Below are 143,281 nucleotides of genomic sequence, written 5' to 3'. Positions count from 1 at the left end.
AACCCATAGTTTTGCATACTTTTTAATGTCTTCTTTTCATTGGGCAAACCATTTCATAGCTTTAAGCCTAAGATAATGAAAAGGAGTTTCTTAGTTTCTATCTTTTCAGATTTTTCAATAATCTAAGTTAACATCTTTTTAAAGTAGCTCTTAGCTGATGTATTTCCCTCATTGCAAATGTCATGCCGCAATTGACGTAAATGCGAGTATTCATTTAGCAATGATTATTTGACAACTTCCGGCATCCGGTTTTAATCGGCCCTCTCGCTCGCACCCACTTGCCCCACTGATAATTGCACGGGAAAATTGCTGGGAAAATTGTGAGCAGAGTAGGAAAAACCTAAATAAACATAAAGTATGCCAGTTTTTATCAACGCTGCTCCGGCAAACATTATTTACTCGTAATATCTTTCTCCTGGCCATCGTGCCCCCCATTCTGGCTCCACTTTGGCCCCACTTCTGTTAGTTTTGTGGCTGTCGCTGTGGACATTGTTGTTGTAGCTGCTATAGCTGCTCTAGCTGCTGTTATTGTTGTAAACTTTATGCATTAATTTTACATTTTCCTGGACCAACATTGCCATGCCCCCCGCGCATCCCGCGTCCCCGAAAACGGAAAACCCATCCAAAAGGTTGCTTCTGTGTATCTGTGTATATCTTGTGTGTGTGTGTGTGTCTGTGTTTGCATTAACTCGCCACATGCAAAATTTACGTTTATTTATTACGGTACCCCCTTCTCAGTCGGCGCCCCTCTTTGCCACGCCCCTGCCGCCGTATGACATCACGCCCCCTTGGACTGCAGCCTGCGGCAAAAATGTGCAGCCAAACATTTTGCGAGATTTCATATACATAAAAGTTATGTAATTATCAAAGTTTTAATGCACCTACAGCCGGAGATCCAAAGGGTTGTGGGTTCTTTTTTTTGGGGGGGGGGGGGGGGTGGGGGTGAGTAGTATGGGTGTGTTGTATGGGGTCTGTGCACTCTGGAGCACATATATCACTTAACTTATATCACATGTTTCATATTCCCCTCTTTTATTACCCTGCAGTTCTGACCTTTTCTTTATTTTCTTTGCCGCTTTTATGGATATTTTTCTTTTGGTCGAGCAAAGTTTTTGGGAATTAGCTTTTGGGAATAGTTTCGGAACAGGAAATTGAAGTTGCCGGGTATGGTGAATAAATGCTATATTTCAAAAATGTGGATTGCAAGATAAACTTTGCTTGCTTTGTGGGTTCTCCAAACCCTAAAATATAAAATACCCTATTATAAGCTTACAAAAAAATGATACTAGAGTGAGGATCTTTAGTTGGTTATTTTTACAAATAGTTGGATGCTCGAAACTCCATAATTAGCTGCTCAATTTGCTCAACTTCGATTGCATTTCGCATTCTGCACTGCTTCATTCTTGATGTTTTTCCGTCTTATCTCGTCTATAAATACATCTCATTTGCATAAAATTCTAATTTAACTGCTGCTGTTGCCGCTGCTTCTTCTGCTTATTTTTCTTCTAACTTGGCTATTTATTTTTGCTGCCATCTTTGTCCGTCTTATGGCTCCTACTTTCGGCCCGTTTTTATGATGCAATTTATTTTATTTTCTCTTCGGTTCGTTTTCCAGCTGAAATTTCCTTTTTTCCTGCTCTTCGTTTTTCTTCTTGTTATTTTTCTTGATTTCAAGATGGCAAAAAGGGGGTAATGGGGGGTGATGGGGTTTGCGAGGCAAGTAGAAACAATTTTCGTTTATTTACTTTTGTTTTTCCCCACTTCTTATTGTTTTTCTTGTCTCTGCGAAGAAGCTCTGCTTCGATTATTTTCCTTTTTGTTTATTTTGTTGCCAAGTTTCCTGAATTGTTGTTGTAACTGTGGCTTATTATTGCTATTCTCGTTTTTGTTGTAACTGTGGCAACACACATTATTTATATTTATATGCTTATTTTATAGTTTATTCATGCAAATTGCAATAAAAATTGCCTTTATTTTTACATTTTTATTGGGGCGAGGCCTTTAAAGAGGGTTGGCAATATACGAATAAAGCTATAGATATATATACAGAAATATACGGACACGTAGGAAAATCAATAAACTTCCTCAAAGTTTTCAGTTGTCTTTTCAGCGCTTTTTCTCGTTTAATTTCTTGTACGCGCGATTCGCATGAATTATTTATAAGCCTGAAGAAATCCCCCTCCATCGACATAAGCAACAATTTTTATGGCCGCCATACAACATTATTTTCTTTTTTATATTTTTTATTATTAGCTGCTGGAATTTCTGGCACAAAAGTGGCCGGTTTTATTCAACAATTTTCCTTAATGCATAACACAGCGAAAACAAATAAGCATAAAAAAAAAAAACAAAAAAGAAAAAAAATGCAGCACACAGACATAAAATATGCAAAATATTCAAATTTTCGTTTTTCAAGTGAATTGGAATTTTAAGCAAATGAAATGAGTGCGCCATTTTGGGGTGGCGGTTTGGCTAAAAGGGTTGTTCCAAGGGCTCTTTTTCAAAACGTTAATGCCAAAATGGGAGTTGGCTTCTTCATGGCAGGGTAACCAAAAACAAAAAAAACATTTGTTTATTTCATGGCGGTGGTGGAGGGCATAACTGCGGTTGGGAGGGCTTCATCCTCCATAAGGAAAGTGATTACAATCTTTAGCGAGAATTCGAATACGAATTCAGTCATGTATTAAAGCATTTCAAATGGGGCGAATTCGCTGGCAAATTTTCAAAATTTATGAAAAGTAAGAGAGGCAGGAAAACATTTATAGAACATTTATAAAACATTCAGGTGAAGTTTTGTGAAATATTTGTGCAAGGATGCAAAGAATTTGCTGAGAAGTGTATTCAATATTTTTAATACGCTGAAATTCTCTAAAAAAGTTTTGCCATTTTAAAAAGTACAAGAATTCTATTGAAGTTTTAATAAAAGATATAACAGAAAAGTACTTAAGAACTTATAGAGTTTGGAACCAATTAAGTTATATCTGACTTGTTGTAATTTGTACTTCAGGTGAATACTTCATTATGGGAATATGAAAAGCGTTCGAACCCTTCGATTTAGTAATGGGTAATGGGTGTTCTAGGGTAACACCCCTATACCCTAGAACCGCTGTCTTAAGGAACTTGTCAATCTGGCGACCAGTTCTGTGCCCCACCCCTGACACGCCCCTTTTGGCCGTCGCCCTGTAATTTACTGCAATTTGCTGAACGTTTCCTTATCCCCGCTCGCTCTTCCTCTTCCCTTTCCGTCCTTGCCACATGCCACGCCCCCTGTTTGGACAGAAGGGGGCAGCTGCCTTTTGCTTTTTCTTTTGCTTTTGCCGCTGCTCAATTATGAAAAATAATTTTTTAATTTGTTTGTTTTCTGTTTACGTGCCGCCGTTGCGGCCCTTGTATTTTATATTTTATTTTTGTTTATTTTTAGTGAAGCTTCAGACGGCGTGCAGTAAAATGGGTTTTTCATTTAATGAATTTACTCTTGCCGTTTTATTTGTTGTGTGGCATTATTATTATTTTCATTTTTATTTTCAGTTTTATTTGTGTTTTTATTTGCTTTTCTGCATCGACGTCTTGTCGGCATTCTCCCTTGGTGTTGTGTTGTGTTCTGCTGGTGTGCTTTAAATATATAAATTATTAATTTTAATTTTCTGCATGCATACTTCAGTGCACAGCCAGGACATCCACACACCCACACACACACTCAGACACGCACTAGCAACGCCCTCGGAAAACTTGCTCGCACCTCGCCACCCCTTGCCGCCCAGTTTGCCCACTTTTCCCGCCTTGTCATCGTCATTTTGCCAGTGTTCTTTCGCTTTTGTGTCTGGCAATTAATTTTAAATTGGGCGTGCATACGAAAAATATTCGTAGTTTTCCTTCCAATTTCCACCCGCGCACACACACAGGCGCACTGGTAATGCGCACTTTTCCCCATTTTCGCAGTGTGTGCGTGCTGGGCAAGCAAATGGCGTAAAAGTAAAGTAAAAATATATATCAGCATTAAATGAATTTCTGTGGTGTTTTTTAACCAATTAATGCGATTTCGCTGCTGCACTTTACTTCTGGCCTGCATTGCAAGTAAGTTTGACTATTTTTGTTGACTGTAATTAAATTCTTAAGAATAACAGGAGCTGAATAAATAACACCTGGAGTAAATACCTTCAATATTTATGCATGCCTTAAAAACCTTGAAGTGTAATAAATGTGGGCTGCGAAAGTTGCTGCTATTTACATTTGGTGCAACCGCAAAAACAAAACCATCAGTGGCAACAATCAGGGGCAAGCGATCGGCAAAGTGCAGCAAGTTTTGCAGTTGCATTTAGTTGCAGCTCCTTTATTTATGCGAATTATTTCGTGTTCCTCTTTTTTGCCAACTGTTTTCCTTCGCTGTTGATTTTGGTTTACAAGTTGGCCCAGCCCAGGCAATAATAATAATAATAATAACAACAACTAGTACACAGCAAAGCGGGCAATGTACAATATACAATGTTCAATGTACAACGTGGTACAACGTCGAACTTTAATTGCATAATTATGTGCAGTTTGCAATTTATCATTTTCAGTTTTCCATGTTGTTGGCTTTTTTCATCTTCTTCAACTTCAGCTTCAGCTTTTTGCTTTTCTCGTTGCTGCTCGCCTGTAATTTATGTGTTCACTTCTCAGCTTTTTTCCCTTACCCTTCCCCTTCTACTTTTTTTGTTGGCCTGAATGTTTGGTTTTCTTTTTGCAGCTTTTGTGCAGGAAAAACGGCTACATAAAGTGCGAGAAACGATGCAGCTGAACTAAAATGAAACTTAATGCTGCGCAAATATTGAGAGTACTTTTTGCACATCTTCAAGTTTCTGCGTTTGCAATGTTTTCTGCTATTTTTATAATTGGTTGTTAATTCTTGTCTAACTTGTTGCGAGTAGTTTTTGCTTTAACTGATCTGCTTTGTACTGCTATTATTCTAGGACTTCTTTTTTAAATATCTCGGATTCTATCTTTTCATTGCATCTTGTATTGGTCTCCTGGGAATGTGTGTTTAAATTGAGAAGCGGCATATTTTTAATTGATTTTGCTGCTGGCTGAGCCTATCTCCATATTTGCAGATCGCACAGATATTGCCCTTGATGTTTAATTTATTTCTTGACTCGGCCTAACCCTTCGCTTATTCGCATATTGCTTTTGCCATTTTACATTTTATTTTTACGCTGTCACGCCCTTTGGTCGTGATGCCGGGCTGTGTATCTTGTATCCTCATCTGCGATTCTTGCGTGTCGGCCGTATTAATTATAATTTATGTTGAACTCTCTGGCCGGGATAATCGCCGATTCGTTTGAAGTCCGCGGGCGAGGGGGCGGGCGTGAGAACCGCATTGCTAATCAAGCAATTAGCGAATGCCATCAAATGTGCATTAGACAGACGAGACAGCTCCAGGACCAGACAGATTTGCACCCCTCTTTCCCTCCTCCACACTTCCTATACATTTTCGATTATGTCTATGACCGTTTTGGCAGCTTCGTCCAATTTCGGTGACTAAGATATATGTATATGTATAGTATATTTAGGGGACTTGTACATACAGAGAGCGGGCAGAGCGGCAGCCAGACAACCAAGAGAATCGCAGGAGTATTGAAAAACAAAGAAAATTAGTTGCAGCATGTACGTGGCAAAAAGTTGACTCCGCCAGAAGACGCAGACGGACAAAACAAAGCAGAATGGCCGGCAAAAAGCGTTCAACGGGTCGTATGAGCAATGCAGGCATTTTAAGGGTTGCAACTAATCGCAGACAAAGCCAGTCCTTGTGTGGGTGTGCTGGTGTGGTGTGCTGTGGTGTTAGAGTGTGTGTGTGAGAGTCTGTCTGGCAGATTTCACATGTGAGTAGAAGGATACATTCCCGTATAGATATAGACAGCAAGACCGAGGCGAAGAAGAGGGGTTGAAGAGCCGAGAAGGTTGCAATTGGCCGACATCATCAAATGTGTGGCCGGGCAATTAGCCAAAATGCCCGCGTAAGTAGGCAATGAAAAATTTCAAGCTGCACTGCAACTTTAAGGCGACTGCGAATAAATAAATTAAACACACGAAAAAAAAATATCTATGGAATAATAACGGGAAACAACCCCCAGGAGCGCACTTAATGCATGCCAAAATTAAAGCGAGCGACCCCACCCCCTCGCAAAACCACCCAACCTCAACACCACCGAGCCGAGCACTCAGACTGACACACACAGATACACACACACACGCACATGAGAGGTGGAGGTGGGTGTAGATGGGTGTAGGTGGGGCGTAGAGAGTTGGTTTATATAAGGCATTATAGACGCGCATTTGTGTGGGGGTGGCAATTGAAAAGCTTTACTACTGCCATCGTCATCGCCATCGCCACCTCCATTTCCATCTACAACTTGCGGAATACCGCGCAAGTTTGATTGGGGTATGCCGAACTATTCAACAAGCTCGTTCTGTCATTTAATGTTTAATGATGTTTGTTATGTATGATGTACGTTAGTAATGTATATGGATAATAATTTTTAAAAAAGCCATGTTAAAAAATCTTAAAACTTCTCATACTTAAATGGTTTCAGTATCTTTTTAAATCTATTAACTTAACATATTTAAAAAACATTACTATAATTATATATATTTGTAATGTTATTTGCCAACTTCAAAAACGCAGCACATTCTGCGGCAAAAAAGCTGCTGGGTATCAATTGAGTTCAATTTTCTTGCCAGTGTTTTGCCTTCATTTTCTTCGCTTACTTTTTGTCCAATATAGCTATAGCTATAGGTATACACAAGTACACATAGAAATCTATATATATATATTTGAGTGTATATATCCTTGAATGTGTGCGCTGCTGTGTGTGTATGTGTCGCTGCCATGCACATTTATCAAGTGTATATAGAGGAAGCTGAAGCTGAAGCTGTAGCTCGTTGCCATTATGTACGGTGGAAGGACGGGGGCAGTGGCGGGGAAAGTGGGAAAATGGGGAAGTGGGGAAGTGGGGGAGGCGGATGTGGGTGGCGGTGGGTGGCCGGGGAAGCGTAAGACAAGGCAGTAAACAACAAAAAATAAAGCACGCACACAAATACACAAGAAATTAACGAGCAAACGATTTTTATGGCAGTATTTTGTGCCTTAAAGCGCTTAATGCGATTTATGTTTGTGTGCGTTTGGCTGGCTGTTGGGTGCTTACTGCCTGTGTGTGTGTGTGTGTGTGTTAGTTGAAAAATGTTTTTTAAAAATGACAAGCTTCGAAAGTTGAAGCAATTTATGTTCATTTTAAATTGAATTTCAAATTTATTGCAGCAATTTAGCCCCTGTGTAGCTTTGTGCTGCAGTGTGCGTACTTGTGCGCTTCTGTGTGTGTATGTGTGTGTGGCTGTAAGCAGGAAACGGAAGTGCTCGTCCTTTTTGTGTTAGAGTGTGCGTTAAAAGTTGTAAATTTCATTGTAGCAGCCAAGAAAATTAATTAAGCAAAAAGACAATTCAAACGAAAAAATTAAAGGCAAACTTGAGGCAGCAAATCGAGTTGAAGTTTTCATTTGCCAAATGTCTCAAGCACACAGGAATGTCCTTAAATAATTAAAAGGAATTCGCAAAGCGGATGAACAGAAGGAAATGCGATGGCAAAGGGACAAGCGAAAATCCTTTGAAGAAGGTCACTCAACTTGTTGGCCAAAAAGGAAACCTTTCGGGGCAGACGCCCAGCAGACTTGTCTGGCAGGGAAAAAAAGGATAGCCCGGCAGAAAAAGGACATGCAAATGATGCCCCAAGCAACAGTTGATAAAGCAGCTGAAAGAACGCAGAAAAAAGGACTCCAAAGCAAGCAGAAAGTTACGAGTCAGCCGCTCACAAAAGGTTGACGACACCAGAAAGGATGCGGTGGCAAGGACCTTTTTATAACATTTTTTTTTATTTTTTATTGTGGGTTGACTGACTCTCAAGGATGTTCGAGCAACAGTGTTGTGTCGCCGGCCAAAAAGGGTCAAGTGCCCCGGCGCGTGGCGCAAGGACGAGCCACAGGACGAGGAATTCGAGTGCGGACGGCAAGGACATCAACCCGGAAAAGGGTTAAATTAAGCCCACAGCCCCTTTTTTATTATTAGACGAAGGCGTGCTCCCCGCTTTTTGAGGATACTCTCACGGCCTTTGCGCCTTTCGCCGACCTTGACCCAAAACAAACACCGCAACCTTGACATTGGATCGCTCTGCTTTCCCTGTGTGCTCCTTTGCCTGTTTTTTATATTTATTTCATTTTGGCCTTTTCCCCAGCCCTCTTGGCTTGGATTTCAATGAAGGTGCCGCAGGCGTGTCCCGTTCGGAACAGCAACAGTGGCAGTGGCAGTGGCAGCAACAGTTGCGTGGCCGCTTTCAGCGCTTTCATTGTTCGACTTAAGACCCACACGGGATAGCCCGTCCGTCCGTCCCTCCGTCCGTTTCGATGGTCTTTCATAAACGGAAAAACGGTATAGGAGCGGGGGTTGGAGCGGACAGGAGCAGGGGAAGTGCCATGCCAGAAGGACAGAGCAGCGACAGCAGGACAGCGCCACCGCAGACAGGTTGCCCCGGCTCACGTGCTGCGTGTGCCAAAAGTCGCTCTGTCGCCGTCTCCTCTTACAGTTTGGGACACCAGCCAAATGCACTGGAAAAAGTGCTTCAAAATATGGTGTGCAAATGGGAATTAAATAAGGCTTAAATTGATAAGCTATTGTCAATCCATATATTTATATATAAATTGTTTTGTCAATACTAAATCTTTGTTTTGCATTCTTTCTTTGCATTTACACTTTCTCTTGACTATCATCTATAGCTTTCTCTTTCAGCCACTTTTTCTCTCTGTGCAGAAAGTGTTGCTGCTGGGTAGCTGTTGCTGTTCCTGGTGTTGCTGGTGCTGCCGGTGCCTCCAATGCGGACAGTTGGACGACAAATTGTCTGCCTGCCGCCTGCTGCTGCTGATGCTGATGCTGCCTCTTGCAACTCTTGCAACTCTTGGTGGTGAAGGAGCTGATGGTGCTGCTGTTGATGCCACGGGCCGTGGGTCTGCTTCTCTGTTTTTTACGAGCTGTTTGTAAGCTCTTGTATCGCCATCGCACGTAGGAGTCCCCTTGGTGTTTCATGTTGCTCTTGCTGCTGTTGCTTTTGCTGCTGTTGCTGTTGCTGCTGCTGCCGTAGATGTTGCTGCTGTCACGGCTGGTGGTACTGTGCCACTGAGGTAGCCATGGCAGCCAAGCCAGCCGACTTGGCGCCGACATGTTGGCATTTACGATTATGTCTGGCCCACAGACTGCAACTTCTGTTTGTTTTGCTTTTTTGCCGCCTTGCATTTGGTTTTGTTTTTTTTTTTTTTTGTCTTTTTGAGTGATGGCCAAGGTGTGGCCAAAGTCTTAAAAAGCCTTCGCTTTGACATTGGCCAGCAGAGGAGCGAGGAACCCGTTGAGCGGCTTTTCAACGGGCGCCGTCTAATTAGACGTTAAGTGCACGAGTCGGCTGCCAATTGGAGTGGCCCCTCCTCAACCCAAAGCCCCCAGCTCCCAGCTCCCTGTTCCCCCCCTTTGCGTGCCACGTCGATGTCGATGTCCAAACATTGTGACAGCCCGATTGCATCGCCCGGCATGTGTTGACTAATTGCCAGGGGCGCTGGACTGTGGTCGGTGGTCGTTGGTCGGCATTCGGTAGCTGGGTGGGATGGCCCCATTCCCAGCGTGGCAAACGCCAACGCCATAAAAAACAAGAATGGTGGGTGGTGGTTGGTGGTGCAGGGGTGTAGGTTTGCAAAAAATGCATCGCGAATGTGCAGGACACTGAGCTACAAAGTTGGGTTGAGTAATACGACTACGAGAATGATTTCCATGGCGAGAAGTTTTCTTAGATAACATAACTCTTATGAGTTATATCACAATCTTACTTGTTATTGAGTGTTGATAGTTAAAGTTCTAGTTCCATTCAAGAGAAACCCACTTCCTGCAGCACAGTGTTGTCCCCATTCGCCGGGATGACAAACTCCAGCCGCATTCCGCATATAAGCCCATCCATGTATATGCAGATTTGCAGACAGATGGGAGAGGATAAAAACCTGGTTAAAAGTCGGGCGAGTGTGGGAAGTGCAACAAGTCGCTGTCGCTGATGCCGTTGCCGTTGGCCAAAAGGACAAAGCCGACATGGCGACATGGCGACATGGCGACCCTGAATTGCCAGTGGAGCTGGCCATCAAAGCCAAAAACCCGACTCAATGCGGCTCGGCTCCATTTCAACCCAATGCGACCCAATCCGCGACCCGGCTGGACTGAACAATGGCCAACTGGCTGACTGGCTAACTGGCGGGCCAGAAATGTTGGTAACTGCACGCAAACATGAACATGAAGGCCAAAAGGTGCACGTGAAAAAGCTAGCTATTTTTAAGGATTATAATAATATTGAGATATATGCGCTTTGTTATAGTTAAATCATTGTGGCTTGAATTGAAACATTATTCAATCTAATTTTCATTAAAAATGAAATAGTTGTAGTCGATTAAGAGATATTATGACATCTTCAATTATTAGTATTTATCCTTGATGATTAGTTTTTATCTTCGATTATTAGTTTTAAATTTCGAATTATTGCTCGAAAGGCTATACATATTTCTGCGAGTGTAGACTGCGATGCCCAGGTCCACGTTGCAGGCGTCAAAGCGTGCCGCCACAGGAGTTTCATGGAGTGGGCTTTTCCAGCCAGGAGTGCATTGGCCCTGACCATGGAAATGTTGCAGCTTACCGGTTTCGTCCTTGGCCAAATCCCAAATCCCAGGACCCGTGTGCCGTGTGCCGTCAATGGATTTGCCTTTGCCGGGTCCTATATAACTCCTTTTTTTTTGCATTTGTCCCATCGCATGGTGAAAGGTCGCGAGTGGAATGGAAATAAAGGTTGGGAGCGACAGGAGGATTTCCTGGCAAATGCAACGCGACCTGAATTCGGTGGCAATAGCAAAGAGAAAAATGAAGTAGTAGCCGTAGCTGTGTTTCTGTTGCTGTGTCCGTGTCACTGGGCCACCAAAAACTTCACTTCACTTTCCCCCTTTGGAAAATTTGCCAAAGGAAAACTTCGCAAGTGTTGCAATCGGCGGGGGGAGGAAAATCAAGAGGCAAAGACAGAGGGCTGACGCAAAACTTGAGCCAATTTCTAGTGGTTTCCTACCCTCCCCGCCGTCATTGCAACTTGGGAAATCCGAAGGCAAAGGACCAGGACAACCTGTTGCCGTCTAGCTGATTTTATGGCCAGCGGAGCCACACGTGATTCACATCCAGCTGGATGGGGATGTCTGCTTGCCTTTTTATGTGCTGTGCTGTGCTCTGCCACCACGGGGAGTCTCCAAGTAGCAGTCGCAGTCGCAGTCGTAGTCGCTGTGACGACATAATCAACGCTCCATTGGAGGATACTCGCCTCCAGACGCAGATGTTGCCACAAGCCACTTGCCAAACAAATCGTTGGCTTAGACGAATGGCGAGGGGATGACACTCCACTCCACTCCACTCCACACCACAGTATTCCGCATAAAGTGACGTGAGTGATGAGCCAGAAAGAGCAGAGCTGCTGCCACACGGGTAACTCGGTGGTTGAAAGGAGATTTAACAATGAATGAAACTCATTATGGAGTCACAAGCTTAAAAGTGTTGGAATGTATCATGAAATTATTATGTGTTACTTTGCGAGCATCTTATTGATGTAAAGTTGGTGGAGTTTCAATGAAACTAGAAATTGTCAGTAAGATATATATATTTAACAGATAGATCTGCTACATACTCGTATGTATCTGCATACGTATAGATAGTTCCTAGAAATCTGAATAAATCATATCATTTTCTTGTGAATATGATTACTAGCAGTGTCTCCAATGGTATCCCTCATTTAAATGCTCCTGCAAGCAAACCACAATATCGTTGTGAAAGGCACCCATAGTATTATGTAACATTCATTCACTGTATTAGCTTGTGTCATGTTTTTACGACGCTCCCGACCTTGAAATCGCAACGACATGGAGGACCGACTGTTGCGTGAGCTGCTGAAAGGGAAATCCCCTGTCCCGTCAAAGGTCAAAGTCACTGGCAGTGGCAGTGGCAGTGGCAGTCAGTGGTGCTTTCCCGGGTTTACCCCAAGAAAGGCAAAGTCAGTGAGTCGTTTCCCAGTGGAGAGTTTCCCAGCGCAACGGCAGCGGCGACGGGAAAAAAGCAACAGAGACCGAGACCGAGACCCAAGCTCCAGACCCAGTGCCAGACCCAGACCCAGACCCTCGTCGTGGCAACAATAAGTAGCTGGGTAGCTATCCTCTGGGCTGCGGGCCCTCGGCTCTTGGCTGTTGGCTCCTGGGTCTTTTGCCTCTGGTTTCTGGCTGCTACGTGCGGCTTGTGGCTGCCACATCCACATCCACAATAGCACAAGTGGCACAAGCCCGCCTTTGAGCAAGTCAACACGGCGGCACAACTTTGTCTGCCCCGTTCGCCCGGCTCTTCATTTTTTTTTTTTTCCTTTCGTTCTACTACTGCCAGGTTTTTATGGTGGTGACCCCCAGCTACGTGCGGTTGGTGGCCTGCGGCGGAGATTATGTCTGGGATGTCTGCGATGTCGGATGTCGGGATGTCGGGGATTCTCTGCTGCCGGTGCCGTGGCTGAGTACGCCACTTTGAGCTGGAGCTGGGACTGGGATTGGCTTTCGAGGAAGCCGACCGACCTGGGTTGGAATGATTACCCTGCACTCAGAACAATTCCCTTACTTGAGGTATTTGACTTTGCAAAATCATAAGTTTCTTAAGTGAACTATTTCAAATGTGCCTCGCAAGGTAAAAATATGATACTCTTATATAAAACATAACATTATCACCAACATGCATTAAGATGATACATTTGTATTAGAACTCTAGGTGAAGTATAGTACTCTTTTCTCCCAGTGCCTTGGCCTGAACAAACAACGCAAGTGGCGACGGGCGTGATGACGTGGAAAACGTTGTTGCGGCGTGCCGTTAAAAAAGACTGGTGGTCCGAGAAGGGGTCAGGGTATCTGGGTATGTGGGATCTGGGGCTTGCGACTTCGTTCGTGGAGCTTGGTGCTCGGGGTCTCGATGTGGATGAGGGTCTGGGAGAGTTGGGAGTATGGGAAACGGGCCTGGGCAATCCCTCGACCGCAGACAGTCTGTCTGCCAGTGTCGTCGCGTGACTTAATTAGCTCCCATGAATAAAATGGAGGAGAGTTGGGCTTTTGGTTTGGCAATAAAGTCAATGTGACGTCACTTACCCCAGTTGTTGGTGTTCCATTGCCGGCGGCGATACCTGTGGCGTTAACCGAACCATTTCCGGAACCAGATGACTTTCCTTTGCCTCGGCCGCGCTTCGAATCGGCTCGAACGGGCTGACCATCTGCACCGAATACGATCTGAAACGATAAGGGATATTTAGATTAATTTATAATATATTTTAGATTTATTATAAAATTGTTAATATATTCCAATGGTAAAATAATATGTATACCTTTATACAAAAATATACAACAAATATTTGAAATAAATATATCCAATTAAATATTTTTAGTAAGTGTACTTTTATTTATTTATTTATGGGCTTTTTCATACACGATTGAAAAAGGAATAAAGACTAGTTTTTTATATGCCAAGTAAACTATTTAGACACAAACCAATATATGGTTCATCTCTTACCCGGTAGAGGGCGCCACAGCTCTTCTACCATTTTACATGTACGTGAACGACCTCTGGCGGCCAACCTTGGAACTGTTTTTTTAGTTTGAGGCGACAACTAGATGGCGCTGTACGTAAAATGTATGTAGAATTGCTAAAGCGTTCCCATAAATTGATTGTATGCAATTTCATTAAGAAATTAAAGGTGTTAACAATAAAAGTATAATTAACACAGGTAAGCATTTCATTTTTAATCCTTTTTATAGTTTATATATGAGAGTGGCATAACAGCTCAGGCTTCGAGACTCCCGTTTTTCATATTGGAGAAATTCAACTTCTAGAAATCGTTAAAAGTTTTTTGATGGTATTGAGACTAGCAGTAATTATCAGGAATCAGCATAGATAACTTTTGTTATCGCGCCACAGCTCTTCTACCATTTTACATGTACGTGAACGACCTCTGGCGGCCAACCTTGGAACTGTTTTTTTAGTTTGAGGCGACAACTAGATGGCGCTGTACGTAAAATGTATGTAGAATTGCTAAAGCGTTCCCATAAATTGATTGTATGCAATTTCATTAAGAAATTAAAGGTGTTAACAATAAAAGTATAATTAACACAGGTAAGCATTTCATTTTTAATCCTTTTTATAGTTTATATATGAGAGTGGCATAACAGCTCAGGCTTCGAGACTCCCGTTTTTCATATTGGAGAAATTCAACTTCTAGAAATCGTTAAAAGTTTTTTGATGGTATTGAGACTAGCAGTAATTATCAGGAATCAGCATAGATAACTTTTGTTTAAAAATGTATGTAATTAAAATAGCATTGCTGGTCTATCGAAAATTTCCCTTTAATTGATTTCTATAAAATAGGATCAGCGCATCCTGATACCCAACAGTTCATTTACTTTTCCCACAGGTTCAAAACTACACATTTGAATAATGACTTTGAGCCACAGAGGAAACTGGCTGCCAAATTAAATTACTTCAGAGTAAAACGCAACATATGGATATCGAAACCATAGATAATTCCAATAAGCATGCAGCAGGCTGCAACTGAACCGCCTGTTGGACCAAATTCCGAATCTATTTCCGGCGCAGGGTCATAAATATCAGAGCCGTGGAGAAAAGAGCCTGAGACGCGATCGGGTCTCAGAAGAACCATTAGGCAAAGTGCTGGGAAAGCGGAGAATCGAACGGTAAAACGGTTGGAAAACTAAAATTGAAAATGTAAATTATGGACGCGCACATTTGAGTGTGTGCGCAGGCGTGCCCAGCTCCACATTGCAACCAAAAATAGAACGACGAGGGCCAAGGGAAATGGCGGGGCCGACATATGGATCCAAATCGGATCCAGACAGCTTCGCAGGAGTGCCTGCGGAATGCCCTTGTCTGAGTCTTTTCGGTGGCTGATTGACAGCCGCTGCATCTTAACGGTAAATAAGCGACGCCATCGCAGACACTGCGAGAAAATTCGGCAGTGCACTCTAAATTACTAACTTGGAGTACTACCTATGTACAAACTATATTTTGGAACCTGCAGTTTCAAGTCTCTTTTTTGTTTGTTTCTTAAAAACTAAGCTGGCATTTTTTCTCAGTGACCTCTTTTCCCCCCCAAAAGCCAACCCCAAGCGGTATGTGTACTCCACTGCCATCTCAATCGCCAAGCTGCATTTACATTGTTGGCACGCGCAGGCGCGCACACATGTTGCAAGAACGTCAACCTTTTGGGGGCGATCAGGGAACTGGGAACTGAGAACTGAGAATCGGGGGTACGGGGATCCGGGGGAAACTGGGAACGAAATGCGTCTGCGTACAGGGCTCTTTTCAATTTTAGCAGCAGTTGTCATTTCGGAAGCAATTATTTTAATGCACAGCCAAAGTACGAGTCACACAGTCGCAGTTGAGAGCGTGCCAGTTGCAGCCCCCCAATGATGAAAAGACTGCCACAAGATTGGAAATGGAAGATGGAGACGATGTCACTGGGACTGGGGATGACTGGAGTCTGGTATCTGGGATTACTGCGAGTTGGGGTTGCACTCGGTGGCGTCTAAATTTAGTTGCTGCCTTCGGGAGTTGTTGAGGTGTTTTCGGCTGAAACCGATACGACAAAGTTACGTAGAGTGTGGAATCGGTACAGTTGTGCTTGGTACGAATAAGTATTTCGAGTTTTAAGTGGAGAAAAATACTTTGGAGGTGAATCTGAACGATTCCCAAAGTGGAAATCCACTTGGCTCGATTTACTCAAGACTTTTGTTTTGTAGAGCTCATTTATAACTTTAAACTATGATTGCAAGCGGATTGTTTAATAAATTATACTTCACTTCACTTTAATTATATTACTTTGACTTTTTGCATCCGACATATAAATAAATGAACCAAATTAATCGTAAGGGGTATGTATCTTATGCTGGTACTCTTAAATTGGTCAGAAAGTCATTTTGAATACTCCTCCTTGATTTAATTGAAAAATGAAAAAGACCAAGTGATTATGAAGTTGTTAATAAAGAACACAAAACACAATATCATTAGCAGATTTACTAATAAAATAAACAGTTTAAGCCAAGTCAATAAAATCCCCCAATTCAGGAAACCCGAACTTCCCACCAAAGCTTAATGTACGTATACAGACAATCGACTTTAAGAAGCCCCAAAAAGGCCGTAAAAACCAGGCCAACGACCCGCAAAAATAGGGCCAAAAGTAGGCAACCCAGGAGGCACACAAAGAATCGCAAAAAAAAGGAAACAGTCCTGCAGACGAGAAAAGAAAAACACATGCATAAAATCCTGTGATGAAAGCTTCGTCATTTCCTCGCCAAAAAAAAAATCGATGACAGTTTATGAGCCTCGAAAACGAAACCTTCTTTAAATCAATTTTTTCATAGCTTCCTGTTGAAAGGTTCCTTGCCTCTGCCCTTTTCAATTAAGTGCAGGGTGTTTTTTTGTGCCGACTTTATTAGCGCCAACAATGGGAAAACACAAAACGCATGTCGACTTAATTGGGGCTATTAGTTTTTATTAAACGGAAGGCAGGTGGCAGCTGCTGCGATGCCATAATGAGCTGCTCAAAAAGCCCGCCGGCGGTTCACTTTCACAGTGGACACAAAGGGAGGTGGAGCTCTGCTCCTGGGGGCTCTCGTAGCGACGGGAGCCGAGCAACAGGTAGCCCCCATTTCGAATTTGAGTTAACCGCAGAATGGGCCACACGCACACCGCCAGCCGCCAACCACACAAATGGGCCAAAAAGCGAACACTGACCTAGGCCAACTGGGTTTGTGGTAGGATCCGGATCATCAACAACATCGGGAAAAGCCAGCGGCAAGGGGTCGCTTTTTATGACACAATTTTTGGGGGGGCAAAGTCACTGGAGAATAACCACAACAACAACAACAATAACAGCAATGGCAATAGCAACCCCTCGGCATTTCCTACCCCTCCTAATGAGCCATAAAAAGTTTGGTTTATGTGTGCGCCAGAGTTTTGGCAACCCTTCGTTCGGGCTGATGTATTATGAAGCTCCTACATCGAACCACTCGACAGCTCCAATTTGGGCAGACACTGCGGGAAAAGAGGAGGTAATAAAATGTAGATGCCTTGATTTCTTCTAGACTTTGTAACAGGAAGGAATGCATTGTTGTTCCGCTTCAGGCATCATATCAAGTATGAAGAAACAACCTAAATTGTTAAAAAGTACTTAAACTTAATTTACTTGAACTTTATCTTCAGTGGAATATATTAAAGCAACCTGAGGTCACCTGAATATTCTGAGCGGACCAAAAGTTAGAAGGGCACACACTAATCCCAATTCCCAATGGGATTCCCAACCTTGACCTGTGTCAAAATAAAGCCTTAATTACTTCCGCGCCAAGGACAACCCTTTTTTTGTGTGTGGGAGTCGGGGAAGTCAGCCTCCGGGAAGCGACATCGATTTTCGTAGGCAAAAACATTTCAAGGTTGTCGCACCCAGAAACCCCCCAACATTCGCCACCTTGAGCCCTGTTTATTTTGATTATCACTTTCGTGGGGGAGGCGAGAGCTTCCTGATTAGCCCGACGTCCTTGAAGTCGGCCGCAAAATTCGTCTGGAGAAATTCTGGACGAGGATGAGGATGAGGACCAGGAAGATGAGGACGAGACCGACGATGATGATGATTCACCAGGGCCAAGGCCTGTGTTGGATTTGCTTTTTATGGCTTATATCCCATTTTGATTGCGGCTGTCAGAGTTTTCTCTTTTTCTTCTGGTTTTTCGGGGGTTGACTTCCTGCATACTCGTATACACGTCCATATACATTTGTTTTCTACACTCGGACGAGGGTGAGTTTCGTTTCATTTGGCATTGTAATTGCAGCCACCCCTATATGTATTATGTATCTGGATAGCCAGATACATACGTACATACATACCTACATATCTGCTTTCTCTGGGGGGCGAGGATGCGTCATCCGACGATTTGTTACACGTAATTTAGATGCGAAATTTTCAATGTCAACCTTCCCCTCGTTCCCTCAACGATTTCGGTGTGTTCGCCCCTTGAGATGTAACCGTTTTGATATGTGCTAAAAAGCTCACTTCACAAATTTATCAAGGTCAAGTTCAGAAGGGGGAGCGCGCTCATTGTTTGTTGGGGTAGCGGAAAAAGCGGAAAAGCATTAGCCAAAGTCACCGTCACCGTCACAGGCCACAAAATGAGTGATAAAAGGGGTAAAGCACAACAAAGGGCATTCGGTTGCCTTGTGACACAATTCGAGGGTCTGGCTCTAGATGGGTTTTGGATTTGGTTTTAGCTTTGGGTTTGGGTTCATTATGACCGCCAAGATGGGGGTAACTAGCATCGGAATCTCCGTGTTAATTGCGAACTTATGGCTTATGCCAAAGCAAAACAATGGAAGTGGGAAACAATTGTGCCAAGGTGAGGCCAGGACACAGAAGGCTTCTCAGGCTGAAAATCAGATCTAATATCAATAGATCTATTGGATTTCTTGATTCCTGTCGTTTCTGTTGATTTCGCAGAGGGAAAACTTGTATAAGTTCAACTAAAATGTTTAGGTAAATTAATTAAATCAATTATAAACATTAATAAACACAGTGCAACGTGAAAATACTAATCATCCTGGTCCGTGCTATTAAAATTAAAAACTATCCCAATTTAGCTGAGCACCTCGATGGCCAATAATCAAGGACAGCTGTGCCATTTGGCCATTTGGGCGAATATCCCCAGGAGAGCCAAAGGACAAAAGAACTGAACTTAATTAGTTATATTCGACTTGGTTGGGATTGCAGATGCGTGCTAATGAAAGTGCATTAGCACTGGGACCTGGACTTTGGTGGCAGCACTTTGGTGGCAGGACTAACCAAGGATAATGGACTGTGGATACTGCCGAAGGCTACAACTCCCACTGCAAAGTGAGCAAAGTGAGGCGGGCGAGCGGAAAAGAATTAATTTGAAATTCCATTTCGTAGATTTAATTGAGTTGAAATCAAATTAAAAGCAATTTATTTTCAACCCTCATTGCGAATTTTTTCCATCTCTCCCTTTTCGATGTTTCACGCACACCCACACGCACACACACACGCACACGCACACGTACGCACTATCATGCCACACTCCACCCACTCTGTACTTTGTGCACATTCTCCATGCCATCCTCTATTCTCTAGTCACTCCGCTCCTTTTTTTCTCAGTTTCCTCAGTTTTCCCAGCGTTTCTGGTATTTTCCAAAAGTGCGTGGTCCATTGACAAGGAGCGGGGTGAAAAAAAAAGGAAAAAATTCAGACTCGTTTTTGGGGTTGCAAATATTTCAGCGCCTGCATTGCCACAGGAAAATCGATAAAAATGTGCCGGTGCTGTGTGCAAAAAGCGAACTCATCCTCTATCCTGGCAAAAAAGGATATATAGCAGAAGGCCTCAACTCTCTATCCTCCTGCTGATTGCACTTCTCGGCAGATCCCGTGTCATGGCATTAATTTTTAATTCGTCGCATGGCATCCAAAAATGATTTATGCTCAGCTCGAATCGCAAATTAAAAAGCCATTCCCATTGCATATTCAAAATTCAAATAAAACGGACAAAGTGCGGGCTAGAAACTTTTCGCGACCACTGTGGACCAAACAAGAAATGCAAATAATGCATTTCGAGTTGACAGAGTCCGAGTGAGAAGGTGGGCGCGGCTGCTGATGAGGGGGCGTGGCACAGCGCTTCAAATTGCATTTGATAGAGCCGCAGAGCTCGGTTCGCGTTTCTCTTAGCCAGCAGCCAAAACCACCCACAAAAGACTGACCATTAAAATGCATTAAACGGAAGTAAAGAGTTTTGCACACGCGAAAGTCTAAATACTCTGAGTTTCAGAAAATTAGTCAAATAAAAACTGCAAATAATTATAAATTATAAACAAAACAGTATTAACTATTTACATCTTTTGCTGCATAATGAGTAAATTGACGGCACTTGCCCATCGAATGATAGAATTTATGGACTCCGTGGGCTTCTTTCAGGGCATATAAACTGAAAATAAAATTCAACAGCGCGTTGGCAGCAGAAATGTTGTTTAATTTGGCAGCAGCAGCAAAGTTTCGCAGCAGCAGCAGCAGCAATGGCAGCAGCAGTGGCAGCTGCAGTAAAAGTGGCTTTTGTACGTGCAATGACCTACCAACACATAAAAAATGCAACGCGAAGGCACGAATCGCGCGCTAAAATATGCAAAGAATGATGAGTAGGAGAATGAGGATGAGGACGCCAGTCGGAGTGCCAGGATGTTAGGATGCCAGAGTGCCAGAATGCCAGAATGCCAGGATGCCAGAGCCAGTGCCAAAGATGTTGCCTTTGCTTTCGCAGGCCCCAAGGCAAAAGTTTCCCAGCAGCTCTATTTGCAAGGACAAACTTGGGGTCCGGGGTCCTGCTGCTGGTGCTTGCTGCTTGGTCCTTGGGCTCCAACTTCAATAATAGTCAAGTGCAGTGAAGCGTTTTGCCAACTGCAAAGGTCCTGGTTTGCTCCGGGTCCTGCAACCCGCTGCTGTGAGATGAAATCAAAGCCCAGCTTCCACCATTTTATTTGGCATTTTCTTCACTTTTTCTTTTTCTCAGCGCTTTCTCTCCACCTTTCTATTTTTTTCTCTTTTTTTTTTTATCCTGCAACATCCTTTTGGCCAACACGCATTTTCCCCCCATTCGTTCTTTTGCCACTTTCCCAATGTGTGAGAGTGTGTGCGAACTTTGCATTTACCCTTGGCAAGGACTTTTGCAGCGAGTGGAAAGCCAGCGAAAGCAAAAAGTTTTATTTGCACAGTTTTCTTTTTCTTAAACTTTTGTTGTGAAAATCACCTACCCCCTCCTCCCCTCTGCAACACCCCTCAGAAACTGCCAGCTTGCAATTTGCTCAAACAAGTCTAAAAATATATGTACGTGTATGTACGTGCTTATATACCAACTTATGTACTATATGTATGTATGTATATGATGCTCGACGAAAGCTGCCGCAAACGGGGGAAAATTGTAGCATGCTTTTGAGCGCTCGCTTAGAAAATTTCCTCCACTTGCCAGCTAAAACGAGGGAAAATGGAAAATTTTTATAATTAACAGCGACAAAGTAGCACAGCAGATGCAGATGCAGATGCAGATGCATCGCAGCATCTCAAACATGGCAAACATGGCAAACATCGGCTGTTTATCAGATGGGGCAAGATGCCAGCGAAGGCTATGGTAATTTTTCTATATTTTCCTTTCTACTTGTTTGCCCTCCCCTCCTTTTCCTTCCTTTCCCGGCAGATTTTCCTTTTGGGGTGCCAGGCGAAGCAAGACTTCTGGTTTTTCCCCCATTTTTCAATGCGGTGCGGCCTGTGAAATGCAAATATTTATACCAACTACTTGAAAACGCTGGCGAAGAATGGCAAGTGCCTCACGCGCAAAAGTGCGTCATCCTGGGCCACAGTGAATATCAATTAAGTGCAATTCGGCTGCTCGACACTTTGCTGCCTCAAAAGCGCAAAGATGTGGGTAAAAATTAGCTGGCTTTTGAAGGGTGAACTCTTCGCTTTGATGTGCGTTTGATGTAAGGATTTAGCAGTGGCTCACTTGGGAGAGGTCCTTGAAGCGTCAAAGCTTCTGGCCAAGTGCTAATCGAAGGAGAGTGGCTAATATTTACTGGCCACAACTAAGACTAGTAATTAAGCCACAACTAAGACTATTAATTAAACGGATAACTAAACTGGTTATTGTTCACCTTAGCACCTGTTCACTGTAGTGCCGATGGGGTTATGCTCTGAAGATTTGCAAGGAGGCGCGGTAAAGAAAAGCTGAGGTGAGTTGAGGTAAGGAGTTCAGGGAGTTGAGCCAAGAAGCCATTGCAGTGCGTTCCTTTCTTCTTCCATTTTTCCGTTTCTGCAGCCCTCTGCTGTTCTAGCTGGTGTTGCTGTTGTTGTGCACGCAATGTGCGTAGGGAGAAAGCTTGAAAGCAGCTTGAAAAACTGGAGAAAGTGCCGAAAGGAGGAGGGAGGAGGGAGGAGAGAGATGGAGCTGATGTAGGTGATGTTTGTGGGCCTGTGTATTTGTGTATTTGCACATGTACCGCTCGCTGTAGCTGCTGCTGTGTGCGTGTTTGTTGAGTTTGTTATTTTCCCTCTGCTCGAGCTTCCTCTTATTTATACTCATCCTCCAATTTTTCCTTTCAATTTTTTTTTTTTTTTGTAAAAATCCGTGGGTGGGTGGGTGTGTGTGCGTGCATATTTATGCGTATTTGTTTGCATAGCTGATGATGTGCCAGCAGCAACAGCAACAAGAATACTTTGTGAGTGCGTGCCAGGCGCATTTCCCATTTTCCCATTTCCCCGTGGATCCACCCCAGTGCCCCTTAACCCACACTTAACCCCACGCTTAAGTCCTGCTGTTAACCCCCTCCTAATCTGCACTCCTAATATCCTTTGGGGGCGCCATTGCAATTAGAAAACTTGCATCGCAACTTTTTTTCCTTTTTTTTTGCGCGAACAGCTTGTAATGCAATGCGCTAAATTGTTTGATAACACACCAACATGCGCACACTGCTAAATGCTAAGTGCAAAGTCCTGCTCAGAAGTTTAAGTCCTGCACGGGCAGAAAAGGATCGCAAATCACTTATCATTGCTGATGTGTAAACTAATTCAAGGTTTTTTGGAAAGACCACAAATCACTTATCTTTGCTGATGTGTAAACTAATTCAAGGTTTTTTTGGAAGGATCACAAATCACTTATCATTGCTGATGTGTAAACTAATTCAAGGTTTTTTGGAATAAAAGTGAAACACTACGCTTCTATTCAATATTAAACATCAAACTAGTGATAGTTTGCCTTTAAATATAATCTAATATAATCTAATCTATAATAAGTCACAATCGTAAGATCATCTTATATAAATATTACTTATCATAATATTCAATCTTCAGAGCATACCCCCATTTTTTCCAGTGGCCTTTACAACTGCCAGCTACGTGCTGTGAAATTTTTGCAGCGCATTCATGTTGCACGTACGGCTGGCTCATTGTTGTTGCCGCTGATTCTGTGGAGTTTTTTTTACTTTATTTTATTTGTTGTTGCTGTTGTTCAGTTTGAAAAAAACATTTCTTTAATTCTTTCTTTTTGCGTTTCTTTCGCTCGCTGCTGTCTTGACTGCAAACCACCCCCACGTTAGCCAAGTTAGGGGATGTTTATGCGCGGCAGGACTTTCGTACTTTGGCAAATGACTTGACTTTGGTCAGAGAAGTGAGACCAACTTTTAGTTGCTGCCAGAGTCGGGTGAACAAAAAAAAAAAAAAAATAAAAACCTGAAATTAAATTGATTTTTTCGTTGCTCTTGGCAGGAAGGAGAAAAAAAAGCAGTGGAGCGAAAACGGACAAATACATATAATCCACGGCCAACTCTTTTAGTTCTCGGCAACATAACAATTTATTGTTTCAATTATATTTTCAATTTGCGCCGACAAACAAAAGTCCGCCAAATGCAAAAAAGGCTCTCAGCTATAAATAAAATAAATAGCAAACGAACTGAACTGAAATTTGTTTTCCACAACGCGGTGATGTTTTCCCCAGTTTTTTTTTTCTTCTTTTTTTTTCTGTGTTTGCCAGGTTTATGCGAAAAAATGGGGGATATATCTGAAAGTTATTGAAAGTAAACATGATAAAATAAACTTCGCACACAGAGCGACGAACCAAAAATGGTGTGCCACTTTTTCTCGTTGTAATGCCGGTGAAATTGTCTCAAATAATATTTAAAGAAAATTAAATTGAATTTACGGCGGTTCCTTGTTGTTTTTCCCGCTGGGGGGAGAGGGGTGGAAAACCCGAAAGGAGGAGGGAGCAAACAGAATGATAAGCAAAAATAATCAAAAATCGATTTGAAAAGTGCGTCCCTGTTCTGCTCACTTTTCCTCTGCTCCATGTTTTTGTTGTAACAATATGCCAGAGTTTTCCATTTCCCATTTGTTGTCAAAATGCAATCATTCTGTATTTTTTTTTTATTTTCTTGTTGGTTGTTGTTGTTACAGCTTGATAGGCACTTTGTAAGCAAAGCACAACAAAAAAAAAGCAAGCACAAGCAGCAAAAACAAGCAACAACTTTCGCCGGGAAACATTTGGAAATTGAAATTGTAAGGCAACGGGCTTTGGCCCTACGTTTTATACTCTCTGTGATTTCGTTTGATTCACTTGACTTAAACGGATTTGGCCAAAATAGGGAATCCAGCAGAAGGCAGGAAACGAGAAATTGGCAGGCAATGCAGGAAATGTTACATATTGAAATTCAAAAGTGGCACAAAACGCGCGTCACACTGATAATTTGACCCTTTAAAGTTTAAGAAATTGGTAGCAAACAATTAGATCGAAACGCGTGCGAACCCATTAATAGCCAATACATTTTCATTTTAATTGCACACAGGTACCCATAATTATGTAATTATATTTAAATCCTCGGCACATCCCCCTCGTGGAAACTCAGGCCGCATTTAGTGCCCCATTTAGTTGACTTTTCCACCATTATTCCACCATTCTGTGCCAAAGGCCGCCAGCAATTAGTAAGTTTTGTAACCTGCTGACCCTCTAAGCCATTACAGTTAGGTGTTCTCCTTCAAATGGGAGTGTGTGTGTGTATCTGTCCGCCTATGGCTGCGTTTAACCCCTCGGAAACTGGACTAAATGACAACCGTTTCCTCCGACTCCGACTCCTTCCCCTCGCCACCGTCCCACACTTTTCCACATTTTCCTGCCGCATTTCACATTTCAGCTGGGGTGCGAATTTGCTTAGTTTGTCGCGCAGTTGGGAATAAGCTGTGAAAAGGGTCCGCCGCCGACGACGACGACGAGTCGGTCAAGCTGAAAAATGCACTGCAATTGCACCTTGCACACAGCTACACATGAACGGCAGTGATGCACTGCGAGAGAATAGGCCCTACTTAGGACATAAAGTTGTAGCAAAGTGAGCTAAATGTTATTTAAGTATCATTACCAATAAAGCGATTGTTTCAGTCTGAATACACCATTATATGACACTTAATTTTATAATATTTATATTTATAAAAGCAAGCCGTGTTCTTGAAGTGCAAGTTTAACCCCTTTTTGGCCATGCATCGCTGATATTTAAATTGAGCCAGCGGGCAGTGAAAAAGAGTTCCAAGGGGGCCGGCAACGGGTGAAATGCACTTCAAAAATAGAAGAAAAAAAGGGTTCCGTGGGTTCCGGTGGGTACCACGCTTCTAGGACTCTGCATGTGCATGGATATCCTTGATCCATTTGAGCTCTAACCATTTGGCTTTCACTGCAGCCTGTGCAGCGGTCCTGCCGCCAGTTTCCCAACCGGTTGCTGTGGCAATTAGCGCTGCAGTTCGGTGTCTCGCTTTGTTGTTTGTTTATTAATAAACAATAACAGGCAACAAATTGCTTAATTGCTGGATTGCACCTGGCCACCCCAAGGATCGCAGCGTAATGCTTCACCAGCCAAGGACCTCATTACGGAATGGATATTTTGTGTCTCTCATTAAGAAAACGGACAGGCGGTGAGGGACCAACTGATTTTGCACTCATTATCGGGGGAATAGAGGTGCAAAAGGTGCAAAAGGACGGGCAATGCGGCACTTTTGTCCTTTAACTATTACAAGGATAAGTGCTCACAAAGTCCCGCTTTTTCTCAGCCTTGTCCTTATGCAAATTGCCATCAAGTATACGCAGCGTGCTCCCTTCCATGCGTAATTATATAACATTAATTTGCATTTTTCGCTTCTTTCCGCTTGTCTGTGCTAGTGCAATCAATGCAAATGTTCGTTCTCGCCGCTGGCAACTTAACAAGGATGTGAACATTTATTTATTAAAATTTAACAACGCTTTACGATCAGCGCGCAGATTTATATAAATGTGTGTGTGCAGTGCGACCCGACTGATTGCCATCGGGCAGCAGCAGAACCACCACCAGAATCGGATTCAGAATCAGAGCCACCAGATCAACCCATCCATCCCAACATCCCATCCATACCATCATCCTCATCCATACCATCATTCTCATCCACATGAGCGGCAAATCTGTTCCATAAATACAGCAACAAAAGCATTCAATTGCGCAGACTGGCGAACAACACTCACACACGTACAGAGTCAAGCATTTTATTATTTAATTTATGCGGAGACAACAGAACAAACAATTCTGCTGGTAAAAAAAGAGCACCGAAACAACCACACAATAGCAATCGCTACATAGATGAAAAGATACATTTGTATCTGCAGGGTAAACAATAGACATTCTGCAAAACAAAACTACCCAAAAAAAACTACTGAGAACCGAATCTGCAGAACAAAGATCAAATAATTGTGATAATAATACGGCTGACGAGTTCTAAGAACTCCATTTTAATTACCGATCTAAATGAGATTGTTCATTCGCTTCAATGGTACAAATATAATATATTATATTTTATACAGTATATCCCAACAAGAAGAAGTCTGTTGTACAGCTTTTGAACAGAACTAATTATCCCAATCACATTTTTGATTATTTTGCATTATACTATACCGAACTAACTAACACGAACTATTTTTTGCTGATTTTCAAAAAAATTAAAAATGGGAAAAAATACAAATTTTTAAACTTGCATACCACTGGATAGGATATTTCATTGCGAATACAACGAGATATGACATTCCACCAAATACTTCGATTGTTACAGAAAAAACACCTATTTTTTGTTGTGTTTTAAAACTATTAAATAATAATTACTTAAAGCCCCTCCAAGTGCAAACTTAATAACATTAAAATGTATACGTACGGTTTTGGCTTTGGGTTCCTGAAAGAAAAAAAAGATAGAAATGAAAATAAATCAACTGTAAATACAAATAAGCTGTGATGCATAAAATAATTAGCAATAATTACAAATTAAATAAATCCGTGCACGAGGGAGCTTGGCCAACCAAAAATTACTCAATGCTGGATAATAAAACCGCATATATACTATATGGAAAATAAACAAGTATGTATATATGCAAAATGGCACATTGCACAAGTGTGTGTATAGAGAGCGACTGGCGGGCTTTAAAAAAATAAGCGCACTAATTGGCTGTCATGGCAGCAATTTGGTGCCCGAATAGCCGCAGCGATGAGAACCCATTAAAATGAAAACAATGCACGTTTTTAAATGATGGTGCTCAAAGTTGTGATTTAAATTTTGGCAATTAAAGAACGCACGCATAAATCCCCACAAAGCCTAAGCAGCTTAAAATAAAATAATATACACAAAAATCATTCATCAATGCCATTTTAATGGACGTGCGTGCATGTGTGTTTCCACAGCATGAGGCTTAAGTTCTGCTCTCAGGATTCTGCACTGGCTTAGGATTCATATTCCTGTTCCTATTCCTATTCCCATCCTGATTCCGATTCCAATGCCAATTCCTATTCTCAACCTATTCCTATGCCATGGAGCACAATGCGAACAGATGTGCAGGCGAGCCAGTTCTGCAGATGGCCAACGAATAATAGTGTGTGTGCTCCGTGCAACAGATGAATATGCAATCCTTCGAGGAGGAAATAAAACAACGGAAGCTGCCTGGAATTTTCAATAGGATTTGTGGCCCGGCGGCCGCAGGACACGAGCTGCAGATACAGTTGGAAATTATGGTATTTTAAGATTGATTTTCAAAGCACAAAAGAAAAAGAATTTCAAACTAAGTAAGATGGATATGGAAAATAGAGCTGTAGCTGAAAATCACCATGAACCCAAAACTAATAGTTTTTGCCGATTTATAATAATTTATTTTGTGCACTTTAAGTTCTTAATTTTCTGCTGTGTACCTGAGCAGAAACGTAAAACAAAACTTTATCTGCCAGTTGAGTGCAGAGCATTGAACTCGAGCTGAAACTGAAAAACCCAAACTCAAACTCAAACTGAAACACATTTCGGGGGTAAGTAGATGGGAGATGGGAGACATGCCTGGCAGCATCTTTTGGGACTTATCGAATGACAAACGCACATATTGCCTGCCTATAGATTGAATGATTCAATCACTGGCGAACGACAAGGACTGGGATTTCTGGAGCAGAAGAGAGGGTGGCAGTCGTGTGCCTGGCCACAAGCGACAATTAACCAAAAAGACAACACATTTTTGGCCAACATATTTTTCCGTTTTTTGCCAAGCTCTGTGCCAGACAGGGACAACTGATAGCTGGGGAAAGAGATAGCGAAGGAGATAGGTGGGCAGGATGAAAGAGGATGCCCAAGTGCAACTGGATATCCAAGGAGCACGACCACGACCGAGTATCAGATTGCACAACATGCTCATAATGACGCACATCCAGTGCATTATTGCCAACGTCATTATTATCATCCACATCATCATCAGCAGCACCACCATGCGTTGCAGTCGTGGCTCAAGTATCCACTGGAGAGTGTGTGTATTGGTATTATCCTGTTTTCCAGGAGCTGGCAAGCCAACGTGCCAAAAACGGGGCACTGTCACAAAAAGTGTCCCAATATCTAAACGGTGAATTTCAACTCAAGCTTGGTAGCAGACCCCAAGTCTGGTTTAAATTGTGTGGCAATTCCATAGCCAGCTGAAGAATTTGATTTCTCCTTAAGGACCAAGTTTTAAGCACAGTGCATGAGCCACCTTGGCAAGTGCCCACGCTCTCCATTTGCTAGTGTGTGTGTGTTTGCCGAGAGTATGTCACGAACGGGATGTGCTGTTGTGTGGGTGTGGATGTGTGTGTGTGGCCTCAAGTAGGAGCAATGCACTCGTCCTGGCCCAAAGAAGGACTAAGGACTGAGGACTAAGGATAAGGATACGGCGAGGTTTCATGTGAGCATATGCACGTTACAGAGCATTTTGTATGCATGAAGCGAAAACCTTTAAGTTGTTATGGCTGTATGCTGGTTTTTAGTGACTCCAGTGCATTTGCCTCAATGAAGTTGGAGCGCAGCGTGAATTGAATATTAGAGCCAGAAGCGGAAAAAGAAGCAGATCCTAGAGTGGCACGAAGGAAGGGCATCCTTGGACAGAGCAATGAAGTCAATCACTCAAACCACGACCAGACTGCAAATGGACTTTTGGGGTTGATTTCTTTGGCTTTCGCTAACTTTCCTCCTACTCAAACACTTTCAATATTTGTCCGTCTTGCTGTTGGTTTTCCTCTTATTTGTGGAAGAGCAAAAAAACGTAGAAAAAATGTTCAAATTTTAATGAGAAAATTCCTAAGAAAAACTGCATATTTAAGGAAGAAAAATGCCCCAGACGAGTGGAGCGACACAGGAAATATCCTCTTAGATAGGCCTGTCCAGGGATTTCACTTTTCTTTTTCTTTATTTTTTTTTTTTTTTTGGTGGAGGTCGGAGTGAGTTCTCTGAGCAATTCAAATAGCCAAGTTAATGACTAAGCCCGAAGGTCTTTTTAGCTGATTTGGCGAAAGTAAAAAAAAACGGAATTACAAAAAATATTAAACGAAAAAAATACAAGAGGGAAATCTGAACACCGGAAAGGGACAGACTTGGAGTTCATCTTAAAGCATAAGTTATTTATGGCAGAGAAATGAGTCGAAAAGTGCATTGATCCGCCATCGATGGGAAGCCAAAGAATGAAATAATTCACGTTCAAAATTTATCACCATTAAGAGCAAAAACCGGACCAAAGAAGTTGGACAGATGCGGCCAGCTGTGAGTTTTAGCTGAGAACTTTCTGGGCTGCGAAAGAAAAAAACCGCGAAAACCTTGTCATTATAAAGTCCATGGACAAAGGCATAAATATATGAGCACATGAGTAATTTCAGCTTACACTGGGCTACATGAATACGGAACATTTGTTTGCTAGCAAAAGGCATTGAAGATCTTAGCAAAAGAAACATATTTTCGGTAATATTTAGATATCATAACTGTGTAGTTACTTAACAGAAAGAGTGGCCAAACATTTAAAGCCCTTTTAATTCCTTTAAGATAAACCCCAGCCCAGTGACACAGTGTTCCAGTAGCTCAGCCGCATGTGAGGCAGTTGGACAATGAAGGCCCTGATAATGATGTTGCGGATGGCGATGATAAAGCAAAGGATGGTGCATCGTAAAACTGAAGCGTCAATTGTCCAGGAGGCGCAATGGGAAGAGAGGAAGGGGGTGGGGCGGTGGAGCGGGGGGATATAGCTCCAAATTGGCGTTGCACTATCGCGACGCGTATCTTGTATCTTGCAGATACGCTGTCCATATTGACATGTCACTGCGAAATTTACAACTTTATCTATGTGTGTCGTCCGAAGAGACGGCTGTGTGACGGCGTTGCGGGGTGTTGGGGGGTGTGTGTCTTATAACCAGGGGCTCTGCAGAGTGCAGAGGGGGGGTGGGCTATATGGCGGGGTAGGGGTCTATAGTTGAGATCTCTGCGTGCCATTTTCTCGTTTGACGGCCTTTTGTATAGCGTCCGATCTCCTCGCTCCTGTCAACCTTAATTGTCCGTTCGTGCCGTCTCTTTCTTTGCCGCATATACCCGTCTCTTTTGCACTCTCCCATAGAGTTTTTGTTTTTTTTTGTTTCCTGTTTGCAGTCCGCTGATCGCGACTGAGAGACAAAACGCTGCGCACTACTCGCTTATTTATTTATCTGTCTGTCTGCCTGTCTGTCTGTGTGTGTGTATCTGTGTGTGCCGCTTTGTTTGCGTGTATTGGTATGTGTGCATGAGTGTATGTGCATGTGTGTGTGTGTGTGAGTGTGCGATCAAAAGCCGCGTTTGTAACATGTGAACATCTGCTCCTTTCCTTTCCTTTTATTATTGTTTTCGTTGCCTCGTTTCGTTATTATCGTTATTTTTATTGTTGTTCTTATTTTATATATATGTATGTTTATGTACATATATGGCATATTGGGCATTTGTTGCTGTTGCTGTTGCTGCTTTTGCTGTTGTTGCTGTCATTGGACGTCTGTATTTGTGTTCTGAGGCCCCGAGAAAATAGCGTCGCAATGTGGAAGCGTCTGTCAATATTGGACATACTCCAAATACCCTGATTATCTGGCGGGGTTTCAAGATTTGCCAACAGGGCGCGGGAAATTGGAACAAGACCTTGGGCAACCATAACCATGCCGCTTGAATGGAATTCTTGGAGTAGTCTAATTTCATGTGGCCCAGCCAATTGCTAAGTATGTGGGAAAGGTTTTGGTTCAACGCTATAACTGGGCAGCAATTTACGGCAAACAGAATTCTAGTTAAATCGAGTGCTTTGGATTTTATGAGCTCAGGTAGGATGATAAAACGTAATTTTAGTGCCTTCATATTAGTGTCATAAGATGACTTTTTATGAGCGCCATTCGTAATAAAGTAGAAAATTCTTATAGAAGTCGTTTATCTTTTGATAAAACACGTACTGCGCTCACTCAAACTTGTTCAACTTTAAAATAGAAAATTGAGATGCACACATATCCTTGGCAACAGATCACTTGAAACTCCTTAGTGGTCCTTGGGCCATTGAACTTGTTCCCAAGCCTCCACTTCACCTCGCAGCATCCAACCAATTCAAACATCCAGTGACGACATGCAGCGCAATTTGAGATCCCAGATTTGGGAACGACTGGTTAGTCGCGCACACATGTGCAACCTGATTTCCGAACGCTCAAAGGACACGCTCTGCCTGCGGCATCTTAAGTGATTTCGAAAAGGAGCTGGCAAGCGGCACAAGTATCTGGAGGATGCGCGGATGTCGGATCACTCGGCGCAGATACTCAGATACTTTGATACTCAGATATTCAGATACCCAGATACTCGAATACTTGAGTGCACCTCGTACATATCACTACAGGCACTTGGGCACATACACACACTCCGCACATTGTAGGTTACTAGTTAAATCTCAAATCGAGCTGGAGCAGCTGGAGAAAGAGACGGCTGCCGGAGGGGCCGACAAAAAGAGACGGGACGAGTTCCACTTGGCCAAGGAACATCTGTTGCGCTGACATAAATCCTGAGTGACTGACCGCTGGTGCGAAAGACCGCGAATCTTCAATGCGAATGTGGATGTGGATGTGGATGTGGATGCTACTTGGCCGCCGGCTCTCTTTTGACGACCAGAACCAGTTTGCACCGATTCCCAGCTGCCCGTTTGGGCACAGTGGTTCGAATAATACTAGTTCTGGTCCAAATCGTATGTAACTAACACCATTTCAAAGTGCAAGAATAGAATGTTTCAATTAAAGAGATATACCTTTTACTAACTTCTATTTCTATTATTTACATTTATGTTCCTATAAAAGTAAAGTTTATAGTTATTTAATTCCCGTAAAAACCACTGTGCCCGCCAATTTCATTGAGTAACTTTGGCGCTGCCCGTGAATGAATCTGTGGGATACTCCCCACCGCTTTCGATGGGATTGGATCTGAGAATGGGATAGGGACTTGTGAGACGTGGACTCACCTTCTTCTCGGTGAGCTTCTCGCAGCGGCGCTGCTTGCAGATCTGGTGGCTCTTGTCGTTTCGGCAGGGGGCGCACTCCCCACAGTTATCCTTGCGCTGGCATCCCACGCATTCGCCGCACCGCTTCCGCTTCTTCTTGGACTGGAAAAGAGAGCAGGAAGAGGAGTTGTTGTCGTTGGAGTGGTTGTGGTTGTGATTGTGGTTTTGGTTGTGGTGGTTATGATTGTGGGTGGTGGGTGTGATTGTGATTGTGGGCGGTGGCAGTGGCATTGGCGGGTGGTTCAGTGTGGGTGGCGGAAGATGGTGGCGACGACCGTAGTCCTGTTAATCGCAGCGGTTGCCAGTTCGCCCCGTTTCGCTAGTTTATCGATGGGATTGTCGAAGTTCTCCGGAATATATCGATTTCAACGATAATTATTAAACAAAAACGATTAATTTTGATGCTTGTTTGATCCCAGGTGAATCGATATATTTCTGCGTCTTCAACAATCCCACCCACCGATCAGCTACATACCTGCTTGTCGCATCCACTGGCATTGGCATCGTTGCTATCGCCCATGCCCAGGGCACTCAACGGACTCTTGAAGTTGGCCGTGCTGGAGACGGCGTCCACTTGGCCAGGATTGCTGGGGTCTACGTCCATGCCGCTGGCCTCGCTCTCGGCACTGGACTCCAGCGAATTGGGCCGCTGTTTCCGGCGCTCCTTCTTCCGCGCCTCCAGCCGAGCTATCGGCGACTGCAGCAGCTTCTCGACCTTGACCGGCGTGGTGGTGGTGGGCGTGGGCTGGGCGGTGGTGGTGGTGTGCGGCGTGTGGCTGCCACTTCCACCGCCTGCCGCCTGTGGATAGCTGTTGTTGCTGTTGTTGCCATCGTACGAGGTGGGCGTGTGCATGCCCATGGGTATGGGATGCGGCTGGCCGTGCTGCAGCGGATGGTGGATGAGACCGCCGCCACCGCTGTTGCTGAGATCAAAGTCCTCCTTCTTGAGCAGCATCTCGAAATCGCTGCCGCCCGTGCTCGGCTCCTTCTTGACACCCAACGGCGTGAATCCCGGATAGAGTGGCAGCTCCGCATAGGGCGTGGGATAGCCGGTGGCTCCTCGATGATGGTGGTGCGGATTGAGGGCGTGGTGGTGCGCAAAGGCGTTCGGCGGCGGTGGTGCCGGAAAACTGCCCGCTGATGGCGGTGTGATGCTGGTCTGCAGACTCGAGAGTTGGGTCAGTGGTGAGCCCACACTCATCATGCCCGGCGAGCTGACCGAAATGCTGGCCGGCGACATGGCCACCGTTTGCAGCGAGCTCATGGCAGTGGGACCCACAGATCCCACGGATCCCGTTACTGAGTTTGGTCCCACGGAGCCAGGAGGTAGGACACCTGCAGCAGCTGCGACCGCTGCTGCCGATCCAGGTGGCACTCCTGCTCCTATGGGCACAGGCATGGGTGTTCCATCCGGTAGTAATTGCTCATTGAAGCCATGGAACTGGCTCTGAAACGACGGCAGCTTGGAGAACGGCTCGAAGCCGCTCTTCATCTGCAGATGTGGTGGTTGCGTCTGGGGTTGTGGCCCATTGTCCTTGGACTCCATTTCCCAGGGACGCGTGTAGCTGCCGTTCGAGTTGGAATTGGAGTTCGAATTCGAGTTGGCTGCGTTGTTCGTCTGCTGGTTACCCGGATTTCCTACTGCGGCGGAGGCGGCGGAAATGGCATTGGCATTGGCATTGGCATCGCCGTGCCGCTGGCCATTGTTGCCACCACTTGCAGCATTAGCATGGTTGCTGCTGCTGTTGCTGCTGCTGCCCAGGGGCGCTGGAACCGTGGTATTGCTGCCGTCGGCGTTGCTGTTGTTGCCGTTGTTGCTGTTGCCGTTGTTGCAGTTGTTGCTGCTGCTGCTGTTGCCGTTGGTGTTGCCGGTGGCGGCCGCTGGCTGTTGCTGTTGCTGCTGCTGCTGTTGATGTTGCTGCTGCTGCCTGGCATAGTAGTCCCAGTGCTGCTGCTGCTGTTGCTGCTGCTGTTGCTGCTGCTGCTGCTGCTGCTGCTGCTGATGTTGCTGGTGTTGCTGCTGGGCGTGCTGCTGCTGCTGCTGGAGATGTTGCTGCTGCGGATAGTGCTGCTGGTAGTGATGATGCGGATGCGAATGCGAGTGCGGATGCGAATGCGGATGGTGATACGGCGCAGTGTAGTGCTGGCTGAGGCTGCTCAGCTGGTTGAGATGGGTGTTGTGCAGGCTGGACACGGTGGCCTCCACAGATGTGGCTACTGCTGCTGCTGCGGCTGCTGCTGCTGCAGTTGCTCCCAAGTTGCTGCTGTCGACGGTAGCACCTGCGCTGCTCTGGGCTAAAATTGAAGACGCCATTTAAGCTCAAACACTGGCATGGCTATGCAGTTGTATTGCTGAACTGCGGGGCTTTGTACTTGATTGATTCGAAGATTCGTTTGTTTGTTTGCTTGATTTTTTGTACACTTTTCGGCTCACTTTTCGTGCTTGTTTCTCTTTATTTTTGAGGTAGTTCTTCGTAAAAATGTTTCTGATTTCGACTGGTTTGTTTGTTTGTTGGTTTGTTTGTTTGTTGGCTAGTGTAAAACACTCTGATTATATCCGTATAATAGATTTGTATACTATAATATAAGTTGAAGCTACTCCAAGATTTGTATTTCGTTTATTTTGAACTCACTGGTTTTGCGTGTTTTAATGCAAAGTTATTGATTATTTGATTACTTATTATGGTGTTCTTCTTTGTAAAGTGCTTTAATAAATTGTTGGTTTAAAAATTGTTGTTTAAGATTTGTGGTTGGTTGTTTTGTACTTTATTCTTTTGTTTGTTTTGTAAAAACGGCAGCTAGGCAAAAATTTGTATTTTGATATTTGATTTAATTTGTAGCAGACTTGGTTTGGTTTTGGTTTTTCATTTAAAAAATCTTTGTAAATTTGTAATTTGTAAAATTTGTATTTCGTATGCGTTGTTGTTGTTCTTCTTGTTGTTGTTGTTTTTGTTGTATTTACGTTATTAATTACTTGCAGTTTGTGGTTGATAATATTTGATGCTTGCTTGTTGTAAATTGATTAAGTATTTGTACTCTGGTTTATGCTTCGTTTCTCAATTGATTTTGCTTGTAATATGTCGTCGGATATAAAAATAATTTAAGTATTTATATCTAGTAAATTGTACTTATGCGTAGGCTTAAAAATCTTTGTCTTCCGTTTGTTTGTTTGTTTGGGTTCTGGACTTAACAATTAATTAAACATTAGCGCGTTACTTGTTATTGGCTTTAATAGTTATAATATTTATATTTCATATAAGTTGTGTGTTTAGCCTAATTCATTTTACGCCTTCGCTATGTTTTGGTTTGCAATTTTGATTTTTTGGGCCGAAAGAGTTTTTTTTCCGTTTGTAAGTTGTTTAAAGAGCTTCCAAAGTGTTTTGTGTTGTTGTGGCCGCCGTTGTTCTCAAATCCTTTGATTGAAAGCTGTAAGAATGGAAAAAAAAATGAATTTTGTTAGTAAAGTTTCAGTTGAAGGTGTTCCAGAGTTTCTTATAAAAATATCCTTGCTGAAAAGTTGGCTTGTCCATTAAGTTCTTTTTTTGTTATTTCCCTGTGGCTCTTTACCTCTCTGGCCTCAAACATCTACAAACTTCAACACATAATTATGGTCTTTGACTATATAATGAGCGGCCAAGTCAGCGAGGCAGGAAGCGGCAAAAAAAAAAAAAAATTATAAAAAACGTACAGCGAAAAAAAAAATGAGCTAAAGGACACTCACTTCTGGCTTTTTATTGCCGCTGCTGTTGTTGTTTTTTCTCGATTTTTTTCTTTTTTTGTTTTTTTTGGCTTGTAAGTTATGCTGCCAAGTTGGTTTTGGCTTTGTAAAGCCTCTCTCACACACATATACACACACACTTGTGAAACACACTTATACCATCACATAAGCGTATTTCAGTTGCCTTCAACGCCGTTGTCATTTTCTTGCCTTTTTTCGCCATTTTTTGCCCGCTCTTGTATCTTTTCCTTTTCGTTTTCCCTTATTTATATTTTTATTATTTTCTTTATTTTTGTGGCACAGGTGTACTTTTGGTTTCTTTTTTTGTTGCCCAGCGCGTCCTTTGGCTTTTTGCATTTGGCCAGCGAGCATTTCTCGTTGCGCTTCACAAAGTTCATTGGGCTCGGAACCAGGCTTTCTCATCACCACGTCGGCCTAAATGATGATGATGATGATGATGATGATGATGATGATGATTTTAATGTGCGAGAATGATGATTTTGTTTGCTCTGGATGCGCCTCAAGCTGCAGCAGTTTTTAAATGCAGGCTGAGCTGCATAAATGCATGACTTTTGAGGTGTTAAAGTGAGTGAAGATGGAATATTAATAAGTTTGGGACTTCTTGAACTAACCTATCATTCAGTTCTGGATTAACTTGGCTAGTTAGTTATAGCAACAAACTGAAATCCAAAGCCAACGATTTGGCAACTGTTATATATCATAACATATAGTATCTTTCAGATTGCACCAAAAGTATCTGGCATTGTTCGCTGCTACCTAAGATACTTTTCTCAAGGTTTCCCACACTGCAAATTAACCATCTTCGCAGCCGTGTGCACATTTCACCCCCATAGTTTCGAAATGGGTAAACTTTTCGCCTGATTTCGGTTGACAACTGAGTCATCTGCCCCATTGTTCGCGTTCTCCTTAATTTCTTTCGGGTTCCTTGAGGTTCTCGGTTCTCGCTGCCTTGAGTGTGCTGCACATTGTTGCAGAACGACAATTAAAGTCTGATTATTTTGTCGACTGCAATTTGCGTGCTGCAATTGCCCCTGCCCCAGCCCTTTTGTCCCCTCTCGCTTCCTCCCCGCGCGCCGTCTCGCTCACATTATCTTTGTGGCAGTGCCTTCAATAAAAACGGTAAAAGGCCAACGGCCAAGCGCAGCAAACCAACAAAAAAAAAGGGAAGGAGAAGGAAAAAGCGAAGAAGAGAACCTGCAGCGAGGAAGAAAAAAAAACACAAAATGTTGCAGCTGCCACAATTTGCTGCACTTTCCGTTTTATGCGATTCCGTTTCGCGTTTCCACTTCTGGCCTTTCATCCTGTCCTGTTCTGCAGCTGTAACTTTGGACTCGTCCTCCTCCTCCCCGGCCCCCTCTCCTTGTCCTTCGTTTCCTGGGAGAATTACGAGCTACGAGTTACGAGTCTTACCGCTCGACATGGCGCGATAAAGATCCCGATGCCAATCCACCGATCGCACCATTGACCACTCGCGATTTGCCCCGAAATTGGGCCAAAGAGTTGGGAAATTGGCAACATGTGCATGTGCTGCCTGCAATTAGCTCTTCTTTTAGCCTTGGCCCAAACCAAAACCTAACTTTGAAGGGAAAGTTATGATCTATTGCTTATCAACTCCCAAGATTCTTGGGTTCCTTAGCTTTTGAGCCATGTTTAGATAGCTGGTGGCGTACTTAAATGTTTGCATTTCTTGGGGCGAAGCACACTTCCTTTCGCGTTTCCGTTGCCACCGAGTGATATAACACCGAAAGTTGTATAAATTGCTTGTAAAAGCCTTATCTGATTCGAGTTTCCAAGCTGCTATCTTATCGCATCGTGTTAAGCTCCCTGGCGAAGTTTCAATGTTATGCATATATGGGATGGTCTATATTAACAGGGATTTCTATTTAGAACTGTGCCAGTATTGGTATATGAAAAAAAAAAACTCAACTGAGCAAATAAACCGAAAGCAGAAACAATGACCGCAATTCACTTAAATTTCTTGTTTGCCGCTCACACTAAATGCAGCACATTTTTGCAACATGTATGTACAATGTACGTACAACATTCTTTATTTTCTCGCATTTTCAATTTGCAAATTAAACACGCAGACCAGACGCACACATAAGCACTATATCTCATATACATATATATATATATATGGTATACATATGTATATGTGACTGAACAATGCGTCATTTGGAAAACAAAGTCGCTGCGGAGTCGTGGAATGAAAATGGCAGAAGGCGGTATAGAATCTAGGTGACTGCGAGGGCTGTTTTTTGGCAGTACATATACATATGTGTGTTTTATGTAGAGGGGCAGGGAGCCTCGCAGGACGAGGAACTAGGCTACACACACACATCCAGAGTGGCGTTGCATGTGCAGAAGAGCAGAGCACGTGAAGCCACAGGACGAAAACAGGAACGGAAACAGCAACAGAAACAGAAACAGGAGCAGGAGCAGAATCTGGGGTTTCTGGTGTATCCAGAGGGAAACCATCTACCGGTGCTACCTGTCGTTGTTTGACTTCGCATTTGTTTGAACTCAGCCGAGCCACCAGAAATGGCAGAGAAAGGTGGAAAATATGATGGAAATTCGAGAAGGGCTTGTGGACTTTGCGATGCCCTTAAAGCGTGGATATGCACATGCTTACTATTTTAAAACTATATAATTAGAATACCCTTAAATATTTAACAAACTTCACAAGGACTTTGTATGGCCTGCATTAATAACTAATTCCAACATTTAGTTTGATTACGAACTCCGTAGATACTATATACTATCCAGATACTATTACAGATACTCTTACCCACAGCAACCTCGTCTGATAACAAGTGCAACCAACGACAGTTGGGCACTAGCTGATTCCGCATATCCCATTTCCCAGGATCCTGCAGGACTCGCCCGTCGCCTCCGCAGATCTTCTCAGTCCTTTGCCTGTCAAGCTGACGCTCCATTTGTGCAAATGAAGTGCTCCCCTTTCCCTTCCCGTTCCCCACTGAAACCCACACGTCCTCCAACTCCATAACCAGTTTCCCAGCTCATCCTCTTCAATGTAATATTTTAATATGTTATACGAACATTGTGCGCTTGTTTACAACTTTTGCTCATATGAGGATTGTTCGCAAGCAGTTGGGCTAAATATTTATTAACATTTTTCCCCAGCACTCGGCTATTGCGAAACTATTTTTCGGGCATAATAAGTTTGCATATTTATGCATGTTATACAATTGCCAAATGTGCAGCGCAGCGAGTTAATGAATAAAATTCCATTCCATTTTCGCTGGGGGTGCAGCATTTTAGCATTTTGGGTAGCATTTCAAGAAGCCCCACAAACTGGCAAGTGGGTGGGGAAATAATTTCACTTTATGTTAATGATACGAATACGAACTAGACGGCTGAAATTGCATTTCTTGTGAAGGTGGATGTACTTGATCGAGTTTATATTGCGCGGAAGGAAGTGTTTCAGGGCTTGAAATGAAAGTTAAATACTAGGGAAAGTAGGTAAATAAGTAAACCTTTTTAGTCAAGGCATCAAATGCATTGAAGTTGTACTTAGTTGTGCGATTAGTGTGGGTTCCTTGTTTGAATAAGTCACTAGAATAATACTCCAACTCCCAACTCAATTGAAGTCTGCCATATCACATACATTTCTATTCATGCTCGAATGTTGGAAAATATTTAAAGTTAATGAAACCCCAACTGAAAGATATTTTCTTCGAGCTTCTGCCGCGAGTTAATTCGCCTGCTCCACATCTCGTTCCTCTGTGTGTCACGTGCAAATTGAGTTGTGCCGAAGGTTGGGTGTTTGGGTGTGCGAATGGGTGGTGCGCGGAGTGGTGCGGTGGAGCGGTGGTGAGGTGGTGCAGGTGTGGATGAAATGAAACGTGCTGTGGGGCCCAATGAAGCCATGCAAGGAGTCCATGGACAGGCATACGCGGCTGAGTATTAAGCGCACATGAAAGGGAGTAGGGGCACTTATGCCTCGCATTTTCACCCGCATCCCAAAAAAAAGAAAAAAAAACAACACCACCCACTTCCCGTGAGTGTGTTGAGATTTACGAGTTTGTCATTTGCCTTGCATGCTTTCAAAGTCACGCACGTTACCGTTAACGAGTGGGGGCGGTGGGGGAGTGGCAGGTTGAGGGGCAGGGGTTATATCCTGGGTGTTGTTTATTTTTCTCTAGGTCAAAGCCTTAATTTGCCTGCGTGTCCTTTTGCCAACTTTTATTTTGGGCTGGTGTGTGTTTTATGAATGAATCGCGGGTGGCAAAGAAATTGTAAACAAAATATGGCAGCTATATATAGATTCATTGGGGATAAGGCAGTAATAAACTTGCAGGCGGCCGACAAATTGCATCCAACAGATACAGATACAGATACAGATACTGATTCTGACACAGAGATACATGCGCTGAACTTGAACTTCTTTCGCGGCCTGCGCCTCAATTTGTTTGGTTTTATTATTTATCTTTCTTTAAATTCTCTTTATTGCCATGTATCTGTATCTGTAGCTGTAGCTGTGTCTTGTAGGAGCACAAGTATCTCCTTCTGTGTTTTTTAGCTTTTCGCTTTCTGTTGTGCTTCTCTTGTACCCTTGTACTCTTCTTGTTTTATTTTCTGTTTTTGGCGCTTCTGTTCTGAGCGCGCCAAAAAGTATCTGCAAGATGTACGCACGTTACTGTTAGTTACGAGTATCTGTAGCTTTGTATCTCTGTATCTCTGTGTGTCGCTTTCTGGCACGTTTTGACGGCCTCAGCTCAACTCAACTCTTCACAATCAGAAGAACTTCCGAGCCCGCTGCTTTTTAATTTAAGTTGGCACTAAGACAAACGCCAAATGTATCTATCAGAAGCAGTTCTTCTTCCAAAAGTCATTACTCATTTCCGAACATGTTAGCGGTGCAAAAGAAAAAGCTTCTGCCTCTACTTTATTATTTTTTTATTTTGTTTATTTGACTTGCACAAATAAAGCGCCCAAGCTCACCGAAATTGCCTGCTGAGGTTTAGGTGATTGTGATTTCATTCTATGGGGCTCCTTTGAGCTTGCACTTATTGTAATTCGATCCTCGGATGACCAATAACAATTGTTATCTCTTTGTTTACATGTTTACGCTTGGAAAGTATTTCCTGTGCCCCAAATGCAAATTTCAATTGGAAATTTGTTTTTCTTTGGCTTTCGGTCGAGAGGTGAGTTTAATTGGGGGATTAGGGACAAAAGCGTAGAGTTTTATATTTGATTGGAGCTCAACATTTTTATACATTTGCTCAATTGGCTTCATTAATTGGAGTCGGTTTTTTGAAAGGGATATGGGCATTCTTCTCTGTTTCTTGGAAACACTTTATGAGCATGTTTTTCAAAGAGTTAATTATGTTCTGTATGCGGCTATTTGTGCTTTTGTTTGATGCTGTGCTTAATTAATAGAACAAAACTCATTTATTTCGTTTTTTGTGCAAATTGTAAATCTCAAATCTCAAAGAGCGAATATAAAAAGATGATATACTAAAGTCAAAAACTCCTGGTTGAGGTGTAAATAGCTCTGCAGCTTTAAATTCCTATTACAAACCTTGGTTGTTAATCCATTTCCTTTCTCGAACTTTTCCTTTTCCCTCGGAAAGTGCTGAGTACTTAGAAGCTATTGGAAATCCAAGCCTGTTTCACTATCCATGTGCCGCCCGTCGTTGGACCGTTAGGAAAGCCGCGCGAAAACGAAAGTTGACAATAACAAACCGCGACGCGAAAACGGAACGAAGGGAAATAAGGAAGGAAATCGCGGAAATTGCAGGGAAACCCAGAGAACCGAGCGCGAAACTGGAGCTGCAAATGAAACCGGGACTTGGAAGAAAAGCGGAAAAACTTGGAGTTCTTGGAGATTTTGTTATGCTTTTGTATACTCTATTTCACTGGTCACATGGGCAATTTTGTTTTGTGGGCTGCCTGTTTTCAAAACTGGAACAAGTTAGTCGCGAGTCCTTGAACTCAAACACACCGAAGGGATAGTATAATATCCCGAAATTCAAAATCAGTTTGTTAGCTAGTAAGTCTCACACGCACTCGCACTCGTTTCTAGCGCTCGAACGGCGACGGCGGCGGTGCAAAAGTCCGTGTTTAGTAGGAAACTTTTCACCCGAAGGATACACAACAACTGATTGCGCCGTGCAGACGAATGAAAATGAAAATGAAGGAGGCAACATAAAATGTGTCGAACACGTTCGCGTTCGAAGCGAGCTGGTTCATGTTCGCATCGAACCAGCACTGCGTCCCATCGAACTGAAGTGAAAAAGAACCAAACGAGCATGACGACCAAATTCTCTTGACTAGCGGTTTTTAAATTCTGTTTTTAATTCCGCACTCAATAATTTTTAAAAATTTATTTTTATGTCTATTACTGTATTGTATTACTGTCCATTACCAGTACGTAAAACCATTTTTTTTAATTTTTAGCAACTTTGAAGTACAAGCAAGTTATTTCCGTTTTCGGCTATGCATTTCTTTCCATGTTCCCTAAAAAGTTGATAAATTCTTAAATATTTAACTTCGAACTGCTGCTTGTTGCTGCTGTTGCGCTTGCAACTTTTGGCTCGAGAGTCCTGGCACACACACACACACACGCTGCATGTCCTCTCTCTTTCATTAACACACCAGCACACACACACACAGTTGCAACAAGACACGGACACGAACATGCGGCGTTTGAAGTGCGCTTTTGTTGCTGCTGCTGCTGTTGTTGTTGCTGCTGCTGCTGCGCCGCTGTACAGTTGTTGTTCCAATTAAAAATTTTTTCCCTAGTTTCGCGCTCACAATGCGAACTTGCAATCTATGTGCACTACGAGATATTTTCTGCTGCCTTTGTTGTGATACCCTAACAAAAGGTTATATTGCTCGCAAACAATATCTCAAATGCTTAAGTAATCCTTTAAAAGCAATAAGCAGAATAAACATCTAAATCACACAGGCTTCAAGGATGTTTAAGGTAGCCAAGGTATATTTTATTACATTTATTCAAAACTATATATTTAAATTGAATATTTTGCAACTTATATTTCCATTGATAAGGACGTCTTCAGTATGCTACTAAACTACAAATCTGTATTTTCCAGGGTATTTGCAGTTCGACCAGCCGAAGAAAACTTTCTTTCCCGCTGCGGTGCCGTGAACGTTGCTGCGGTGCTGTTGCTGCTGCTGCTGCGCTGGACGCAGGACACGGAGGCAGGACCTTGTGGGCATGTGCCATATATCCTGGCATTGCACTGGCTGCCGTTGCGGGATTTTGGTACAATTTGCCTGCCATGTTTTGCCCCTTTTTTTTTGAGTTTTGCGCAAAAGGCGGGGGCGGTTCTATATGTCAGTTGATTTCATTTCACTTTTTTTTTTTTTCTCGTGGCGGTCCTGTTGCAACCTCGTTTCATGCCAACTATTAGTGGAGCTGCCATTTTTTCGCCTTTTCATACAGAGCAATCCACGGCGGAAAATGGAAACCTTGACAGTTGCATTGTTGCCTGGCGCTGACAGAGAAAATAACAAAACAAAGCGAGTGCGCGCAACGCGGCTGTCTATTTGCATTGCGTAATGGAAAATCATTCAACCCAGGGGCACAACCCCTAACCCTTAACATCGAATCCTTCGAATCCTCCGAATCCGAATCTGAATATGAAGCCTCCGAACACTGACCTGTCCCATACGCATAGCGCATACCCATAAGATCCATAAAAACCGAAGAGGAACCTCGAAGAAACATCTGCACAAACAGCAAAATGCAGCCGGCCTTTTCTCTTCTTAGATGGTTCTTAAGTTCACGATCCGCAGACAAGTTCTTCATAGTTCCTCAGGGTTTTCTGCACTCTAACTCACAAGCTGCTGCAAGTCTCTCTCTTCGCACTTCTGCATTCTGCTCTTTGCCAGTTTGAATATTTTTTTTTTTTGCGCTCTTATTTGGCTTTTGCGTGTCCTTTGTGAGGACAGCAAAGGACATTCACACTGCAAGCAGCTACAATAAAAAGACGTGCGGCAAAGGAAACCAGAAATGTATCTGACAGTTGGCGCTGCAGAAGTATTTGAAAAATGAATGAAATGTGCGCACAAAACATGAACAGAAAAATAAATAAACATTTTTGGAAAAAATGAAAAATGTAATACACTGGAAAGAGGGTTAAGATTTATTAGCCAACTTGAAGCATGTATGTATATGTTTTAATCAGATATTATGTTTGCAAATATGTAGGAAACCAAATAAAGGAATACATGTTGAAATATCTTCAGCCTATAAGGTTAAATATAATAAAACTTGAATTATAAGTTTAAAACTTCAAGTGCAGCCAACTCTTAGATCGATTCAAAGTACCTAGCGAGCATTCAGACTAACTTCTCCAAGGGCAAACACTGAAGTGGAGTGAAAATCACTGGCTGAAGTTGAATGCACCATAAGATGCATGGCACATCCAGCAGGAGCATAGCATCCTGTGGCTGCATATCCTCGCCACGTTTTAATTTATTTCATTCCGTTTAAAATCCGCCAGTTGGCCGCCGCTTCTTATTTTTTCATCAACTCAGCTCACAGCTCCAAAGGAGCATTTCCAGCATCCGAGTATCTGGGTATCTCAATGTTTTCTTCTCCTTATTTTTTTCTTCTTTGTAGCTCAGAGTGGCAAATGCACACGTAATACGAGTAAAGCAAGCCAAATGCATTAACAGCAACAACAAGCGGCTAGAGAAAGAGACGGGCATACGCGGAGCGAAAGAGAGGGATGCAAACCCGCACAGATGCATACATATATATTTTTATTTGTGCCATTACAGCCCTCGTTGTTGTGCGAGTTTTGAGTTTTCCGAAACTGAAATCATGAAAGGAGCAGATGTTAAATTTTTATACACAACGCACAGCTACAGCAACAACAACAACAACAAAGTCGAAGCTGGCAGCGCTGCCGCTGCATTGTTGCTGTCGTTGCTGCTGACTTGTTGTTGCTGTTGCCTTTGATGCCTCATTCTGCACTGCTCGTCATCAGCAGGACATCTCTTTCGCTCCCGATTCGGTTGCCAGGCAGCCGCCAGTGCTGCTCTCTCTTTCTGACTGCTGTTGTTCGAGTGCCAGAAACTTCAGCTGCTCACTGCTGTTGCTGTTGTTGCTGTTCTTGTTGGGTTTTCAAGGGATTTGGCGGGGGGAAGGGGGAGGGGAAGGATATTGACCGTCCTTAGAGGAGCCTGCAAGCCAAAAAGTTTCACTGGCAAAATCAAATTTGGAGCTGGCACATCTTATAGAAAATAATAGTTTCATGTGCTGAAAGTTTAAAATAAGAATTTTGTTTTTTGAACATAAATAATATAAATGCATCAATTAGCAAACATTTATTCTCTGTTTATTTATAGGTAGACTTATCAAATAGGAAAAACTGACCTACAATTTTACTTAATATATGATTTATTTTAAGGATTATTTTATCAAAACATTGGGTATTCCTGTATTGCAAACTTATTTTTATAATTTTTCCCGTATACCCTAATTGCAACAGTTTCACCTTTGCATCCCATGTGAGTTGGATATGCTTTGTTTTGTGGCCTTACGCTTACCTGATTTGTCAATGCCTTTTTACCTGGTTTTTCGACTGCGTATTGGAACAATAGTTTTCCATTCCGTGATGCTAATCATTGCTAAAACTCCGCACAATACAAGCTGGCAGGACTCGTTTTCTCTCGCTCGCATACACATCCTTATAGAGGACAAATTAACCCTCGGCAGAGTCACGGGGTGTGGAATGGGCCGCAATATGCCGCACAGTGGGTGGGTTCCGTCCCACTGTGCCAGTTCGAATCACTGTGCTGCCAGTTGAAAATACCCACTGTGTGCAGTAGGTTGGCGAGCAGAGTTTTCCACAACAGGTACAAAACATAAGTGCAACAGGACGAGGCTGTTGCACCTTGGCTTAATTGAGATTTTCGACCATGCACCGCACTCGAACGCAGACTTATCAGTGGTGCAACTCGAAATATTGCACAACTGGCTGCAAGTAGTCATACTCATAATTGTTCATGGCTATTTATTAAGACACCTGGGATGGTCTATGATACGAGCAAATGGGGTAAAGGGCACTCTTGAACTTACCCATAAGAACGTAGATATTAATAGCAAAGGAATTGTTTAAGGGGAAACATGCAGTTAAATATTGAAAACATGCTTCCGCTTTGTCCTAATAAAAAGCGAATATATAGTATGTTTACAGGGAGCCAGGATGCAGGATCCTCAAACTTCAGCTGCTCCCCGTGTCTTCTCCATTCTGTCACCAACTGGGCCCATCTGGAGCACTTTTAGTGCCACAGATGTACGGATACGTGGGCATACATCATCGGGTAATAATGCCGGCCATCAATACAGCCATTGCATATCCTTCGACAAGCCACGTTGCCGTATCCTCGAAGGCCTCCAATCCTCAGTCGTAGCCTCATCCCTCGATCCCTGGATACCCAACAAGCCATGCATGACTGACCCCCTTTTTTGAACCGCGTTTCGTGCGCGTGACACCTGATGTTATTTTACGATTATTGTTTCTGGATTTATGGAACGCAATTGCATTGGCAGCACGGCAGGTGTTGTTGCTGGATTGCTGCTGGTTTTGCTGATGGTTTTGCTGCTCTGGCCGCTGCGGAAATTCCCATTTCGCATTTCACAATTAAAAGTTGCGAATCCTTTGGGGCTGCGTTGGCTGGCGAAGTTGGCCAAAGGAATAACTATATTAATTAAAAACCACAAAATCCGATTTGCACTATGCCCAGGGCTTAATAAAATTGTTTGTTCAAAATCTACCTGTGTCATTATGTGTTTTGCCCGGAAATGAAATGTGTGCAATGTGCAATACTTGCTGCTCTCACTCGAAAGTATGAAGCTTACTCGGATTTATGGACTTTTGTTTCACTGACCGGAGTTGAATGACCCTTTTTAATTTAATCTAGCTTTAATGCTTACTTTTTAATTATTTCAGATGAAAGGAAATACAGTTAATCCATTTGATTAAATTATGTGTTGAGTCTAACTTGGTCCATGCTGCATTTATACTTACCCATGAAACTAATTCAAGCAAAAATAAACGGAGCATCTCGCTTAACTTGAAAATGCATCGCCTTGAATATTTGTTTATTTGATATCCATTAGATCGCTCACAGGGTACGACTAATGCTAGTATGCAAAACTCAAAGGGATTGTGTGGGCATAAATCCAATTTTGCACGCCTCACTCGATGTTTTCGATTTTAAATTACATTTTTAAGAACTACATTGTGTGTTTGTGTGTAACTACATGAGAGAGATAATTGAGTGTTTTGTGTTTCGTGTGTGGGTGTTGTGTGTGTGTTTTAGTATCATTTAGTTATCAGATATGAATTTGCCAAAATCGCCGCTGAGAGTATAGTGTCCTTCGTCCTTTGTCCTTTGTCCGCTGGACACATTTAATTGGCGGCTATCGTGCAGACACAGCAACTGGGAAACCAGAACGTGTCCGTGTACAGATTCTGCCCGTTGCCCTGGAGCGCAATTAGGCGTTTTTGCACAAACTTCTGCTCGCATCTCGAGTTGTAGCCGTTGGGCAATTCGCACAGGTTCGAGCAGGTGTTCGAGCTGGAAAATAAACGGATTCGGTATAAGTGCCGATGCGAATGCGAATGCGAAATACCAAATGCTAAAAATCAACAATTGCCCAGAATTTAGTTGTGGGCCGCTGGCCGTAAATAAGGAGCGCCGGCTGCGACTCCTTCGAAGGAGGAAATGCGCAGATCTCCAGTTGCAGGAGGACTAAGGCGGACCAGAGTTGAAAGTTTAACGAACTCGTTAAAACGGGAATCGTACGTAATTGATAAGGAGTCGCAGTCTTAGTCGCCGCCTGAGCGGAAGCAGCAACGGTACAATCCCTGCACTGCAAATAAATATTAGCAAGCACGGGAATACCTAACAAAAGATAACCAGTTTTAAAATATAACTACATACAATATGCTCTGATACTCGCGCTCACTGCTACTGGTGTTATAAATACATTTAGACATATCAAATACACTCGTATTTCTCTGTGTGTAGCCCTGCTCCCAGCTGTTCCTCTGCCAAGATTTATGCGCGCCTGCGTAGGTACTCCATTTGGTTAAACAAATTGCGCCAAGTACCGGGTTCAGTGCCAACAACAAGTGGCATTGGCAGCGAGGAAGGGGAAGGGCACTCGCCTCGAGACCGAGGAGCGGGACGAACGGGCAACAATTAGGGCAACGTTGACCCAACCCAAAGAACCAGAACCAGAACCCAGAACCCAGAACCCAGAAACCACCTCACCCCAATTGTTGATCCTGCCATTTGTTTGCGCTTTTTCCGAATGAGTGTGGAAAGGTTTTTCAAGTAGCGCACGCATCCAAAAAAAAAAAAATAAAATAAAAATAAAAAGGGGAAGAACCAAGCAGAGGGGAATGAAACAAACGGCGGACAAGGACATGGCCTAATGGCAGACGGTGCCCTGCTTTGGTATTTCTCACTCATTTTTCGGGGTGTGATAATTCGTTTAACCGCAATTATGACACCGTATAAACGGTCTTAGTTCGACCTGCACTAACCACGTGCCCAATGCGTAAGGGAGAGCTATAGATGCCAGAAAGAGATGACCGACGAGGGACTTCCCCTAGTCTCAAAAAAACGCACAAATATGAGAGGGGGAAACCTCGGACGCCCCGCTGCGAATTATTAACTTTGAAATGGGGTTGGCATGACACCTAGCCACTGATTACAAGTGCCGAATTCGTTAAGGGGTTACCTCAAAACCAGGAGGAATAAATCCGCGTAATGAGCGCGGAAGGCTACTTCAAGTTCAGCTGGCTGGACAAGTCACTCACATTATTCCAAATGCTTTCAAATATTTCAAAAATAACCATTCATAGAAGGGCCTTAACAGTTCATTCGTTTCAATATAGATTTTTTGACTAATTGCACTGAAGCGAGAAACGATCTTTCAAAGGGTAACAATGTAAATTAATGGTATTATACAAATTTGAATTGAATTGAATTGTATTATAATACAATTATAATACAATTAACAAAATTAGGCATATCATGCCTCCAAACCGTTAACGTTCAAGCAGTGCACAGGGCGATTAGCCGAGACACAACCCACGTGTAAAATTTATGTAGAATAGATTCAGATAGATTGGGTTATAAATAAGGCTGTTGATATGGAGAGGGCCTAAGTTATTTAAAAAAGAAAAACTTACGGGAATACATAGATTTTTCATCCCATTAAATACGCTTCCATTGATTTCCCAAGAAACCCCAAAGTACTACTTACGCGCAAAGCTCCGCCTTGACCATTTGGCGCGCGGTGTTCTGCTCATTGACCACAAACATCCAGTTGCCGCGACTATTCAGTGCCGCCTGCGGGGTGATGAACTGCGAGGTCGTCTGGCAGAGGGTGGAGCGTCCCGGACTTTGGCGCTTTGTCCTCGAACGCTTCTTCAGCGGATTGGGCGCCTCCACGCCCACAATATCCAAGAGATCCATGTTGAGCGAGACATCGCGCTTGCTTTGTGAGTGATCCTCTGCCGGGTCGTCCTGCTCCTTGGCCGCCTCCGTCTGCTCATCCTCCGGCTGCACCACCCCCTCCTCCTTAACCTCGTCGGCCTGCTTCTGTTTCCGACTGAGATCCCTGACCAAGCGCTTCAGCCAGAGCGTGGCATTGTAGGGAGTCGATTTGCCGCCGTGATTGAAGTACACGTGACCGCCGGAAGATGAGGTGCCTCCGCCCTGGGAGTTGTAACGGTGGCCCGAGCGATGACCTCCACCGGAGGAGGTGTACAGAAGATACCTTATAGAAATTTACAAAAATACAAAAACAATTATTATATCATCCATTAAAAGTAACTAAATCTCCAAAGCCACAAGTTACCAATTTTAATCTGAAAAACATTGGATTTGTGAGTTGTGTTAAAAGTAATACAATTTTAATTAGGTTCTTAAAAGCCACTAATGAATTCATTGTAGTAATACTACGTTCGGTGTCAAGATCTGCAGTGTTGGGCTTAAGTTTTCTCTTCTCTGTTATGGTGCAAACAAATCGAATCTTAATAAAGACCTCGAACAACATTAAAACCCAGTTAGCGGAACAGGCGAGCTTAAATTCCTGGTCATATTTTTCATATCCCCATCGAGTACTCACGTGGGCGCTTCCGTGGAGGGACTGCTGGCGAAGAGCGAGTTGCCACCGCCAGTCGGCCTCTGGGCATTACCACCGAATGGTGTCTGATAACTATATCCATTAAAGTCCTGGGCATTGGGATCCCGGGGCGGGAAGATGGACTTGGGATCGTAGAAGACGGGAGTATCGTGCCACGCCACAGCCGCAAAATCCTCCCACGTTTCGTCCACCAACAGAGTGGCGGCCTCATAGCCCCACTTTCGAACGAGGCTCTTGATGAGATATCTATAAAATATAGAATAAAATTGCTCATTGTTATTACCATTAAAAAGATGCTCAGTATAAAAATCTTACAATATAACTGAAGTGCAGCGGGTCGCAAAGATTTGTTTTCTGTGTGCTCATAACAAGAGGAAAATGACCTTATTTTTCAGATTTTTTTTTTCCTGCGTGCAGTGGGAAACAATGAGTGATGCAAGCTGCGATGGTTAACAGGCTGGGAAAGCATCGCCACTTGTCGGAGCCAGCACATTATGCAAGTCACAGAGCGGCTGACTGACAAGTGCCAGAAATTGGTATGGAAATGGTAATTGCGGCGTTGCCCAAGCCAAATCAAATATGAGTATCATAATTAATATGCGGCCGCCGGGCAAGCAAAAAAAAAAAAAACAGAAAAAAATTGGGAGGCGCAGACATCGTAAATAATATATTGGCAGTGTCTCGGTTTTATGTTTATTTAACTTTTCTTATCAACAGGCATCGCATGCACGTCACGTGCCACAAAAACAGGCAGAGAAAGGTAAGGGTTAAGGGGCGGAAAAGACCCCACCTATATTTATTTAGTAAAAAAACCCGCTTGGGGCTTCCCCATAACTTTAATTTTTTGGAAATTGTGCAACACACAGAAATTCCAATGCAAGCATTGTAATAAAAATGCCTATTTAATTGCCGCGTCGGCGCCGAGGGCTTATCAAGCCATTCCCATTACCATTACCAACTAACGCACATTTTATTTAAATGCGAACCAAAGAAATGCTCTAAAAATAGACAAACAAACATGGCCAACCAGTCGCGTGAAGGCGGATGATAAACAAACAGCTAAAACTACAACATTCGAGAGCCAACTTTGAACACGTAAGACAAAAGATGCACTTTTAGGGCCATGTGGTGAATAACAGATGCTCTTTCATTGGAATCTGTATGGCAGTGACTTAAAATCATGATAAGAACTTAAGAAGTTTCTATAGTCAAAATGTAATAACTAATACTTTTGGCTTTGTTTACTTAAGGTGTACAAAGCAGTGTGTGTGTTTTAGATTCCTAACTTGAAGCAATAGTTTAAAATCCCAAGTCTTATCAGATATATAACACAAATAGTTTTAAAACATCAATATAAGCAGCATGTTTTATTCATTGAAAAAACACGTTGTTCTGCGAGGAAATCTGAAGCACACCCAAAATACCCTGGCTCACGCGCCAAAACGCCGGTCCAAGCAACTTATGATGCCCCGAAGACACGATTATTCATTGGAGGCATTCATAAATATTCGAGAAGCACGCGGCTAGTCGTCGAATAGTCGCCAGATACTACATATGTGCTAGAGTAGGAGCCAAACAAAAAGTGTCTTGAACTGTCAATTCAAGTTTATTGGGTCAAGGCATTCGCCCAGCAGGCTGAGAGCAGAAGCACCCAAACCGCATCACTTCGAGTGTCTCAGCATCTGAGTATCTCAGCATCTGAGTATCTCAGCATCTGAGTATCTTAGTATCTGAGTAGCTGAGAGCTTGTCGCGGAAGCAGCCACAAAAGATACTCACTCGATGCTCCTATGCTAATGCGATGCCAGCGAACAAGTTTCGATTTCTATAGCGAATTAAATTGGAACCGAATTTGTCTCGTGGCCAAACATTTGTTTAAAATGCATTTTAATGAAATGAATATTGATGGGAGCCAAGCCTTTTGTTTTATGCATTTTGTGATATTTTTGCTCATATGCTTACGGTAATGACACTGATTGATTGTGCGGTATTTGATTTAGAAATCAGTACGCTAATTTCAACTTTTTATAGTAGTTTATGGAATGCAGTTTATTGACTCTGAAGATTCTTTCATAGTTTTTAAAAATACATAATTGTGATCAGTGGTTTGTGTAAGCCTATTAACTTAACAAAGAAGAACACTGTTCTATTCCCTATTTGCTTTTGGAACCCTTAGGGTTTAAGTTGATTCTCCAATGAAGATGAAGTAAAATCTCACTTAAACAGTGTTAGTCCCTTGAGATCCTGTACTCACGTGGGATAGTTATCCGCGTGCTCGCAGTACGTCTTTCCTGGACGGGCACAGGTGGGCGTCTGTCCAGGTGGCGCCGGAAGGAACTGGCAAGGCGGGGCTCCATAGAGGCCACATGGCGGGGGCGAGCTGTGGGCGGCTACTGTATAAGCTAGTATCTGTAGAACAAAGACTTTGAGGTATATTAAGGAGTTCTGGTATAGTAGATACTCACCACATAGGTAAGGAGAACTTGGTTACAACTAAAGGGGGGCGGACGTCTAATACTTTTTGTCATTGTCAATTCATTCGTCGTCGATGTGCATTTGCATTTGACTCGATTGCGATTCAAAAACTGTCTTCAACGCGAATTCGGAAATCTGAAGCGAAAGAGAAACTGCCATAAGTTATTTGGCCAAATATTAGTCGCATAAAATGGCAAATACACGACCATTTTTCACACCATTTCCATTGGGACACACAAAACAGACAGAAACTGATGGTTTTTCCGCAGCGGAAATGCCTCAAAGTGCTTATTTGTTGCCCAGAGTTCACTTGGACTTATTGTTAACTCAAACAATCAACAACTAAAACAATAACCTAAACACGAACTACATCACCGACAGTCTCTTGAGCAAACAAAACCCAAACAACTCGAACAACTGCCGTAAATAGCGAATATAAATTGCCAAAAGTGAAAGTGACGAACAAGCTCAAGACAACAAGATTAAGTATACGTAGATTAAGTATACGCCGCGTAGATAATGAACTGGTCACGCCCCCATGCATTGTGGGGCGTTCTCAATTGGCAACCCGAGCTGTCAGCTAATGACAATGTTTATAAACTTCAATGATTTATTAGCGCTTCTAAGCGGTATTTTAAAGTGGCGGTAATTCAATTGGAAGATTTAGAGACAATTTAAGATAAGATCAATGCAAGAAATGTCGCGTTTTTAAAGTGATATATTACCAACTATTAGAGAAAATATGTATTTAATATTAAAAGGAGTTATTGTTACGGAAACTATACGATAACTGAATGGTTTTTAGTACTTAACCACGCTTTTATACGAGTTAGCGTAGTGAAAATCCCAAAGTTATTCACGTATAAAAATCTAGTCCTAAAATCTGGAAAAATTAAAAATTCCATAATTGAACTTAAATTAACAGCTGACATAATTCGAGCTTAAAATAAAATAAAAATGTTATACAAATATTTTAATTATTATAATAGCATGGTAACAAGTGATCAAATCAAGTGCTGTCACAGTCAGTGGTAAAAACCGGATTTCGTGTCAAGTTCTGCTATAGTTTCAATAAAATGTGTACCACAATTATTTATAGAACAAATGGCAATTGCCTTTAACACTCAGGCATTGGGTGCCTGTAAAAACAGTGAACATTCTAGTATCAATTGGAATTTATTCCGATACAAAAACACCTGCCACAAGTTGTGATAGGATTTCCGGGATCACAGGCTCTTTTGCACGAGCCAAGCAAAACAAATCAGTCAGCAATCAAGCGGCAATGGCAAAGTGTCCGATCAGGTACACAAAAAATAAATATTTTAATGATATATAATAATATATAGATAATATATATATAATATAATTAAAGGAGAAAGGAAATTAATATATTGGAATAAGTTTAATTCGTGTTTAATATTAAACCGTTGAGCTGGGCTTGTTTACAGTTTTTATTCGAACCTATGTTTTTTGAAGTCCGCTTTGCAGCTTAAAATTTTGTTCAGCTTAGTTATTTTGAAACTACGTTTCCAAGCATGTTTTCTTCTGTGCACCGAAGCCAGATTTAGTGCCTGCGATCTGCTAATGGAGTCTTGCACATGGCTACACCCACGTACGAGTGTTGCTGGTATTTCCCCGATGCCAAAGTTGCGCCAGGCGATCGCCTCATAAATCACAGAGCAGCCAAAAGAAGTTGTTTGGCATTGTTTCCCTTGGCAACTTTAGTGGCTGTGTGTTTTATGGTGTGTTTTGGGCCATTTGCACATCATTAGGCCGACGGGCCAAAAGTTAATGAAATTGTTAAAGATCTCTGACCAAGCTTTAGCGGCTAATCCATTGGTTGCGGCTCCATTTCCGAAATTGAGTGCTCAAATCAATTTATTTGAATGATTTGTGCCGCAAAATCATCTATCTATATTTAATTGATTATACCCCGCCTGAGTAATGATCGATTGTCGGATCTTTATCTTTGTCTCGCCCAGACATTCCCACTTATTCACCCGATTGGGACTTTTGCAGGGGATAAGCTATTTTGTTGGCAACTAATTGAAGCATTAGCCGGCTACAAAAAGAGCGGAATGAAATGAAATGCTAATTAATAAAAAAGCTATTTAATTATAATAAGTGCTTATTGTCTTTACTAATTCAGTTTTTGGCATAGGAAACTTACTTACTGTCTAGCCATTTTTTCATACCTTCAAATAATCTATCTATGAGATTGTTTTCTCTGCATTATTTTCCACCACAAAGAGGCTCGGTTATTTGAAGCTAATTTAGGGACTAAGACAATGGTTTCGATTGGAGGCAGACAAATAGCTGGGCTTCATTATAATTTTTTAAACATATATTTTATGCCTGCATTTAGCTAAGAAATTAAGCACGACTTTTCAAGGCTGCGGCCAGGTTTTTTCTCCCCACTTGATTATATTTTGTTTGTATTTACCCAAAGTGTTGTCTGCATTTTTTGTGGATTTTGCTTTGTGATCGCTTTGATTTAATTTGTGTTTGCTGGTTTCCTAACATTTTGGTTACAAGTGAATACAAAAAAAAAAAGAAACAAAAAGCAAAAACAATCTAGCGCTATAATAAATCAGACGAACCAATGAAATTTATTAACTTACGGTGGGAATTAAATTATTTGCTTTATTAATTACTAACCTAGTGTGCAGTTTACTGGTTTGTTTTTTGCAGTTTTATTTGCAGTAGTATTTTGATAATGTTTTTGATCACTTTATGCACTTCTGCTGAGATTAGCTCTTTGTATTTCAGTGAATTATTTTCTCTTTTTGCCACTGAACTCACTTGAAAATTCTACTAATTAAAAAACTTAACACGTACCGAAGACCGCGGATATTTCGGTTTTTGGTGTTTTGGATTTTGGGCTTTCGATTTCGTTATCGTTTTTTCCGTTTCACGCGTTTGCCAATGCACACGGCGGCAGCTCGTAGCCAACTGAGCGGTCTTAGCCAAGTTAACAGCGGCCCAGAGCTGCGAACTCGGAAAAAAGGCAGAGAAAAGCAGAGCTTGGGTCAGAGCAGAGCTATATGGCAAAAGATATGGCCAGCTCTGATCTCCCAGTCTAATCGCTCAATTTAGCCTTTGAACTTTTTGGCCCGTGATTCATGTCGTTGGCCACATAGTATAATATGATATGTGCGGTTTTCTTTTTCTTCTTTTTTTTTTTTTTTTTTTGGCCCGATTCAAGACCGGAAGTCCAGTGGTTCGAGCCATTCAATATGACGTGGGCCTTATTTATTGATCACATTTATTGTTTATTTTACATTGTCGCCAATATGCGAGCTGCAATAAAGTGAATTTATTTAAATTGTTAATTTTTCTGCTCGCCAATTGTTGTTCGCCGTTGCCGCCGGTTTTGGCCCATAGATACGGCTCATTGTTCGGCCGATGAATTTGGATTTTTATGGCCAATGAAGGTCATTTAACAGCTTTTATCTGTCGCAGATTTGTGACGGCTGCCGTTGATTTGATTTGGCGCTGCCTCCGGCCCAGACATTGAATGTTGGCAAGAAAAGGCTTTTAATGGCCAAGACCACGCACAATTGTAGGAGTTACCTGCGATTTTGTCTCACGGCAAAGGTATTTAAATCAATTTTGTGCATTGCCAAAGCTGGAATTAAGGAGAATACTCCAGCATAGGTATATTGGGATATCTGCTTTTGCTTATTTACTTATTTGGTTATTTTTTTTCATTACTAATAATTATTTACTTAGCCTAGTGAAAATAAGAAAGCGCTGAGCAGTAATTTCTCTGTCATTTTATTTAAAAGCATTTAATATTTATAATATGTGTGTACATATATATTTAGAAAAAAACACCAAAAAGGTTTAAAGATACAAATACTGTATTTAAGATCTAAACTAACAAAGGCTTAAATTATTAAAGCCAAATAAACAAGTACGATTTTCCAATCACAAAAATTAAGTAATTTAACTTAGATTATTCCAAAAATAATTGATTTTAAAAGTCAATATTTAGTAACAAAAATGAGTCAGCTCATATGACTTACTCACAGGGTATCCCTTAGTCCACTCCCCACAATCTCAAACATTATTTATGTTAACAGCTGATTGCCAATAGGCAATGTGCCATAAAGCACAAGCTTTGCACTCTCAAATCTTCCGAGGCGTTTTTGGAATTTTATCCGTCGCCTTATGGGTTTCATCGTTTAATTTTGGTTTTTTTTTTTTTGGCTCTTATTTTGCACAACTTTCACAAAGACGCGACCTAGACCGAGGGGCAGAAAAGTACGGGAAAACCCTCGCCGAAATCACGATATGGGGAGCTCCGAGCTCTTATCGAAAATGGTATTTAATGCGTTTTTAAGTCAAATTAGTGACTTCATCAGTCTGGCGGCCGAGCAGGCTCAGATTCGATTTGAGATTCACTTAAGCCGCCCATTAATCAAACTCCGAGCCCAAGGTATCGGGACCAAAGATATCATTTAATACCTGAAACTAACGCGGTTACATATGTACGTGTATGTAACGCATGGAGGGACCACACCCCCAACTTCCCACCGCCTTCGCCGTTTTGGGGCTAAGCTGCAATTGCGAAAGGGTTAATTAGGGGCTGGGTCTACCAAGTCAATGCCACCGATTGGCCAACGAAACCATTAAATCCGTCGATTGCTTCGGGCTATTCGTACCTCTGTCGCATCATTTTCGGCCCACTAACCCGCCGAACATTAAATGCTGCCCGTGACGTAATGGTTATAGCTTAAAGATCGGCTTATTTTATGAGGTTTCTCCTCCAAAACAAGAAACGCATCGAAGCCGTCTCGAAAACGCTAGAAAATCGCGCGCTAATCGCTTCCCTGGTTGTGATCTTGGATTGTTGCCTGTCAAAAGCTGAATAATATGAAACAAATTTGTTTCTATTCAATTGAATTTTATTTATTAGCAAGCAATGTTATCAGTTTTGTATGTTCAAAACAAAACCTGCCATTCTTAAGCATATTATAACAATTTATTATGATTTCAGTTCTTATATTATTCGTATCACCTTTTACAATCCTGTCCAACTGTAAGGCACTTGAAAATCGCATTACTTACGTATCAACGATCTGTTTATTAAACATTTATCTGACATTTACGGTCTCTTTTATTCTATAACTAAAATATTTCAACAGTTTATAAAATAATGTGCAAATGTGTTTTCGCATACATTATCAAACGCCATTCTCTGCGTTGCGGATAGCAAGACTATTGAAACCTAAAAGCGATTCGCCGGGTGTCTTTTATGATTGTTTTGCCATAACAGCCTCCTCCTGTCACTTAGGGCATAATTTATATTCATGACTGGTCAAGGCAGCAAAGAAGGGAAGCGAAGGGAAGCAGGAACTTTTCACCACATGTCCTTCAGATAAACAGGATAGCACAAAAGAAAAACATATGCCTCTGATTTCAGCACGATAAACCGTCTTTATTTCTCCTTCGTCGACGCCTGTAATTTAAACAAAATGCCAGCCTGTGCACAAAAAATGAAAATGTAATTTTTTGCCAATTTTCGCAAATTTTGATCAAATTATTTTTTTTCGATAATCAAAAAAGTTGGGAAAGACATAGTTAGATATGTTAATTAGCAGCACAAAACAGTCTTTATTTTACCTGTGCAGCCATTTTTGGCCAAGTTATTGCGATAACGCCGATTGAAAATATCCAATTTTTTACAAACATTTTTTTTTGATTTTTTGATAAAAAATAATCAGTTTTTTATCGATAGCAGTAAAAATAGTAGTCCAAATGTGGAATGCCATACCTCGTTGGATTCGTAACAAAATTCCCTTTCGATCCATGTACATACATTGAAATGCTAATTTTTGGCCATTTTTCGCAAATTTTGATGATGGTACCCCTTATCAAAAATGCGAAAATTTATCAAATTTTTTTTTTCGATAATCAAAAAAGTTGGGAAAGACATAGTTAGATATGTTAATTAGCAGCAAAAAACAGTCTTTATTTCAGCTGTGCGGTCGTTTTTGGCAAAGTTATGGCGAAAACGTCGAATAAAAATATCAGATTTTTTACAACATTTTTCTTCGATTTTTTGATAAAAATTAATCCGTTTTGTTTCGATAGCGGTAAAAATAGTTGTCCAAATGTGGAATGCCATACCTTATTGAATTCGTAACAAAATTTCCTATCGATCCATGTACATACATTAAAATGCTACTTTTTGACCATTTTTCGCAAATTTTGATGAAAATCAAAAATGCGAAAATTTGTAAATTTTTTTTTTTCGAAAATCAAAAAACTTGGGATAGATATAGTTGGATATGTTAATTAGCAGCACAAAACAGTCTTTATTTCAGCTGTGCTGCCATTTTTGGCCAAGTTATTGCGAAACCGCCGATTAAAAATATCAGATTTTTACAACAATTTTTTTCTTTGAATTTTTGATAAAAAATATTCCGTTTTTTTTCGATAGCAGTAAAAATAGTTGTCCAAATGTAGAATGCCATACGTCGTTGGATTTGAAACAAAATTTCCTATGCACATGTGTAAAATAATAAAAAAGTATTATTTTTTTTTTTTTTTTGCAAATTTTGATGATGATTAAAAATAGAAAAAATTGTCAAATTTTTTCTTTTTGAAAACATAACAGCCATAACAGCCTCCTCCTGTCACTTAGGGCATAATTTATATTCATGACTGGTCAAGGCAGCAAAGGAAAACCCAAGGTGAGGGGAAAAGCGAAGGGAAGCAGGAACATTTCACCACATGTCCATCAGATAAACAGGATAGCACAAAAGAAAACCATATGCCTGTGATTTCAGCACGATAAACCGTCTTATGTTTCTCCTTCGTCGACGCCTGTCATTTAAACTAAACGCCCATAAATAATGCGAACTTAATAAGTTTGAATGGGCTACATGATATTTTATTGCAAAAAAACTCCACAAGAATTTGACGCAATCATTTGAGAGGATAAATTTTGTTGTAAACAGTTTCTGCTTACTTAACATTAGATACTAATTATACCAACTAAATCAGTAATTTGTTATTCATGTGTACTTATCATTGTGATAAATTTTGTTGTAAAAAGTTTCTGCTTACTTAACATTAGATACTAATTATACCAACTAAATCAGTTATTTGTTATTCATGTATTCTTATCAATATTATCTGTATAATAGCGCTGTATTTTGGAGTGAGCTATTTCTCTTTAAAAGTTTTTTAACACCCGTTTGCTGTAGTGCTTCTCCCAGACCCGCCGCCCCTGGTGGCTTTTCGAAACGCCGTGTGCTCATCGGCCATCAGCTGGTCGAGAAACTCACCACGGCGTCGGCGAGGTGTCGGCAGCGCCGGATCCGGCTGCAGTGGCAGTGGCTCCGGCGGAACGCTCTCAAAAGCGCTGGGCCACAGCTGAGAACGGACGTGTGGTGGGTGGCTTTCTGGCGGCTTTCTGGTGCCTGAGGACTCGGTTCGGTCGTGTGTCACACGGCGTATACTTAACATTGGACGCCTCGTTCGGTGGACGTCGTGTGCCTCGTGTTTGGCAGGCTGTTTTGTCGGTTGGTCACTTGGTCAGTTGGGCAGTCAGTCGGCGGCTGGCCAGCAACTGTTACCAATCCGAATGCAACTACTGGCCTGGCGAAAAGGCAAAAAATAAGAAGAAAAAAAGTGTGTGTTTGTGTGTGCGCGGAAAGTCGTGAAAAAATGCCAAGAAGTCAATGAGGAAAAATTAAAAATTTCGAAAATAAATCAAGTGTGACAAGAGAGAGATTTGCGAGGAGAAAGCAAAAGAAAGCACAAATGCCGAAACGTCTAATCCGAAATCTAAAATTTTTAGTGACGCGTTCAAAAGTGCAGAAAATGTGGCCATCGGAGTCAATCAATTGATTTTTCTTTCGAACAGAAGCTGGTGCGGGAAACTCCAAGAATTTGTAGCTATTTTTTTTTTGTTTTTGGGTCACAGGACATTAATAATGCTAAGCCAGCATTTTGGGGGCAGTTGTGTCGCAAAAACTACAAAGACTCATTTGTCGGGGTAACAAAACAAATTGCCAAACGGGAGTCAAAACACCAGATCATCGAAGCACCGAAAAACAGGGTCATATGATTGACAACGGTTAAACGGGGGTTGCTAGTTGGCGTCAGGCGGGAAAAGTCTGCAATGTCTGAATAGACCGAATAGTCTGAATAGTCGAATGGTCTGAATAGGAAAAGCCAGACAACAGACGCGGCGTCGCAATAATCATAAAGGCAATAACAACACGGCCAGCGAAATCATAAATTCATGTGCCAGCGATTGGGGCTTCCTGGGGGGTTAGGGTTTCAGTTTCGGTTTTCCGGGGGGTTCTACTCTGCTCAGCTCTGCACTGTTGTTGTGTTTTGAACTGGGGGCCAAAGTCACCCCTTGATTATTCATTCATGGCTCGTAATTAGCCGAGTAGTTGCAGTTGCCTGAATTATTTGGCAGCCACAACGCAACTTGGCCAATTAGTCGCTTAAAAGATTACGAACAAACACACACACACACAAAGACAGGTGGGCACAGCACACTTTTCGCTTGACTAAGGTCAAAAGTTGTCTTTCTCTCTCCATGAAGACACACCGCCACCACCCCCTCCCAAAAAAAATTAAAAAAGAAAATAGAACCCATCTGAACTTGATGCTGTCGCTGAGGCTGCCGACGCATCGCGAGGCTATGGCGGCTATTTTTAACAAAAAAGCACGCCCGCACGGCCAATAAATTTAGCCAGAATATGAAAAGCCAGCGAAAAGGAGGAAAATCAAAAAGGAAAACAGAGAGCGAGATCGGAAAACATATAAGTAGGTGGGCCTGCGAGACATTCATATTAATTAAAGTTTGCAAGTGAAAATCTACTTTGAAAACTTCAAAACTTATTTCTTTCGGGGCGGAATGTAGTTGTCAAATCGCACGCACAACAGGGAAAACAAACCAGCGGGAGAGAGGAAAGTCCCAAATAAGAGAGAGCGAATTTTCCGAGCCAGCGGCAGCAGAGAAAGTGAGAGAGAGAGAGAGACAGAGAGCGAGAGAGTGAGTGAGAGAGAGGGCGCGAGAGCGAGGCTTTTCCAGGAGGTTTGGGCCTTCCAAAATAACACATTCCTCGTACAAAGGATTGGCTTCGCATTGACATTGGAAGCTTCTCGGTTTTCCGCTTTTCCTGCTGCTCGAGTTTGGAGTTTCCCCGACGCTTTCAGTTCGTGGCTAGACTTTGGAGCGTGCTGTGCTTGGAAAAAACTGTGTGCGTGAGCAGCGGAAAATCGGAAAACGCCCCCCATCCTGTCCCCTCCACCACGCCGAACACTCTACACACCGAACACACACCGTACACACACACACACATTTACACCGCATTTTCCACAGGCAGGCCAAATGTGTAATAAAATCGAAACAATGGAACAGCAAACAAAACAACAGAAAATATAATACCGAATTGAAGTTCATTTGAATTGTGAGTGTCGGGGCCGCAAGAAAAGTGTTTTCCCTCGGTGAAGTAAGGCGTGTACCACCCAAATACACCAAATACGTACGCATACAAATACAGACGGGAAAAAGGAAAAAAGCTAAAACAAAAAAAAGCAAAAAAGCAAAAAAAGGCCCCAAAGGCAGACAGATAGGCTGGCGGAAAAGAAAAGTCCGCACTAGGACTGGCATTACCATAATGCTAATGCGCCGAGTAAAATAAGTGTACCATTCAAAATTGCAAAACAAAAAAAAAAAAAAGTGTAAAATAATATGAGTTTTCTTTGTTTTCCAGCGCGTGTGTGTCTGTGACAAATATTTTCCCTAAAATACAAATTCTCCTAATACAATTGGAAAATGTAAAGTAAATATATTCCTATGCTATAACAAATAAACACAAATCAAAAACTTAATCAAAGCTTAAGCAAACCCCTAACAAAACCTTGACAAGACGCGAGTGAAGTTAATACTCTTTAGTTGGTGAGTAAAAGTTATGTACTAATTTAAGTAAAATGCAGTAATTAGAAGGGCTAGGAAATTGTGCAGCATATTTTGTGGTAAATTCAGTAAATGTTATATTTCTTTGGGGCATTTATTGCATACTTTCCTTTATGAATTTATGCTAATATAATCAATAGCTTGGCTCGTGCCGCACTTTTCGCAACTTTACGAGTCAATTAGCGTTTGTAATTTGACATGCTACTTGCTCAGGTTTTCCACAGTTCCACAGTTGGAGTCCTTTTGCGTTGGGCTTTTAATCGGCCACAATTATTCGAGCTGCGCAAACACATTTCCCAGGTTGTCAAACGGCCTTAATGGCACCTATGCGGCATAGCCCCGCCCCCTTCCACCTAGATAAGGAAAATAAAAATAATATAATACTCATGCTAGTTGACAGACAAGCCAATAATCAAGCGATGTGGATGTGTCGCAAATATTGTGATAAGGCGGAGCGTGTTCGCCCCTTTTTTTTGTGGCCTTTTCACCTGCAGCAGGGAAAAGCGGGGAAAAGTGGGGAAAGGCGGCAATGTTTCGGTACTTTATGGGGAAAATTCTTCTGGGCGAGGCTGGGCCATAAAATATACTTAGTCCAAACATTGTTCGCAGGTGATAAAATTGCTTTAGATGTGTAAACAACAACAGTGCACGCTTCTTAATGGTTTGCCAATTTTGTTTCCGTGCTCAGAAGGCGTGGCCCACATCCAGACCAATTTTGGCCAAGTGAAAGCTTTCCAAAGGGATTGACAGGATTGCTGGGCTTGTCTGGAGCTAGTGAAGCGGAAAAGCCTGTTAGCGGTATGGAAAAAGCAGTAGGTGCACTCAAACACTCTCGCATAATCTGCAAATCAGCGTATGCTAAATTGGAAGTAGACAAACATGTTGTTCACCCGTAATAAATTAGGATTTAAATCAGTGGCTTGCATATACTACTAAAATGACTTATAAATAAACTGATTTTGATTGGTTCTTAATGCTTACTATGTGACTTCATTGAAAAGTACCAACTCTGAGTTGAAGACAAATTGCAACGCTTGCAATGAACCAAATTAGATACAGAGCTAGCACATTTGTACTTATTTGGCTTTGTTATGATCCAGCCAATATCTTTGACTGCCACTCAGCAGAAAGTTGATCCTGAAGGTTGTCCATAAATTTGGACTTCGGTCTGCGCGCTTGTACTTATTTATCTTTGCACAGTTGCCAGTTAAAAGCTATGAATTGTTCGGGCTGTCGAAATAAATACGCGACCGTTGCAGTCTGACATTTTTATGGCAGCTCCAAATTATTCAGCACAGCAATAGGAGCAGCACGATGCTGAATGAAAAATTCTACGGTGCATTTCTGGCGCATTTACCAGCAGTTTTTCCCAATGTAAATTGCGGCTTCAAATGTATAAATTGTTGTGGCTTTAAATGATTTGTCCAGCTATTAAGTTCTTGGTATTTCACCAAACAATGAATATGGTTGAAGAATGAGAGAAAGTTTGCCTGTAGTTGTTAATGTTCATGGCCCATTAGGTCGACAAGTTGGGCTTTTATCAGCGTTTGCCAAGTGCGGCATCGCTTATTTGGCCCATTAAAGTTGTTAACTGGATTGGAGGCCACCCTACTAATCCGCTATCCATCCGTTCGTTTATAGTTTTTTGCCTGCACATTAGTTATCCCGGATGTGCTTTTTTTTTCGTCCTGATGACGTGCATACGCCAAAGTTCTGGCTTATCTCGCCCCTTTTCCGTACTCCAGACCTCCGGATTGTGTCCCTGTTCCCCGGAATCCACCTCCTTCTCCATCTCCTTCTCCATCTCCACCTCCACTTGAGCGGAGTCAGCGAAGCGCGCTTCCATTCATGTTTGGGGGCACATAATCAATATTTGGCAAGCAGCCGAATCGCATATGACAAACAGCGACAGGCCCTAGAAATACGCGATATACGAGTATGTACGCTATATGCTGGCTGGTATTAGGGTGTAAGTGGTGGCCCATGGAGGCCCATTGCCAACCCATCAGCAAAGTGCATCAGCCCATTGAATCCTGGTTGAGTGGGCTTCTGATGATTTACAAAAACGGATTTTGTTTTTGCCAGCGATACCCTTTTGCATAAATAAAGTAGGCAGTAGGCAGTATGCAGTGGAGTTGATTTGCTGGTAAGTGCTGCATTGAGTTGGGAAATTGTTTGCTGCGGAACTAGGTTAGGAATAGGATTTTATGTCGCTTTTAAAAGACTTGAAAATGGCTGTATGAGTTAGGGTATCTACGATACCACATACTTTCCAACTTCACTGCTTAAATCCGCTGTGGGCATGGCAAATCAACTTCTTGTCGTAGTCGCGAGTTGAGCTTGTGCTTTGTGCAGCTCCCCGAGGCGATAAAAATCAATGGCAGTGGCAGTCAGCGAGTCGCAGGCTACGGATATTATTGCCCCGTAGTTTTTGGCACACATGCAATGCCACTCCTTCTCCTCCTCCGTCCACTTTCTTCTGCTTTCTCCGTGGAACGGTGTGGCGTGGGAGTTCAAAAGTCGCCGCTCTGCTGACATGGGCCGCAAAGTGCATTCTGCCTTCAGTATTCCGTATTCTGCATTCTGCAGGTGCAAGATTCTGGCGTGGGCGTTACCCGGCGCTCAGACGACAACACAATTGGATTTAAGGCAAGATGTCAGAGAAAATCGCCGAAAATCGTGGAGCAGTCAAAACTTTGGGGCTTGTTGTCCTCCTTTCTTTTCTTTTTTTTTTTTTGGTCTTCCACCGAGCCCTGTTTGTCAAGGCAGAGCTGCCAAGAAAACGGCAGCGAGCCACAAATTTTCCCTTTCAATTGGAGAACTGGAGCGGCAAAGCGGGTCAAGACGGGTAAACACTTGTGCAGTGAGAAAAAATTTGTATTAGAAACAAATGTACTTAAAAAGAGGTGCGATTGAAACTTGAACTTGGATAAGTGCTGATTTATAATATATTTAAGATGGGTAATCGTAGATGTGTTATCACTCTTTATAAAACGCCTAGGACTCCAACGTTTAGGGTCGCAATTTTCCTCGGTGTATTCAGTTTCCTGCCAGGCTGTCACAGACTTCTGGAGCCTGTTCCGATTTCCAAGCCGAAGCCTGCTGGCTTATTTATTCATGTGCCTCCAATGGATTGCATTTGCCGCCGAGATGGAGTGCCAATTGCTCACGCCTAAGGAATTACGCATCGATTTCCTGAGCAACGCGGCGTATACGCAATGCGATTAATCTTGGCCTCCCAAAACGAAGCTCATTAGCATGGAATCGCTGAGCGGGAAAAGAACGAACTGTGCAAGATTAATTGCGGGTCGTGTTCATCTTGGCTCCACTTTTTTTTTTGGCCACTTTGAAGGCGGCCGCCACTTGTTTTGGCCTAAGTGCCAGCACATTTATGCTAAATGGCCAGCCAAGAAATGTTTGCGGCAACAACTTGAAACTAATTGCCTCTTGACTCTTCCTTTATGTGGGTGGCTCGATTTTACCGCCCACTCATCCATACCATTTTGTCCTGTCTGCCGGGTAATTGTTCACGGAGAACTGCACTTAAACACACAACATTACCGGGAATGTGTGGCAAAATGCTCAAATGCAATTGCTTTTGCGGCTGTGCCACGATGTGCGATGTGGTACACCTCTAATGACACGGCAATGGACAGAGAAGACTGCAAATGCCACGGGCAAAATAAATATAATGCAGAAAATAGAATGCAAACCGAGAGTAAACTTGCTCTGGGGACGGAAAGTAAAAGGGTAAAACAAAACTTTAATTAGTCTGAGAGCTATACTGAAATTGATTGTTCACGAGTTGAAGCTTTCAGCTTGGAAAAATAGCACAGAAAAACGTACGCAGTTAAACGAGTTTCCACAAGGAAGTCAATAATTAATTACTTGAAAACTAATGATTTTTGTATATTTTATGCGCAGTGGACTTTCATACTGGAACGGTTAATTTATTATTTGCTAATTACTGTTTGCCTCAGCTTATTAAATATCCTGATAATTACATATAATTGATTTGATGACCCCAATCCAAACTCAAAACAATCCTTAAGTAACTTGCCTAAAAATAGGTAATTAAAGGCCAGGCAAGTAATTATCCTGATAATCAATCACCGCTGACTTCAAGCAACTTTCATTACGAAATTAAACTCAGTTTCATGGAGTGTAGTTTCTGGAAATCTTTTGGCTGCATCCGAGCTGCCACCACGACTTTTCCAGTAAAACCACGCTTTTCCGCTTTTCTTGGCGGCTGTAATAAGGGGGGCAAATGCCAAGGCTGCTGCAGCCACCATTAGCGTCATCATTATCAACGAAATGATAATGAAACTTCATGATTGTCTCGGTTTTTTCCCCACCACCCAAGTGATAAGTACCTAAACATGAGTTTTCTGCACCCCACTCACACTGGGGCATATTTCTTTTTTAATGGCGTCGAGATTCAATTAAGTGAACCCCTTTCTCTTGTCATTTCTAGAAATTAAAAGAAAATTCTGCTGGGAAAGTGGGCGTGGCATGGCTGCCTTGCGTATGTTTGTGATATCTTAATAAAGTTAAAAGCGCTGGCGCTTTTTGTTCCAACTTGTTACTGTCATCTGCACACGATTGTGCGAAGACATGGGAAAAAGGCGAGGAAAATGTCGGGGAAAACGGCGGGGAAAATGGCGGGCTCTATGGTTGAGAAAACCGGGGCAGAGGCTTCGAGGACTTGGCGCAAAGTTTTCGCTTTTTGCTGGCGACATCCTGGCCTGTGCGCCAGATCAAAGCCGCTCAAGGAAATTGAAAAATACAATTTTGCACTCCTTGGCGAAGCGAAGGCTGGCAAAAAGCACCCAGAAAGAAGTTTGGGTGCACAAAAAAGCACAAATCTGTGAGGCTGAAACAAGGCTTAAATTTCGTGTTAAAAATCCACCTTACTCCGTCCCTCCTCGTCCTTCTAGGATAATGGTCACGCTTTGTGTCGCTGCCACTTTTATCTGCACCGCCGTTGTTCACTGTTGTTTTACGTCTCACGTCTCCTGCGGCGCAAAAACGGAGGAGTTTCGGAGGAGCTGGAGGAGCTGGAGGAGCTGGTGGAGCTGGTGGAGCTGGAGGGGCTGGTGGAGCTGGTGTAGCTGGTAGAGCTGTTAGAGCTGGGAATGGAAATGTCTACGGCAATGGCTTTTACTCCACGGGTTTTTGGTCCTACTGTCTTGGTTTATTTATGGCACATCTGCTGCTGCTTTTCCCTCGACTTCTCCTTCCACAGCAGCGGATGTGCAGCGTCATGTGCTCGATGGGGGGCACAGGTTGGCCCCACTAAGTGGAAAGCTGAAACTTAAAGTTGCCATGTTACATCCTATTGCTATCTAGAGTTTTTTAAAGCACCTCCTCAATGGCTTTAATTGAACTTATTAAACATTAAAGCAATGAAAAACTTCTAGCATTGTATGAACAATTATGTGAAACTATCAGCTATGCATAATGAACGCATTTCATGTTAAACTTTTCACTAACTTTATTAAATTACCAACTTGGTGGTGAAATCTCTAGTGTGTCTTTCAATTCATGATTATTTGATGAGCTTGGCGGCAAGCAACTATTATTGTAATTACTATTTTAAAGTTAAAGCAATGAGAATTGCTTAAATTTTAAGGGAAGATAAAAGCGTATGTAGTTTCACCAACTATTTAATTTGATTAAAGTTGTTCATTAAAAGACATTTCCAAGCTCCACTGTACCGGTAGTTACTTTGCATGCATACGAGCATGTTGCAAGTCAGTTCTGCGACAATATATGGTTGCACTTTAACTGAAAGGACGCCGGCGAAAACTAAAAGGGAAATGCGCCATGGGCAGCTCTAAAAACACACACACACACACAAACACACACAGTAGCACACGGCCGCAGGTGACTACGAGTATCTGTGTGAGTTGCATGGTGAAGTGACATGAGTATCTTGTATCTGGCCATATTTGCACTCAAGGTGCGGCACCACGGATGCAGATACAGGAGGATGCTTCCTGTTGCTGCATGGCCAGGGGTAAAAAGAAGTGAGGCGGTCAGGGTGGCCACGAATAATTAATAGTGTCTGAGCCCGGTCAATGTGTGCTAACGATTCCAGTTGGCTGCCTGCAACGGTAACTCGAGCTTTTCCACCGCACGCTTTCCACCGCTCTGTGTGTGTCTGTGTGCCTCTGTGTGTGTGTGGCTGTATGTCTCTGTATTTGTGTGGGCATGTCCTTTACTATTTAATGAGCACTCAGCCGCAGGTTTCTGTGGGCGTGTAGATACGAATATATTCCCATCCTGCGGAGGATTCTGCCAGTCACCGTTAAAATGGAAAATGCGGGGTTTGTGGAAGAGCGGGAAAATCCTCGCCTATTTTCAGGCGCCTTGAGTGGAAAACTTGGCTGCTCTGCGATGCTCCTTCTTCTGTAATTTTCTAAATTTACCTTTTGGGTGCATTTACGGCCGTGCGCTATAAATAACTCGCACAGACGTATCCTTTTTGTTTTCCATGTTTTTGAATTCATTTCGCTAAGAGCCTCGTCATTTTTTTTGGCGTATGCCTCCCGCTGATAATCCAATTGAATCATATGGATTTCCTGCCAATAAAATTCCAACTAAAATCAACATAAGCACTCGCGGCGATTGCAAACAAATCAATAAAATTTAAATGTTTATTTGAATTATAAATATACAAATCAGTTTTTACGAGCGCTTCCATTGCAGTCAGTACTTATCGTAAAAATTATGAAATTAGTATGTTTACAGGAATGCCAGAAATGATCGCATTTCCCAGTCGAGTGATTTTTCATGATGAAAAACTTCCGCCCAGAAATTCCCAATTTGTTTGTTTGATCAGTGCGATGAGATACAGCGGCCGAAAGCTACAAACATAAATATTAATATTGCGATTCATAAAACACGTCCAATTGCTCATAAATTGCTCTGCTTTTTTGTTCGTATTTGTTACGGCTTCATCATCATTAATCGATGTACACATTGCCAATTCCCCAATATGCAAATATATACTATTTGCTGCCGGGCAAAAGGCAAATTACCGCCACTAGACATAAGTTGGCTTAGCCGCAAAACGAGCGGCTTAAAGCCAAATCCCAAAAGGCATTAGGTCTAATAGGCCCACTACTGAAAAATCCAATTGAAATGGCTCAGCGCAGCACTTAAGGCGGTTGTCGCAAAAAATTTCTATTATGTGGAATGTTTATGCGTGGTGCTAGATTAGGATCACTTATTCTAGGCAAAGCACTTAAAGTAAATTGGTCAATGTTAACTATTCATTAGAGTTAATTTAAAGTTTATTGGTTCAACTTTATTTTATTTTATTTTATTTTTAAGAACATTATCCTAAGAACATAGCCTGCTGCGCATAAACGTGCTTTCATTAAAGCATTACCCCTGTATTTGCACATCTACAGACTTGTTTGAGTGTGCAAGTGCCTAAGTACGCGAGTGTGTGTGTGTGTGTGTGTGTGTGTGTGCTGGCTGTATCTGTGTGCACCGCTCGAGAACACTTGAGGCTTTAAGCTGCTGCCATATACTCACACTCGACGCAGTCATCAACAACATTGACGTACTTATCATTGCCGTCATTCGTGACGCTTGAAAATGTTCTTCAAATTTTTGGTTGATTTTTCCCATATTTTCAGTTTTCCTTCTTCTTCATTCACTTTTCTCCGAGTGTTTGGCACTCGAGTGAGAGATTATCAAAAACTGTTTACTCTGGTCTCGAGTGCGGAGCTGCCAGTTGGCAGTGGTAAGGTTTTTTCTCCACGTTTTCCCATCTTTTTGCTATTTGCCTGTGGATTTCAGCCACATGTCCTGACACTTTTTTCAGCTCACTTGCCACTGACAGCCGCCGTTCAACGCCCTGCCTCCTCTCTGCCCCCTTTGCACATAATTTCCATGAAATTGATTGACAATTGCCGCATTTTGTGGCACATTTGCAAAACAGGCGACCGCCCGTGGCGCGCTGTATCGATTAGGCCACGGCAGGATGCACGATGTACCACCGGACACGGCGCTGAGTTGAGTCCTGTCAACTGCCCACCCCACAGGACAGGAGCCTCCGATTTCAAGCCCCCGGGGTCTGGAGTGCCAGCCCCTTCTCTAAACTTTAATTAAATTGCCACGAACGTTGCGGTGGCGTTTCATTGTTCCTAGAAAACTTCTTTTCAACTGGGTCGTTCTATGATGAAATTCAGCAATACAATAGCGATATTAATAATATTGTTCCTAGACTACTTGGCTTCTTTTAAAAATATTTTTATGAATAAGTCATAGTGAACTTACTTCTGTTATTCTAGCAATTACACAGCTTTTGGAACTTCGTGCCCGTCTAGTGACCTACAATTGTTGAAAAGCACAAATTTTGCATTCCCAACAGTTTCATATTGCATTTTATGTGTTTCTTGCACCCCAAGGAATGTCACAAATTTGTGTAATTTGCGCCTGCAAGTAGGCAGCACTTTTTGCGCTGCAGCTGGCACTGAAACGCAAGCCAAGGGATGTGCGCCTAGGACCCTCCAGATCCTTCAGTCTCCCGTTTCCAGATTGCTGCAGATTATCTCGTTGTAACCGGGCTGTCAAAGGACTCAGCCAGGCAGGAGCAGAAAAAAAATAGGAGAAACAATTACGTGCAGAGCGCGTGTGTGTTGCTGAGCCTTTTGCCTGGCTGCACTCGCAGCTTGACTTTGGCCATTGTTGTCCTTTGGGGCGCTGGGTATCCAGCGACAAGTTGCATCCTGGGGATCCGGGAGACATCTTGATGCTCGCATGCAAAGCCAACTCCATTGTATTCCGTTTCAGCGCTCTCGACGGCAACAACGGGCATTTAATTGTGCAGTCGCCAGATGACAGATGCACTCCAAAGCAAACTCACAATCAGGCACTCACACACACGCACTCACACACACTCACACACTCACTCACTCACACACACAATAACACACACACGTTCAAAGGAAATAATCGGAAAATGAAGAGGAGCTGTGGGCAAATGGGTTGCATAAAATTGAAAATTCCTTGGGCAATGTAAACAAACTGCAATTGTTTGCTCTTCCCTCTTTTGGCTGGAAAATTTGTTTCTGGTCCATTGAAGTTGGTTTCATCTGCTTCATTTGGTGTTGCAAACAGGGAGTTCAGTTTTGGAAAGAGCTAGATACAGGGTGTAATACTAGAGGTAACAAAAAAATATTGTGGAAATTTTATTCACAGAACTGCTGCATTTATAAGAGATATTTTCATTTGATAATTTTAATACACATTGCAAATAAGTTGGAAATCCAAACTAAATACCCAATAAATCCCCAGATTATCATCAATGCTTTTCTTATAATTTATACAGAACTACAACCAGGGAAATGTAAATAATGGGAAAGCGAGCTAAGCGCTAAGCACTGGGAATCTAAAACAAACATTTTCGTATCAAGTCGTACTACACAATGCGTTTGTCTTTCGGGGCGTCTGGCGGAGAATTTCCATTTATCAGGTGGTTTCCCAAAGGCCTATAAATAGCGATTGTTTTCAATGAGATTCCGCTGGCGCTCTCCGGCTCTCGGTCGGGGCTATGTGGGCCACATCGGCTATATATATATAGATATATAGCCGGCTATTCTGCGTTTACCGAGATGCAGTCACCGCGCTCTTTCTACTTCTCCTTCGCCTTCGTCGCGTGGGTTTTATTTTTGATTTAGCGAAATTGAACAAAACGCTGGCCACCAGAAATAAACTGTTACTCATGTCGCCTTCGGTGCTCGGTGTGTTTTTAATTATTTACAAGACAGATGTATAAATAATTTCGCATATTTAATTCCATGGCTGTCAACGCTGCGTATGCGCAATGCCCGAAGTGCACTTGCTATTCCCATTCCAATTTCGATTTTCTCGCTTTTCCTCGTTTTCCTCTTTGTTGTTGTTATTATTATTGTTATTGTTCTGGCCATTTACGCTCAACGACTTGAGTGTAAACAATTCGATGAGTTTGTTTATGTACAAACACATCGAAGAAGCCGGGACGTGAGTGTAGATAATTTTCCATAACGCAACGAAAGCTGTTTATAGTTAACATATGCTCCTTCGTTCAATCTTCAATCTCTTCCGATATTTATCCGCACTTGTGTACCTATATTTTTTTTGTATAATTGTTTATGGCGATATTTCGCGTCGTTCTTTTTGGCAAACGTTTTTCTGAAACGAAAACAAAAAAAAAAAAAAAACGTTTATTTTCACAACGAGGAAAAGCTCATTTTCGAATTTATCGCGTCGGCACACAGCAACTATGTTAGATGGCAACGAATGCAACGGCTTGTCCTGCTTCTATTTGATTTTCCTCGCATTTTCATCGGTGGCGTCATCAATTTCAAAATGTGCAGCTGATAAGAGGCCTGTGGTGCGGAAAATGTGTGCCTCGCCAGCGAGTTTTCCTCTCGCGCATTTTCCATTAATGCCCCGCCAGTCGGAGGGAAGGTCATTGTGTCCGCTGGCTGCAACTTATTTTGGTCGACACACCTACTCGCCAGTTTCCACCGCCAGCACACAAAATTTGCACTTTGCCGCATGCGGCGGCGAATTTATTTCCGTTTAGATTGTGTCATTTTGGTAATTTTGGCCCGCGCTGCGTATACGCAATGTGTGCAATTGCGGAGGCGGAAACTAGCACCTCGCTAAGTGTGCACTGTGTGTAAGTGTGCACAGAAAGAAATAGTAGTGAAATATAACTAATAATAGTTCATGTCATATATTCATATGTAGCTTACAATACGTTATTATCTAGCAAACCCAATTAGACCCTGACATCGTATAATTTCCATTTTGTGAGCCACCTCCATTTTGCAATACTTATGGGCAGCAATTTCTCTTATTGCGAATGTCGAGAATGATGGAAATGTCGCTGGCTCGGGTGAAAAGCTCATGGAATTCCCCCGTTAATGGCACCTGCCAACAGTCATCTGGCCAAATGACACCTGCTCAATGTTGAGTGTTCGATGCATTGTTGGGGCTTTATTGATTTATGTGGTTCAACCACTAATGACGTCATCGCAGGTGGCAATAAATGACAAATAAATTGAGTGGCAGCCAGGTATTCTTTCACTTCTGCAAGAATTTCAGACTGTAAGCGTAATGAAATGCGAAAGCCATTCAATGTGTATTAAAAACGATCTAAGCTTTTGCACAATTAAAAGGTAAAAATGGGTATAAAATATTATATTTGCTCACTAGGATAATAAAGATAATATTTTAAATGAGAGCAAAGCATGCTGAGTGCCAAATAAACGAAAAAGTCCAATTGCCATTCTTTTGTTTCGCCAAACAGCTTTTCATTTCGGCACCAAGTACCCCAAATGAAAATCTTTTGTTTATTCAAGAGACAAACCTCTTTTTATGCCCCCCGAAAATCTGCGAACCCTACTGACACCATTTACGCTGAATGGAAGCGGACACTGGCCAAAAACGCGTTTAAACATAAAAACTTAATTATGTGTCAAAAATTGTTGCCGCCTCGTTAACGCAGTGTTCAACATCGCGGCCACGGGCGTTTAATGTTTGTGCATACACCAACACCCCCCTCTTTTGCCATTTTCCGCCCAGAATTTTCCGCATGAGTGTGTGAGTGCGGTGGAAAGCCCTGGCTTGGCCAGCAAAATCGGCAAACGACCGCAAACACAAACAAAATAAAGCGAAAAATACAAAACTTAGCGAGGACAAAAATGAATGGGTGATCGCATGGGTGGCGGGGTAAAAGGGCAAAGGAGAAAAGGGGGAAAAGCGGGAAAAGTGGGTGGGGCTTAAGGGAGGTGGCGGCCAATAAAAAGTAGCTGTAAAATGGCCTTTACGGCATCCAACTACACGAATTTATGGCTCTGCTTTCGCCGGGTAATGCGCAATTAAAACTGCCAAGTGCATTACATTAAATTAAAATTAAAAATGAAAATGCAATGACAACGCAATCCCGTGGCCATGATACATTACCCGACCATGGCATTTTCAAGTGCCCAGAAATAAGGAATATTAAATCGTGTACGAGTATGTGGAAAATCTCAAAAGAAATTTCCCAGTCGGCAATCTGACCAATTTGCGCCACAATTTACAGTAGATTTCGAAATAGCAAAAGTAAGTCGCTAGAACCGCAACTCATAATTAAAACAATGCATTTATAATACAAATTAGCCCGCATTTGTGCAATGCTCAGTAATATTTTAGCAGCTCATGAATAGAAAAGTTTACTAAATTGCACGCTTGATGACTTTTACAAGTTTAATTAACTTTGCAATTATTCCAGGGGCTAAAATTCATAATTGTAAAAAAAAACTCATTGTGTGAAATGTTATTAGTTTATTCCAGTTGATGTGAATACAAGATAATGAAGTAGCAATTAAAAGTATTATTCTGATAAACATTTTCATATAAAACCAATTCTAAACAGAATCATTTTCTGCAATGCATTTTAAGTCATGTTCATGGCCACTCTCCATTTCTCGGCGAAAACATTCCTATGGGGCCAACGCTGCGTATGCGTTATTCATGCAATTCATTCATTGCTGGCATCAGCTGTTCCCCCCATCGATTCGCCATAAACAATCGAATCGAGAGGAAAACCAATTAAAATCATGCGTCGAAATGTGCGACCACTTCTTGAGTGGGAGTGGCCAGAGGGGGCGGTGGGTGGCTGGGGTTCGGTGGGCGGTGCAAAAGGGGGGAGGCAGTGCGACAACACCACAAATAGCTGGCATCGAGCATCGTCAGCTGGTCCATAAAGTATTTTGGCCTGCCTACGCGACCATTAATGCTGTAAAAGCATTGCGACGACGTCTAGATATGCAAAAAAAAAAACAAAAAAGAAAGAAAACCGAAACGAAAATAAACTGAAATTGGTTCATTACTAAGCGGCTGGTGAGGGGGTGTGGTGAATGGTCGGTGAATGGGTGGTGAGGGGCTGGCCACCTTGACGTTGCTGCTTGAACTCGAGCCAAAGAACTATTGAAGGGTGTTGCGAAGGCCTGCGGAATCGGCGGTGATTTGCACTTATTACTAATGGCAATTTTTCCATTTCCATGGAAAACATTTCCTCATGCTGCGGATTACAACAAATTGAGATGCCCTCGAACATGTTTTCTCTATCTGTCTAAGCACATAATCCAGATAAAATGTTTCTCTTTTAATATCTTTTTTAATTAGATTTAAATATGGTACTTATTTTGATTTTTTAAATTTAATTACGAGGTTTGGATGAGTTCATATATAAATTTTCCATATAAATTTCATGTGCGCATAGTTTTAGACCGGCAATTTCCCATTTCCCATTTCCCCCTAAACGATGAATCATTTTCCCAAGCGATCCTTATCCGTTTGCATTATTCCATGAACAGTCACTACAAAGTACAGCGAATTATAGTTTTTCTCTAGAATTTTTGTTCTTGCTGCTGTTCGCACGTTTGCGATATGTTATTCCCGTTGTGTTTGCCACTCGAGTGTGCCACAAAATGTGATTGATTAGGAACGAATTTGGCCCGAACGGGGCACAGCACACATGAAACATTTCCGAAAGTATTGCTGAGTATTTGCATCTGGCCGCCTGGCGAAAAGTTGCGGAAAATGTTTTTCCCCACCCGGGCATGTGACCGCTACGTCATGGGTGGCGGAAAATACACATATGCATACACCCCGGAAAAATATCCCCACTTCTGACGGGACATCAAAAGCCAAAAAGGCAGTTGGCAATGTCGAGGCAACTGGGGGACTTAAACGTTTGGCGCATTCATGTTGTCGGCGCGGACATGTCACATTCAAACAACAATGTGTACATTAGGAACGATTTTCGAATTCGGCATATCTCCTTGGCAATTGGCCCAGTTTCTGTGGGAAACACAGCGACAAGCCAAGGGCCTGGATATGCGGCACGTGGAGGACGCAGTGGAACATCTTGTCCACAATTAGGTGTGTCAACTGCAATTAGAAGTGATGCCTCAAGTAGAAGATTTCTATACGCAGGGCTTTCTCATAATAAAGAATTCTGAAGCAGGAAAGCTAAAGTAAAATTCGATAAACTCGAATAGTTCTTTGCCCAAACGAAATTCCATGTTACTTATTTTCTCTTTAAATCAACGATTTTCCATATAAATGTCAATGTATCTCAAACAAAATCTTTTCGCGAATTGCCAGCAAATTGCCATTCAATGCTCTATTTCACTTGGCTAAAAGCCCAAGCCAAAAACTGAAACCCGTCATCTGTCCAAAGATTCAAATACTAAAAGGAAAGTGGGAAAGCGTGCATATAAGCGAAATAGATAAGATTCAGTTTAAAATGGAAATAAATTAAACAACAAAACACCATATTAATAATAAGTTAAGGAATAAATTCTTATTTCAAACATATTAATTTGTTTACCTTAACATTATTTTTCCAACATGAAGACGTATTCTTGTATTGCGCTCACTGAAAATTATTTCGTTTTTTTTGCGAGCATCTTTCTAGACCCCATTTATTTTCACGTCCTATTAAAATTGATTTAAGCCACTCTATGGATTACCAATTTCGACATAAATGTTTGTTAGGCTAATAAAAGAGTGTAATGTTCAGCCACAAAGCTTTTAGATAATTTCTTCACCTATAAATTCGCACGTTGTGTCAGTGATTATTTAGAGCTGAAAATGTGTTTACGGAAATGTTAAATGGGCGTACATTAAGCAAATTACTATTAGTTTTCCTGAACTGCTTACTTTTATATGGACACTAATGGCCAATGGCTTAATAAATGCTCGTACTGAGGCAAATAAAATTGTATAATAAATTATTTCATTGCTCAAAAAAGAGAAACGCTGGTATGGCCAACTATTATTATATATTTCGTAGAATCACAATTAAATGTTTTGCCGCCAGGCATTTAAGTAGATACTTTGGCCATCAAATTGATTGGTTTTCTTCTTGATTAAAAAGCCAAAAGTGCTCTTTACTCCTGTCAACAGCCAGTGACGAAGTTATAGCCCCTCACGAGCGACCTCTGACCCCTGATAATAAATAAGTGTGCCGCAGTTTTTGCCGATCCATCGCCGGCTCCAGTCAGTCCAGTTTTCTGTGCCAAAAATAGCAAAACCATATTAATTTTTGTTTGCTTTGTTTTGGTTTCTGTTTCTGTTTCTGTGTTGCTTTGGCCACCGAAGCCGCCAGCAGGCAGGAAATGAGAATTGAATACAATAAAAATCATTCAATAGTATCACTCGGCCCCATTGTTGTGCCGAATTAATAATGGATAACAATGGATAGCAGTGGAAAGCGGAAGCCCAAAAGAAGAAAAGCCGAAACACACACTCTACACTACACACACAATGGTCGCAATAAAAAGGCAGGAATGCGGAGGAGACAAGTGGATTATGAGGACAGGATGAGGTTGATCCTGCTACCCGAAACCGATCCATCCTTGGTTTAATTAACTCCCGACGTGATTTTCCCTGTTCTCGCAGTGCTGAGAAATGGCCAGAAGTAGTAGTGCTGGAATGGGCCATTCAATTCCGGTGGTCAGGGGCTCGTAATTTGAAGTTATGTGCGGTCTGATGTAACCAACAACCCAACAACCCAACAAGCTTCCTCGAGGTCCTGCGAGAAATTTCCATTTAAGCCAGCAGCAGAACGGCAAGCAGAACGAACTGAGTTTTCCCTTTCCAGCCATAAATCATAAACAAAAGGCAGCATTTCGGATAACAAAAGGCTGGAGAAAAAGTTTAGAAATTTTGGCTTTAAAAATGTTTGCAGTTCGAAAAGAACTTAGTGAAAGGCTGGGGAGAGCTCTGAAAACATTCTACTGCTGCTCAGATGCAAAACAAACTTCCTCGAGGAAATTCATAAACAAGAGGCATTAATTTCCGAGCAAAAAGCTGAAAGAAAAAGTTGGCAGTCAGCTTAAAAAAAGTTGTAGTTTAACAAGACATTTTTATGCAAGAGCTGCGCATTTAAAACTTCTAAGTTAAACCAATTAACTTAAGACTTAAATAAATAGTTTCTTCAAAAATGTGCTATTACAACACAATCCTTTAAGGATAAGTAAGGGATACCCTTAGATAAAAGAAGACAAGGAATAAGTGAAGGCGAATTACCTTCTGTCACCGAGCAACTCGCAGTCCCATGGCATCAGCAGCACAGAGTATAAATGACAGGTCATAGGTGATAGGTGGGATGCGGAACGAGATTTAAGCCTGGCAATGTGGTGAAATGGGCTTCCTTGCCAGTGTCCTTGAATCAGACACTCGAACTCGACCGCAGGCAACGAGCAACGGGCAACGGGAACGGCAATAACTTCCAGCTGCGAGGTGACCCCAAACGGGTGAGAGGTGCTGGTGGAGATGGTGACCTCGTGGAGTGACTGCACCTTCACCTGTCACACGGGCGAGGAAGCGCAAACGAGCCTGGGTGCACGCGTACCCAGCTGGGAAAGTGGAAAAGGGGCTCTCAGATTGCCAGCTAGCCAACTTTCGTGGCATTGGTCACAGCAGCAGCGATGGCAGCCGCAGAAGTACAAGTAACACGGCACTAGCGCTACAAAAACTCACTGAGAAAAAACTATTTAGGCAAAGTGTGAAGAAAGACTTTCTTAACATAAAAAAAATATTCTTGTTATCTATTGATATATATTTGCAATAATTCCAGCTTATAATTCGGTTTAATTTTAATATCTACGGTTACAAAATTTCCCTTCCCGAAACAAAAGTTCCCTGAAGTGTAGCGACTGTGAAAACAGCGAAAACAGCGCTCGTTTAGCAGAGTTGTATCCTGTTTCCAATTTTCATTCAGTATCCCAATTCCACGCGCACTTCGTGGGAGCACACACCACCCACTACAGGCCACCCGCTACACACCACACACCACCCACCGAACACCGCCCACCACCCACCAACTTACAACCCAAAGTAGGTCGTGGCGTCTGTCCTTGCCGCGGAGCGAAGGCAGGCACAAAGGCGAGCACGACGAACAAGGAGCTGCAAAAGGACGAAAAACTTCACCTAACCTCATTACGAGTTTCCCTACGCACACACACACACATATACAAACACACACGCACACACAGCAGTGATGACGTCATTGGTTGAGCTGTGTGCCTTCGCCTGCTCATTCGTTCATTCGTTTGTAAAGGCTGCGCACGAGGTGGGTGGCCTTTGGTGGGTGGTGCAAATGTCAGAGGTTAGCCCAGAAGTGGAACTACCTGTAAGCTAATTATGCATTTCATAAAAAATAAGTAAATAGATATTTTAAAATATTAAAAAATAAATAATTGCCAATGAAATGCTCATAAAACAATTCACGGGCGGATCAAAGGATCTAAGCAAATGAATGGAGCAATTTCCCTTTTGGGCTGGAAAGGACCTGCGCACTAGACAGAAAAAGAGAGCGGAGAGAAAGAGAGAGAGTTATTGGAGTTGTCGGCTTTAGATGTCCTGGAATAACCAAAAGGACAACAACAAATTGCAGTAAACAGTAGAAAAAGTAGCCAAACGTTGGGAGATGGGCGGGATTACTGGGCGGTATAAAAGAGGTGGGGCTAAAAGGGGGGGCGGGGTAAAAGGGTATCATGCGTAGCGGCTACTGAGACATTGGAAATATTACTATACCTTACGTGCTTTTATTGCTCTTCAGCTACGCGTACCATTTGCGCCCCAACTTCGAGATAAATGTGTGTATATATGTATAATTTTTGAATTTTATAATTTATATTTTTATTGTAACGAGTCCGTCAGGTGAGATGGAAATTGCGCCAGGATACTGGCCAAAGTGGATGACAAAATCTTCACTAATCCCATTTGAATTTCATTCGTCTGCGAAATGGATTTCATTTTAATTTCGCATTAAGCAAAGACAAATCCCTGCAGCGGCTTTCTGCTATCCAATTTAAATGCGTTCGCAGCTGATTTGCATGCAAATAAGCCAGATTTTCCAATACCGACACAACCGAAGGACGAATATCCTTCACATGCGTGGTGGCACTGCCAGATTTGGCAAACAAATATGCGGGAGTGTCACGGTTCATCGCTTCGTCGCTCACATTGTAAAATAGATAATTACCATATCGATGGGCTATGCGGGCATATTTCAGTTTGTCGATTGCGGTTTCTATCTGACTGATCCATGGGCCAATTGAGTCTCCGCTCAACTAGAACGAATTTTAGTTGGTGTTTACTATTGGCAATGTTTTTAACCAGAAGAAGACTAAATAAATTGGTTAGGCAACTTCAATTTAAATGGGCGTTCGAAAAAGGGGGCTTTGTATCGAAAACAATGATAGCAAACAGTAAACAAGTATAAAATATACATTGGGTCAATGGGGCCTCGCCTTACCCCTGCTTAGCATTGGATCCAGCTCCAATTCGATAACCAGCGACCTTCCGTGGTCCGCCGGCCCCTTGCCATCCCATTCCTTCTGGATGCTGGCGATGTAGCTGCTAAATTCCGAGGCTGTAAAGCGGTGCTGGTATGGGAAATCCACGCTACGCAGGTGATAGGGGCACTTGATGTGATAGACCCAGCGACGCGGGTAGACCACGTCCATGTGGTGCCTCCCGCAGTCGGCCAGGAACTCCTCGATGTCCTCGTACTGGCTGCGCACACCGATGAAGGATATGGCGCGCTCCAGCGTGACCATTGTCTCCGAGTCCGAATTGAAGGCCAGCAGCACGGGATCTCCACGAAAAAGTTCCTTCTTGTCCGGCCGATTGCAGGACTCGCGCAGACTAAACAAAAAAGTCATCGGCATGTGGTGGAAACGGACGCACTTCATCAGGCGGCCCATGTGCGTCAGTCGATTCAAGTCGCCAGAGTGTCCCAGCCAGCGCAGCACGGCAAAGAAGACCTCCATCTCCGAGTTGACGCCGATTGTGTCCTGGCGCAGTATCATTTCCAGAATCTCCACTTGCAGTTGCAGAAAATGTGGACTGCCCACCAGGGCCAGAAAGTATCTTCTCAGCCGGCGCACCATCGTCTCGCAGAGCTCTCCTAGCGCAGGTTGTGGCTTGGCCTCCAGATAGATCAGGAAGGCACTCTTTTCGCGCACCGAGTCACCAGACAACATCCTCCAGATTTCCTTCTCCAGCAGGCTTACGCCCAGGTGGCGGGCTACTTGGAGTGCGGGCACCAGCAACTCGAAGGCGGGCAGCTTCTCGGTGCGCATCCACTCGTAGGCGACCTCAAAGCCGCGGGCAGGCACCTCCTGCTCCAGGAACTTGAAGCGGGTTAGGCGCCAGTCGCGACTACCAAACCACACCGAGAAGCACTTCAGCAGGCTGGGTATGCACCTGAACCTGTGCTCTCCGATCCGAATGCGGGCCAAGGCGCCATGGTTGCCCTTCATCATCTCGGCCACCACTTGCGGTCCCGGTTTCTTGGGCGGCACATTGAGGAGCAAACCGGGAATGGGTTTCAACTGCACGTAGGAGAACACCGAGCGCAGCGGCACCTGATAATCGTTGTCCCTGAACGTTTCCCAGTCGGAGTACTCCTCATCCGTGAATGTTCTCCACAGCAGATCCGCCCGCTGCTGCTGTAGTATTTTGGCCCTGCACTGTTCGAAGTCGGTGGTAGTTCCTTTGCCGGTAGATGTGCTCTTTGTCTTGCTCTGCTTGGACTTCTTTTGCTGTGCCGGATCCTCTTTGATCTTGGAGCTCATATCGTTACCTCGGGGCATTGCTTTTCCTTCAGAGACAAGCGTTGTGGTGGAGATCAAGCTGGAGGTGGAAGCACTAAGTCTGGACTCCATAGTTACTACAAATGCACCCTAAACTGAGAGATGGATGTTATAGGAATCAAGGCCTACTGATACTGAACCTAGTGAATGCCTTCCTCTGTTTCTTATTTATAAAGAACACGTATTTTTCCCTGACCTCTAATCAAGTTGCGGATATTTTCATTTTTCGAATGAACCAAACAGTGGGCGAATAATTTTGTATTTTTAAATTTTCCTATTGGCTGCGGTTGGGTACAAGTCTGTGAATTGACTTCCGTTTGTGCGATTCAATTTGGCAGCTCCTCGTATTAAGTAGCCGCCACTTTGGCCGCTTGGTTTGGAAAACGTTTCGGCTTCTGCTTTCCAGTCGTTTGGTATTATTTTTATTGTTTTGAATTTCAATTTCGTTGCGCCAAGGACGTTGCACGAAAATTAAAGACCACAAATATGCGCAACACTTTCGCGCCACTTGCGCACGTATACCCGCCATATTAAAGTGTGAGTGGTACGCGGCGTATACGTGATGTGTGTTCCAAGCATTCCCTGCTTTCTGCTTCCCACTTCCCGGACTCTTCCGATTTCAGGGTTTTTCAATTTCCTGTTGCTTTCGTGCATTAAGCCCCTTTGGAAGGGCATGTGCCCGAAAACTAATCTGCAAAAGGTACATTTCATATTTGTGAATTAATACTCTTGGTTTTCTCTGAATGGAAACTGCTTTAAAGATGAATCTGTGAAGTGAGCTTGCGCTGCTTTGAGGTCGTCAGTGTCCTTGGCATTATATACAATTTGTACTTGGCTTTATGTATTCGCTGTTGGTTTCTCCTCTTTTTATTTATTTTTTTTTTTTTTTGCTTTTATTTTCTTTGGCTTGCTGTTTCCCCGGCGGCGGTGAGATTTTCCCTCTTCTCCACGTTGCGTGTTCTGGTTTTTCCAGATCAGTGCCTCGCAGCTTGAGCCATATTTTCCCCTGGCATAATTGCAAGAAGCGAAATCCTCTAAGTGGCAGGATATGGCTGGAGGAGCAAAGGATGTCGCCGTCTGAAAGCAATTTCTTTGGCTTTCAGCTGGCCAAATGCCAGGCTCCATATTTCAAACTGAAATGGTTTGCATTCTGAATTATCCAATGACCTGGTCACACATTGTCAATGGAAAGTGTGACTATATATTTAAGTTATCAACATAAATTGTACAACCTAATACTAAAATATAGAGTTCATTATTTATTTCAACCGGCACACAAACATTTATCTTTAATTTAAGAATATGCCAGATAGCTAGAAAGCTAAGATATCAATTCAACTTTCAGCTGGCCATTTCAATTGGGCAGGGCTTAAATTTGCAATTGAGTGGCAAGTCAAAACTGCCAATAACTCAAAGAAAACTAGCCTGCCTTTCCATCAATTTGCTCAGTATTTTGTAAACAAACGATCTGTGTTTCACGACGTCACCTGAATGAGAAAACAAGAAAAGCGAACGAAGACGTACAGACTGTTTCGTATCTGTGCATCTGATGGATAAACAAATTGGCTGCGTGCGCTCATCGATTTTTATGAGTTCAAAGATTTACTTTCTGCCGCATTCCAGCACAGAAATCCCTGCACCGAAAATCCAATGTGCATTCGGATGCCAGAAGCCAGAAGTCAGAAGGCGGGGAAACAAAGGCATATACCCATGCGAAAAACAAAGAGCAAAACAAAAATATTAATGGCGTCATTTGTCGAACACAGAAAAAGGCCCCGCCGAACGAAGTGCAGAAGAAAATTTGTTGCTTGCCGGGGAAACGAAATTTGCGGAAAAAATAACAAAAATATTTGCTACAACGAATGGGAAGTGCTTTATCGCCTATGTGTATTTGGGGAATAAAAACAAATTAAACATAACTATAGGCAAGGTAACATTTTACAGTCTAAAAACATTTTTTGGCAAAATCGAAATGCAAACTTTGAATGCCTATATATTGCATACATATAGAAATAAATCAATAGTAGGATTAAAAACTATTCATTACGTATTTCAGAAATTGTGGCATTAAGTAGCAATTATTTCGCTATTAAAAAGCTTTCAGCGAGGAAATCTGGTTTAGTTTCGGCGAATTTTAATTTTCCTCTCAAATGAGCCTTTAAAAACTAGCGCTTTTGGGGTCAAAAGCCAAACACGTGCTTCGCCAAAACATTTGGCTTTGGATTTAATTGCAAAAAGGCACGCGAATTCGCCAACGATTCCGAAACGCCCCCAGGAACTCAATCTCAGTCCCAGCGGGTTCCGGCCAACTATTTTCGGATGGCCAATTAATCTTTGGGCAGAAAACTCACTGCGTGCGGTGGTGTGGAATTTTAAGCGATTTGCTAGTCATTATTTATTTTCCTTCGAGATCGCCGGGTGAAATAAATCGAGCCAAAAATAGCATCAAAACAAGAACTTGGCCAGCATTGAACTTACATCGCCGACGGAGGTGAGACGCATCGAAATCATTTATCATTATTAGGGGACAGCGGACATTTGAAACATTCATGAGTCGGTTAATGCCACAGACTTGATAAATGCTCCGAGTCTTGGAATAAATAAGCAGACGACGAGAGAGTCAGCCGAAGTTTCGAATACTCTTACACAAGGTAGAGATATAAGTACTATAAAAACAAGATTTACACACTTGTGTGTATGTTTGTATCTTCTCTATTTACACTATGTCATTGGGACTGCATATATTTATCAATATCGATTTTGATAGCTGCAAGTTTAGCGGAATTTCCAAAATCACTAATGTGCCCATCTGTGGGTGGTAATAGTCTGAAGAAATAATAAACCCCTTTGCAATAGGCCAATCGAAGAGACTATCAATACTCGATTCGAATTGGTATAGCCTGCATTATTTAGCTTCCCACTCCTGCTAACATCTAAGACTTACTAGGCCAAACACGCACGACTAACAGGTTGGCAAATGCACAGCGAGAAATAACTGATACTCGCCAGGAATATTTAAAAAAAAAACATAGAAATAACAATGATAACAATCCCTTTTAAGGTACAATTGCATGCACTGTCATGGCAAATAAATTGTGTATTTAGCTACCTTTATGAGTTGCAATTAAATCATCGAAATTTTCGCTACGTGCGCCCATTGAAAGGGTGTGTGCTGCGGCCATAATCGAAAATCAATAAGGCGACTGGCACATATGAGGAATATGAGTGGCCGCTGGTAGACCGTTAACGCTAACGGGCAATGGCCCAAAGTTGATTATGAATATTTGATGTGGTCCGTCCAACTGCGCAGTTGACATGGCCAACAGATGAGGGCCGTAAAGGTAACGAACGCAGTGCAGCCATTAACCATGGTGTGCAGCAGACAGCAATTTGTGCCGGGTTAATGACACCTACTACTACTACTACTCGAACAACACGGTGCCTGGCACACCCGGTTGCCATCGATTTTGGCCGAGGAATTCAGATCCCTGGGATCCAGATGACGCCATGTCGGAATGCAGGTCCTCGGGGCTATAAAGCCGCGTAATACCCAATAAAAACAATTAAGTTAATACACGAATGCCCCGGCAAAGTGTGCTCTCCCAGTTTTGGCCCCTTTAGCAAACAGCCAAGTGCAGCGACGGAGTGAAAGTGAGAACCAGCACCCACCGACACACAGAGACCCCAAATGTTAGCCAAGGCCAAGTCAAGTTGGTCAAGAGGCAGAGTAAGAAGAAGCAGCAGTAGCAGAATCAGCTTGCATGCCAGTGGCCAATAAGTCGCCGTGGCACGCAAAAGAAAGCCCCGAAAAGTGCGGGGCAAAGTCAGAGGAAAGCGGCGAACACAATTAGAGTAACTTGCTTAAATTTACAGAAAATGGAAAGTACGCTGCGGAGACGTGAGCGCTGCTTTCACACTAACTTTCTTTGAGCGCCCCTCGCACATTTTTGTTAGCCAAATAAAATTAGAACAAGACACTGAGAGAAATAGTACGAGAAACTAACAAGCAGTTTCCTAATTGCAAAGCGTTGGACAGAAATAACTTTTAGTGTGACCAGCCTCCACAGTTGGCATTCATAAGTCACTGTGTGACCTTGTCTTACTTAGAGCAGCCACTTTTAGGTGATTTTCTTAAACTTTGCTAAATAAACTAAATAAACTGGACATTTTCGCGCCATGCAGGCTGCGGTCAGCTACTGGCGGATGTGGTTGTGGCCGGAAGTCGATGGCGTCGAATTGGGGAAGACCCGCCAGCAAAAGGAAGTCGGCCACACCGACACAGATAGAAAACCAAAACCCAAGTGTTGAGGTTGCCGCTGACGCACTATGAAGAGACGCCCTTCGCGGCCCTTGTAGAGCATTTAAAAATAAATGCACTTGACTTGCAAAATGCTTGCACCAAACAAAACAAAATGGCACCCATAAATTTAGACAATGGCAATGGCGACGCTGGAGAGTCGGCAATAAATGTTTGCCACTCGCAAGCGGAACAACAATTGGCATTAGAAGAGCTACGGCCTGGGCCACATTGACACGCTTTCTGTACATATTTGCATTGCCTTGTTGTTGCCGCGGGCCTTAAATTTAGTTTTGTTTCAGTTTCAGTTTTAGTTTTGTCTTGGCAATTTTTCACCCCTTTCCCTTGCCGGCGAAAACAGGAAGCATTCCGCCATGCAATATGCAAATGGAAAAGCTTGGACTTCGGCTTGCTTTTAGCACTTAAGTGGATTTTTGGCATTTGAAGCAATGTATCTTGTCAAGTTCGCTAGAAAGGGAAATCCTTAGTGCCTACAGTTCTACATATTCATTCTTGATTAGGTGCATTGAAGTCTGCCAAAGTTAACTAAGCCCCAATTCGTATTGGGCAGGATTTTATTAGTTAAAAGTGTACTTTCTTTGTTTTTAAATTGTTCGAATCTTTTTCATATTTCAGACATTTCACTTAGCTTTCTTCGTTATTGATTACCTTTGAATTTTTAATTTTCAATCAGTCAGCCTGCTGCCCCCCAAATTTCCCTTAGTAACCAAAGGCTCTAATTATTTTCGCTGATGTTTGCCCAACATTTTTCAATTAGCGTCAACAAAGCAAAGAAATCATTAATCACACATGAGGCTGCTCAGACGTTCAGCCCCGTCATGAAATTCAGCCAGCAAGTTTATAATGTCCCCACGGCTATATGGCTGTTGTTTTAGCCCAGTTTAGTAACCCGAGTAGCCCTCTTCCGTTCCCAAAACGAAAATGTCTGGGAAGAGTCAAGGCTGCTCGGCGATGGACAATGTCAAACCATTTGAGGGCAATTAAGGCCATTTTGTAATGTTCTGCATACGTGTTTAGCAAATTATGTTTGCAGATTTATGGGCTGCACTAAATGGGCGTGTGGGCGTGTGGGCGTGTGTGTGTGTGTCGCTTAGATGAGTGGGTGCTGCCATAAATTTCAGCAGCCATTATCTGGCCGAGTTTTTATGACAAGGCCAGAAGCAGTCAAAAGAAATGGCTTTCGTCCTCCCTCGCACGCTTTTGACCAACTTTCGCTGGAACAACGAAAAGGTCTCACCTCATTAAAATGGGAAATTAATTGCATTCTGCCACGGCCTCAAGGCAATTCAACAGGTTCCAAGGTGAAGTTGCCCACTTCGCACTCACACACACACTTGAGCCCACATTCACAGATACCCACTCACACAATCAAGGAATTAATTGTCGAGCTGCGGGGCTAACATGTTGCATGCATCCTTAGCAAAAAAGAAAAAAATACGAAAAAAACGCAGCAGAAATATAAAAGCCAGCTGAAACAAGAGCTGAGAGTTTGCATGCAGTTTAGTTTCATTTTGCGCCAGAAATAATTGCAATAAAAATGGAGAAAAACTTTTGCTTTTCGTCTGCACGCGATTAAAATGAATGGAAAATTCAAGCAGTGCCAGCAAAAGCTTTCAATTTAATCAAAAAGTGTGGCTAAAAACGCAATTAGTACCTGGTGGATAAAGTAGACTACAGTAAACTATGATATTACATTATTGAAGTAGGCGAGTTAAAGATAAAGATACACTTTTATTGAACCAAATAAATTGTTTGTACAGCTTCGACGAATAGCTCTAAAATGTTGTATGAATGCATTCCTACCGCCAATTCCATCATATCCGGCTAGAAAGCAATACCCTGCAACTGAAACTCGCCAGAAATGTTGTCAAATATGTGACTGCTCAAGCTTTGGCGTTGCCATTCGCAATTACGTAACTCCCAGCACAAGTGGGCACTCGGAGAAGTAGCTAATAAACAACAATTTAGTCGGACTAAAATGCAACAAAACTATATAATTTGCGTCGCAGTCATAACTCGCGAACTGTGACCCCTGGCACGCGAGGTGAAAGGGCAGTGAGAGTGACAGGTGGCGCACAAATCAGCAATCTGCATGCGAATGGGTATTCACGTGGGCCACAATGTAAATATATGTGAATACGAATGCGGGAATGAATACGAAATGAAGACGTTCGCAACGACCGCCGGAGGTCAGTTAACATTTTCCAGGGCACTACGCATGGCAATCCATTTGAAAAAATTCGCGGACCGTTAGGCATATTACTTGCCATTTCCGGCGGGGCGTAAAAATTCAAATTTGATTGCAATGCGGCAGAAACTGAATCATAGGGCTAAAATCTGGGCAAAGGCCAAATATGCAAAAGGAAACCAAAAATAGGCATTTAAATGCAAAGGCCGAGCCTTTTGGCGATTGTTGCAAATTAACGCTAATAAATAAGACAGAGCGGCCTCGATTTTTGTGGCGCACGATTTACCAACAATTGCATTCATTTGCATACGCAATTATTCGATAATTGCCACAATGTTTCCCAGCCCCCAAATGTATGCTACAAATGCAGAGTCGGTGTGGAAATGGAAGGGAAAAGGAGGCAGGGGGAAATCTTTATCCAACGATTGGTTTGCTATCTAATCAGTTGTCCGCAACTATTGATTCATTACCCGAAGGCACAGTGGGCGTGGCATTTAAGTAGCCTGATTTAAAATGTGCGACAGTGATTCATGGGTTAAGCAAATGGGGTGACATCAATATAGAAATTGTAAAATGATGAAGTTTTCATAGATAAACAAAAAATATAAAATAGTTTTTATTTGAGTTTTGATAAACATCCTGCCCACTGTGCCTGATTGTGTTTGAGTACACGGCACGCATAATTAAGGTGCTCGGAATTTACGCGGCTTATCAGCCATCGATATGCGGTTAGATATAATTGCTTTGCAATAAGCCAACTTTACTGATTGCTTTCCCCCTTATCTCTGGTCATAAATTGCAGCTATTGCCCCACAAAATGCTGCCAAACCACGCCTGAGCCTCAATCTCAATCTCAACCTGAACTAGGGCCATAACCAGAACACAACTGTGATCATAGACATAACAACGATAGTGGTATAGTGGTGCCGTACGAAAGCCATTGGAGAAACCAGGAGAACCAGCGTCACAGCCAAAGATGAGGGAATCCGGGGACACAGCCAGCAGCCTGCCAGACCGCAACTGAGCGATTTATAGATCCGCAGATAATACCCGGGACCGGAAAATCCAAATCAATTTCCCCCGGCGATAGCAATCGGCAGAGGAAAAGGTGCAGGACATCGGCCAACAGAGCAGCACATTCGCCAAAAAGGAGGCTGTAATGACGACAATTGACGCGATGTAGCGGTGAGTCCCAAAACACTTTACTTTAACAACGTCAATAAGAATGGAACTGAAGTAGAGTACCTTGAGTACCAACGTTTCATTTAAAACTCACTGACTTTGCAGATAAATCAGCTTTGTATGCAAGGATAATAAATCTACGTTTTCCCATTGCAGCAGACTTATGGTCGGCGAACGCGACAGGGACCGTGAGGCGGTACGCTGGGCAACGGGTGAATCGACACCGCTTCAAACCAATAATGGAGTATTACAAATGGTCGGGCAATTGCAATGTGGACAGGCTGCTGGCCAGCAACAGCAACAGCAACAAGCGACTCAGCAACAGCAACTCTCGAAGCAGCAGCAGCAGCAGCAGCAACATCAGCAGCAGCAACTGCAACTCAAGCAGCAACAGCAACAGCAGCAGCAGCAGCAGCAACAGGACATCCTGTATCAGCAACATAACGAGGCAATTGCAATTGCACGCGGACTGCAGGCTGCAACACCTGCCGACATCGGCGATAATCAGCCGTACTACGATACAAGCGGTAATGTCGATTGGGAGCGGGCGATGGGAACCGGTGGAGCTGGTGCATATGGTGGCATCGGCATCGGATCTCTACCAGCAGCTGGCGGTGCTGCTTATCACCTTGGGCCAGCTAATACCGCCGGCCTCGTTTCTCGTCACCTGGATTACGCTGATGGCGGCCACCTTGCTGGCCCATCCGCCGGTCTTCCTGCTGGTGCTGTGGGATCAGGAGCAGGAGCGGGTACGGGTGCGTCAGCGGGAGCATCAGTCACGGGATCAGGAGCAGGAGCAGGATCGGGAGCAACAGGGACAGGGACAGGAACAGGAACTGGAGCCGGATCTGGATCGGGCGGTGGAGCAGCAGGCAAGGAAGTTCGCTACGCCCCATTCCCAGTCGCATCACCAACGCACTCGATTCCCACAACTTCCCAGCAGATCGTTGGCAGCGTCGGTGGCGGGGGCGTCGGTGGTGCCAGCAGCCAGTCGATTTCAGGCGGTGTACCAACTCATAGCCAGAGCAACACCACCGGCGCCCTGCAGCGGACACATTCCAGATCCATGTCCTCCATACCGCCGCCCGAGCCGTTCATGATAGCCCAGTCGAAGGCGGTCAACAGCCGCGTGTCCATCAACGTGGGCGGGGTGAGGCACGAGGTACTGTGGAGGACGCTGGAGCGGCTGCCCCACACGCGACTCGGGCGGCTGAGGGAGTGCACCACCCACGAGGCCATCGTGGAGCTGTGCGACGACTACTCGCTGGCGGACAACGAGTACTTCTTCGACCGACATCCGAAGAGCTTCAGCTCCATCCTGAACTTCTATCGCACCGGCAAGCTGCACATCGTCGACGAGATGTGCGTGCTCGCGTTTAGTGATGACCTGGAGTACTGGGGCGTCGACGAACTGTACCTGGAGTCCTGCTGCCAGCACAAGTACCACCAGCGCAAGGAGAACGTCCACGAGGAGATGCGCAAGGAGGCCGAGTCCCTGCGGCAGCGCGACGAGGAGGAGTTCGGCGAAGGTAAATGCGCCGAGTACCAGAAGTATCTGTGGGAGCTCCTGGAGAAGCCCAACACCAGTTTCGCCGCCCGGGTAAGTCCAGTCGGTTGCCCCGACCTTAAGGTAGTCTATAGTGTCCTAACTCCAGAACCCTAAATAAAGCACTGAGAAAAAAGATATATATTCAAGATTTAAAAGATATTTTCTGTCAAATAAATACATACTATTTAACAGATTGAATCCAAAGGTATAACATATCTTAAAAGATTTTTATTAATTAATAAAAAGATCATCTTTATTCTCAGTGCCCTCCCAAATACCCCTTAATACCCAAAGATTCTCATAGATGTGTTCGTATTGTGTTTCTAACCGTTGAACTGTGAACCGTGTCAATGTCAAGCGTAAGAAACCTTATTAAGTTCGATAACCAAATCCCGGAAATCCCCACCTCCAACTTCTCTTCAAAACTTTTGAGTTCTTGATTACCTCTTGAGTTACTCTTATGTAGTTGAACTTTGGTTCTGTGCAAAAGTCACTATTATTTTTACACTATCGCCAGCTCTTGCACTTTGTAATATATAACTCAGCCGTCGAGCAGATCTGAGTACTATATAGTGTAAGGATAACAGCAACATATCTATCTCTACTCTCTCTCTCTATCAAATACCCACTCTCAATGCTGTAAAAATCTGCCAATTCATCACTTGCTTTTGCGATTCAAACCGATATGCTTGCACTCCGAAAGGATATATACTCGATACTTTAATCGTTACTCGTTACTGGTTACTCGCTACTCGATCGAATGTCCGCCAGTTATCTGTACCATAAGATATGATATCGCCTAACTACTATATATCCCGCTGCTTGGCGCGCAGATCCACTGGGATCCACATCGGTGTTGTAAATACGGCTGATCTCATGTGTAAATCCCATATCGAAGTGCTTCAAGCTTTTGTGTCATGTATCGTACAGATCGGACAGGACAGTAGCCTTCCTCCATCGAACGGAACTCGGAAGTCGCCAGAGATCTGCGAGAAGTATCCCCTTTAGAAAAAGGATATAATATATCGGAGGATGAAGAGTTTACGGCACCATTTAACTTGATTTTCCTTCAGTTAACTTCTTAGTTTCTGCTTTCGCCTAATCAATCCCACACCCTCTCTTAGATTAAGCTGCATACTATGTTTTAGTTTGAGTTTAAGTTCTAGTTCGTGTCTTAGTAATCGAAACACGCGACGACACCAAGCCAGAGAGTTCAAATTAGCAAAAAGATCAAGCCAGTACTGATCGAGCAATCGAAACTGCCCAAAATTGTTTACTAATCGTTTCTCTAATCCAGTCTTTTTTACATCACACACAGTATAATTGCGAAATTGACAAGCCCTGTATACATACAACAATATATATAAACTATTTATATCTACTCTGAATATTTTAATAATACGTATATCTCTTAATTGTTGATGATGATGGTGAAGTAATCTCTCTCTGTTTATCTCTAATGTTCTCCCCAAATCCCCCAAACACCCCACTGTAACCATGTTTGGGAATGGGCAATAAGCGATATGACCAGGCGGCAGGTGTGCTGTAGAAATCCTCGAAAATATTGTAACGAGAAAGGACTCTGGGGAGAAGTGGCCAAAAAGGTGTTGTAATGCATTTCCATTTTCCATGTGCTAGGGGGTGAATTCGATTAGGATTCGGATCAGATCAGAATTTTCGTGTGGACCCCAGGGTCCCTCATTCTGGCTGGCCTTGTACCATATATATATACGTATACGCCTATATATACCCCTTGATCAGCTTTAAAGACCCGGGCACACAACCACACACATCTATAAATATCACCATTGAAACACTCACTCAAAACGATCTCAGTTTGGCTTCAGCTTGTATTATACAGCCGATTATTTGCCTCGATCTGTTACGTTAGCTTTTGGCTTTAACCAATAATATTGGTGGGAGAATGGAAATAATTACAACATATTTGGGTGCATCTCCTATAATTTTTCATTCGATTATGAGTTCCATTTTAAGTTGAATTATGTACTTTTTATTTTAAAACTCATTTAGGTTTTGCATTTTTAATTTGTTTTTATTTGATTTATTATATGGAATGTATTCTCAATGTCTGAAACCTTATTTGGACTTTTGCAAGAATGTAAGCATTCCATATAAATTATTATTTAAATTTTAAACTTTTTAGTTTCATTTGAAAGGTAATGAAAAATTTCCAGAGTCCTTTGCAGTTGTACTTTTATCGTATTTTTATTTATGTTTTTTCTTCAATAACTAACTCGATTTTCTGTCAGTGAGAAAAAAGAAGAAACTAACAATGTTTTTAGTTCTGTACTTTTTTGGTTTATTTTTAATACCACGCCTAAACACATCCTTTTTTCAACGAAATGATAAATATGAGAACCAACAAATCTAGCTCTTATCTAATAACAAAAGCAGTTAGAAATCTCAGTTGATATCTTCGCCTCGTTGAAAGCGACAAACAACTCAGCAAGAAACCAAAGCGCGCTCACAAGACAAACAAAAAACAGAAAATACCCAAAAACTACTCCAAAAATATTCAAAAACGTTTATTTTATTTCTTAAATACACCGAAAAAAAAAACAACAATAACGAAACTGGAAAAATATGTTATCCAAATTGTTGTTAAGTTGTTTTGGCTTTTGTGTTGGTATTTTCCTTTCCATTGGCGATGATATATATACATATCTGTATGTCGTTTTTAAACCCTCGTATTCTTTTCCTATATATTTGATGTAATGTTGTAATCTCGTGTGTATTGCATAAGGAAGAAATTTATTTAACTCTCGTTGTTATTGTATTTTAACCTAATTCCTTCGTAAACATTGGACCTTGATTACCTACAATTTCCGACACTCGAACATTCACACAAAACACTTACACACACACAAATGTCTACACTTTGAGAAACGTCTACGGTGCCTTCGAAGTTTTAGTCCCCTCTTTAAATTAGCATTATATCGAATAACTCTATTCCAATATCCCTAAAGGGTAGTACATGTAAAATTCATCGTCTCTATTCGGTTTTGAGTTTTAGTTTAGCCTTTTGATTTCGGTATACGAGACCCGTAACCAAACTATATATCGATCGAACGAAATCTCCTACTTGAAATATTAACCCACCAAATTTGCTGCATTTGAATGCCACTAGTATAGAATTTCGTAGTCGATTCGTACTGAATTCTATAGCCGTTTGTATCGAATTTTGTTTGTTTTTTAGTGAGTCGAACAAAGTATGCGAACCAACTCATGCACCCACCGAAAACCACCCACGCCCACTTCCCACACCCCTGATGAACCCCAACAAACCACCGAAAAACCGAAAACCAAAACCACAAAACGTACAACCCGTTCAAAAAAAAAAAAAAACACTCCACGTGAACCAAATGCAAACCTGATCAAATATTTTAGCCGGAACTGAGTTCCCATCGACACACACAGATACACACACTCACACTACTACACTCGAACACTGAGCAAAAACACCCAAAGTTTTGCACAACCCTATTTTGTATTAAAATTGAATGTGATTTTTAGTTCTGGTATTCAACTGACGTGAAGTTTACCCTTTTTGAACTAGATTTATTTTGGATTGTACAGCGATTGCGATGAGTGCCCTATGTAAACCTTTGTATATTTGTATATTATCCTTATATTTCTATATTTAAGTCGAAACTCTTTTGTCCCGATTTTCTTGTCGCATGAATTGTTTTTTGACTGTATATTGTCCTTATTTTCCACAACACCTCAGCTCATCACTTCTCTGTCACTGTTCACCTTTACCTATCTCCTCACTTTGCTTCGACCCTGAGATCTTGCTCTGTAATCCATCGACCTTCCATTACTTGTAATTCAAGTGGATTTCAGCCTGGTTCAGGGAAGTTAATTCAAATTTGTTATCCTTTTTCATGCAGTTGCAAAGGTTTTGTCTTCCTGTGAAGAATAAAGCAAATAATATATAGCAATATAATTATTTCTAATAAATATCTATTAATATATATAAATCGATAGAAATCCGCCTAAAATTCGTTTTTTTTTTAATAACTTACACTTTTTCTCGAACTGTGAAACAAATTTTTGGAAAAGTCAGTAGTTTGTCAAGAAAATGTATATATTACTTAAAGTTTAAACTTTGCAAAGTATCCATAATGCTCGGAGCACCGACTTTCAGCTTAATGTATTGCTATATATACATCTATATTTTGTTTTTTACATATTATGGCTCTGTTGTCAGCGGCTTTATAGACAGAATTTTGATTTTTGTAGGCCTCAAGCAGCAGAAACCGCTTTAGACGACTTGCTACGCTTTGAACTTTGTAGTTGTTGTGAGTTTAGTGCATATTCAGTTACGTTTTCAACCATTTTTTCTTTTCGGAGACTGTGATCAAGTAAGCCAGCTAGGAGTATTGCGAAATCATGTTTAGTTTTCAACCCAGCGAAACCTATCCATACACCCCGAAAACCCCCCCAAACCACCTTCATGACTGAGCAGCAATGGTAGCAGTTCCAAAATCCAAAACTACAGTATACCAAAGTGATAATTCGCACACAAACTTTTTTGTTTACGAAACTCAACTCCAATGCATTCTGTTCAATCGAAAGCGAAATAATAATCGAAAGTAAATTTGTTTGTATAGCCTCACCGCCATCTCAAGTAGATTGTTGAAACCCTCGCCCGCCCCGCCCCCGCCCACGCCCTGCCCCACCCGCTCAATCCCCAAATCCCCCGAAACTATGGAAATTTAATTAACTTTCCCGAAGTTTGACGGTCGAAGACCAAGACCAAGACCAAGACCACTTCAATGCAAGAACATCCCCCTCTAAATCTATGAACCCATCTGTATGTCTAAGCCCTCTTTATTCTCTATTTCTAAGCCCCCTCGCGTGCCCTCTCGCACTTGTATCTATCTATAACTATAGTATCTAGTATCTGTACTTTGACTTTATTCCACTCCTCCTTCTATTACTCATCGTTGCTAACTAGCACCATCCAAATGTTTTCTCTCCTTTTGGTTTTATTTTCGGTTTAGTTGGTTTGTGTATCTATCCTTTAGTGCGTTTTGTTTATCCCTACGTAATGATTCCTTCTTGACTATGTATCTTTTGTCTAATAACTGCATAATCTGTATCTTTAACTTTTGTATCTATACGTAGCAAGCCATAAGCCATTACTAGAGAAGTCAGCTCATCCAACGAAGCAGAACTATGAAATTCAGCTTGCCCCGACCCAGAACCCCAAGTCCAAAGTCCATGATCCATGACCCACGATCCATGACCCACGATCCATGCTCCATGATCCAAGCTCCATGATCCAAGATCCTATTCCGAACCCAATCCATTTCCGAAACCAGAACTGCGTGGTTGCGTACAGTGGCCTACTATGGTAGATCTGGACACTCACAGAAGAGTTATCTATGCATTCCACTTTGGGGGCGTGGCATGTCCAAGATGTTCAACCTATCTCTCTCTCTCTTACTCTCTCTCTCTTTCTCTCTCTGTATCTCTATCTCTGAAACCCTCTCGACTGTCAGTCACACGCACAGCCAACATTCCACCCAACACTTAGTCCTCCCGTCCTTCCATTCCACATGAACCCCGATTCAGTTTCGGAATAAGCCATGTTCGAAGCCATGTGGCCTAATGCGGCAATGGCAGTCCATCTGGCATTGAAATCGCAATTGAAATTCTGCATTTCTGACAGGCCTCCTGTGCCCCGAAAATCCATTTTCTCCCCCCCTTTCCGAACACTTCAATCTCGGCAATTGGCAGTTTTTGGTAAATTAAATGTATTATTTAGAGACAAGCAATTAAAATGGTTTAAGTGTGTTTGTTTACAAAGAGAAAGCCGTCCAACAGGCCGAAAAATAAATGCATAATTTCACGGCATATTTGTGTGTGTTTTTACCGTGACAGATGCAATTATTTGATGGCCGACGATGGCGGTTTCTAGTTTCTAATTTAATTTCGTTTTTATTTGATTTGGAATCCCTATCTCGTAATTGTAATTCCTAGCTCGTTTGGTACGAAAGTTATGCATTTGAATTTGAATTAGATTTGGATTTCTTCCTTTGTCATTTGCTAGAACAATCATGAATTTGAACTACTTTAGTTTACCAAACATTATTTTCCAAGAGAAAACAAGTCAAACCCAAAACAAATACACAAACAGCGAAGAGCGTAACAATCGGTGATTTCTGAGGATTATACCATGTAGAATATATTTTAAAAATAAGGTTATTGTATAACAATTATGTCGACTGCAGACCCCAAGGGTAGCGTCTCTTATTTAACGACGGAGTGCCCCCCCTGGTTCACCCTCATACCATAATAGAACCGATTAGACACACACACGTATAGCTGATAAGTATGTAGGTGTGTTATGTCCTTGTGTTGCGTCATGTGATCTGTCCCCACAACAAGAACTCACACTTACAGTTACCCATACCACAACTATTACCCGAACCACAACCACAACCACACCACAAACCACAAACCACCAACCACTAGCCACCGAACCTAACTAACCACAGAACCACAGAGCCACCTCAACCACTTACACCCACACCTTCCAGAGAAAGAGTTGATCTAGACTAGAGACCCCGAAACTTCGAGACCTAGGATCAAAATAAAATACCCAACCCATGTTTTGCGTTTTTCTGTTTTCGTTTGTTGCCAACCTCTTGATTTTGAGTTATCGTTTGAGTTACGAAGAAGGATTCACGACGAATAAATATATACTTCACATATAGTACAGCAGCCTTTGAAAAGTACAAAGAACTGTTTAGGAAAGCCAACCAAAAACCCCAAAATGAAGCGTAACCCCTGCCCAATGAAACGATATTAGTTACCAACAAAATTAACAGACCCCGTTTCGACTAACAATCCCCAGAAGAAGCTGAATTCGAGACCAGAACTCTAACAGAATGTCTACTTAACCCAATTAAAATGAAGATAGTCATACAGAATCAAAGTGAACTCTCGTGCAGAGAACTCGCTAAACTTTGCTGATTGTTGTGACCGTGTTTTACAAATTAATTAAAACCCCAAAAACCAAAAACCAAAACTAGATGTGTATAAATGACAGACTTGATATGGAATGAACGTATCGTGTTATGTGCCTACTCAAATATAAAAACCAAAACCAAATATCAAATATCAAATACCTTACAAAATACCTACTATTATCGTTGTGATTTGATTGCATTGAAATTGAATCGTTGCTGAATCATGGTCTCGACAAAGTTCGATTGTTCTTTACCGTTCGCAGGTTATCGCAGTGATATCCATACTATTCATAGTCCTGTCTACCATAGCCCTGACGTTGAACACCCTACCACAACTACAACACATTGACAACGGTACACCACAGGATAATCCGCAATTGGCAATGGTTGAGGCCGTGTGTATCACGTGGTTCACTCTAGAGTACATACTTAGGTTTAGCGCCTCGCCGGACAAGTGGAAGTTCTTTAAGGGCGGCCTTAACATAATCGATCTATTGGCAATACTCCCATACTTTGTTTCGTTATTTCTATTGGAAACGAATAAGAATGCAACGGACCAGTTCCAGGATGTGCGTCGGGTGGTGCAGGTCTTTCGCATCATGCGCATCCTGCGAATCCTTAAGCTGGCCCGTCACTCAACGGGCCTGCAGTCGTTAGGCTTTACGCTGCGTAACTCGTATAAGGAACTCGGTCTACTAATGCTGTTCCTGGCCATGGGCGTTCTCATATTTTCTTCGCTGGCATATTTTGCCGAAAAGGATGAAAAGGATACAAAATTCGTTTCAATACCGGAAACATTTTGGTGGGCGGGTATTACAATGACAACTGTTGGCTACGGGGACATCTATCCCACAACTGCACTGGGAAAGGTTATTGGTACTGTGTGTTGCATATGCGGTGTTCTGGTAATCGCTTTGCCTATTCCCATCATCGTTAACAATTTTGCTGAATTTTATAAGAATCAGATGCGCCGCGAAAAGGCCCTCAAGCGTCGCGAGGCACTCGATCGTGCCAAGCGCGAGGGCAGCATTGTCTCCTTTCATCATATCAATCTGAAAGATGCCTTCGCCAAGTCCATGGATCTCATCGATGTGATTGTCGACACAGGTAAGATCTACCCCCATACCACTAGCTATAAGGAATGTGCCTTGCTTACGTATCTACTAACACTCAACTAACTAGCCGACTGAAGGGATCTGCTAACTCGATCCTTACGCCTCATGCTATGCTTATTATCCTACAACTAACTATAATAGATACACAAAAATATATGATATGCCACAGCTGGTTGTAATTCATCTTGAAAATCCATGCTTACTACCAAAACTATAATGCCATTGTAATGAAAGCTACAAAGGATTGTTAATCGTATCATATATTTAATGTGTACAACCCAAAGTCCCTACAAAATTCCTATCCCTTAAACTTTTGCTTACTCTTGTGTAGTCTTGTGCGTTAGCTGTCTAAGTAATCATTTTAATATTTTTATACTTTTGGCATGGATTTCCGTTCCTGGCTTTTTCTCACTATCAGTTCAGATTGGTTTAACTTTCGTTCCGTTACCAAGCTGTATCTAAAATCCAGCCTAGAGGCGTGTAAATAGCAATCACAGAAGTCGGACGCAAGTCCTGCGACTGCTGAGCCGTAAGATGATAGAAATTGTTGAACCATTGATTATTCCGAGCTCAGACCTACGTTCGAGTGATCAATTGTAAACTAGTTAAGCGATTTGAGTTACATTTAAGTTCCCTTAAGTAGACCTTTAGACCCACAAAACCCTCTACAATACAGAAACACCCCCAGCGTCACACAATAATGGTCAATTAGGCAAATGCTTTTGTACTTATCGCATTAAGCGCGAAATTAGTGGGGTTTTCACTTGTACAAAGCACACACACACACACCCCGAACCCCCGATACCCTTCCAAAATCGACACCTCTGCTGTATAAAAGCCGCGCGCCTAGAAGTAGGCAATGGAATCTCACGACCCTTTAAAGCCGTCGAAAGCCCCGCTGAACAAAAAGAAAAAACCCCGCAGCCCTAACCCTCTCAAACCCTCCGAACTGTGTTTTATTTTAGGAAAGCAAACAAATGTCGTGCATCCGAAGGGTAAAAGACAAAGCACCCCCAATATAGGCAGGCAGACCCTCGATGTGCAAAGCGCCCCAGGTGACTACATTGCGTATACGTAGCCTAGCCCACCTTTGCCACCCTACAAATCGTATTATTCAACTCTATTAAATGCCGTAGCCTTTGACAATCGCTTCCAATAATAATAGCCCCTAGACACACGGATACGAAACACAGATACACACAATATCACACACACGCGCCGACTACAGCTACACACTATTGTACCATAAATATTCGCACACACTCTCTCTCTCTCCCTCCCTCTGGAGTTCTCTCTTTTTCTCTTAGTGTATTCAATAAGTTACAGCAAAGTCATACATATTTAGCTTAGTGCAGGAAGAGACTCCACACGGCTTCAGCTTTCTTTTTAGCTTTCGCTAAGTGGAATTTAGGTAGTTGCAGCTGTACTGGGAAAGAATCAGAAAACATTATTATTATTATGTATACATTATTCTACTAGTAACAACTTATCACATGCAAGTTTAAAACATTGTAGGTGGTAAAGGTTGTGTTTCAATTAAAGTTTAAATAATAGCTTAAACATTATACTCATATAGTCACATTTATTTCATCTAAGTAGCATTGCAGTTATCTAGTAGTTTCAAACACAAATTTTTACATATTTTAAAGTAATGTAAAGTAGCAAATAAATATAAGATTTGATTTAACAACGGGTAATCAATCATTAATGGTATATAATAATAATTGCCCCGCACAGCTGCAATCCAAAGTATACTAAAATAATATATAAAGCCCCGAGTCGTCCTGTATATACATATAGCCAAGGATCTAGTGATTAGCTAGGCAATTGCTGTTGCAATTTGTTGCGTTGTTCGGTTTAAGTTTGCCTTCAGTTAAATTGAGTTTGCCTAATTGCTGACTTCAGTTGGACGTTTGCCCAGAATTGCGAATTATGATGATGACATTTTGCTACTCATTGCTTGATTCTTGTTTTGATTCCGCCACAACCATAGCAAATTTGAATGCTCAACATAGAGTTTACCATTTCGAACTTAATTGATAATGTCAAATAGAAAAAAAAAGAAATAAAAATTATAAATTATTATAAATACAACAAACATTTTTAGAAAATTTTCAAGTGCTGATTACATACAATTATATATATAAAGCGAACACAAACACACATGAAACCATATGATGTATATGCTCATTCTCTTAGCCAAACGTAGTTGTAATTTAGCGAATCGAAGTCGTTATGGGGCCTATGCCTAGAACTACTAGCCTCTAAATATCCTACCTACAACGTGTTCTTTTCTCTGCTCTTCTTTTTCTACTTTCTGCTCACGACATTCTTTGAATTTTCAAAACATTTCGAAACCCAAACATTTTACACACACACACACACATACGATTATTGAAAAATTGCAAAAAAAAAAAAACACACATACACACGCAAACACGAAATGAATTAAAAACGTTAATTAAATTAAATGCGGCTGATTTTGACCTAGGCGAGAAAAACACGCTGATAGAGGCGCCACCGCCGCCCTCCTTTGGCACGCCCCGTCGCCGCGCCCTCTCCGCCCGAATCCAGGAGCTGAATCGCAGTTTGCTGGAGGAGCGGGACGCCCAGCAGCAGAACAGCTCCAGTGACAACGAAGACAGCCGCTGAAACCGCCCTGAAATCCTGAAATCCTGAAATCACCACAAAATCGCTGGCAAACCGCGGCAACCACAGCAACAACAACCAGACCCCAAAAAAAAAAGAAAAAATAAAACAACCTACAACCATCTACACTAAGCGAAATTAGCTAAGAGAATGACAGGCGATTGTTATTGTATATGTAAATTAGTCGAGAGCAAATGCAATTTGTTACAAACACACACCCACAACAAACACACACACGTACACGAATCAATCACACATACACACACAAGAGTCCTAGACTTAAGCGAAAGTACTTCCAAAAAACGAACAAAAAATGAAATGAATAACATTTGGTTAGCAGTTAGCCCAAATGCGTAGGCTTGCTTTAAAGCTTCGAATCAATCAGAAATCAAATGAATTGTGTACTTCCATTTTTGATTTATTTTCCAATTGAATGTTGTGATTAAATGTAACTGCTTTTAGGCGCCCCATACCCATACCCACACACACACACGCACACAAGACACCCACACTCATACAGACATGCTGTCACACAGTCGCTGCTGCTAAATAACCGTAATTATGCATTGCGCATACGCCACGTTGCCATAGTTAGTTTTCCTCTTATGTTCAAAACTCTGCATTCGAGTTAGATGCAATGAGGGCCAATTGAATTAATTTCCATTTTTGATGCATTATTTTCTGATTTATGTTAACTAACTCTTACAGCATTCATATGTTTGTATTGTGTGTAAGAGCTAGATGCAAAAACAAAAGGCGTATGCTTCATCGTACTATCGTATATTGAAAGTTTTGCTAATGTCCATCAGCACTTGAAAATGAATCTAAAACAAATTTAAACGAAATGAAGACCCGCTCAAATTTGCTGATGTTCTTGGTTTTGATTTACTTACTTTGATAACCTTGATTGCCTGGCCAGTTTATGCTATATCCATTTGGTTTTTAACGCGAATTCGTCTGCAAGCAAAACTTTCAAGTACCCAAATGTGATTTGCAGCAGTAGTGGGTGTGGCAGCATGTGTGTGCCAAATATCTTCCAGGAATTATCATATTCCCCCATGCAACCCAATCCAAAATGATAAATGCTAACACAACACGCCATTCGAGAGCTTCGAGAACTCTGAAAATACAATCCGCGTAAGCACAATTTTGATTTAGTCTAAATCTTAGCGAATAACTAGGCCTAACCTCTTTGTAAACTCCAAGAAGGCATTTATCGAGCGCACTAGTCAAAAATAATTCCCTCCATGGACATAAAACACTACAAGTGGTCACCATGGGGTAAACCAAATCGAAATCGTAATCGATGTCGAAATTGAAATCACCCAAGAGATGTGAATATCCAAAACGAACAACAACAGAGCAAGCCTTATTTATGAACTTAGTTGTTGTAGCTGTGAGAGGGTAAGCTTAGTTTTTAATTTAGAGAGCGCATCAGCGATATACTCGTATATACATCAGCGATATATAGCGTGCATTAGGTATACCAAATGAAATATACTCGTTCCAAATGTAGAGACAGAAAACTTAGCAAACGATGGCGATACGTTCCTAAAAACGCATAAGCACAACGGAAAAACAAAAGAACTTGCCTTATTTAAAGCAAATTGCTCCTAGTTTGCAGCCATATATAAATACTTTAAGATACAACATACAGGCCACACAACCGAAAGCTGAAGTTTTGTTAAATTGTGAGCCCAACCATATATATATATATCGATATTAATAAGCGAGCTGAGCAGTTCGAACCAAGTTATATACATGTTATATACAGATTTTGAAGCCCTTTTTTGTGTGTGATATTTGAACGATTACCTATGATTTGCCTTAAGTTCCACATAGTTCAAACATTTCTATCATTGCGCTCAATGAAGCTAGAGTCCTGAAAAAAAAAACAAATTATAAAAACGCAACCGGACTGACTTTGCAAAAAAAACCTTTACGTGCCTTTTACTTAATATTTTTCCATTTCCTCTTGTTTTCCTACTAATAACCTTATTATATATGTGTGTGTGTCCTCGAACTTTCGTTTTCACATTATTAAATGCCTTTGTTCCAAAATTAAATCCAATCTAACGCGCTGCATGCTCTTATCCTATGAACTAATCTATAGAAACTGTGTACGCTCTATTTATGCTCAAGCCATGTATGATCGATCAAGAACATATAGTGAATATGTGAATATGAATACTCACTTGTACTCGTATTCCTACTCGTACTCGTACTAACCCCAAATGAATAACTGTGTACTGTACTCGTACTTTTGTGTACTACTGTTAAAGCCGTAAACAACTTTGTGTGTCTGTGAAATTAGCAATAAAACCAAAACCCAACTGCGCTGTATTATTTCATTGTACCAGCTAATCCAAATCCAAACATACCGCCAATCCATGAGTGTCTATATATATTTGGTGTTTGAAGCTTGGCCAAATTTTGAGTTCAAGCCTTGAATGCAGGAAAGGCCACAGTAAGGAGCCAATTTCACACGCTGACTCATCAGGAGATGTTTTTCTTTCCATTTTACTCATTAACATTTTCGGTCTAATTATACAAGATCACACACCTGAACGTGAATGGCGTAAATGACCATGAATCGGAATTTTGTCTATTTGAGAATTGAAACCAAGAGAACAGTGTTTCGCACATTTGTTTTGCCGCGTCCATTCAAAGCACTTGACATTTCCGACACTCACAAAAATCACAAATAGTCACCAGTTTTATAGTTAAATACTGATAAATATTTTTCATATAAATATTCAACAGATTTTTAGCAACTTTCTTACGTCCTCTCATACTTCTTGTACAAAACTCAACTTTTAGTAAATAAAATCTCAATGTTTCCACTGGACTTTCTCTCCCATTTTTACTAAATACTGTAAATAGATTATCAAACTTAAATTTCAATGAAAATATATTGGTTATTTGGACAAAAATAAAGTGAAGTCAAATTTAAATTAAATCAATTTTCCGCAGGATATTCAGTTTCGTTTCTGTTTTTTATCTACTATATTCAATTGAAATGTTACTATTAGCTTAGACTGTCTACTAACCTTATAGGCTAACTTTATAAACTATAATCTAGTGTTATAGTAGTACTTATGAGCCAATAGCATCACCAGTTAACTAAATGTTGTTCTAACCAATTTAATCACACTCAAGAGTAAGCCCCAAATTAAACCTGAACTATAGACGTCGTTCTTCAATGTTGTCCTCACTGTATCCCACTTAACCAAACTTAACTAAATCTAACTTAGCCCCCAAACGTTTTTGTGGTCGCCGTCGTCATCGTCGTCGTAACAAATATTTACCAAAATATAGCGAAAAATAAGTACATTCATGGAACTCATTTTTCTTTCTTTTTCCCCTCTTTTGATTTGAAACGAAAAACCAAACCAAACCAAAACCAAACCGAACCAATACAAATAAAACACCTTCATTTGCGCTCTGAACCGAATTCGAAACCCACTCTAACTCATTTTAAACTATATACGATATATATATAACCCTGTGTATATACCACCACTGGCGTCTGTCGGCTAAACAAATGCGAAACGAAATGGCGACAAAATACATTCATGGCTTTGCGTGAACTCCGAACCAAACAAACTGATCGTGAATCTGAAAAATATAACCTGTTAACACCTGATAACCCGACTACACGTTAACACGTTAACATCCACCCACACCGATACACCCACCCAACAACACCACCACAACCACACACATACACACGAATGCCAAGCAGAAAAGCGCGAGAGTCACACACGATCACTCAAAAATTGGCACCGTTTAACCCACGCGCTCCGCCGATCGCCCACAGGCCACAATCTCTCGCAAACGGACGGCAACAGCACCGAAGGCGAGTCCACCAGCGGACGCAATCCGGCCACCACCGGAACCGGATGCTATAAGAATTACGACCACGTAGCCAACCTGCGCAACTCCAACCTGCACAACGTAAGTCAGCCCTCAAGGGAACTCGGGGGAAGTATCCCCTATAAAGTCCCTTCAATACGGAACTTTAGTTACCAGTTATGTTAGTTTATACATTTATAAAATAATATATACTTTTAAGTTATTATGCGTACTTTTGGTACAACTAACTCTATTCAGTTTGAATTTGAAATAGGTCCTCAGAAAGAATTTTATGTATGCCCCGATAAACCCAATATTAGATTAGATTTAAAAATTTCTCAACTTAAACTTGGGACTAGTTTTAAGTCCCACTTAATAAGCATTTCGTATAATCATTCTAAGTATAAGATTCTCATGGTTTCCCATTTCAAAGAATTGGAATCATGCCTTGTATAGTAAGTACGAAGTGCCCTAAAAATTTGTAATGAAATGCTCCATCCTAAGCGCCTAACACATCTTTGCCGGAAATAAGACTAACTCCTCCTACTCTCGTTTAGCGACGCGGCTCCAGCTCTGAGCAGGATGCAGTGCCGCCGTACAGCTTCGACAATCCCAATGCCCGCCAGACCTCGATGATGGCCATGGAGAGCTATCGCCGCGAGCAGCAGGCATTGCTGCTGCAACAGCAACAGCAGCAGCAGCAACAGATGTTGCAGATGCAACAGATTCAGCAAAAAGCGCCAAACGGAAATGGAGGTGCGACCGGAGGAGGAGGAGTGGCCAACAACCTGGCCATGGTGGCCGCATCCAGTGCGGCAACAGCCGTGGCCACAGCCACCAATGCCAGTAATGCCAGTAACACCGCTCCCGGAACGGAGGGCGCCGAGGGAGGCGGCGATGGAGATGGGGGTGTGGTTGATGACGACAACCTGTCCCAGGCGAAGGGACTGCCCATCCAGATGATGATCACGCCCGGGGTAAGTCTGCGATTTAAGGGGAGATACCCAGTCATTGCCATACTCGCAATCGTGTTTCTTGAATATCTTAATGTTTTCAAAGTTCCTAAATCGTAATCCTATGTATTAGTAAATGTGAAGCCGTTGAACTGGATCGAAATATATTCAAATAATAATTCTAATTATATATCCCAATTATTACTCACGTTTGGTTCCTTCTCAGTTGCCAACTGTTAGTGCGGGTAAATTCGTTTTGAGTTTCAGTTCTTGAATACCACAAACTTTGGTGTCCTTTGGTTAAGTATTCCTGAGTTTTCCCCATTGGCGGCCTCTTAATGTAGTTTTAGTATCCCTAGTCTGTTTAGCTTCACGTTCTCTCCTGAGTTTATTCAAACAAATTCCAACCACCACAAAAATGTAACCAGAAAAATAACAAAAGATCTAAAAAAAAAAATCAAACTTAAGACTATTGAGGAGAAAATCAAGTACTTTAACAACATTCACACATTTCAACTTTTAGATTTTACGGGGACGCAGTAAGGAGGTACATTCAAAGTATACACAAAGAACTCAACCTACTCTAATACTCTACTCTACTCAACTCGAATGCATTTGTGCCACAGCTATATATTCTAATATGTATTCGATTTTTTACCAAACGATTATTTTGAATGGATTTGCGGATTGATTGTCTTCTTTTCAGTGGCTGAATCAATGCTACAAAAACTTATTTTTTTGGGCGAACGTGCAATTGCATTTATAGATTTTCCAAATCTAACTGAATGCCAATCTGATCGAATAAATAATTAAAGCTGCATAGAACCGATGATTTTCAACCATATCATTTATTATCATTAAAAAATTCTTCGCTATTTAGCTTAAATCTGAATTAAAACTTTTTGTTTCGGTATTAGTTCATATGTTATTGGTGCTGGTTAATTTACAAATGACCAGAAATGAATTTTAGTTCTATATTCCAGCTTGGAAATATTTATCAGATATAAATATATTTCAAACCCATATATTTTTATTGGAAAAAGAGAGTTTTATGTGTATATTGTAGATACTATTTTTTTAATAAGAAATTTTGCTTTTAAGAATACATAGTCTTAGAACTAATAATTGTGGTTCTGCATTTAACATTTTTCCAGTCTGTAAGCCAATATTTTTGCTCTGCTAACTTCATAATCTCAAAAATAAACATCCATCTGAAGAAATGCAAATTGATTTTGTACAAATTATACATTTTTGCTAAAGAAGATTTGTTCTCTAAACCATACACACACATTTCCTAAATATCACACACACAATGCAATACCCAACAATATTTGTTGAAAAATATATACATTTATCAGACAAAAAGCCACACAACAATGGGAATAGTTAGCAACGAAAATCACATAATAATTTAAATGAAATATATGATTTTATGAAAGGAAGTAATGCTAAAACAAGCTTATAAAAAATATAGAAAAAATAATTCTTGATAATTAATTAACTGCAGCTAAGTGTAATCCAAGTTGGCATAGTGCTGAACCCTGGGCAAGCTGATGAAATCGTTGGGAGTAGCTCCATTTGAGGGAATCGCAGGCACCTGGCCCTGGGTTGGACTCTGTCCTTGGCCCTGTTCCTGACCTTGCACCTGCCCCATCTGCTGCTGCTGCTGCAAGAGCAGCTGTTGCTGATGACTTGCCGTTCCCGGCGGGCTAGGTGCAATCATGGGAACGGCTGTGGGCCGATCATAGTGCTGCAATGGCTGCTTCAGCTTGTCCAGAAGCGCATGCAGATCCACGGTGAGTTTCGGCTGAACGATGCCCTCCGCCGCCTGGAGACCCACCATTTGCGAGGACAGCGCGTCCACATCCTGGCGAGCGGCGAACAGCAGCTGATCATGGGCCGCCAACTGCAGTTGGGCAATCTGAGCCCGAATCGCCGAGGCAGCCACTTCCTGCTGGGCCGTGTGCAAGGAGGCGGTGATGCTGCGCACATGGTTGGCGGACTCCTCAAGCTGCCCCTGTGCCGCTGAGGCCACCGACTGTGCCTTCCTGATCTCGGTGGCCTCCAGTTGTACCCTCGCCTGGGCCACGTACAGATGCTGGACGAGGTTGCGCAGCTCCTGGCGTCTCTGCTCCGATTCATCCTGCTCGAAGTAGGCATTGGGTGTTCCCTGCTGGCTGAACTTGCTTACACCGCAACCAAGTGGCTGGTGCTGCTGCTGGTTCTGCAACTCCGTCTGTTGCGGTTGCTGCTGCCAGATTGATTGGTACAAGTCGGAAATGGGCGATACAGGCACAGCTGGAGATATACTCTGGGCAGCGAGATTGGGGCCCACTTGGCAGGTGTTCATCACGTTATGATCATCGGCTGGCTGAAAGCCCATGCCAGAAGCTAAAGAGAACAGTGGAGCGAAGACTTAGAAGGATCTTTTTGCACTTAGAATTAGTCTACCCACCAATTGAACCAGGATCCAGCAGACCTTCAGAATTTGACCGCTGCATTCTTCGCTTCGCAAAAGAATTTACACAGGCATTTCCCTCGAAGTCTCCGTTCTGAAAGGAATGCATCTTTTCGCGACTCTTCATACCACTTGGTTGAGCTTCTATGCCGATTGCGCAGATTATTACAGACAGTTGAACTGCTGGTACAGCGTATTAAATGCCTTATAATGTGCTAGAAGGATTTGAACTCACCGATCCAATGGAGATTGCTTAGGCGCATTTAGAGCACATTTAGACCAGTTTGAGTCTGCTTTAGCAACCATTGAGTTGCAGTAACTTTCACATAGGTTATTTTTTAGTTTTCGGCAGGAATAAATCAAGGGGAATGTGGAAATCAAAAGTTCACCTACTATGTTTGTTTTACCTACGGGTTATGTTTAGCTGTATAAATAGGTTTAAAATATATGTAGTTTTTTCAGTGTGCAATGGGATCAATAGGATCAGCAAAACACCACCACTAGCAGGCAACAGCAACACCCTCACACAGCTTGAGCCGCATGCAAACCGGGCTGTTATACCCTTTCCTTGTCTTGCTAACCACTTTTTCGAAATACCTAACTATATTCTAACCCCCAAGAGTTACTACGCATGCGGCATGCCCTGCATTCGGTGATCCTTCTGTACATAAGCCTAGATTTATATATATATATTCCAAATGTTTACGAACGAAGCGAAACGTAACGAAAGACTCACGTGATGCCAACATCCCCACACCCAACTATTTATAGGAAGTGGCCGAGCTGCGTCGCCAGGTGGCCCTGGAGAACCTGCAGAACCAGCGGATGGACAACCTGGAGCAGGACGTGCCCGTGGAATTCGAGTGCTGTTTCTGCACGACCAAGGTAACGGGCGGTTTGGCTCCAACACAGCATCCAAAACCCCACCCCAAAATCCAAAACCCCAAAAAACGTAGCTGTGACCACCACCACCACCCAATGTTCCCGTTTGCAATGTTCGAGCCGCTTTTCCGTGTACTGTGCTCTGTGTTTAGTCGCATGTCTGCACCCGATTATCCTTATCATTGCTCCTTGTTTACGATTGCATTTACGTTTACGTTTACGTTTAAGTTACCGACTAATCTCCACTAAACTCCGAACTAACATCATGCTCAGCTTGTACATAGCCATTGGCAGACTGTGAAATTGTTAACCCCAGCGCATTGAACTCCGATCCAGACCAGACTTTCAATTCAGCAGGAGTGTCACAGAAATCCCACTTTAGTTGCCTATTTATACATATATTATTTTAGAATTTTAAAAGTATGGATACATTTCTGTGGCACTGCCGTTTACAAAATCAGTAGAGTCCTGAGCTTCTCGCATAGGTCCTGCTAAACAATAGGCCGTACAAATACCCCGTACTCGACCCGAAGTAGTTGGATTGGTAGAGCAGCGATTACGATACCGATACCGAAACCGATACCGAACGTTGTTGCAGGATCGCATTTGTGTGTTCCACGATAAGGAGTATAGCATCAAGCGGCTGGCCCGACCGCCGCCCTCGCCCAAAAACTATATGGCCCTCAAGCGGATGCTCGAGGAGGGCACTATCGACATATACTATCTATGAGGCATATACCATCTATGAGGCATATACTATCTATAAGGCATACTACTATATACTATGGTAGCAACCCAGATGGTAAAACCACAAGGAAACACCATGAATATACAAAGTGTTGTCCCATCCTAATCGATCGTTTTGTTTCACCTATTTGTTTCACTTTTGATTTGATTTTGGTTTTCTTTTGGCTTCCTGTGCGATTGGAATTGGATTGGAAATGGAATTTTTATGTTGACCTTGTTTCTTTTTCGTTTCTTTTCTTAAAGGGTTTGCCGGGATGCCATGGCGAGTGTATTCCATTGCGCGCGAATAGCGTTTAGCCAGATTCTCAAGAAACCCCGACGAGATTCGATATAGAAATCGAGAAATCGTGAAATCGAGAAATCGAGAAATACTTAGAATGCCGAGCGCATCGAATGCGTGACCGGCACTGCGAATTGCGATTAGACGTTAACTAGCTTTAAACTACCAACAAAACAAATTACAACTAAATGTTATTATTATTGCTACGATTATACAAGTACTGTTATACTGTTATTATTATTATCAACGGGCCTGGCGTGATGTGACGTGAAAGCTAAACAAAGACATAGCGAATTCTAAGAATTTAATTAAATTAACTAAAGCCTAATCTACCATCTAGAAACGCAACCAGGAGTGGAGAGCAAAACAAAGCAAAACAAAGCAGCATGTGTTATTATTTAATTTAATTTAATTAATTTAATTTTAACTCTGTACCAACCAAGTGACCGAAGCTTGAGGGCTTGACGAAAGTTTAAATCGATTCTTTTCATTTACACACTAAGCACGTAATTACAACTAGCCTAATACCTAAATATTTATATCCTAGCAAAATGGCCTAAGCCTTAATTATAGTAGCTGCAATTTGCAAAACGCCAAATACCAGAAACCAGAAAACCAGCAAAACAACGAATATACATAACTATGAAAACCAAATATACAATTGTTTAGTTACTGGAACTATCAATGTTATAGCTCTCTTGATTATTAGTCGTTTATTTCCTGTTATCACTCATCCCAAAACAAATTCAAAGAAAACCACAAACCGAATGAACAAATTATGCAAATAAAAAGAATACATAAACAAACGAATATCCATTTCTGTTGAACAACTTTATCTATTCGCACTCGACTTTCTGGCACTCCACTTTCTCTTCTGATTGTTTCCGTATTGCTAGCCTAGAAATTTTCCTTTTTGGTTTCGGTAACTAACTCGATTAGAGTACTTAACTATATTTAACGTTCGAGTATGGAACCACTTCGAAGGCAACTCCAGCGGTTTGGTAAGTAAGACGTTCTCACGTCTGCGTCTGCGTACTGAAAGATTGAACTTCGTGCGTTTGCTCAACTTGGAGATCCTTCAGATCCGAAAAAATGTTACAAACTATTTATATTAAAGCAATTTAATTCTACTTTATTAAGAATTTTAAATAACTTTTTTATAAGCGATATTGAGCTATAGCTAGAAAATAAAGTAATCATTTCTAACAAGTTGAGAACTCGCACTGCCTTCGTTTTCATTTATTAAATATTACTAAATGTTAACAATAAATAGCGCTGCACGTTTGAGTTTTACTTGGCGCCTCCTAGTTGCATGTTAATTTTTGTTATTCAAGCGAAATAATATGAAATTAAATCGCACACAATAATAAGCTAACTCCAGACAACAGGTACACCAAACTAAATCAGACACTAACAAGCAGCCAGAAAACATCCCAAAACACGCAAATAAAATAATGTATGAAATGATGATCCTCCCAAGGATACTTCATGGAAAGATGGAACAGATATGCTAGAGTATCAGTTAAATATATATCAATATTTTTAAATATACATATGTTAAATGGTCTTATTAACCATAATTTGTTGTTAGAATTATTTGGTGGATATAAGTACCATTCTATCATATCTGTTATATCTTGGGCCTCTGATTTGCTTGAGCGACTTCATCTGACACTGTATCCCCATCCCGAACCCCCACTCGTTGCAGGACTTCAAGGAATTCACCGATGCGGAGGGCGTGATCTCGCTGCCCACCTCCGACTTCCACAAGCCGATCTGTCTGGAGATGCGACTGGCGGCAGCGGGTCGTCAAGCAGGAGCCTATGGACTCCTCTCGCCGCTGCCAGCACCTCTGCCTCCGCTCCATGGTCCGCTCCTGGCCCTGCCCCCGCCACCGCCACTGCCACCAACGTCCTGCGCCGCCGTCCTTTTGCCCGCCATTTCGCAGTCCTCGTCCACATCGTCGTCATATGGCACCACCACGTCCACCACCATTGCCCTGCCGCTGGACATGTCCCTGAGATACGGGGCCACCATCTGCAGTTCGTCCAACTTCAACCACAACTACAACAACAACTTCAACACCACCACAGTGGGCGGTGGTGCAAATGGAACGCTCCTCTTCGGTGGCAACTACAATGGCAGCAATAACAACAACGCCGACCTGGCCAGCGTGGATAGCTCGGACACCTATGCCAGCTGCCAGACGCATCCCTTCCTGTCCCAGGGAGACCTTACGGCGGACTTCAATGACGAGGCCTGCGCCCTGGACATCGACATGGATAACCTGTACATAAATCCCCTGGAACGGGAACAGCACCAGGGAATCAGCAGCTCCACGGGCTTCATTGTGGGCCTGCCTAGCACCAATTCATCGGGTGGACTGCGTGCCCAGGTGAAGAAGAGCGCATCGGGTGATACGGCTCTCAGGAACTTGGCCGCCGGAGGCGGAGGAGCCGGCGGCTTGAGTCCCCTGGACGACGTCTACCAGAGCTTCGATGTCCAGGAGCGAGGAAGTCGGGTCAGCTTGAACGAGAACTCAGTGCCAAAGCATCGGAAGACGCGTTTCCAGCAGAGCTTCACCGCCATGCGACCCAGTGGAGCAGCCGGCGTCCTTGGAAGCAGTGTCCTGGGCGGCATGCGTCCTCGTGCCCGCTTCGAGGACACCAAGCTGGACGACGAGACGGGCGGCCGGAGGGAGGGAGAACTGGCCGGAGGTTCCGGCAGTCCGGCGGCCAGCGGATCCGGCGGATTCGGCGGTCAAGGACCCAAGAAGAAGCGCTCGGTATTCATGCCGGGCAAGAGCTTAGCCACTGCCACCAAACTGATCAACCAGCATTTGTTTGGCATACAGAATGTGGGCGCCAAAGGTGCGTAGTTTCTCTAAACGTTAGAAAAAGAAAGATATAATCTAATGATCAATCGATCCACAGCCAAGTTCGAGAGCAAGCATTCCTCATCGATAGACTCGATTGACGCCTCGCCCAATCTGGAGCACCATCGGCGCTCCAAGTCGATCCTGAAAAACAAGTCTGATATCTCGCGCGTCCTGTCCGATCCGGAGAGCGAGCGTCTCCTGGCGGACAACATGTCCGGCTCCGGCGTCTCCGACAACGGCACCGTTATGGTTCGCTATCCTCTATTAATAATATATTTAATTTAAATATTAATTGTCTGGTTTTTACAGGGCGAATCCGGCAGCGATTACTCACCGAATAAATTACCTCATTCAGTTTTAGCTAAGTCTATATCCCCACCACCCCTCAGGCACCGCACCCTAATGCACCAGCGCTCAGGACCAGCGACCTTGCAATCGAAGCCCACTAAGTTCCAGACCCCTCGCTATCCCGAGGAGCAGGCACTGCGCCAGGTGAAGCCGCTGCTCTCGCGAGGAACTCCTTCCACATCCGCATCCGCAGGATCGGCGGATGGCCAGCAGACCAGGGACAGCAGTCTGGGTAGGTGGTGGTGCAACTAGGTGGCCAGCTGCCAGTGATGAAGGATATATCATTATAAATAAAATTTTATCATATGGGTTATACTTTCCATCACTGTCGACTGGCTGTCCTCCTTCTTTGTCTCTTTCCCCCCCTCTTTTTCTCTCTGTCTCATCCTGTAAGTGCGTCCTGTGGTTTCTTTTGGGCAGAACGAAACCAGTATATCATCTACAACCGTCTTTTTATCTCTCCCGTTTCCCCCCTCCGCTTGCTGGCTGGCTGTCAGTCACCATCTTCGATGACGCCTTCTGAACTCCCGAACTCCACCCATCGCCACCCACATCCGCATGACCACCGCATGACCCACATGAACCCACAGAAACAGACACTGACACACTATATCTGCCCGGAGAACGGAGGCCTTCGGGCGGGCGACCTGTTAGTATTACCGATCCGATCTATAGTGCTTACCTTTGGCGATCCGTGCTGCACCAAACTCACCAACCGTTCGATTGTCCAGATTCGTTTAGCACCCAGCTGGGATTATCCACATCCGAGCGCGCGATCGATGTGAACAGCTTTAGAACTTGAGCTCACCACTTCACACTTTACACTCACACTAATCACACAAAATCACCCACATGCCGCTTTCTGTTTAGCACTTCGTTAAGAACTAACCCATTTTACGATCGAAAAATGTTTAATTTAATAATATAATATTTAATATTTATTGAACGTATGATATTACTCATAAAATGGGTTAGCACTCTTACTCACTCATCCTGTGTAATCGGTTGTGTTAATATATATGTATAATAAACTGACTAATCCGACCCATCTTGCCACACAGACTCGGAGACGACCTTCACATCGCCAGTGAGCCAACGAGCTGGCGAGGATCCCCCGACTGCTGCTCCGAGCCAAGCTGCAGTGCCTCCTGCCCAGGAGGATCGTGAGGAGGAGGGCGAAGCCGAAGCCAACGACGAGCAGAGGGCTCTACTCCAAGGAGGCGACGCCGAGGAGGCGAAGAGGGCGGGGAACGAGGGCACGTAGCAATTAGGGACCCACACACAAAACGACACCCAGAAAATGTAAAAAAAAAAAAAGAGTACCTTTTCCAAAGGGAAATCCTCACAACACACAACTCACACGCACACACACAGACACACAACTCACACAACTCACACACACACACATACAAAGCATACAAAGGGAAAACTCAAAGTGATAGCAAAGTTAGCAAACATGGAATGTGAATTATATAAAAGCAATGAACAGTATCCTAGTCTAGAGATGGTGGGACGATCCCTAGCAGATCCCCGGAATTCGATCTGCGTATTTTTACAACTAGAAAAGAAAATGAAGCAACCCGAGCAACCCGAACTGCAACGTAAGTGTTTGGGAGCCGCGCAAGTCGTACAAAACAGCAAAAAAAAACGCAAAAAATAATATTATTAATACCAATACGATAGGTGGAGTAACTATAAACGTGAAGCTACCGTGTATATAGCAGAGCCCAATCCACTCGTGTACAGAGCAACCTTTATTTACCGCCTTCAAGACACAGCTAACCGAAAGTATATAGACGAAGTCACCAAAAAGCCTAAATAGCAAACAAATGAAACCGAAATATTCATATTTTGAATGCCACTTATAAGTATATACAAATATAGAATATACACGCATCGCAATTGCAGCTCGCATATTTACACATTATATATACATACAAACTAAGCGATATACATATATAAAAATATAGCTCCAACTATTTTTCAAACCGCGCTCTAAAACCCCGCAGATCGATGGCTTGAGGGGAGTTACAGAAGTGGAGGGGGGATGCTACACCCCAGCCCATACCATTAGATCCGAATTAGATACGCATGGCCATCCATATACGAGTATCTGTATGTAAATCGTTCGTTCAAATTCAAATTCATAATGTCAAAAGTAGTTGAAAATCGTTGGTTCGTTTCTATATCTATAAGTACTTGTGCGTGTGTGTAGGGCTTAGGGCTTATCGATAGAGCTTGGCTTGGCTTAGTCCCCTGATATAATCTGAGTTGCCACACCTATTAAGTAGAGAGATTGAGGTTGGTTGGGAAAATGCAATATTGCTTGAATGTAGATGTTGTTATTTGTTATGTGGGCAACCGAATGCTTTTCTAGGGTATGTGAGTATATATATCGCAACCCACGGAATCGCATTCTAACCACCCACATACTGTTAGTTAGTTATGAAGCGTGTGTGTGTGTTATGTATGTTAGTTAGTTGAGTTAGTTAGATAGTTGACTTGATGTTTAGTTCCCTAGTCCGTTCTCCGAATACGTAAGCAATAAAATTGGATATCCTCGCCAAAGGGGGACTTTCCCCGTTCGAGGAGCGTGTTAGTCAATTATTGCAACCCAAGTTGTTTTTTTCCACATTCCATTCAGTGTATGCGTGCGAGAGTGTTTCGGCTTTGGTGTTCTATATATACCGATTTGGCAGGTTTCCATATCCTCCATGGGTTATCCCGACCGATCTGTCCAACTGGCTTGCGTTTGTCCTGTTTAGTTGCCTCTGCTCGGCCAGCGATGAGCCAGGATGCGAGTTAGCCTCTTAGAAACATATCAGTAAAGGGAATACGAACTCACACACTCACTCACTCACTCACTCACACATCCACACGTAACACCTCACACAGATACACACGCCCACACCCAAAAGCCACAAACGAACAAACACCAAACACCCCACACTGTAAGAAAACTACACAAATTTTATTACGAGACGATAATAAAATGTCTCAACGTCCGCTTTTCGAATTGATAAGAACACAAGCATTGACACAAAAGAACTAAGCAAAAAACAAAAAAGAGAAAACCAATGCAAGAAATCCTTATTCGATAACTAATGTTAAAGCCAAGAACTCGAGGTAATATAGTTAAACATTTTTAGAAATATGTGTACGTATTAACAAATGCTTGAGGCATCCAAAAATTTTGTAAGCAATTCATTTAGGATTATCTACACGGTTTTTTGGTGAGCACCGGCCACATTCCGCCACTGCATAATATTAATTGTAACTTTTGTAAATATTTATTTCATATACAAGACCCTAAAATCAAAGTTTCTGTTATTCTTTTGTTTTTTGTTAATATTTTGTAAACCATTTACGCCAGCAGCAAACGAATTGAACTTGAATTCAAACTAACGAGATATACTAAGTAAATGATGAGGCAGAGGCAGAGCAAATACACGTGCAAAAGCAACATGTTATTAATATTTAAATTATTTACCTAACGATACATACATTTTAATGTGTAGTCTGATGGCGACGACGATTGTAAATCAGCTAAATTGAATAACGGAAATCGTTGACAAGCATACAAATTTATTAAAGCGTATTTAAATCTATATGAGCGAAAAGTCATGAAAATATATAAATCATTGAGTAACATTTCAAAGTGGTCTAAATTTCTATGATAATTAAGGAATGGTGAGTATTTGCAATTTCAGTTCTTTTGGAACTGAAAACTGAGTTTAATATTGAGTATCAAGGCTGCCGGCGGTATTCGAAGTAGGATTCATCGATTAGCTGTTTCTAAATAAAAATAAAATGTAATTTTCACTACATAATCATTAAGGATATTGAGGAAACTTACATTTTCTTCAGACAAAGGCGGATCCAAATATGTGTGCAATTTAAGAGGACTTTGTTGGCTAGGATCTCGAATCGATCTGATGCTCCTGAAGAGATTTGCAATGGAATCGTGTGGCTGTTGTCCATGATTTATGTAGTAGCAGAATAGGAACTCCAACTTCTTACAATGTCTAATGATTTCTATGATTTCCATTGGCGATATGTAGCTGAATATACTCTCCACATAAAGAGATCGCAGCTCAGTTAAATTGGTCAAAGGCTCCAGACAATTAGGTCCACCAACATTTATCGACAGTTTCGTCAAAGATTTCATCTGCGATATCAGCTCATAATCAGATTGAAGTCTGAGGCAGGTTCCCCGAATCCAAAGGTCTTCCAACTTGGAAAAGCATTTCAAGATTGTCTTAACACAATCGGAACACTTGGCAAATCCCGTAAGTCGAAGTTCCCGCAAATCGGGAATAAGTTGAAAAAAGTCCTCAAGGTAACAAATGCAAGATGGCACATTTACACGAGCTAAAAACAAAATGTAATATAATTATGATATCCGTGGATTTATAAGTTATTAGCTCTTACAGCAAGACGAAAATCGAAACATTTCCTCAAGTCTGGAAACTTCTCCTAGGCAATACCTCAAATCAATTGTATTCCTTCGTTGTGTGAGAATTCTAAAGTCCTTGACTGAGTTGCCAATATCCTATTTATCATAACTATGTCCTTGAATAACTCCCAGAGTTTTTACGTTATTGTTTACGATTCTCAACAGCTTGATGGCAACTGTGGAGTAATACAATACTGGTTTCTCGCCATCGGGATCGTTTCTGTGATGTACCGGGTAAAAGGTTGCCGGTCTATCCAAAAGAATCTGTCGAAATCGTGGAAGCGTTTCCGCTAAGTTTACGAGTTCCTTGATGCTTAGATACTTAAAAATGTGGTGAAGACAGTCGTCATTTAAATTTAAAATACTTGAGTCAACCATTTCTTCTCGAAGATGTGTTCAACTACACTGTTTATATGCAACTGAATCATTTAAACAATGAAGGGGGATATAAATAAGGAAACTGGTTTGCAAGTATGACAGAACCAATCGATGTTGAAACTATCTAGGAGAAGAGCTGGGGAAGCTTATCAGACACTATTGGGATTTATCTTGGGAATTTAAAAAGATATTTGAGTGTTCTGAACAAAGTGCTCTTATCTGTAACTATTGAAAACAATGAATTGAGATACTTGCTAATCTGGAGCGACTTCCTAATCACATTCAAAGACTAGGGATGCGATAGCTGAAAGTACCTGCAAGGTACCACTCAAGGGATAACAGAAAATCAAAACCATTTTACATATTCCACACATAAATATTTTACATAAGCAAATTCAGTTTGTTTCACCACCCTCGCGTTTGAAAAAAACAAAAATTTTTGCAGTGTTTCAGCTTAAAGCTTGCAGCCGCGCAGCTTTTGGTGGAAAACCTCTCTCATCAAAAGAATAGAAGAAGCTTAATAGACGAGAGTCCTTTAAGCTTTCACAGGATACAATAACAACCGAACTTGGTGTGGATCTAATAATTGGTCGCACTAATTAACTACAGGACAAGTCGAGAATCACATCACTCACCCTTCTACGCCTGCCAGCGCAAAGTATTTCAATTATTTAGTGAAACTTTGCCCACGTAATGGGGCGTGGTTTCCTGCCTCGGGCGCTAAACTACCTAATTAAAGCCAACCGTCGAGCCACGCCCCCCTGATTGCCCCTATAAATGGGCGATTAACACAGTTGGGCCGTCAGTTTAGGCGACATGTACTCACCGGAAGAGGATGCCGAGCTGAAGAGGCGCAACTATCGCAGCATCAGGGAGATGATCCGACTCTCCTACACGGTGGGCTTCAACCTGATGGATCCTTCCCGCTGCGGACAGGTGCTCAGAATGTGGGTAATTTCAGTCTGTGTTAAGGTGGATTTATAGATCGACTTTCTTATATTTTTAGCTGGACAATTGTTCTTAGCCTGAGCAGCTTGGCCTCGCTCTACGGTCACTGGCAAATGTTAGTCAGGTATATTCATGATATCCCACGCATTGGTGAGGTGCGTCGTAAATATCCTTGTTATCGTATTATAATTAAGTTAATATGGTTTATTATTCCTCAAGACCGCTGGCACTGCCCTGCAGTTCCTGACATCGATAGCAAAGATGTGGTACTTTCTATTTGCCCACAAACAGATATACCATTTACTACGAAAGGCGCGGTGCCACGAACTACTCCAAAGGTGTGAGCTCTTTGAAAGGATGTCAGGTGAGCTTCGTTTAGGCGCATTAACCCACTAAAGATTGCATTCTTTCAGATCTACCTGTAACCAAAATTATTCGCCAGCAAGTTGAGTCCACGATGAATAGGTACTGGGCCAGCACTCGTCGGCAACTTCTTATCTATTTGTATAGCTGTATTTGCATTACCACAAACTACTTCATCAACTCCTTTGCAATCAACCTGTATCGCTATTTCACTCGTCCCAAAGGATCCTACGATATTATGTTACGTAAGTATATCACTCATTCAACTAACATTAAATTAAACAAATATTATAAACTTCCATTAATCATTTATTTGCCATGCCAAGCTTTGCCATCTCTTTATCCTGCCTGGGAGCACAAGGGATTAGAGTTTCCCTACTATCACATACAGATGTATCTGGAAACCTGTTCCCTGTATATCTGCGGCATGTGTGAGTCAATATAGCTTAGGTTACTTTTCCGAATATACGTGATTTATATTTCTGTTCAGGCGCCGTTAGCTTTGATGGAATCTTTATTGTTCTCTGTCTTCATAGCGTGGGGCTAATGAAGTCCCTCAACCAGATGGTAGAGCACGCCACATCGGAGCTAGTTCCTCCAGATCGCAGGGTTGAGTACCTGCGATGCTGTATCTATCAGTACCAGCGAGTGGCGAAGTAAGTGACGAAACTAAAAACGGGACAATCCATTTAAATCCGCTTACAGCTTTGCAGCTGAGGTTAACGGCTGCTTTCGGCACATCACATTCTCGCAGTTCCTGCTCAGCCTTTTCAACTGGGGCCTGGCTTTGTTCCAGATGAGCGTGGGATTGGTGAGTCCTTTATAGCAGGGAATCCCCAAAATGGAGAACTTAACGTCTGCATTCGCAGGGCGACAACAGCAGCATCACCATGATCCGGATGACCATGTACCTGGTGGCAGCCGGCTATCAGATAGTTGTCTACTGCTACAATGGCCAGCGATTTGCGACAGCTGTGGGTGACGTAACGGGGCAATCCGCATCCTGATTGATGTGTCTAATTGCGTGACTAATTCCCCATTGCAGAGCGAGGAGATTGGCAACGCCTTCTACCAGTTGCGCTGGTACGGAGAGTCCCGGGAGTTTCGCCACCTCATCCGCATGATGCTGATGCGCACGAACCGGGGATTCCGGCTGGACGTGTCCTGGTTCATGCAAATGTCCTTGCCCACACTGATGGCGGTGAGTAGCAGAGTAGTGCAGAGGTCCTGAAGGTCCTGCAGGTCCTGCAGGTCCACCCCAAAGGATCCCATCCTACAGCTCGTTCCACTTGATTGATTCGCAGATGGTCCGCACAAGTGGACAGTACTTCCTGCTGCTGCAGAACGTCAACCAGAAATAGGGCACAAAGTTGAACAAAATCGCCGTGTGTGCAGTGACGAAAATGCGTATTGGTTTGAGATAGATTTATTTTTAGGGCTGCATATAAGAGCAGTTGAATAAAATGTAGGTGTACACTAAAGGGGAATAAAACCTGGGTGTCACTGTAAAAATATGTGTATAATTCATTTCCGCAAAGATTTCTTTGAAATATTAAATATTTAGTGCTGTCCGGTTTTTTGGGAAACAACAGCATGGGAATGCTTTATTTTTCGCTCTGTTTTGTTTGACTGAAACTGTTGACAGGATGCGGAGTCCGGTCAATCAATACTGGAATGTCCGATGTCCTGCGTCCTGTGTCCTGGGCTGTCAGTCAGATTGCTCCGCCCATAAGTTTTGATGGTCGTGCGGCGCATTAAAATAATGAAATTGCCAGCAGATAAGGAGCATGGTGGCTGCCGCTGCCATTGCCGCTTCTAATCAATTTTATTTATTTGGCCTGGCAGCCAACGGATCGGAACAGCGAACTGCCGCGATTGTCTTTATGTTGGCATTGGCATTGTATATCAGAATCGAAATAAATGCTGCTTTAAATGCCTTCTTACCAGCAAATCGCTTCTCTAATTGTTAGTTTCAGTGTATTGCCCAGACTCTCAATACTTTTAATGCACGTTTGCTGTTTGCACATCCTTTGTTTGCTTTTCTTTATTTTCTTCGCCCAGTTTTATCATTTCTCCTCGCTTTAGTGCCTGGCGCAAAAAGGACAGCTTTTCTTTTCGGTTTATTGAGGCACATGAATATTCTTTAGCTGCTTATATCCCGTTTCCTCGCATTTTCAGGCATTTATTTTTCGCATTATGTTTTATATTTGTCCAAGGACAACGATGCTTTATGCATTGCGGGAAGGCTGTTATCCACTTTGTGTTTCTTTTTCTTTTCGTAAAGCATTAAGAGGGAGTGAAATATTGGAACTCTGCACTTGCAAAGTAAAATAGCTGAGCTTTTCATATTAAAGACTATGCCATGTGCAATTTATAAATTTATTTAAATAACCACAAATATTTTATTGAACTCTTTTTATAGCAGTTAAAGCTTGTATTGTATTTCACAGTGTAAGTACTTTGAAGTGTCACTTGCAGCCTTAAATTAAATTGCGAGCAAGCTGTTTGCTTATTATTATTTTGTTCACACTTCCCGCTCCACTGCAAATTGTCCAATTAGACCGACAAAGAAATAAAAAGCTGTTGACTCACCGACCACTGCTCATTAGGGAGAACTGTACCTTTAATGTTTGCTCTTTTCCTTTGCGCTTTCCCAGGAAAATGTATTCCTACGCGTGGGAAATGGCTAAAAGTCAACACCGAAAGGAGGCGAGTCAAAGACGGGCATGATAAATGAGCTGCACTCGAATGCACACGTGGGAACGCCGGGGCTCCCAAAGACATGGAAGCCCACTTCAACTACCTTCGACTTAAATACCCTTCCTGTAATGCACTACATTTGTTTGTCTAGCACACAATCGAGCGAGTTTCGTATGCGTGTGCCCCACTTGTCAGTCTGTCGAAAGGAGCCACGGGGCGTATGCGCAATGCTAAATGTATTTAATACTGGAATACGGGAGCTGCAGAACTTGCTGTAAACGAGACTCTTGTTGAATGATGGTGAAGTATTTTCATTAACACTTCACTGCACTTGCTTCTTGATGTGCATAAATATGCAATGTGCCGCGTAATTATATCATACAAAATAAAATGAAGTTAACAAATAGACCAGAAACCTTGAGTAAATGAGTAATTTTTCCATTACATTTGCCATCTTGAGTGTCAAAGGAAAGTTCCATTGTTCAGGCGGCAGGAGTATCCCAAAATAAATCAGATATATTTACTTCCGCCAACTGCTGTCGACCCATACCGCATATGGATGTATTTTAGCTAAAAGTTTGCTAGTGTTTGCCCACGTAGCTTGGAGTATCCTGTCTACATATTGACCAATGCCAGGAATGGCAAACAATATTCATGTTTACTGTTTGTCCCACAGGAATTCAGAGTGCCCTGCTCGACATTTTTTTTTACCATTTGTCCACAATTTGCTTATGCCCAGTGTGCTGCTCCCTTTTCCCCCATGGCACTTGATGCGTAATCAGTGGGACAAACAGAATTCATCTACGACCATCTGCCCGGACATTGCTGACAAATCCGATTGGGTGTCGCATTAGAAAAACCGGGGGGAAATGTGGGGGAGTAGCCAACCCAGCCCAGTCCCAAGAAGGACCCTTATACCCTCGCTCCGTTTTCGGCTCTATTAGCTGGATTGTCTTGGCCATAATGGAGTTAATACTCTCGTACATATGTATATGTATGCAGGAGCTGCCTTTCATCCCGCCACTCGAAAAGGACCCAAACCGATGAATGTGAGTGCGGGTGAGCACGTGCTTGGGAAATATATGTCGACTTTAGGTCTTCATTCGCCAGTTCCAGGAATATTAGTCAATTGTGTGCTACGCCAAAAGTGCACCATAAAAGTTAACAGAACTCTACGAAAAACAAACTGAATAAGATAAGCCTTTAAATGACTTCCACGATGCAATCTGCAATAGCCTTAAAGGCAATCAATATAGTTTACTCTGGAATGGAATTTGGCCAACGGAGTTGTCATTTTTCTCATCGAATTCGTTTAAGTTCTGCGATAAAGAAGAATATTCCGTTTATTAAAAGAGAAGTATTGGCTGTGGAATTTTCGAATTTTGCTCTTCTAGTTGCAGTTTTTACATCTGCCTTTTTCAGTTGTGGTTTTTCAGCTCCATTTATGGTCCGGAATTCATTGAGTTATTGTAGCATTTACGTATCTTTTCTAAACGAGTCTCCCACGAAACGAAAAGTGCATATTGGAATTTCCCCAGGCGCAGCACAACCATTTTGGCTAAATGAAATTGAGCAAACGCCGATGCACAGACAAAAGAAATGCCAAACCGTTCAAGATCTGAGCGCACAAAAGCCAAGATTGGATGGTTGACGTGGCAGAATTTTCCAGAAAATTGCATTGGCTTTTATTTGCAACGTGGAAGGTGTGAAACCGGCCACTTTCGAAGGCCTACAACCGGAAGTGTCCCTCCGTTGTGAAACAATGTCCTTTGCACCAAGGATTCGTAGACCTTGTTGACCTATGGAGACAAAAAATACACAGGAAACATTTTAAAGAATCTAAAAAATTAAATTTTTATTATACGTAGTATACAGGAGTACCTATTTCTAATAGCTATTTATTTAGGTGTCAGTTGTTTTCCATTATAATGAATATTTTTATTATTAATATTTTAAGGGAGAATTTTTAAATTACAAGAAGTTGTACTTTATTTTCTTAATTCAGCATCCTTTCTTTCCACGTTTTCCTTCGAGGTCTGCGGCTGTAGGCACTTTGTGTATGCGGCCGTGGAAAGTGTGGCTTGAGTTTTTCCGGGGAGGAATTTAATTTGCTGCACTTTAAGCTGCAGGCGCCACTTTGGCGCTTCTCTTTTTCCCTTGCAGTTTTCACCATTTTGCCTTCTTCTTTTTTATTTTTTGACTCCTTCGCGGGCAGCATTTCATTTTATTCAGTCGCTGGTGCGGTGCGCGAGTTTTCTTGCAATTTCTTTTTTAATTTCGCTCAAGTTAGTCATGCGAAATGGCACTTGATGCTCCTTGCTTATGCGTGTATATGGGCATCCTTAAGTAAGTGTGTGGGTGTGTATGTGTGTGTATGCATGTGCGTGTACTGTAGCTTTGTGTGCGTGCCACTCCGCACATCCGTTCGAGTTTCAAGGGAATTAACGCTAAGCTGCAGAATCCTCGTTTCCATCTCCTTCGCCATTTTTTCTTCGGCCACCGCAGCTCCCACTTCTGCAGCTCCCGTTTTTCCGCCTCCTTCGACTTTTCCGCTTTTCCTTCTCGCGCATTTGCAGTGCAAATGAAGAGCAAAATGGCAACTACAATAAGGACAAGGACGACGGCAGCAACAGTCAATTGTTGTTCTTAACTCGGTGGCAACAAGAAGGTAATGCAAATACTTTGGCCATCTACATGCCAGACGCACATAAAAACACTTGCCACTTTATGCGATATGCCACGCCCCCTTGTATAACTTGTGTTTACACGCAGGAAGGGCGCCCTGAATTTTGAGAATATAATTTAAAGTTGTTTGAATACGGCAGCTTTTAAGGGATAATCAAATGTTCGCTGTTGACAAATTGAATCGTTCCTTTTTATAAGCAAGTTGTAAGTCACAATCTCCCGCTAAAATAAACTATTTGGTAATCTTAAATATGCAAAGCTTTTCATATACAGTGTTTTAGTTGAATAGCACCAGAATACTAGCAAAAAAATGACCTTCGCAGCCACTTAAATGCCAAAAAGCATTTTCATGTTGCCTCAAAGTGAAGGCTGCGATGGCCAAAAAGTTGCTTTTAAGTTGCGGTTGTTATTTTTTGCCACACATCAGTCACCATTTTTGCCGACCGTCAGAATAAACTACGCGCAAGTACCACAAATCCCCAACTTCGCTTTAAAGCCTTCATTCTGAAAGTACTTTTGCAAGGGAATCAGCTCAAAGCAAAGCAAATTCATTATTTTTCGCAGCTATGGAGCATAATACCATCTGGAATTCAAATCAATGCCACGTTTGACTACACTAAACACTGTTTAACATATTGCACAGCATTCCGTTTAACTAGATTGATTGCTGTCTTGCAGGTAAACCTGTATCTATATATGTATATATAGACCGGACCCAGTTGAGTTGACAACTGCCGGGGCAAAGCAATTTGCATTCTGAGCCCGGCCAAAAGATCCGGCATTCCGACGTGTGTAAGTGGAGGCTGCTGGCCTGCAATCTCGGAGTCAATGCAAATGCAGTGAGTAAATGCAGAGTAAATGCAGCAGCGTCTGTCCCGGCGGTAAATATGCAAATAAATGCATGGGACCGGCCAAGTGCAATCACGTGCCCTCGCAAAAATGCAACTGCAGGACAGGGTCCAGAGTCCTGCCATCCTGCCATCCTGCCATCCTTGGAATATATAATTCAGTGGCACAGCCACTCGGTTGCCTTCCCTTTTTTGTTTTGTTTGATTGCATTTCAATTTGCTGGGTCTTTCTTTTCGATTTTCCACCCACGCGGAAATTAAGCTGCAATCGAATGCATCCAGAATACACAAGTGTTTTTTTTATATAAATACCAATTTACCACAGTTCGTGCCTAGATCTGATTTAAATATACATATTGTATGTATATTCAATCGGGGTTTTCGCCACAACTTCGCCAAAAAAGGTGGCAGAGCTAAAATGACAACCGTTTTGTACTGCCATTAAACATTGCTAACTATTCCAACCACTATTTTTATAATTTTCAATAAAATTTTTTTTTCAAATTTTCGCTCTTTTGATAAGGGGTACCATCATCAAAATTTGCGAAAAATGGCCAAAAATTAGCATTTCAAAGTATGTACACGGATCGATAGGGAACTTTGTTACGAATTCGATGAGGTATGGCATTCTACATTTGGACAACTATTTTCACTGCTATCGAAAAAAAACTGATTTTTTTTTTAAAAAAATGTAAAAAAACAAATTTTGTAAAAAATCGATATTTTCAATTGGCGTTTTCGCAATAACTTTGCCAAAAATGGACGCACAGCTAAAACAAAGACTGTTTTGTGTTGATAACAAACATAGCTAACTATGTCTATCCCAACTTTTTTGATTTTCGAAAAAAAAAATTTTCAAAATTTTCGCATTTTTGATAAATTTGCGAATTTCATCAAAATTTGCGAAAAAAGGCCAAAAATTAGCACTTCAATGTATATACATGGATCGATAGGGAACTTTGTTACGAATTCGATGAGGTATGGCATTCTACATTTGGACAACTATTTTCACTGCTATCGAAAAAAAACTGATTTTTTTTTTTAAAAAATGTAAAAAAACAAATTTTGTAAAAAATCGATATTTTCAATTGGCGTTTTCGCAATAACTTTGCCAAAAATGGACGCACAGCTAAAACAAAGACTGTTTTGTGTTGATAACAAACATAGCTAACTATGTCTATCCCAACTTTTTTGATTTTCGAAAAAAAAAATTTTCAAAATTTTCGCATTTTTGATAAATTTGCGAATTTCATCAAAATTTGCGAAAAAAGGCCAAAAATTAGCACTTCAATGTATATACATGGATCGATAGGGAACTTTGTTACGAATTCGATGAGGTATGGCATTCTACATTTGGACAACTATTTTCACTGCTATCAAAAAAAAACGGATTATTTTTTATCAAAAAATGTAAAAAAACAAATTTTGTAAAAAATCGATATTTTCAATTGGCGTTTTCGCAATAACTTTGCCAAAAATGGACGCACAGCTAAAACAAAGACTGTTTTGTGTTGATAACAAACATAGCTAACTATGTCTATCCCAACTTTTTTGATTTTCGAAAAAAAAAATTTTCAAAATTTTCGCATTTTTGATAAATTTGCGAATTTCATCAAAATTTGCGAAAAAAGGCCAAAAATTAGCACTTCAATGTATATACATGGATCGATAGGGAATTTTGTTACGAATTCGATGAGGTATGGCATTCTACATTTGGACAACTATTTTCACTGCTATCGAAAAAAAACGGATTATTTTTTATCAAAAAATGTAAAAAAACAAATTTTGTAAAAAATCGATATTTTCAATTGGCGTTTTCGCAATAACTTTGCCAAAAATGGACGCACAGCTAAAACAAAGACTGTTTTGTGTTGATAACAAACATAGCTAACTATGTCTATCCCAACTTTTTTGATTTTCGAAAAAAAAAATTTTCAAAATTTTCGCATTTTTGATAAGGGGTACCATCATCAAAATTTGCGAAAAATGGCAAAAAATTAGCATTTCAAAGTATGTACACGGATCGATAGGGAACTTTGTTACGAATTCGATGAGGTATGGCATTCTACATTTGGACAACTATTTTCACTGCTATCGAAAAAAAACGGATTATTTTTTATCAAAAAATGTAAAAAAACAAATTTTGTAAAAAATCGATATTTTCAATTGACGTTTTCGCAATAACTTTGCCAAAAATGGACGCACAGCTAAAACAAAGACTGTTTTGTGTTGATAACAAACATAGCTAACTATGTCTATCCCAACTTTTTTGATTTTCGAAAAAAAAAATTTTCAGAATTTTCGCATTTTTGATAAATTTGCGAATTTCATCAAAATTTGCGAAAAAAGGCCAAAAATTAGCACTTCAATGTATATACATGGATCGATAGGGAATTTTGTTACGAATTCGATGAGGTATGGCATTCTACATTTGGACAACTATTTTCACTGCTATCGAAAAAAAACGGATTATTTTTTATCAAAAAATGTAAAATAACAAATTTTGTAAAAAATCGATATTTTAAATTGGCGTTTTCGCAATAACTTTGCCAAAAATGGACGCACAGCTAAAACAAAGACTGTTTTGTGTTGATAACAAACATAGCTAACTATGTCTATCCCAACTTTTTTGATTTTCGAAAAAAAAAATTTTCAAAATTTTCGCATTTTTGATAAATTTGCGAATTTCATCAAAATTTGCGAAAAAAGGCCAAAAATTAGCACTTCAATGTATATACATGGATCGATAGGGAATTTTGTTACGAATCCAACGAGCTATGGCATTCCACATTTGGATAATTACTTTTATTGCTATTGAAAATAGCAATAAAATAAATAGCTAATAAATAAATAGCTAATAAAAATAGTGTTTTTTTTTTATCAAAAAAATATAAAAACATTTTTTTTGCAAAGGTAGTTTAAATACTGAATAATGAAATAGTTGTAATCAAAATATCACAGCTTTTTATTGTTAAGCCAATGAATATTTTAATGTTACTAAAGGAATATACGGATTATTAAGAATTAACAAAGACGATTGTGTCGTATAAATATTTAAACTAAAGTGTTCTATTGCGCGTTTGACTTAATTTCAATTGAATGGAAAATGCTCTTTTTGCAGCCATATAAATTCCATTACAACTCGCATTTAAAAAAATCGTTCGGCCATTCAAAAACCAGCCGCAATAACAATTTTCGAAAATGGCCCCCACAAAAAGAAACAAACTTTGTTGGAACTCCCGTTAATCCGTCCTTCTGCCTTTTGGCTTCCACTCAATTGAACATTTTCGGCACTGGCAAATGAAAATCGCTTCAAAAATGTTCGCAATTGCAATGCCCAATGCCATTGAGATTCGTTTACAAACGGATTCCCCATTCACATGTCCGTTGATATTGCGAAATCCTTACTGCGGGACAAGGTTGACGTCACGTCCGTATTTTGCATGAAATTAAGTGCAGATATGGGGGAAAATATTGCAGAAATAATTCCAAATATTTTGAGTGATCAACGAAGAACCGCGAATAAATAACAACAGCATGACGCAGGCTTATGGATATATTTTTTCTTTGTTGGGTGACGCAAATAGTGGTACGCTTTCTGCTATTTTTAGCGAAGGGTCCGGCGCCTGTTTTCATAATTTATGTGAACTTGATTTATTTGTGCGCATTTCCGCTCATTTTGATTCCATTACGATTGGCGGAACGCGCTGGCCCCCGACTATTCCCGCTCCCCTCATAAACTTCCGCCTGATTAATGGCCGTCAGCACGACATGTGAAAAGTGTTGCCTACTTCTAGGGACCTGTTAATTGCCGGCCATAAAATTGGCCAAAACGCGCGGCGACACGCGAACTAACTGCTGCTCCTGCGTCCTGCGTCCTGCGTCCTTCGTCCTGCGGGGGGAAATCAAACAATTCAATCTGCTCGCAATTGTTAAAAGCAGGATGAAGGCCAAGTGTTTTGGACTCTGGACGTGGCCTAACAAGGATCACAAGGAGCGCATACAGCCGTTTTCCCAGTCCTTCCACTTTTCGGCTCACTCAGCCAGGGAAAATTAAATTTACAACGAACAACATCAGTTACATGTCGTCATGGCGGGACTGTAGCCCAGGGGCCAGGAGCAGGAATCTGCAGGAATTAGGGGTCACGGGTCAGGGGTCAGGGAATCGCTGACTGAGACTTACACTTTAAAAAACAAATAGCCCCAGAATTTAATGGCATTCAATTATGATGTATAATGCTTTCAAGAGGCATGTAACAATATACATGCATGCTATTTTATAGCTGTCTGAAAATGCGTTGAGTTTTATGATCTGCATATTTTTAGAGCATATGTATGTATATTTTCCAAGTGCAGAAAATGAGGACGATAGGCAGGAGTTCACATGTCGGCGCCGTTTCCTTTTGGGAGGTCCTGGGACCTGGCGTTGGCTTTATAGCAATTTAATGTGTTCTTGTAGCCGTTGTTCCACTCTTGTGAAAAATGATTTCGCTTTGCACCACGCCAAAGCCCCAAAAAAAAAGCATATCAAATAGAGAAAAAAGAAAACGAAGCTAGCAATTTGTCTGCCCTTCTAGGAAAATCATCACAATGGCGGTTGTTTAGTGGGCGGAATCGCAGACTTGGCTTTCCCAAAAGTTAAGGAATTTCGCGTGCATTTCCATACAAGCGTGCTATTACACACATTTAGTAATTGGGATAGCCATTATATATATATATATTTTTTGCTTTGCAGCTTGATTTTGAGAAGGCGTTTCGCCACATGGTAGCAATCATTACTTTATTTTCGTGGCTCCTTAAGCGGTTTGGGTTTATCTTGGCATTGCTTTGCTGAGTGTGTTAAATTTCTCTTTAAATGGCGGTATAACTATAGTAGGATTTTATACAAGCTGATAAATAACATCCAATATCACACTTTAATAAAGCAAATAAGATTTATAGATGAACATTTCTCCAGCATTCCAGAGTGCCACCATATACATATACATGCATGCCACACTTCGCACCACACCCAAAGATATCAATAAACCTTGTGGCCAGCGGCTATTGATTGCTGGTGACATTGAACCTTGACATTGCTGCCTGGGAAAAGGATTCCCCGGCGATTGTTCCTGTGGCATATTAATTATGCTGCTGGCCATCGCTCGTGGCTGGTCATAAATTAATGGCTCGAGTTCAGTGTCCCCAAAATTGCAGCAATTATCTGCATTATTTTCTTCAGGCATGCCGGGCAATTATGAAAATTAACATGTTTGTGCATAATGGCACACAAGAGCCGCAAACTGTGGCAGCACAAAGCTTTTACATATTCATCAGCCTACAACATTTTCAAGACCTCATAGAGTGGGCGTATTCCTGTGTATTTCCCTGTTATTTGCGTGTGGGCCTTGACTTAATCTGCTTGCCTTATTTGTCATGCACGTCCACGTTGGTGAATTAAATTTGAATTTCCACCGACTGCCGGCGGGGAAACAACTCGGGAAAAACAAGAGCGAATTTCCCAGACTTTCCACAGCGTGTTGTCCTTGTTTTCCAGCTGCTTCTTTTTTGCCTACACTTTGGCTACATTTGATTTAGCTTTTTAATCTGCCTGCATTGTGCACTAGACTACCAACATGTTTATTTAAATATTTTTAAGGTAAACTTTTAAACTCCAACAACTTGACCAACTCATTCCCTGCCTACAGTGCAGCCGCCTACAGTGAGGCCTGAGTTATTGCCTCCATTTCCTGGGGCTGTCAACGCGGGCATTTGAGAGCCATCTCCGTTCTTCATGACCATGCCAATGATTTGCTCGACTGGAATGCGGCATTTATGCTGAGCCATCTATGCAAATCACTGTCCGCCCGAAGGTCGACCAAACCAAAACCCACTCAAACCCAAACCCAAACCCAAACCCATTTGCCATTGTCATCATGAGGCAAATGGAATTTGCCAGTTAACTCTTCCAACTGGTCACCTCTTGCTGCTGCCTGATTTTTACGCAGTTGCCAACCCGTCGAAAGCGACTTATTCGCCACACCTTTCAGGTGCAGAGAGTCAGGCAAGAAGGATTCGAATCTGGATTCCCAGTCACGCTGTGCGTGCTGGAATGGTCAACAGTTTTATTGTCCGGCAAAGGACTCTAGAAACAAATGTTGATTTTCAGCGCACAGAAAAAAAGGATTTTTTAGAGGTTTTTTATGTGCTTTCGCATCTGGTGGCGACAGTTGAAATTTTATGCCACCGTTGGTTGTTAATGAGTGTCGAGATTGTATGCTTTTTAAACTCATTCAAGGACTCTTGAATAGATTTCGTTATTAACGGCAAAAAAGTGTGAAAAATAGTTTGATAAAAGAGTGCTTGTATATGCAGTTGGCGCTAAATCATTCACATCTTATTTATTTATATTTGTGTTATGCTAATATAAAAAGCTTTCACAAATATATAGTTATAGTGTTTATTTGAAAAATAATGCGAGACATTAATCACTAGCATAACATGTAACATATTAATTTAAATTAATAATTTAATTAATTTATTTTACTTTCCCTTTGTCAGCCATGCTTTTACTTTTTCCAGCAAGTTATTTAAAGTCGCAGTGGGTCTTTAAAATACGGGGAGCAATGGCAAAGCAATTACCCATCGATTTGTTCGATTTGGAGGCGCTCAAGTGCTTAAGCGTCCTTTCACCTTTTTGGCCATGGCATCCTGGCGATTTTGGTCCGTAGATAAACAGCGTTTTTGTTTGCATTTGCGTGGCGTTTATTTGTTTGCCCGCTGTTGATGTCTGCTGGTCGCAGAATTTGGGCGAGGATTTTCCGGGGCAGCCAGGGGATCCTTGAAGGGGTCAGGACATTCTGCAGACGTGGTGGGTCAAAGGCTCCTACGGGTATACCAAACGGTCACTGTTCCCAGGTGAGTCGGAGTATGCAAACGGCTTACTTAAATTACGAGGCTAAGAAAGAAATGAAAATGCGCATAAAATTTGTATACTTTGTCGAATTTCACGAGCGTTTCCCACCCCATCGATTCATCTTTGCATTTTGCACTCGACGTCTGCGGAATAAAATCCACTGGCCCTCAATACCTCAAATTAAGTAAAGTGGATAGGGGAATCCCCTTTTCCATTTAAATTTGCATAAGAGGCATCGACGGATGCGGATGCGGATGAGGATGCGGATGGGTTGCAGTGTAATTGGGCGAAGTGAAATTGCGTTAATATTTAACAAGCCAGCGAAAGTGCAAAAGCGAAGCGCATTAAATGGGCAAAAGGGATACGGAAACGTCGTCCTTCGGGGCAAAGTGCGAATTTATGCGGAATTCAGGGCGATCTGCAAAACCCTTTCCTTTGAGAACACTATACCCTCAAATGTTAAATGTTAGCCATAAGGTCAGCCAAATGTGAAATTTGAGCCGTGAAAGTGAAATGTTTGAACCCAAAGGGCGGCGGTCATTTTAAGTGGTAATTTAATTTCCCATTATTGTCGTTATGGTAATTCCATGAAATCATGACAATTCGACATTTTGTGTCCGACATGTGATTGCAAAATGATTATCGAAAATTTAATTAAAAGTGTTACATGTGCTGAAAAGCCAAATCAAATTAAGAAACTGCTTTTAAAATGTACTTTAAATTAAAGCAAAATGTATAATTTTTATTCATTACATTTTGGGTTATATTATAATGTTTTTAAAAACAAAAATAAGAAAATATCTTTTTATCGTAAATTTCAAACACATACGATATGTGTATATTTTGGCGCCATTGCAGACACCGTAAAATACCGAAAAAGTACCGCACTGCAACTATCGATAACGGCGATCAGCTGTGATCATCGATGGCAAACAGCTGATGTGGCTCGCGAATTTTCAACTTGTTGTTGCACTTTCTGTTTTGGACTTTGAAACATCGCCTCTCGAGTTTAAACAACAATAGTTACCCAATTTGGAAAGCCATCGAGTGGAGAGCCATGTTCCGGACCCGGGTGCACCGCAATCTGTCGTGGATCTCGACAAATTCGTCGAGGACAACGACCACTCATGGCCAGCACTACCAGTACCTGCAGTGTTCCAAGCTGCCCACGCTCTACTTCCAGCGCTCCTTGCCGCGTTTGCCCATTCCGCTGCTGGAGAACAGCTGTCGGCGTTTCCTGGAGGCCACCAAACCACTACTTTCGCCGGCGGAGCAGGCGGAGACCCAGCAAACGGTGGAACAGTTCCGTCAGGGAATCGGCATGGAACTACACGCCAAACTCAAGAGCCAGGATGCGGAGAACAAGCACACCAGCTACATTTCGGAGCCCTGGTTCGACATGTATCTGGCCGATCGAGCACCGCTGCCGCTCAACTATAATCCGCTGCTGGTGATGAAGAGCGACACGCGGCCGGAGTACCAGCAACAGGTGGTGAGGGCCACCAACCTGATTATCAGCTCGCTGCGCTTCTGGCGATCTCTGCAGGCGGATCTCCTGGAGCCGGAGGTGTACCACATGAATGCCAAGAAGAGCGACACGGCCAGTTACCGCAGGTGGATGAAGGTGGCACCCAAGGCCTTTGCCACCTACGCCTCGTACGCCTTCAAGGCCTTCCCGCTGGACATGAGCCAGTACAACCGGCTGTTTGGCACCTCCAGAATTCCGCGGATTGGCAAGGACGAGCTGGTCCACTCTCCGGACGCCAAGCACATTCTGGTTATGCGTCGCGGTCACATGTACGCCGTGAATGTGCTGGACTCGAGTGGCTACATCGAGAGTCCCAGTGTGATTCTGGGCAGATTAAGGGCTGTGCTCAAGCTGGATGCAGATCGGGAGACAGCCAGCGTGCCTCTTGGTGCTCTCACCTCCGGACAGCGTGATGAGTGGGCCAAAACCAGACAGCAGTTTGTCAGCAATTCCAAGAATGCCGATCTTCTGGAGAGGGAGGTGGATGCGGCTCTGTTCTGCGTTTGTCTGGATGGCGATGAGGATGGAGTGTTTGACGAAAACCGGCAAGAGCCGCTCCTCAAGCATCTGCTGGCGGGAAAAGCGCAGAATCGGTAAGCAGTCGAGGTTAAGTGAAGCCTTCCTGATACATTAAGGCATCTTGTTTCGTTACAGTTGGTTCGACAAATCCATTTCCCTGCTGATTAGTGCGGATGGCACCACGGCTATAAACTTCGAGCACTCGTGGGGCGACGGAGTGGCTGTGCTTCGCTACTTTAACGAGCTATACAAGGACACTTTGAAGCAGCCGTTTGTATCCACGGAGACAGTGCACACTCCCGCCGAAGGCGATTTCAGCAACGTGCGACCCATCAACTTCGAGATCGAAGATGCGACCAAGTCGGCCGTTTCAGAGGCTTATAATAAAAACGCCAGCATTGTGGATAATCTGGACATGAATGTGCTGAAGTATCCACATATCAACAAGCCCACATGCAAGCAGTATGGCCTGAGTCCTGACTCCATCATTCAGCTGTCCTTCCAGCTGGCTTATCGCCAAGCCTACCAAGGCTATGTGGGCAGCTACGAGTCCTGCAGCACCTCTGCCTTCCGACACGGACGCACCGAAACGATGCGACCGTGCACAAATGCCACGCGGGACTTTTGCGAGGCTATCTTGCAGCCGGAGAGGAACAAGCCTAGCGCCGGCGAGCTGCGAACTATGATCGATAACTGCAGCAAGGTGCATGGCCAGTTAACCAAGGAGGCGGCCATGGGTCAGGGCTTCGATCGGCATCTCTTTGCCCTTCGGCACACGGCCCAAAATGAGGGAATACCTGTTCCCGATCTCTATGAGACTGAGGCTTACAAGCGCATTAACAACAACATCATTAGTACCTCAACACTGGGATCAGATGCCCTGCTAGCGGGTTCCTTTGGTCCGGTGGTCAAGAATGGCTTCGGAATCGGGTAAGTCGACTGCCTGTCGAGATTGGGCGTTATGTTATACAAATGCATCGTCCATTTTTCAAGTTGCCCTCGACAATTTGTTCAATAGGTGACAGTTGATAACGCATTATTCTTTCAGCTATTCGATTCAGAACGATTTTGCCGGCGCCATTGTCACCACGTACAAAAACCAGGCCGACGGGAAGGTGTTCATAGACAGTCTGGAATCGGCATTTGATAAAATTTGCGCTGTCATCCAGCAGAGCAGCAGTAGCAAGAAGTAGGAGAAAACCATGAGGAGTCTGCGCCCCGACCCCAATGAATATGGCTTTAACGTAACAGGGAGATTTATTTTGATGCTTTTACACTGGATCCCATATGTCTGAATTGCAATATCTTATTCCTAGCTCTACAATTTATAGATTATACACTGAAAACATTCTACCCCATTTAAAGCATCTGTGTCTGTGCTTTTATCCCCGCTGCTTTAATGGTTTTTGCGGCTGATAGGATAATAAATTGGCTAACATATTGTAAGGATGCTGCTCGCTTGACATTTGGAATTGAATAAGAGAAATAATTTACGTTTTAAAACAAAGCTAGAAACAGCTTTCTTGTAAAGACATGTTAAATGAGCTAGTTTAAAAAGTTTATATTGAAATTGGATATCCTTACAAGCCCATAAGCATCCAGTAATGATAAACGTCCTTAAATAAAATCAAATGAGTGTAGCTCAAAGCATTTAAGATTCCTTAAGCATATGAAAATGTTATTTTTTTCGATGCCTTGTTTTCCTAAGCAAAATCAACACACAGAACCAAATATGGCACGAACCCTTTTGAGTTGGTTTAACTATTGAGTCTCCTTTTAAGCATGCGTAAACTTTGACCTTTCATTGTCACTTAACTTGAACAAGATGTGTGCCCACGCACACCCTGTTCCCAACTTGTTTATCCCGGAGTAAATAGGAGAAAACCCTTGCATTAAGCAGTTTCTGATTAAAGGTTTCACGCACGCTGACCCAGAAAACTTGGCCGCCAACCCTTCGGGCCAAGTGGTTGCCTTTCGATTTGTGTCAGCCGCACACGTCAATCGCGAACTTCGCCTAAACATGGCCAAAACTTTATCAAAACGTTGCCGTTGGGCTGGTTGTGCGGAACGGGGATGTCGCTAAATGTGCTGACATTATCAGTTGATTTATCGTCAAATTTTGTGCCAACCGGCGTGGCGTTGTAAAAATTAATTAACTTGCTCGCAGAGTCTTCCTGATACGCACCCGATTCCGCCTTAATGGGCGGCATTAAAAATTAAAAAGGAGACATTCCCGCAGCGAAGAGGTCATTAAAGCCAAGTAGACTCTTCTGCCACTGGCGGACAATTAAAAACATATTAAACTGACGTGCTGGAAAGGCTGTGCATGTGGATGTGAAAGTGGAAGAGGAAGTGGATGCGCAGTCTGTGTGTGCGAGGATGTGGGTCGATGATAAATGTGCGGTCACCAGGATTTAATATTGCGCATACGCCACCGACGCCCAGCAGCTCATTAAATTATTCAAAAATGGGACTCCACTCCGAGCTACGTCCGTCCAGCTGGCTACGTAGTTGTGGCATTATATGCATCCTAGTACATCATCCTGTAGGTCCATTGTGCTGCGGCATGCGACATGTGGCTGCGACAAAATGTCCTGACGTGAAACGCCTGCTGATGAGTTCCACGCCCAGAACGCCGTTTAAATTTCCAAAATTTTTTTCTTTTAATCAAAATTGCGTTGAAAGTCGGAGGTCCGAGAGAGGCCACGATAGTAATCAATAATTGTGCTTCTAATTGAATATTAATATTTAATTTTCGCTTTCTCGCTGTGTTAAAGTACGCATCATTAGGCCGGGCATCTGTTGCCAAACTTTCCCTGGGCAAGGGCTATCCGCAAATTGATTTATGGCCGGGTGGTGGAAACCCCGCTGAATTTTGGCACTTGTCTTTTGTTCGTGGCTGGCAGCTTCAATTTGCGGCAGCAACAATATTTGTTCGACCACAGCAACCGCATGACCGCAGGGCTGTTAGCAACTTCTTAGTGACCCAAAGCATCGGCCACCGTGCGTATGCGTAATCTTGGTCAACCAATTGCCGCATGTTAATGCACTTGGGCCAAAGACAAGCCGCACTTCCGCACCACGGACTAATGAGCAATTAATATGGAAATCAGTTTTGGCCATTACAAGGTGCCCAACCAATTATGTTGCGAATTGGTCCGAATTAATGGCCAGTACATGTGGGAACATGTCGGGAAATTACAACTACCCGCTGGTCATAAGGTCGTCCGGGGTTATCGGGATTTTATGCTCCCATTCGTGATGAGTTACTAGAGTCCTTTGACACAGGTGTGTGCTCTGTATTCAGTTGGCTATTGTCATGACTAAAATTAAGCTGGCAGTCAATTGGTAAAGGCAAACAGGCTAGAATACTTAAATGAACTGTAGCAGACAGTAGTAGTTAATATAAATGTTAAAATAATTACCAGTTATCCTGCCCCTTCTTTTCAATAAAGGATTACACGCTTTCGAATATTAAAGTGTCAGCTACTGAAAACGAAAGCTAAAGCCCAACCACAATTTTTCAAGGCAAGCGTCCTTGTGTAATTAACACCATCTTTATGAGCAATTCATGGAAAATGTCTGCACAGGTGGCTGGCAAAGTACTTGAAACTCAATTCGAGCAGCTCGTGCTTGTGTTAAGCATTCCATTTAATTGGTTTTGCCGCAGGACTTTTGGTGAGACATGAGCACAAACAATAAGCTGGCCCTTTAAATGCCAAAAGCAAAGCGGAATCATCATTTATAATTGCCGGTAATTATTTACAAAATTAACAAATAGTCAATGAGCCAGCAGCGGAAACGAAAGCCTAAGAATAATTAGCACAACAAAATGGGGGAAAATAAATTTCTTGTGAGAAAAACTAAAACGAAAAATGCGCCAACATGAGATAAAAACTATTTGAGTTCGTTTTCTGGCGATTGATTCACTTTCCGATGGTTGGATGCCAGCCAGTTTTTCCGAGAGAGGAAAACAAAAAATTCAACTTGAGGTGGTCGGAAATTGGGAACATTTGTTTATAAACATTTTGGTAAACAAAGGCATTTAAAAAAAAAATGAAAAAAGATAAAACTAAATAAATGTGGAAAGAAAAACAAGTTTTAACTATAATTATTATTTTGACCTAGGCAAAGAACAAAATAAAAGCACAACGTATACACAATCAACCTTTGGCAGCTACTTAGAATATACATATGTATGTGTGGCAAAAATCCAAAGGAAATTTTAATGTTCATCAAATTAGCAGGTATTTAATAGCATTGAAAAGCAAACACAATTGAAATGGAAATTCGCATAGTAATTAGAAGGAAATTGAATGCATGGGCATTAGGTGAACATGATTATAATTATAATGGGATGTTTGGAATTTATTTAAGAACAATAAAGAACAAAACAAATTTACAAAGTCGGAAACATTTGTGTATAAACAAACAGTTTGGCGACATGTGGCCAAGACACTTGTTGTGTGCGCTGTTGCGGGATAAATGCAAATGTTTAGGGACACGGCCAACGGCGCGTATGAGTCATTTTTAATTAAGATGTCAGTCACACAATGGTCCTTAGGCTCGTGCCCTATCTGCCTGGCAACTGGAGCATGTATCTACCGCATCCTGGACGATTAACTCTATGCAGCCACGTGGCAGCCAAAGGGCCAAGTCAATTAACTTGGGCCACAAAGCCGGCCATTGTTGCGCAACTCGAGTCAAGACGTCAGACTCGAGTCAATTGTGCCTCGTCACACATGTGGCATACTTGTTTACATTTCCACATGCCCGATGCCGCAGTTTTATTATCATCGTGGGCTCATCACTCAGTGAAACTTGAATACTCCCCGCTGGAACCAAGGAAGCGGAAGCCACGCACAATGTGCCCCACCTTCTCTCTCTCTCTCTCTCTCTGGCGGAGGTTAATTCAATTTACTGCCTCGTATGCCTCAAATTTTTGTGATTGTCTCGGCACACACACGTCCAATTGGGGCAGCCATTCGGAAATGCAATTTACCACCAAACGCGAAAAAGTTTTGAATACTTCGGCCCTCCCCAAAAAACACTCGCGCATTGGCGCCAAAAAGTTTCACAATTCACTGAGGCGAAAATGCTCAGAGCTCAACGCTCCAGCCGGAAGGATCCGGCTCATAGAGTATTCATGACATTTAAGTTGCCATTTGCGTATGCCCACACCCTGTAATTTAAAGTTTTGCGTGGCATTTCAGACACTTTGGCAATGCCAAAAAATATTTTATACGAGTTAATTACATATGCTGTTCAATGAAGTGGTTCAAGCTTCATGAATTTAATATATTTTAAAGCTTAATTCATATTTATAAAGTAAAAAGATTAAGCTCTTTAAAAGGTCTGCTTCAATGTGGACAAAAAAATAGTTTACGCAATACTACTAACTTGACAACACATCTCTGTTCATCCCAAATTTCCGCTCAAGCTATATATAGTTTCATGTATCTGGGACCACAGCAAGCAAGCGCCAACTTCAAAGCAACATTTGATTTATGGACAATGGAAATGTCTGAGCCCGAGAACAGACGACAGCCAAATGGGAGTTGGCTTCGAGCAGAAGTTATGATGGCCCGAAGCGACTCCACCATTTCCCCCTGAAGTGCGTAACTTTCCATTTGGAGACCGGATATGTAGAGAAAAAATGTTGTAATTACATCGAGTAAATTATTAACATTCCAATCATGTTCCTTAAAACTGTGCTTAGAGAAGTCAAAATTAGTTTTAAGCAGCTCCATTTTAAAATATAAGGTAAAGTAATGAGATTTCTAGGCTTATCATGGCGATATTTTTCCCCAGTGTATGCTGCTGAATTGCACGTAGAACGCTCACATTCTCGTTGGCTTGCCAACTTTACGGCCGATGAATGGAAGGGGGCGTGGCCGGGGGGCAGTGGGCACTAGGCCGGCGAATAAACAAAAAACACATTGACCTCGCCCAAGAATATTGCAAGCCAAGCAATAATTCTGCTCCTGGCCTTTATGAGGCAGTTGTGTTTCGTCTGGCCGGGATTTCATTACTCCAGCGTATCCTTTACAGAAGGGAAAGCCTGCGAACGGCACCCTCAAAAAACTAACCAAACGTACGGAAGTCACATTTTCTCGAAGGTAGAAGGAGAATGGGTGGGTGGGTGGTTATCTGGGTCAAGTGTCTCGTATTTCATTGTAGTAATTACATTTCGCTTTGCCTCTGGCTGCGTTTTAACCCAGAGTTCTGGAATTTCAAACGTTTTGGCCTTGTCAAGTTGGGAAAATGTGATTTTGCCATCGCTCAGCGCAATGGAAATGCAGCTGACAGGGAAAATATCGATGGCGGTGGCGGTGGCGTGGTTGGGTGCCAATGGGAATTGATTTTACAACCGCGGCGACCGAAATCCGCAAACATTTTCGCATCGAAGTCACAATTGCCACACGCTCGTGCCGCGAGTATATTGACCTTCGGTCCGAAGGACCCTTCCTTCTCTGGCCACGTCACCATCGACTGGCTTTGCTGGCCAAGAAAATAGGGACTAGCATGTTTTCGCCATAAAGCAGCAAAGCGGTTATTCCTGTTCGCCATCAACAACCCAACCCCCCCGCTTTCCCTCCAAGAGTTCTGCCATTGTTGTCGTCTCAACTCGCTGGCAAGTGATGTGTATAAAGTGGAGATGACGCATACGCCCCGTTCACCGCTCGGAAAACAAGGCCAGCTGCAGCTAAATGTTGCAGGCAATTAACCGTTTAATTTGAAGGCAGTGTGTAACCCGTTTTGGAAAACGGAAAATTCAATTTAAGGAAAGCTAATCAAGGACTTTAACTTAAATTTGTACACAGCGCAAAACGGGATCTTAAGTTAGGTATTCTTTCGTCAACTTAAAATAAATAGGGCTATCATTTACAACTCCAGTGATATTATGGTTAAGTTTGTATGGTTTATCAAACTAATAAAACCTCTATAATGGCTTTTTTCAATTATTAATGACTTTATGGACTAATAGTTATAA

The 143,281-nt window shown here is 42.2% G+C and overlaps 8 protein-coding genes across 35 annotated transcripts in view; 3 read left to right on the top strand and 5 right to left on the bottom strand.

Moving 5' to 3' along the window:
• The window catches only part of LOC6533469 (DNA N6-methyl adenine demethylase), a 96,697-nt gene extending 54,265 nt beyond the window's left edge, over window positions 1–42,432 (bottom strand). The window contains exons 1-5 of one of the 6 annotated variants that reach the window (XM_039373537.2): window positions 41,853–42,432; window positions 33,044–35,994; window positions 32,530–32,850; window positions 26,922–26,939; window positions 13,252–13,389 (exon numbers count right to left, since the gene is read on the bottom strand). In XM_039373537.2, the coding sequence (XP_039229471.1) occupies window positions 13,252–13,389; window positions 26,922–26,939; window positions 32,530–32,850; window positions 33,044–34,882 (2,316 nt within the window). In that variant the 5' untranslated portion in view covers window positions 34,883–35,994; window positions 41,853–42,432. The remainder of the gene's footprint in view (window positions 1–13,251; window positions 13,390–26,921; window positions 26,940–32,529; window positions 32,851–33,043; window positions 35,995–41,852) is intronic. The other 5 variants (XM_015194556.3, XM_015194555.3, XM_039373539.2 and 2 more) reach the window with 5 other exon arrangements.
• A 4,946-nt stretch (window positions 42,433–47,378) lies between these two features.
• LOC6533463 (protein spaetzle 5) lies at window positions 47,379–55,897 on the bottom strand. The gene is made up of 6 exons (XM_002094138.3): window positions 55,607–55,897; window positions 52,939–53,083; window positions 52,728–52,882; window positions 50,457–50,720; window positions 49,590–50,105; window positions 47,379–47,890 (listed from the first exon to the last, which is right to left on the bottom strand). Exons 2-6 carry the CDS (start codon window positions 52,999–53,001, stop codon window positions 47,722–47,724), a joined length of 1,167 nt encoding a protein of 388 aa, XP_002094174.1. The 5' UTR covers window positions 53,002–53,083; window positions 55,607–55,897; the 3' UTR covers window positions 47,379–47,721.
• Window positions 55,898–60,316: 4,419 nt separating this feature from the next.
• LOC6533458 (potassium voltage-gated channel protein Shab) lies at window positions 60,317–118,618 on the top strand. 21 transcript variants are annotated; one of them, XM_039374639.1, is made up of 14 exons: window positions 60,317–60,351; window positions 62,698–62,882; window positions 89,873–90,255; window positions 90,409–91,852; window positions 99,066–99,909; window positions 100,883–100,972; window positions 106,387–106,523; window positions 106,979–107,398; window positions 107,898–107,921; window positions 110,604–110,717; window positions 113,450–114,611; window positions 114,675–114,868; window positions 114,929–115,199; window positions 116,029–118,618. In XM_039374639.1, exons 4-14 carry the CDS (start codon window positions 90,416–90,418, stop codon window positions 116,229–116,231), a joined length of 4,896 nt encoding a protein of 1,631 aa, XP_039230573.1. In that variant the 5' UTR covers window positions 60,317–60,351; window positions 62,698–62,882; window positions 89,873–90,255; window positions 90,409–90,415; the 3' UTR covers window positions 116,232–118,618. The 21 variants fall into 21 exon arrangements, 18 of the variants coding, with proteins under 18 accessions (XP_039230573.1, XP_039230575.1, XP_039230581.1 ...); XM_039374641.1 differs by lacking the exon at window positions 60,317–60,351 and adding an exon at window positions 60,363–60,483; XM_039374638.1 differs by lacking the exon at window positions 60,317–60,351 and adding an exon at window positions 62,035–62,181.
• On the bottom strand, window positions 80,579–82,704 carry LOC6533460. The gene is made up of 2 exons (XM_002094135.4): window positions 81,223–82,704; window positions 80,579–81,037 (listed from the first exon to the last, which is right to left on the bottom strand). The coding sequence occupies exons 1-2, from the start codon at window positions 82,634–82,636 to the stop codon at window positions 80,946–80,948; spliced, it is 1,506 nt and encodes a 501-aa protein (XP_002094171.2). The 5' UTR covers window positions 82,637–82,704; the 3' UTR covers window positions 80,579–80,945.
• On the bottom strand, window positions 108,785–110,248 carry LOC6533459 (zinc finger protein 853). 2 transcript variants are annotated; one of them, XM_015194554.3, is made up of 3 exons: window positions 110,068–110,248; window positions 109,830–110,015; window positions 108,785–109,765 (listed from the first exon to the last, which is right to left on the bottom strand). In XM_015194554.3, the coding sequence occupies exons 1-3, from the start codon at window positions 110,093–110,095 to the stop codon at window positions 108,882–108,884; spliced, it is 1,098 nt and encodes a 365-aa protein (XP_015050040.1). In that variant the 5' UTR covers window positions 110,096–110,248; the 3' UTR covers window positions 108,785–108,881. The 2 variants fall into 2 exon arrangements, with proteins under 2 accessions (XP_015050040.1, XP_002094170.2); XM_002094134.4 differs by having other exon boundaries at window positions 109,830–110,012; window positions 110,068–110,244.
• Window positions 118,414–119,810, bottom strand: LOC6533456. The gene is given in 2 exon segments (XM_039374655.1): window positions 118,414–119,338; window positions 119,399–119,810. Coding segments are annotated over 2 exon segments (996 nt in total). The 5' UTR covers window positions 119,802–119,810; the 3' UTR covers window positions 118,414–118,745.
• Window positions 119,811–120,368: 558 nt separating this feature from the next.
• On the top strand, window positions 120,369–124,233 carry LOC6533455 (odorant receptor 63a). 2 transcript variants are annotated; one of them, XM_039374376.2, is made up of 10 exons: window positions 120,369–120,748; window positions 120,808–120,904; window positions 120,969–121,113; window positions 121,163–121,357; window positions 121,439–121,543; window positions 121,603–121,768; window positions 121,818–121,923; window positions 121,982–122,090; window positions 122,158–122,313; window positions 122,417–124,233. In XM_039374376.2, exons 1-10 carry the CDS (start codon window positions 120,618–120,620, stop codon window positions 122,572–122,574), a joined length of 1,368 nt encoding a protein of 455 aa, XP_039230310.1. In that variant the 5' UTR covers window positions 120,369–120,617; the 3' UTR covers window positions 122,575–124,233. The 2 variants fall into 2 exon arrangements, with proteins under 2 accessions (XP_039230310.1, XP_002094166.1); XM_002094130.4 differs by having other exon boundaries at window positions 120,371–120,748; window positions 121,982–122,086; window positions 122,417–122,675.
• Window positions 124,234–135,198: 10,965 nt separating this feature from the next.
• LOC6533454 (carnitine O-palmitoyltransferase 2, mitochondrial) lies at window positions 135,199–137,952 on the top strand. The gene is made up of 3 exons (XM_002094129.4): window positions 135,199–136,361; window positions 136,423–137,217; window positions 137,336–137,952. Exons 1-3 carry the CDS (start codon window positions 135,298–135,300, stop codon window positions 137,478–137,480), a joined length of 2,004 nt encoding a protein of 667 aa, XP_002094165.1. The 5' UTR covers window positions 135,199–135,297; the 3' UTR covers window positions 137,481–137,952.
• The last annotated feature ends 5,329 nt before the right edge of the window (window positions 137,953–143,281 follow it).

This window comes from Drosophila yakuba, chromosome 3L, assembly GCF_016746365.2.
Source record: "Drosophila yakuba strain Tai18E2 chromosome 3L, Prin_Dyak_Tai18E2_2.1, whole genome shotgun sequence".
Lineage (NCBI taxonomy): Eukaryota > Metazoa > Arthropoda > Insecta > Diptera > Drosophilidae > Drosophila > Drosophila yakuba.
This window is presented reverse-complemented; position numbering and strand designations above follow the sequence as displayed.

What these genes read in the sequence shown, in the direction of transcription:
- LOC6533463 (XM_002094138.3), bottom strand. Translation starts at nt 53,001, where the DNA reads ATGACAAAAAGTATTAGACGTCCGCCCCCCTTTAGTTGTAACCAAGTT. An exon ending in AAGTTCTCCTTACCTATGTG is followed by an intron (nt 52,883 to 52,938) that starts GTGAGTATCTAC and finishes TTTGTTCTACAG; the next exon opens with ATACTAGCTTATACAGTAGC. An exon ending in CACGCGGATAACTATCCCAC is followed by an intron (nt 50,721 to 52,727) that starts GTGAGTACAGGA and finishes TATATTTTATAG; the next exon opens with ATATCTCATCAAGAGCCTCG.
- LOC6533460 (XM_002094135.4), bottom strand. Translation starts at nt 82,636, where the DNA reads ATGGAGTCCAGACTTAGTGCTTCCACCTCCAGCTTGATCTCCACCACA. An exon ending in GGATCCAATGCTAAGCAGGG is followed by an intron (nt 81,038 to 81,222) that starts GTAAGGCGAGGC and finishes AATTCGTTCTAG; the next exon opens with TTGAGCGGAGACTCAATTGG.
- LOC6533458 (XM_039374639.1), top strand. Translation starts at nt 90,416, where the DNA reads ATGGTCGGCGAACGCGACAGGGACCGTGAGGCGGTACGCTGGGCAACG. An exon ending in ACACCAGTTTCGCCGCCCGG is followed by an intron (nt 91,853 to 99,065) that starts GTAAGTCCAGTC and finishes TACCGTTCGCAG; the next exon opens with GTTATCGCAGTGATATCCAT. An exon ending in AGATGATGATCACGCCCGGG is followed by an intron (nt 107,399 to 107,897) that starts GTAAGTCTGCGA and finishes TTCAACTTTTAG; the next exon opens with ATTTTACGGGGACGCAGTAA.
- LOC6533459 (XM_015194554.3), bottom strand. Translation starts at nt 110,095, where the DNA reads ATGCGCCTAAGCAATCTCCATTGGATCG. An exon ending in AAGCAATCTCCATTGGATCG is followed by an intron (nt 110,016 to 110,067) that starts GTGAGTTCAAAT and finishes ACGCTGTACCAG; the next exon opens with CAGTTCAACTGTCTGTAATA. An exon ending in GCTGGATCCTGGTTCAATTG is followed by an intron (nt 109,766 to 109,829) that starts GTGGGTAGACTA and finishes TGTTCTCTTTAG; the next exon opens with CTTCTGGCATGGGCTTTCAG.
- LOC6533455 (XM_039374376.2), top strand. Translation starts at nt 120,618, where the DNA reads ATGTACTCACCGGAAGAGGATGCCGAGCTGAAGAGGCGCAACTATCGC. An exon ending in GCTCTTTGAAAGGATGTCAG is followed by an intron (nt 121,114 to 121,162) that starts GTGAGCTTCGTT and finishes GCATTCTTTCAG; the next exon opens with ATCTACCTGTAACCAAAATT. An exon ending in GCGATTTGCGACAGCTGTGG is followed by an intron (nt 122,091 to 122,157) that starts GTGACGTAACGG and finishes TCCCCATTGCAG; the next exon opens with AGCGAGGAGATTGGCAACGC.
- LOC6533454 (XM_002094129.4), top strand. Translation starts at nt 135,298, where the DNA reads ATGTTCCGGACCCGGGTGCACCGCAATCTGTCGTGGATCTCGACAAAT. An exon ending in GCGGGAAAAGCGCAGAATCG is followed by an intron (nt 136,362 to 136,422) that starts GTAAGCAGTCGA and finishes GTTTCGTTACAG; the next exon opens with TTGGTTCGACAAATCCATTT. An exon ending in AAGAATGGCTTCGGAATCGG is followed by an intron (nt 137,218 to 137,335) that starts GTAAGTCGACTG and finishes TTATTCTTTCAG; the next exon opens with CTATTCGATTCAGAACGATT.